This window comes from Podarcis raffonei, chromosome 13 (genome assembly GCF_027172205.1).
Source record: "Podarcis raffonei isolate rPodRaf1 chromosome 13, rPodRaf1.pri, whole genome shotgun sequence".
Taxonomy (NCBI): Eukaryota; Metazoa; Chordata; class Lepidosauria; order Squamata; family Lacertidae; genus Podarcis; species Podarcis raffonei.
In genome coordinates this window covers 42,416,455-42,556,382 of record NC_070614.1, presented here as the reverse complement: position 1 = coordinate 42,556,382, position 139,928 = coordinate 42,416,455, and the positions used below count along the sequence as shown (strand labels likewise).

The 139,928-nt window shown below is 43.6% G+C and overlaps 14 protein-coding genes and 3 non-coding genes across 22 annotated transcripts; 9 read left to right on the top strand and 8 right to left on the bottom strand.

The window, feature by feature from the left end:
* The first annotated feature begins 3,879 nt into the window (after positions 1-3,879).
* On the top strand, positions 3,880-10,594 carry LOC128398927 (vomeronasal type-2 receptor 26-like). The gene is made up of 6 exons (XM_053360193.1): positions 3,880-3,890; positions 4,002-4,293; positions 4,584-5,444; positions 6,782-7,009; positions 8,680-8,806; positions 9,681-10,594. Exons 1-6 carry the CDS (start codon positions 3,880-3,882, stop codon positions 10,592-10,594), a joined length of 2,433 nt encoding a protein of 810 aa, XP_053216168.1.
* An 11,472-nt stretch (positions 10,595-22,066) lies between these two features.
* On the top strand, positions 22,067-29,309 carry LOC128398926 (vomeronasal type-2 receptor 26-like). The gene is made up of 5 exons (XM_053360192.1): positions 22,067-22,393; positions 22,690-23,550; positions 25,616-25,843; positions 27,831-27,957; positions 28,396-29,309. Exons 1-5 carry the CDS (start codon positions 22,067-22,069, stop codon positions 29,307-29,309), a joined length of 2,457 nt encoding a protein of 818 aa, XP_053216167.1.
* A 1,650-nt stretch (positions 29,310-30,959) lies between these two features.
* On the bottom strand, positions 30,960-31,910 carry LOC128398925 (olfactory receptor 11G2-like). Its single transcript, XM_053360190.1, has one exon. It carries the CDS (start codon positions 31,908-31,910, stop codon positions 30,960-30,962), a length of 951 nt encoding a protein of 316 aa, XP_053216165.1.
* Positions 31,911-37,232: 5,322 nt separating this feature from the next.
* On the bottom strand, positions 37,233-38,195 carry LOC128398924 (olfactory receptor 11H6-like). Its single transcript, XM_053360189.1, has one exon. The coding sequence runs from the start codon at positions 38,193-38,195 to the stop codon at positions 37,233-37,235; it is 963 nt and encodes a 320-aa protein (XP_053216164.1).
* A 4,494-nt stretch (positions 38,196-42,689) lies between these two features.
* Positions 42,690-43,652, bottom strand: LOC128398923 (olfactory receptor 11H6-like). The gene has a single exon (XM_053360188.1). It carries the CDS (start codon positions 43,650-43,652, stop codon positions 42,690-42,692), a length of 963 nt encoding a protein of 320 aa, XP_053216163.1.
* Positions 43,653-49,374: 5,722 nt separating this feature from the next.
* LOC128398922 (olfactory receptor 11G2-like) lies at positions 49,375-50,337 on the top strand. Its single transcript, XM_053360187.1, has one exon. It carries the CDS (start codon positions 49,375-49,377, stop codon positions 50,335-50,337), a length of 963 nt encoding a protein of 320 aa, XP_053216162.1.
* Positions 50,338-55,370: 5,033 nt separating this feature from the next.
* On the top strand, positions 55,371-56,333 carry LOC128398921 (olfactory receptor 11G2-like). Its single transcript, XM_053360186.1, has one exon. The coding sequence runs from the start codon at positions 55,371-55,373 to the stop codon at positions 56,331-56,333; it is 963 nt and encodes a 320-aa protein (XP_053216161.1).
* A 10,004-nt stretch (positions 56,334-66,337) lies between these two features.
* On the top strand, positions 66,338-68,380 carry LOC128398920 (olfactory receptor 11H12-like). The gene is made up of 2 exons (XM_053360185.1): positions 66,338-67,249; positions 68,225-68,380. Exons 1-2 carry the CDS (start codon positions 66,338-66,340, stop codon positions 68,378-68,380), a joined length of 1,068 nt encoding a protein of 355 aa, XP_053216160.1.
* A 1,899-nt stretch (positions 68,381-70,279) lies between these two features.
* LOC128398919 (olfactory receptor 11G2-like) lies at positions 70,280-75,087 on the top strand. Its single transcript, XM_053360183.1, has 2 exons — positions 70,280-70,306; positions 74,140-75,087. Exons 1-2 carry the CDS (start codon positions 70,280-70,282, stop codon positions 75,085-75,087), a joined length of 975 nt encoding a protein of 324 aa, XP_053216158.1.
* Positions 75,088-82,102: 7,015 nt separating this feature from the next.
* On the bottom strand, positions 82,103-89,827 carry TTC5 (tetratricopeptide repeat domain 5). The gene is made up of 10 exons (XM_053361417.1): positions 89,656-89,827; positions 88,688-88,820; positions 88,092-88,303; positions 87,732-87,882; positions 87,532-87,623; positions 85,513-85,569; positions 85,088-85,234; positions 84,762-84,976; positions 83,510-83,657; positions 82,103-82,756 (listed from the first exon to the last, which is right to left on the bottom strand). The coding sequence occupies exons 1-10, from the start codon at positions 89,773-89,775 to the stop codon at positions 82,637-82,639; spliced, it is 1,395 nt and encodes a 464-aa protein (XP_053217392.1). The 5' UTR covers positions 89,776-89,827; the 3' UTR covers positions 82,103-82,636.
* A 1,193-nt stretch (positions 89,828-91,020) lies between these two features.
* On the bottom strand, positions 91,021-96,424 carry CCNB1IP1 (cyclin B1 interacting protein 1). Of its 6 annotated transcripts, none has more exons than XM_053361423.1 (4): positions 96,148-96,424; positions 93,628-93,998; positions 92,557-92,887; positions 91,021-91,909 (listed from the first exon to the last, which is right to left on the bottom strand). In XM_053361423.1, exons 2-4 carry the CDS (start codon positions 93,922-93,924, stop codon positions 91,716-91,718), a joined length of 822 nt encoding a protein of 273 aa, XP_053217398.1. In that variant the 5' UTR covers positions 93,925-93,998; positions 96,148-96,424; the 3' UTR covers positions 91,021-91,715. The 6 variants fall into 6 exon arrangements, with proteins under 6 accessions (XP_053217398.1, XP_053217394.1, XP_053217393.1 ...); XM_053361419.1 differs by lacking the exon at positions 96,148-96,424 and adding an exon at positions 95,936-96,058; XM_053361418.1 differs by lacking the exon at positions 96,148-96,424 and adding an exon at positions 95,262-95,929.
* A 1,992-nt stretch (positions 96,425-98,416) lies between these two features.
* LOC128401090 (small nucleolar RNA SNORA79) lies at positions 98,417-98,562 on the bottom strand. Its single transcript, XR_008327437.1, has one exon. It is a non-coding gene; the product is annotated as a small nucleolar RNA SNORA79 (small nucleolar RNA).
* Positions 98,563-99,840: 1,278 nt separating this feature from the next.
* Positions 99,841-99,918, bottom strand: LOC128401095 (small nucleolar RNA SNORD126). Its single transcript, XR_008327442.1, has one exon. It is a non-coding gene; the product is annotated as a small nucleolar RNA SNORD126 (small nucleolar RNA).
* A 333-nt stretch (positions 99,919-100,251) lies between these two features.
* Positions 100,252-100,329, bottom strand: LOC128401096 (small nucleolar RNA SNORD126). Its single transcript, XR_008327443.1, has one exon. It is a non-coding gene; the product is annotated as a small nucleolar RNA SNORD126 (small nucleolar RNA).
* Positions 100,330-106,630: 6,301 nt separating this feature from the next.
* Positions 106,631-125,286, top strand: LOC128399883 (uncharacterized). The gene is made up of 3 exons (XM_053361716.1): positions 106,631-106,752; positions 109,700-110,895; positions 125,025-125,286. The coding sequence occupies exon 2, from the start codon at positions 109,711-109,713 to the stop codon at positions 110,740-110,742; it is 1,032 nt and encodes a 343-aa protein (XP_053217691.1). The 5' UTR covers positions 106,631-106,752; positions 109,700-109,710; the 3' UTR covers positions 110,743-110,895; positions 125,025-125,286.
* Positions 121,829-125,005, top strand: LOC128399884 (uncharacterized). The gene is made up of 2 exons (XM_053361718.1): positions 121,829-122,034; positions 123,842-125,005. The coding sequence occupies exon 2, from the start codon at positions 123,853-123,855 to the stop codon at positions 124,882-124,884; it is 1,032 nt and encodes a 343-aa protein (XP_053217693.1). The 5' UTR covers positions 121,829-122,034; positions 123,842-123,852; the 3' UTR covers positions 124,885-125,005.
* Positions 125,287-129,194: 3,908 nt separating the features above from the next.
* LOC128400072 (uncharacterized) lies at positions 129,195-133,491 on the top strand. The gene is made up of 2 exons (XM_053362051.1): positions 129,195-129,321; positions 132,328-133,491. Exon 2 carries the CDS (start codon positions 132,339-132,341, stop codon positions 133,368-133,370), a length of 1,032 nt encoding a protein of 343 aa, XP_053218026.1. The 5' UTR covers positions 129,195-129,321; positions 132,328-132,338; the 3' UTR covers positions 133,371-133,491.
* The last annotated feature ends 6,437 nt before the right edge of the window (positions 133,492-139,928 follow it).

Here is a 139,928-nt window from a genome sequence, read left to right as displayed (position 1 = left end):
ACAGCACTTTAGCATTTTATACAATTCCGTTTAGTTTGGGTGCCATTCAGTACTACCCAATAATCAACTTAAAATGTTTAATGTAAGTTTAGGAACATTTATCCAAGGTGAAATAAAAAAAAATAGTATTCCAGTATAATCTCTCTCCGAGACCAGGGAGAAGAGTCGGTGGAAGAAGACTGGAAAAAATTTAAAGACTATCTACAGAAATATTGTAAAATTAATGAATGTTAGAATGATGTTGGATTGAAATTAAGTGGTTACCAGCTGTAATGCTTTAAGAGAATATGAAAAAAAAGGATTATAAATAGGTAATAATATAATGGTAAGGATTTGCTGAATCAACAATTTGTGGTGGAATACAAAAAAGGGAGGTATGAGGAGGTCTGGGAAACAAGTTAAAGGAAAATAAGCAACTGAAAAGTTATGTGTTTTTAATTTTCTTTATTCTGTATTTTTGTTATTTATCTGTTTTTTCTTCTTTTTCACTTTATTGTAATACTTTAAAAAATCTTAATAAATATCCTATTAAAAAAATAATCTCTCTCAGTAACTTCCCCACCTTCATATGAGATTGATGTATTTTTATGTCCAGGTTTTATGCAAATGAGCTAAGATTCCTTTTCACTGTTCAGCAAATGATTTCTAATTCTCTGCATCCTCTCATTGGCCCGCCTGAAGCATTGTCATGCCTCCTTCGACAAACTGCTTTTGGCATGATCTTCTCTGTGGCAGTTTCTTGCATATTGACCAAAATCACCATTGTGGTTCTGGCTTTCATGGCCACCAAACCAGGCTCCAAGATGACGAGATGGGTGGGGAAACCATTGTCCAACTCCATTGTTCTTTCCTACTTTCTTATTCAAGCAACCATTTGTACTGTGTGGCTGGCAACCCCTCCCCCATTCCCTGATTTAGATATGCATGCATGCAATGAACAAAGAAATTGTTCTGCTCTGAATCAATATATGAAATGACAAAGGTTTTCAGATATTTTGTGTAAAAAGCTAGTCAAAAAAACAACCTTTGATCCAAAAGCTTCAACAACACTTTCCCCATGTTGATAAACAATAAATCCTTCAACTGTATTCACACATGAGTGTACTTAATGTGGTCATATCTTAAAACAGCAATCCATATTTATTTAATTGTTGTATATTCATTAATTCATTAATCCACACCCATTTCTGTATATTCTGATCCCATTTCCTGTCTGCCATGATTTTTCATCCTAATTTAGAAAAAAAAGAAGTTCCTTCCATTTCTTCTTCTTCCATTCTTTCTCCAGGGAAATTGCCAGAAGCTTAATAGCTTTTGCATCTAATTTCACTCCAAATTTCACTCCAAATCCTTTCTCTCTCAGCTCTAGAATGCTTTTTAATCTCTCCGTCCATAGTTTCATTCCACTTCTCCAACATCATGACTACACCACTTGCCTGTTTCACTCCTCCAGTCACCTGTGTGAAGATTCTCTCCATTTCATTGTTTACTGCCTCCAGCTTTACCATTCCACTCTGCTGTTCTGGCAGTGCTTTATCAATTCTCCAAATGTTCTGTGTCTTCTTTAACCTCATCATTCTCTGGTCCATTTTCATTCACCGTCTTATCCATCTCAGCTCTGATCTCTTTTAGTTGCTGATCCAGTAATTGATGCAAGATGCCAACAGTCAATGGGGTGTCCAACAGTGTTTTTACAATACTGACTGTTCTTGGTCTTACTAACAGCTCACTCTCCACCTTAAGATCTTACAATCTCTACCTTAAGCTTGATTCTCCAATCTCCCGTCACCATGTCAGACTTCATTCCTCGCCCCCCCCCCACCCGTGCCATAGAATAAAACATAGCTTCACTTTGCAGTCAGCACTTGCTTCAAAAGGACAGCAAGTTAAAAATAAAATGAAAATTTCTAACTGTCCCATCACCCCTTACATGTTTTGAATCTTTCTCAGTTGCAATAAAAACATATTTATTTATTTATTGCTTTCAGCCTTTTAATATTGCAGACAGCTCACATTCCAGATTTGAATTTCAACCAGCAAATAAATCACTTCATTTGTAATCTATAACAGTCTCAAAAGTATTTAAAGAAAGGGAGGTTTTACCTATGGCTGACCCCCAGTACTATTATGTACTGTTTGGGCGTGATGAAGGTTCCTCTGCTCCGGGTCACCCACCCTTATCTGGTTCCCCAATACACCTTGTTCTACCTTCATGGAAAGCTGCTTTCTGAGGGAATCAAAGGTGAATCCTTGTTCTCTCTTTTTTTCCCAAACAGAATGTGATAACCAAGTTGGCCTGGCTATCATTTTTCACCACATTATTATGTCTGTTGAAAGACTGTTGACAGTAGATGTTTAGTCCACCCTCTTCTTCCCAGTATAACTTTTCCTCCCTACAAAGTAAGACCAGCTGAGACTTTGGCTATGATAAGGAAAACATGATTTTCTTTTGAAATCTGATAGAAAACCTACAATTCAGAACTGATCATTATCTCCCATCCCATCTGATTATCAAATTAATCATAATCACTGCTGCTCCTTCTCCTCATCCCAGGGGTTTTCAGAAGGCACATAAACACGATAAACTAAAAGTGGATGACACAATGAACAGCCCCTGTGCCCTTCAGAGCGCATGCTAGATCCAAGGCTCTCTCAGACTGGTCACTGATTTCTTTACACAGAGCAGATCCATTTTTTGTGTGTGCATTCCAGTGAGACTTTCTGAAGCAAGAACATTTGAATGATAATGTGCAGGGTTCCTATTGCTCTATGTTCTATTAGAGATCCACTTCCAATTCTTCACCAATACTATCAATCTGGGGACTTCATCATTGGTGGCATTATGTCTCAAATCTATATAGCTTCAAGTATATTAACCTTCCACAAACCTCCCTCTCCTGAATTATTTGATGACATATTGTAAGGAATTGTGGATTTTTAAAATTTTATATATACATAGATATTTTAAATGTTTTTTAAATCCTTCATGAGTATATGTCTGCATTTGATATGTGGTAATTTAAGAAGATGGTGATGATTCCGACTTCTCCTTCTCTGTACTTCAGATGTTTATGATGGGCTGGGGAAGTTCTCAAAATGCTTTGTGCAAGATCTGCCAACCTTAGGTTCATAATTTCAATATATAAGGCAGGTCTAAAACTAGCATTTATCCATTATAAGATTACAAGAGAGTATAAACAGGATTGTTCACTTTCATTGCATTTAGGTTTTCAGGCTATTTCCCATGGAATACTTTGGATATAGAAAATCCATATTTGGCTTTTCTCAAACCTGCCACAAATGGTTAATCACTCATATTTGAAAGTGATCTTATACGTTTTGGACAGTACTTGTATGACTGGGTGATCAGGCACTGTCAACTCATTTAAGCATACTACTACTATCACCATCATTATCATCAGTTGCAGTATGGTTATAGCTGCTTCCTCTCTGCAAACAAAAAGTACATTCCTACATGAGATATGGCTCTAGGTCATATTCTGTTGTGGTATATCCACTAAGGGTCCACAGACCAATATGACATTGTACTGATAGATTTGTTTTCTCATTTCCAAACGATTAGAGTATAATAGTCATAATAGAGTCATAAAACAGTAACAAAAAACCTTCGGTGTTTGAGATTTCTCTCATGCATGCTACATATTTCAATGGATTAAATCCATATTCATTCAATGGAGTTTGACTCCTCATTCATTCATTCATTCATTCAAGTTTTGTGTGAATGTTGACATGTACATAATATAAACCCTTTTACTTTCTGAGATTTTCAGAAAACAATAGCAAGGGGAAAGGTTAGTGTTTTGCAAGCCTCTGCTCATAAAGGTTGTAATTTGACAGCATTCAAAGCCATGCCAAGAGATGACTCTACAGTGAGTCACATCCCTACCTACCTGCCTACCTATCTGAAAAAACTTCCTTGGACTGTGGGCATATAATCTATTTCTCTAATTATGTTATACAATATGTTCCTCTCCTTACAGGCCAATGACACAACTCTACCAGCATATTCTGGCCTTGGCATTTGCTGTGAGGGAGATCAATGAAAACCCACATATCCTTCCCAATATCACACTGGGGTTCCACATCTATAATAGCCATTTCATTGCCAGATGGATCTATCAAGCCTCACTAGCAGTTCTCTCCAGGAAAGGAAGATTCATCCCTAATTACAAGTGTGATGTTGAGGACACTCCCATAGCTGTCATTGGGGGGTCAAACTCAGATTCATGTCTCCAGATGGCCACCATCCTTTGTATGTACAAGATGCCCCAGGTAAGATGTGTTCATGGAGAATGGGCAGAGATGAGAATGTGTACACTCGTCTTTGATGACATCCTTTCAGCTTGAATGTTGGTACTTAAACAGTTGTGTACTTAAAAATTGGAGGTGTGCCATAGACCTCAAGGAAAAAACAATTGTGGCCTCAAGAAAATGGAGATTTTTGATATTGCCTGGAGCAGTTTTTGATACTGTCTGAAGTGGTGATAGGTCATAGCACAATTTGTTAGCACTTTTTTTTTTTTTTTGCATTTTATCTCACCATTTGCTGCCCTTACTTTTAGCTCATCTACGGCTCTTCTCCCATGATGGAAAACAATGTACAAACTCTTTTCTCCCACTGGATGTTCCCAGATGGGACTCATCAGTACAATGGGATACTCCAACTTCTCCTGCATTTCAGCTGGTTGTGGATTGGGGTGGTTTCTCAGAATGATGATGCTGGAGAGCGATTTGTACAAAATGTCCTTCCCCTGTATGCCCAGAGGGGTATCTGCTTTGATTTTATAGGAAGATTTCCTAAACTGAAGTTTTCTGGAGAGCTCAGTGAAATGGTGGCTGATGGTTCTGAAACAATACGTGTTGTTATGGGAAGCACTGCCAATGTTGTGGTTGTTCATGGTGAGATTCATACCATTTTGATAATGAGAACGATGCCAAAGGTTGCAGAAACGGATGATATACCAATGCATGCCACATCAAAAGTCTGGATAATGACTGCCCAGATGGAATTCACCTCATTCCCCATTCAGAGGGGCTGGGAAATTGATCTCCTCCATGGTGCTCTCTCCTTGGCAGTTTCCTCAAAGGAACTTGCAGGATTCCAGAAATTTGTTCAGATGAGAAACCCTGCCTCAGAAAGAGATGACAGCTTTCTCCAGCTTTTTTGGGAACAAGCATTCATCTGTTCTTTCTCCAATGCTTCTTTAGATAAGGAACATGAGGAATCATGCACTGGGGAGGAGAAGGTTGACAGCCTCCCTGGTTCTGTTTTTGAAATGAGCATGACTGCCCAAAGCTACAGTGTCTACAATGCTCTATATACTGTGGCACATGCTTTGCATGCCATGCAATGCTCCACGTTCAAAATTAGAGCAATGGCAAATGGAATGAAATTGGACTGTCTGAAGCAACAAATATGGCCGGTAAAATTCTGATCCTATTAATGCAAATGTCATATTCTAACACTCTGCTAAAAGTGGCCCCTAGTTTTGCAGTTCTTTTGTTGCTGAGAAAGTTTAATTGCATCCAACTTAATGGATGGAATATTGTATTTATTCTGAAGTGCGATTCCTATTCTCATTGCCACTTTGTCTGATTAGGTTGTTATGAATTCAGCAGGTAATTTTTCACATGCAACCCTTACACCCCTTTTTTGGAAGTTTTGCTACTGACCCTAGTTGATTTCAGAATTTGAACCCCCAATATTAAAATTGACAAAGTTTTGCATACCCTAGATTGTATCCTCTGAGGCTGAGCACATTTATTACTACGGAGGGCAGTCATCATATATGCTAGGAACTAAAGGTTTGTCTCACCGTGAATGCCCCAGAATGACTCCTTTAATTTTTGTACATTCCAGTTTGTCCAAATCTACTTAAACGGTTTTCTAGTTCCTCCTGTATGTGTCACTTCTTCCTTCATTTCTCTCCACTGCCTTTCTCAGTGTCCCACAACAGGAAGGACACCAGACTACTGCCTTTCCCCTTTTGCTCTTCTGTTGCCTTCTGATTTTATCCAAACACCTGGATCAAGGCCTGAGAGGTTGACCTCCCTCCTCCTCCTCACTCTCACTGAACCCAGACTCAGACCACTGCTTATCTGCTGATTGCCTAGCAACGCTTTGGCTGCCTTCCAATTCTTCCTCTCCTTGATAGCTAATAGAGTCTTCTCTAAAAAGGGGGGTCAAACTGCCCTTTTTTGATTCTGACAGTCAGTTCTCATCTGCAGAGTTGGTCCCTAGGTCAATCTTTGAGTCTAACTCATCCCCGACACTCTGGGGGGCCACGTTCCTAACACCCCTTCACTGAGCTGAAACACTATCCAACATCACAAACCAGCAGATAAATCAAAAGACACATCAGTACCTGCCCCACAGTGCACATCACATTGGAAATTAGTTTTGGGCCCATAGGTATGCTTTAGGAGAAGTAGCCTAGGGTAAAGTGGCCTGGAGAGAACATATGTTAACAAACACCTCTGTATTTGATGATGGCAGTGGATTCGAAGCGAGTTGGCAGACTGAAACTTAATTGGGACAAGACCAATGCAAGACATGAAACTATTATCTTCTTTTATTTATGTACAGATGCCATCTCATTGTGTGTTTAATGAGAATTGCCATTTAGGTTAGCCCAATTGGTCAGTTGATATAGTTTAAATAAATTATAAACCAAAGGTCTCAGAGGTCAACTGTAATCTCAATTATCTAATAAGGAATCCTTTTGTAGATCTTCATTATGGTTCCCCACCCGCAATTTAGCTCCAACACTTTCTGAGAAGTGTCTCCTTCAACAATAGTGCCGGAGAAGAGATTTCCTTTGACCAAAAGGGAGCATTAGTAGCTGGCTTTGATATTATCAACTGGGTCACATTCCCAAATGAGTCCTTTCTTAGAGTCAAAGTTGGAAAAATGGACCCACAGGTTCCTCAAGAAAAGGGGCTCAGAATTCATAATGAGGCCATCGTATGGCCCAGCAACTTCAACCAGGTAAATTCCATTTTATAGTATCTTCCGTCCTTTGCTCAGTGTTAAATCTGATGTCTCCTCAGGTCTTGGCTAGACATGGTTAGAAGATCCATTGCCATTGCACTTACCTGGAGCCATTTCACCAACCAAAATAACTCTCCAAAGCGGTTATTGCAAACATGGCAGGGAACATTGGGAGATGAACACACAGCTGAAAACCTCTGGGAACATGAACTTATGCACTGAAATGCATATTGAATCAGAATAATTAAGTCAAATAATGATGGAATCACTACTATGTTTGTAATATCCTTCAAAGAGTAATCCTTAAAAATTAGCAGACACAGAGCATGCCTATAATTGGAGGACCGCCAGTGTTCTGGAAAAAGTTCAAGAAATATTACTTGAAGACAATGCTATTACATAAGACAATGCTCACAGGAACGCAACATGCAAACTAATATGTTTAGAACCTGACCAAGCAAAGGTCACCATTAAAAACAAATATTAATGCAATATACAAAATAAAAATAAATTGAAATCACAGAAAGTCATTGGGCGACCTGGCAGCGACAGCTCCAGCCCCCAGGGATCTCCAGGAAGGAATAAAGACTCTGTTAACCTGTTATGGAATTAAAATTTGGCCACAACTTTATTAAACTCTCAAATGTAGGAAGACCTTGGCTTAAGTATTGTGCGTGTATCCCAGCCCCACAGCTGGGGGAACTGGGGCTCGTTAGGGTAAATGGGATATGGGGGTGCACTGCGAGACATATGTGCACGCAGGCAGCCCACGCCATATCCAGACACGCAGGGTAGTTCATTGACAACCTTTCAGTGTATGGCCTGTGGCACCCTTTATATAACCCCTTTAAAGAGGGGACTCTGGAATTGTCGCCACAGGGGAGTGAGTCACCACTTCACGCCCCTATTATAGGGAAGAAAAGACTAAAGGATTCCACCCAAGGCCTTAAACTGCCAAATTGTGACAAATTGCTATGGGGAAGAAAAAAACCTGTCAATACAGGAAAATTTCTTCCCAGTTCGTCAACAGCAACCAGTCAATAGACTGTAGCAGTGCCCGCTAAACAGGATGAAAAAAGGTTAACCTGCAAACAACCTGCAAACAAGAAACATTAAACAAAGGGAGGGTAGGGAAGGTAAATCTCTTGAGCCAACTGCCTGGCTGCTGCTGGCTCCACCCCCTATTTATAAAACTGGCCCCACCTCCCAGCAGGCTTGGCATGAACCTCCAAAGAATAACACTGAGAGGCAGGCCAGTCCCTAGTTGCCAGTAAGTTCCCTGGTAACAGAAGCACCGTGTGTGATCTCGCAAAGGGCACCCACAATGTAAAGTGTGAGTGCTCAGTCTCTCATTTCAACTCCCCTCTCCCTGTCTTAGAAAACTTCCTGCCCAGACTCTATTTTGATTGACCAGTTCAGTTTGATTTGCAGATCCTCTGGGCTGTTATATTTGATATGACCTTCCTCTCAAAATATGGTGTTCTGTGTCTTCTTTGAGCTGTATTGGTAAAGGCAGTGTTCCCATTGATAATTAATTCTGACATGCAGCTACATAAAATGAATTTTCAAATATTATTGTCCTATTTCTAAACTGTGTATTTCACCACCTTTGCTGTGCCAGGAAGATGCACTCCCTGAAACTATTATCTTCTTTTATTTATGTACAGACACCACCTCCTTCTGTGTGCAATGAGAATTGTCATTTAGGTTACAGAAGGACCAAGAAGGAAGGGAAGCCTTCTTGCTGCTACGATTGTCTTCCATGTCCAGAAGGGAAGATCTCAAACCAGAAAGGTAGGAGTTAAACTGTAAAGGTAGGAGTTAAACTGTTCAAAAGCTATATCAGGATCTTGTTTGATATCACCACTGAGATTTGTATTTGGTATACAAATCTGAATAGCATGGGAGGGATATATACAATGACTCAATCCTCCAACCTTTTAGTTAACAGCCATATGCATTAACCCATTGCGCCAGAGGAGGGTTTTTTAAATAAAGCCAATTTCCAGATAATTCCTACACAATATATTTTTCTTAATTGTCTCCATAAGCTTGGCAGGAAAAAAGAGTTTTCTGATGTCTAAAGTTTACTATAGAAGATACCTTCTGGTTCACTATTGAAAAAAATATTCCAAAGGAGTGGGTCCATTAACAATAAAGACTTGGTCCCAATACCTCAAGAAAAGCAAACCACCTATAGATTACCTCAAACATCAAGCTAGAAAAGAAGGGTTAGGGCTGTTCCTTTAATAACCTTGACCTCAGTTGAGGGCTCTGCAAATTAGTACAGGGACCTTGAATCTGGCTTGCTAATAGAGGACTAGCCAGTGTTGGCATGCTAACAGAGGTCTCATGTGTTGTCAGCTATGTACCACCATTAACAGAGGTCAGGCTATCACACTCCCTCGGAATGGAAATAGCTGGCAGACCAGCTAGCCAGATAGTGGATGTTCGGAATAAAACCTCATACCAGTAGACTGCTACCCACTTGACATAGGCCCAGGATGTGGACTGCTTGGCAATCAAAGCTGAATATGACCTCTAAATATGAGGATTTCTCTTTTGCAACTGTTCTCGGCATCATAATTCAAGGCTCTACAGTACATAAATTCTGCCAAGCATCACAAAATGGATTTCCACATATTTAATTCTGTCTTGTCTTTTTCAGACGTGGATGTTTGCTTTGAATGTCCTGGGGACCAGTATCCAAACCATTTCCAGGATGGATGCCTTCCAAAACAAATAACTTTCTTGTCTTATGGAGAACCTTTGGGCATAATTTTGTCCTCTTTGGCTCTCTCCTTTTCTCTCCTCACTGCTTTGGTTCTTGGAATATTCCTGAAGCACATGGATACTCCCATAGTCAAGGCCAACAACCGGAACCTCACCTACACTCTCCTCATCTCCCTCTTGCTTTCCTTCCTTTGTGTTTTGCTATTCATTGGCCAGCCTGGAGCACTGACATGCCTCCTTCGACAAAGTGCTTTTGGTATGATCTTCTCTGTGGCAGTTTCTTGCATATTGGCCAAAACCATCATTGTGGTTCTGGCTTTCATGGCCACCAAACCAGGCTCTAAGTTGAGGAGATGGGTAGGGAAACCATTGTCCAACTCCATTGTCCTTTCCTGCTTTCTTATTCAAGCCACCATTTGTACTGTGTGGCTGGCAACTTCTCCCCCGTTCCCTGATTTAGACATGCATACAATGATAAAAGAAATGGTTCTGCTCTGTAATGAGGGGTCAGTCCTTATGTTTTACTTTGTGCTGGGCTACATGGGCTTCCTGGCTTCTGTCAGCTTTATTGTGGCCTTTCTTGCTCGGAGGTTGCCTGACAGCTTTAATGAAGCCAAGTTCATTACCTTCAGCATGCTGGTCTTTTGCAGTGTTTGGCTGTCCTTTGTCCCAACATACCTGAGCACAAAAGGAAAATACATGGTGGCTGTGGAGATCTTCTCCATCTTGGCCTCCAGTTTGGGGTTACTGGGGTGCATCTTTTTTCCCAAATGCTATATTATTTTACTGAGGCCTGAACTGAATACCAAGGGACAGTTAATTAGAACAACAAAGAATCAGCCCAGCTGACAGAAAAATACAAAATGAGAACACAAAGATCACCCCTTACATATTTTTAATCTTTATCAGTTGCAATATAATAAAGCATGTGTAATGGTTCTAGGGGTTGCTCGTGCGTAAATCGACGCCACACCTGGCTAGGTTACCTGGGTGAACCTTTTCTGTCCAGACAGCCACTCACCCGTGGCTGTCTCAATCGCTGGCAGAATCCGTCAGTGGGCGTTTCTTGAACTTCTTCCAGCAAAGAAGCTCTTTGACGCCTAGTCTCCTCCTACTCTCCCTGCGCGGAAGCATTCTGCGCAGGGAGGGTGTGGGCAGTGGAGGACCCATGCTCTCCCCGCTGGTCTCCGGCGAGGAGTCATGGAGCCACCTCGCTGATTCCCCCATCTGCCCCCCTTCTCCACTGGTGCTACGCTGAATTCCTTCCCCAGAAGATGGGCTGCTTCTCTCCCTCCCGGGACGCTCTCCGGAACCCCTCTGGAGCCCTCCCTCTCCCTCGGGCTCCGATGGCAGTTCCCTGACATCCACCTCCCCCCCAGGACCCCCTCCACCCCGGCGCGATTTTCCGATTCAACCGCGCCTCTTTCCTCGCCCGACGATGCGGGGAATCCCCTGAAGGAGCTGTCACCATCCTCTGAGGATTCAAAACCAGCTTCCCACCCGCTCTGATCTCTTCCCGCGGGGTGGACCTCCCAGTCTGATTCTTCTCCCTCTGACACCTCCACTCCCTCCTCTTCGGAGGCAGGAAAACCCACAAAGTCCCCTTCGTCATCTGTGGTTCCAAATTCTTCCTCCCAGAACCTTGCTAGTGGTTTTGGTTTATCCGGGAACAAACGGTGGAATTCTCCCACCAGATAGCCGTCATTGATTGATTCGGCAGGGACCCACGTGTTTTCTGACCTGGGTTCTCCCTCCCAAGCTACCAAGTACTCCACCTGGCAGCCTCGCCACCTTGAATCGAGTATTTCCATGGCTTGGTTGCGGTGTTCCCTCTCCTCTACCAGCAGGTGGGTGGCGACTTCTCCCTCCCGCCCCGGAAATTCCCGCCCCTCCCTGTATGGTGAAAGTAGGGACCTATGGAACACCGGATGTATCTTCATGCTGTCAGGCAACTTGAGCTTGAATGCCACGGGGTTCACCTGCTGTGTTACCTCAAAAGGCCCCAGCCGCCTCGGCTGCAACTTCTTGCACCCTCCCTTTAGGGGTAACCCTTGGGTTGATAACCACACCCGGTCTCCCACCCGTATGGCCTCCCCCTCCCGACGGTGCTTGTCCGCCTGCCTCTTGTAAACTTTCTTGCCCTGCTCCAAGTTCATCTTGAGTTGCTGGTGCAAGGCCTCCATTTCTTCTACAAACTGATCTGCTGCGGGTACACTCCATCCTTCCTCCCCCCTCCCCAGGAAGGCCCTGGGGTGACACCCATAATTGGCCATGAACGGGCTCATTCCCGTGGACACATGTTCAGCGTTATTGTACGCAAATTCAGCCAACGCTAGTTTCTCTACCCAATCGTTCTGTCTCTCGCTGACGTAGCAGCGTAGGTATTGCTGGAGTATACTGTTCACTCTTTCTGTTTGTCCATTGGTTTCCGGGTGCCTCGCCGTCGAGAAGCCCACCTCGACCTGTAGCAAGCTCATGAACTTCCCCCAGAACCTGGAAGTAAATTGTTTCCCACGATCCAAGATGACCCTCGAGGGATCCCCATGCAGCCTGAAAATGTGATCCACAAACAACTTGGCTGTCTCCTCTGCCGTCACCGCGTGTGAGCAAGCTATGAAATGGCACATTTTTGTCAGTAGATCGACTACTACCATGACTGCTGTCTTCCCCCTTGACTTGGGCAAATCTGTCATAAAATCAATGGACACCACCTCCCAGGGCCTTCCCAGTGTAGGTAAGGGTTCCAGTAACCCTGCGGGGGCAGCTCTCTCCCCCTTTGCCTTCTGGCATCGGTCACACCCCCGTACATATTCCTGTACGTCTTCCCTCACCTTTGGCCACCAGAACTGCCTGGTAACGAGCAGCATGGTCTTGTGCTGTCCAAAGTGCCCAGCTGTTGGGTTGTCGTGGAGTTGTTGGAGTACCTTCCCCCTCAAGGTCTCCCCCGGTACATACAGTGCCCCCTTATAGTACAGTAGCCCTTCTTTTTCCTCAAACCCTCCATGGCTTTCCCTTCCGTCCCAGAGTTCCCTGATTTTCGCTTGAGCGAACGCGGCGTCTCTAGTAAGCCCAGCCAGTTCTCGTTTCCCAACCAAGGCTCCCCCACACACCCATGGATCCTCGGGAAACACATGTCGGATCTCCGGCGGTCCCTCTCCTTCCATGTACTCCGGTTTCCGGGAGAGAGCATCTGCTCTTACGTTTTCCTCTCCCGGGACGTATCGGATCTCGAAGGAAAACTTGGAGAACTCCTGAGCCCATTGAATTTGTCTCTGGTTGAGCACTCGCGCGGTCCGGCAGTATTCCAAGTTCTTGTGGTCAGTACAAACCTGGATCTTGTGCCGCGCCCCTATCAACAGATGTCTCCATTGCCGAAAAGCCGCATAGATCGCAAGCAGTTCGCGGTCATACACTGTATAGTTTTGCTCTGACTTGCTCAGCTTCCTTGAGAAAAAGGCACACGGCCTCCAGCCCTGCTTGGCCCCTGGTTGCAAAAGGACCGCTCCAACGGCTCTGTCGGACGCGTCCGTCTCCAGTCTCATGGGCTTCTCCAGATCAACATGCTGGAGCTGCTCTTCCAAAGCAAACGCCTTCTTCAGTCTTTCAAAGGATTGCTGGGCACTTTCTGTCCACGCAAACTTCTTTTTGCTACTGAGACAATCTGTGATGGGTGCTGTCAAGTGAGCAAAGTTCTTTATGAACTTTGGAGGTCAATGACGTCCGGGGGTCCGGCACACTTCCTGCGCGGCTCTGGTCTTCCCCCCTGGGACCTTTGACTCAGCAGAGCGTAAACACAGCGGAACAGAAGCAGGAAACGTTCTTCGTGTGAAGGCAATAATTCAGGCTGAAACGCAGCAGTCTCCTTATCTCTAAAGTCTTTATTCCTTAGCAAAACACAACAGCAATAAATCTCCTGCCAGGCGACAGAGCACACATCTTGCTCCTTTCTCCACGGAGCTAACACGCACACTGAAAGAACACAGAGAAACCACTCCCTTCAGTGTTCTAAACCCGCCCTCAGAATGTGAGGCGTCATCACTCAGAACTCTTAACCCTGTAAGTTCTGAGCCTCTCCTAACACCCCCTCTCGAATCACGTTCTGAGAGGACCTCTGAGTGTTCAACACTTTCCCCATTGCTTTCCGCCCCTTCCTGGCATCGTTATTAGGCACCTGTTGAACCTCACAAACCTCAGGTTCGCACTGTGCGAAACCAACCCACGCATTAGTGACCTGAAACCTCTCAGGTGGAATTCCCTTTGTAACCCGCGATGACCGCCTGGGCACAAACTGGGGTGCTCCTTTTGACCCACTGGGGCCCGCGTGTGCGTCTTCCTCATCAGACGACTCCCCCTCTGACTTGACACGTCTGTGAGCTTTCTCCATTATGCGCACAGGAGATGAGGGCTCACTCTTGGACACTCCCTTAACAACCTGTGGAGACGCCCTACTCTGTTCAGGGACCTGGTCTCCACCAGCAGGTTCAGGCTCTGGCTCTCCTTCCTCCTCAAAGTCAGACAGACAATCTGAGTGAACGTCAGAGCGCGCTTTGCGCCTTGCCCAACCATCCTGCTCAAAGAACTCAGCCTGTTTACTGACCAGAAGCTTGGTCTGATCACCTTCTGGGTATGCGAATCTCCACCCTTTTGTCGCAGGCTCATATCCACAGAAGATCATTTCCTGGTACCTTGGACCACCCTCCTGCTGCAGAAACTTTGGTACAGGCACCATGGCTCTGCTACCAAAAGTGCGAAAGAAATGCACAAGCGGCTTCTGCCGATGAAGCAGGAAATACGGGGTGTCACCTACCACTGCATTGTAGCACCTGTTCATCGTGAAATTAGCTGTCTTTACCGCCTCCCCCCAAAAACTTTGAGGCAAACCAGAGTCATCCAGTAGAATCTCTGATGCTCGAACCAGAGCTTTACTCCTAAGCTCTGCCACGCCACTGTCCTGAGGAGAAGTCACCTTGTGACGTATCCCCCTCTGGCGAAAGAAACCCTTTAGCGCAGACCCAGTGACCTCTGAACCTCGGTCACATTTGAACCCCTGCACCTTGGTGGAGAACCTTAGTTCCACCTCTGCAACCCAATCTTTGATCAGTTGTGTTGTCTCCTCCTTAGTTTTCAGCGTGAAAGCCCATGCGTTCTGCGTATAATCATCTGTCAGCACCGCCAGCCACTTGGCCTTGCCCAGACTTGGCTGTGGCATATCAGAAAGGTCTGCATGCACAAGCTCAAAAGGCTTTGTGGTTACTCTCTCCACCCTGGGATGGCTAAATCCCTTGTTTCTGGCTTTCCTGCAAGCTTTGCAATTCAAAGGTTGACCACATTCTTTTACCTTGCAACCTTTGGTGCACTCTGATAACATCTGAACGTCCTCACAGGACCCATGTGACATTCTCTTGTGCCACACGCAAGCACACGACACATGAGTGTGATCAGTGGCTTTCCCAGTATTCCCCTCACCCTCCAGAGGTGTTTCCAGAACAAAGAGGTTGTTCTGATCCTTTTCAACACTTATGAGCTTCTTCCCATCTCTGGAAATTGTGCAAACATTTTTTTCAAAACTCACTGAATATCCCTCCTGTAAAAGGCACGGTACAGACAACAGGCAATGTTTTATCTCAGGGAGAACATAGACCTTCAGTTCAGCCTGTAAAAAAGAGACAAACATGTTAACAACATGGGTTATACGTCCCTGTGAACCTGTAGCAAATTTAACTGTTTTCTCAGTTGAAACAGCCTTGCAGTTCCACATTTGTCCATCAGGTGGCGCTGTGACCAGATGGCCATTCGCAGCCGAGTCAACAACCCAACGTAGGACCCTCCCCCCTCCGGAGTTGTCCTTCTTTGTTGCCTTAGCAACTGACTTCCTGCTGCCCCCGACCTTGGGGCTCTCGCTGCAGGTGTTCTCCAAAACAGCCATCGACGCAGTCAGCTGATAAGCGTTCCCACGCCTGCCCACTCTGCAGGCCCAGTTGCCATGGAAACCCGGCTGGTTCCCATGGGAAGCGACCTTGGAAACATCCTGCCCTGGCTCCCTTGCTCTCTGTGGGCAGTTGCGACGCAGATGGTCAGCCGAAGCACAAACAAAACATCGCCGTGTAGAAAACTTTGCAAACTTGCCTTTGGTCTTCTCTGCCCCCCCAACCTTTCCAGCAGCACTGCTGTTGGGGAAATGGCTTTTGGCTTCTGCTGTGGTTTCTCTGCAAACCCCCTCCAGCTCCTGCCAAACAGCCTGGGCACTCTCAAGACCCTTGGAATGGCTTGCACCCCCATTCTCTGGTGCAAAGCTCTTCTCTTCTCCCAGCTGCTCTCTAGCATGTAGCTCATATGTAGGGGCATTCCGGCAGCCCTCCAACACAGTCCCAGCCCCCTCTGGGCCTTCTGGGCGTCCCTCAGCCCCTCTTGGACTTCCAGCCCCCTCTGGGCTTCTTGGGCGTCCCTCAGCCTCTCCTGGGCTTGGTGCTTCCTCAGAGCAATTCTCAGCCCCCTCTGGCCTGGCTCCCACTGCTTTCTTCAGTGCCTGCCTTCTCCTGGCCCAGGGCTTGCTCCCGTCCACCTTATCAAAAGGGATTGACGACTTCTGGCTGTCTGCCATCTCTGCCTCGGGGCCCGGCCTACTTACGGTACCTCCCGGTCCGGCAGATCTCAGCTCCTCCCGGCTGGCTCCAGCTACTCCTTAGCTGGCCTTTGGCTGCTCCTCAGCCTCTTTGCCTGCAGTCTCCCTTCCCAGCGTCTCATCAGCTGGCCTTTGGCTGCAGTCTCTCACACACGAACGTTTCTTATCTTTATTGCTGATCTCCCATAACCTTTGGGGGTCAATGACGTCCGGGGGTCCGGCACACTTCCTGCGCGGCTCTGGTCTTCCCCCCTGGGACCTTTGACTCAGCAGAGCGTAAACACAGCGGAACAGAAGCAGGAAACGTTCTTCGTGTGAAGGCAATAATTCAGGCTGAAACGCAGCAGTCTCCTTATCTCTAAAGTCTTTATTCCTTAGCAAAACACAACAGCAATAAATCTCCTGCCAGGCGACAGAGCACACATCTTGCTCCTTTCTCCACGGAGCTAACACGCACACTGAAAGAACACAGAGAAACCACTCCCTTCAGTGTTCTAAACCCGCCCTCAGAATGTGAGGCGTCATCACTCAGAACTCTTAACCCTGTAAGTTCTGAGCCTCTCCTGTAGAAGTTGCTGAACCCTAAGAACCTCTGCACATCCTTCCGGGTTTTGGGGGCTTTCCATTCCAGCACTGCCTTCACCTTGCTTGGGTCCATAGCTAGGCCCTTGTCTGACAACTTGTACCCCAGAAACTCGACCTCTCTGGCGTGAAATTGGCATTTTTCCAGCTTGACCCACAACTGGTGCTTCTGCAGTCTCTGTAGCACTTCCCTGACGTCTCTGACGTGTTGCTTCTCATTGTCTGAATAGATTAAGACGTCATCCAAAAAGGCTACGCAATTCTTGTACAGCAGGGGCCCCAACACGTGGTGCATGAATGCTTGAAAGCATGCGGAGCCCGATTGTAATCCAATGGCATGACTAAGTACTCAAAAGCCCCCAGGGGGGTGAACATGGTAGTTTTCCATTCGTCCCCCTCCCTTATCCTAATCAAATTGTATGCTCCCCTGAGGTCCAGCTTGGTAAAAAATTTCCCCTGCCTCATCCGTGTTAAAATGTCGTCAATCCTGGGCATTGGGAAGGTCATGGGTTCTGACACCAGGTTTAAGGCCCTGTAATCCACGACTAATCTGGGCTGATTAGTCTCTTTTTTGTCCACAAAGAACACCGGACTGCCCCCCCACCGCCTTTGATTCCCTTATGAACCCCCTCTTCAGGTTCTTGTCAATAAATTGCCGCAACTCCTGCATCTCCCGGTCGGACATGGCATACAGCTTACCCACCGGCAACTGAGCCCCTGGGAGTAAGTTGATTTGGCAGTCAAAGGGCCTGTGGGGGGTAGTCTATCTGCCTCCTTCTCGCTGAAGACTTCCTTCAGCTCAGCATATTGTGGTGGCACCTCCCCTTTTTGTTCCACTGCCAGCCCAGCCACCCTGGCCACCGTCATTCTTGGGTTCTCCCCTCCCAGACAGTGTCCTAAGTAGTAAGCTGACCCAAAGGTGACTGACCACTGATGCCATGACACTACTGGATCATGCAGTGCCAGCCAGCTCATCCCCAGTATTATTGGGGGTCCTGTCAGTGTGGCCACGTGAAAGGCAATGGTCTCCGTGTGCCTAGAAACCCTCATTCGCATTGGCGGGGTCTGGTGTGTCACTCCCCCCCCCCCCCCAGAAGTTCCCTGCCATTGATGGTGGTCACTTGCAAGGGAAAATCTAGAGGCAGCAGGTGGAGTTGGTGCTCCAGAGCGAAGTCTCTGCTGAAGAAATTACACAAGCTGCCCAAATCCAGCAGTCCCTTAACTTTGACGGGGTGCCCATTCGGGAGTTCTAGCACCACTTCTATGGCTACAGCTGCCTTGGGAGGGTCAGGCTGGGGCACTTCTATTGGTTGCTGGCCTGGCTGCTGCCCCTGCTGGTTGGCAGCCAGGCGTTGTTGTTTCCCTGCGCCTGCCCTTCCTCCCCCTTCTCCTCACAGCCAGCAGCCCCCAACATCCCTTGCCAGGCTTTTCTTTGAGGGCAGACCTTAGCAAAATGTCCTGGTCGTTGACAGAGGAAACACTTCTTTGTAGTTTTCCACTCCTTTCCCTCCTTTTTACGACCTTCACTGGAGTTTGAAACCTCTCTCTCGCGCGCGCCATCAATTTCCATTGGCTCAGCTGCCTGGGAAGGCGGTCTCAGTATCTCAGGAATGCGGTAGTCATGGAAACGTTCCGCTCTCATTTCGCGCTTCTCCTGAGCCCGCGCTTCCTGGCGTACGCCAATAGCAAGCACAGCCTTGGTGAGCTCATCCAGCGACCGTGGTCGGGGCGCGTGGGACAACTCGTCTTTCACTGCGGGGGACAGACCCTCCTCAAACAACATTTGTATCGGTTCAGAGTCCAGATCCCACTCGAGCCGGTGGACTAACATCGCAAAACACGACCAGTAGTCTCTGACGGACTGGCTCCCCTGCTTGCACCCCATCAGTTCCCGCCGAGTCACACTTTGCTCCACTTCGCTGGAGAACATCGCATCCATCGCCTGGAAGAATTTCTTAAGGTCCTTCAAGGCATCATTTTGCGTCGCCATTAGGGGCCTGATCCATTCACGCGCCCCATCCTGCAGATGCCCCACAATGTAAGCCACCCTCTCCCCGTCATCAGCAAAGTCATCTTTCTGCAGTTCCAAAGTGTACTGTACTTCCGTTCGGAAAGCACTGTAATCTTGGGGCTTTCCACCAAACTTGTGTACCAGCCCCGGTACCTTCCTTGTGATGGGGGTGAGTCTGACGTGTGCATCCTGAGTCCGTCTTTTGTCCAGCCGCGCCGTCAGGATAGCTACATGCTGCTCCAAGTCTCGGTTCCTCTCTACCAGACTTCGCACTTCAGCTGGTTGCTCCGTCTCTCCGGCTGTCCTGGTTTGGCTCATCGTGCTGCCTCTCTGGGGCTGCGCACAAGCAACGTCGGTGACTGACGGATTGCTGTAATGGTTCTAGGGGTTGCTCGTGCATAAATCGATGCCACACCTGGCTAGGTTACCTGGGTGAACCCTTTCTGTCCGGACAGCCACTCACCCGTGGCTGTCTCAATCGCTGGCAGAATCCGTCAGTGGGCGTTTCTTCAACTTCTTCCAGCAAAGAAGCTCTTTGACGTCTAGTCGCCACCTACTCTCCCTGCGCGGAAGCCTTCTGCGCAGGGAAGGTGTGGGCAGCAGAGGACCCGTGCTCTCCCCGCTGGTCTCCGGCGAGGAGTCATGGAGCCACCTCGCCGATTACCCCATCTGCCCCCCTTCTCCACTGGTGCTACGCTGAATTCCTTCCCCAGAAGATGGGCTGCTTCTCTCCCTCCCGGGACGCTCTCCGGAACCCCTCTGGAGCCCTCCCTCTCCCTCGGGCTCCGATGGCAGTTCCCTGACAGCATGTTTTTATTTCTTTGCTTTCAGCCTTTTAATTTTGCACACAGCTCACATTCCAGATTTAAATTTCCACCAGCAAATAAATCACTTCAGTTGTAATCTATAACAGTCTCAAATGTAATTAATGAAAGGGAGGTTTTACCTATGGCTGACCCCCAGTACTTTTATGTACTGTTTGGGCGTGATGGAGGTTCCTCTGCTGTGGGTCACTCACCCCCATCTGGTTCCCCAATACAGCTTTCCCAGGGAATCAAAGGTGCATCCCTGTTCTCTCTGTTTTCCCAGACAGAATGTGATAACCAAGATGGCCTGGCTATCATTTTTCACCACATTATTATCTCTGTTGAAAGACTGTTGACAGGAGATGTTTCGTCCACCCTCTTCTTCCTTGGAAATCCTGCTAAGACCCAGTATAACTTTTCCTCCCTACTAAGTAAGACCAGCTGAGACTTTGGCTATGATAAGGAAAACATGATTTTCTTTTGAAATCTGATAGAAAACCTACAATTCAGAACTGATCATTATCTCCCATCCCATCTGATTATCAAATTAATCATAATCACTGCTGCTGCTTCTCCTCATCCCAGGGGTGTTTCAGAAGCCACATAAACACGATAAACTAAAAGTGGATGACACAATGAACAGCCCCTGTGCCCTTCAGAGCGCATGCTAGATCCAAGGCTCTCTCAGACTGGTCACTGATTTCTTTACACAGAGCAGATCCATTTTTGTGTGCGCATTCCAGTGAGACTTTCTGAAGCAAGAACATTTGAATGATAATGTGCAGGGTTCCTATTGCTCTATGTTCTATTAGGGATCCACTTCCAATTCTTCACCAATACTATCAATCTGGGGACTTCATCATTGGTGGCATTATGTCTCAAATCTATATAGCTTCAAGTATATTAAACTTCCGCAAACTTCCCTCTCCTGAACTATTTGATGACATATTGTAAGGAATTGTGGATTTTTAAAAATTTATATATACATAGATATTTTAAATGTTTTTTAAATCCTTCATGAGTATATCTCTGCATTTGATATGTGGTGATTTAAGAAGATGGTGATGATTCCAACTTCTCCTTCTCTGTACTTCAGATGTTTATGATGGGCTGGGGAAGTTCCCAAAATGCTTTGTGCAAGATCTGCCAACCAATAAACAGGATTATTCACTTTCACTTCACTTAGGTTTTCAGGCTATTTCCCATGGAATACTTTGGATATTGAAAATCCATTTTTGGCTTTTCTCAAACCTGCCACAAATGGTTAATCACTCATATTCGGAAGTGATCTTCTTATACGTTTTGGAGAGTACTTGTATGATTGGGTGATCAGGCACTGTCAACTCATTTAAGCAGACTATTATTATCACCACCACCATCATCAGTTGCAGTATGGTTGCCAGGAATAGCTGCTTACTTTCTGCAAACAACAAGTACATTCCTACTTGAAATATGACCCTAAATCACATTCTGTTGTGGTATATCCACAGAAGGTCCACATACCAATATGACACTGCATTGGTAGATTTGTTTTCTCATTACCAAATAATTACAGTATCAGAGTCATAACAGAGTCATAAAATAGTAACAAAAAACTTAGGTGTTTGAGATTTCTCTCATGCATGCTACATATTTCAATGGATTAAATCCTTATTCATTCAATGGAGTTTGAATCCACATTCATTCATTCATGTAAGTTTTGTGTGATTTTTTTGAAATGCACATAATATAAACACTTTTCCCTTTCTGAGTTTTTCAGAAAGCAATAGTAAGGGGAAAGATGAGTGTTTTGCAAGCATCTGTACAAAGAGATGTTACTGAAGCTCATTCAAAGCCCTATCCACATGCCAACCTATCTGGACAAATTTCACTGGTAGATTTGTTTTCTCATTTCCAAACTATCTGGGTATTAGAGTCATGTTTGACCAACAAAATAGTAAAAAAAACTAACCCTTCGGTGTTTGAGATTTCTCTCATGCATGCTACATATTTCAATGGATTAAATCCATATTCATTCAATGGAGTTTGACTCCTCATTCATTCATTCATTCATTCATGCAAATTTTGTATGAATGTTGACATGTACATAATATAAACCCTTTTACTTTCTGAGATTTTCAGAAAACAATAGCAAGGGGAAAGGTGAGTGTTTTGCAAGCATATGTACAAAGAGATGCTACTTAACAGCATTCAAAGCCATGCCAAGAGATGACTCTACAGGGAGTCACATCCCTACCTACATGCCAACCTATCTGGACAAATTTCCTTGGTCTATGGATATGCAATTGATTTCTCTAAACATGCACTGTGATACAATATCTTACTCTCCTTACAGGCCAATGACACAACTCTACCAGCATATCCTGGCCTTGGCATTTGCTGTGAGGGAGATCAATGAAAACCCACATCTCCTTCCCAATATCACACTGGGCTTCCACATCTATAATAGCCATTTCATTGCCAGATGGACCTATCAAGCCTCACTAGCAGTTCTCTCCAGGAAAAGCAGATTTGTTCCTAATTACAATTATGAAGATGAGAACATTCCCATAGCTGTCATTGGGGGATCAAACTCAGATTTACGTCTCCAGATGGCCACCATCCTTCATATGTACAAGATGCCCCAGGTAATAACAAATTTGCATTGAGCATGGGCAAAGGTGAAAATGTGTACACTTGTCTTTGATGATATCTTTCAGCTTGAATGTTGATATGTGAACTGTTGTGTACTTCAACAACTTTAAAAATTGGAGGCGCATCATAGACCTCAAGGACAAAACAATTGTGGCCTCAAGAAAATGGAGATTTTTTATATTGCCTGGAACAGTTTTTGATACTGCCTGAAGTGGTGATAGGTCATAGCACAATTCGCTACCACTTTTCTTTTCCATTTTATCTCACCATTTGCTGTCCTTACTTTTAGCTCATCTATGGCTCTTCTCCCATGATTGGAAACAATGTACAAACTCTTTTCTCCCACTGGATGTTCCCAGATGGGACTCATCAGTACAGTGGGATACTCCAGCTTTTGCTGCATTTCAGTTGGATGTGGATTGGGGTACTTTCTAAGAATGATGATACTGGAGAGCAATTTGTACAAAATATACTTCCCATGTTTGCCCAGAGGGGTATCTGCTTTGATTTTATAGGAAGATTCCCTAAACTGAAGTTTTCTGGAGAGCTCAGTGAAATGGTGGCTGATGGTTCTGAAACAATCCGTGTTATTATGGGAAGCACTGCCAATGTTGTGGTTGTTAATGGTGAAATTGATACCATTATGGTATTGAGAATGATGCCAAAGGTTGCAGAAATACATGATATACCAATGCATGCCACATCAAAAGTCTGGATAATGACTGCCCAGATGGAATTCACCTCATTCCCCTTTCAGAGGGGCTGGGAAATTGATTTCCTCCATGGTGCTCTCTCCTTGGCAGTTTCCTCAAAGGAACCTGCACGATTCCAGAAATTTGTTCAAATGAGAAACCCTGCCTCCGAAAGAGAAGACAGCTTTCTCCGGGTTTTTTGGGAACAGGCATTCATCTGTTCTTTCTCCAATGCTTCATTAAATAAGGAACATGAGGAATCATGCACTGGGGAGGAGAAGGTTGACAGCCTCCCTGGTTCTGTTTTTGAAATGAGCATGACTGCCCAAAGCTACAGTGTCTACAATGCTCTATATACTTTGGCACATGCTTTGCATACCATGCAATGCTCCAGGTTCAAAATTGGAGCAATGGCAAATGGAGTGACATTGGACTATCTGAACCAAGAAACATGGCAGGTACAATTCTGATCCCATTAATGAAAAAGTTTTACCTATTTTTTCCTTGTATAAAACGCCCCCATGTATAAGACTACCCTTATTTTAGTGAACCCCAAATTTAAAAAACAGAAACCCTAAAATAGAAGTGAAAATCTGGGTGATCTGCCGTGGCAAGTTTGTCTTTTGGGGGGCTATCGCCTTCAAAGTTTCCAGCATGAGGTGCATGCAGCGCACCGTGGTGCAGAAGCAACGTGCAGCAGCTGGGGCACCGCATGTTCCCCCTCAGTGGCAGCTGCTCCTGCGGGGAAGCAAGGAGAAGGAGGTTCCCAAGTAGGATACTGAGGAAGAGCTGGTGGAAGGCAGCGCCCCCTATGCGCCAGGCCATGCCATTAAGCAAACTGAGCTGAGCAAGGTGTTCAGCGGACTGGGGGCAGGGTGGGGGTTTGAGAGAGGAAGGGGGGGAGAAAAAGGGTAAGGTTTGGTAGCTGAGGCAGCTCTCAGCAGCAACGCTGGCAGCTGCTCTTGCTCTGGTGGTCGAGCCAGTTGCCAGCATGCAACCCGGAGGGGGAAGAGAAAGTGGGGACGGCAGCAGGAGGGACTGCCTCAGCCCACCCAAGCCAAAATCCAGGACATATGCCTAAATTTTTTTTTTTAATCCCCCGGATTCCCATGTTCCATGTACAAGACGACCCCCAATTTTTAAACTTTTTTTTTTAATGAAAAGACCTCGTCTTATACAGGGAAAAATATGGAATATTGTTTTCTTGCACTCAGCTAAAGGTGGCCTCTAGTTTAGCAGGTCTTTTGTTGCTGAGAAAATATAATTCCATCCAACTTAATGGATGGAATATTGTTTTTATTCTACAGTGCCATTCCTATCCTTGGTGCCACTATGTCTGATTAGGTTGTTATGAATTCTGCAAGTTATTGTTCTCATGCTACACTTACACCCCTTCTAGGAAGTTTTGCTACTGACCCTAGCTGATTCCAGAATTTGGTGCCCCAATATTAAAACTGGCCATTCCCTAAATTGTATTCTCAGAGACTGAGCACATTTATTACTAGTGAGGTCAGTCGTCATATATGCAGGGAACTAAAGGTTTCTCTCTCTATGAGTGTTCCAGAACGACTCTCATAATTTTTGTACATTCCGTTTTGACACTGGGGGTCATGTCCAATTCACCTGAAAGGGGTTTCTACTGGTTGTCTCCAGTTCCTACTATATGTGTCACTGGTTCCTTCATTTCTCCCCACTCTTTCCTCTGTCTCCTTCTTCAAGCAAAATTCTCAGATTTTGCTTTTCCCAAACAATCCTGAAATAGCTATTTGTGGGCCCCTAACTTCTAAGCCCGTGCTTAGGATTCCTAGCTGATCTCATCCCTACTGAGCAACACAAACTCTTCATGTGAGTTCTGTGCATCTAAAAATGCCTTCCAGACCCCAACCATGTTTCCCCTTCTCAGCTTACCCGAGACACTTTCCTTAAAGAAGAGATTAAGGTATCCCACATCGCAAACCAGCAGTGCACATCACATTGGACATCAGTTTTGGGCACATAGGTATGGTTTAGGAGAAGCAGCCTAGGGCAGAGAGGCCTGGAAAGAACATATGTTCACAGACATCTATGTGTTTGATGTTGACAATGGTGTGGAAGTGAGTTGGCAGACTGAACTTAATTGGGACAAGACCAATGCAAAGCCCGAAATTATTATTTTCTTGTATTTACGTTCAGACACCTTTGTGTGTTTAATGAGCACTTACTGTTCCCAATCCTAAACCTGCGGGAAGCCATCTAATTAGACTTTAATTTGATTCTGACCTGGTTTTAGGAGGTAATTTAATTATTGTTTGATTTTTTACCAATGTTATTTATTTGCTGTTAGCCACCCTGAGCCCGACTTTGGCCAGGGAGGGCAGGTTATAAATTAAAGTTTTTTATTATTATTTTGGATAGCCCTATTGGTCAGTTGATAAAGTTTATATAAATTATAAACCAAAGGTCTCAGAAGAGAACTGTGATCTCAATTATCTAATAATGAATCCTTTTATAGATCTTCACTATAGTTCCCTACCCCAAATTTAGCTCCAACACTTTCTGAGAAGTGTCTCCTTCAACAATAGTGCTGGAGAAGAAATTTCCTTTGACCAAAAGGGAGCATTAGTAGCTGGCTTTGATATTATCAACTGGGTCACATTCCCAAATGAGTCCTTTCTTAGAATCAAAGTTGGAAAAATGGACCCACAGATTCCTCAAGAAAAGGGGCTCAGAATTCATGATGCTGCCATCGTATGGCCCAACAACTTCAACCAGGTAAATTCCATTTTATAGTATCTTCCGTCCTTTGCTCAATGTTAAATCTGATGTCTCCTCGGGTCTTGTCTAGATTTGGTAGAACATTCATGTAGACTTGCTTAAAAGATCCATTGCCATTACACGTAATTGGAGCCATTTCACCAACCTAAATAACCCTCCAAAGCAGTTATTGCAAATGTGGCAGGAAACACTGGGAGATGAACACACAGCTGAAAACCTCTGGGAACATTAATTTATGCACTGAAATGCATACTTGAATCAAAATAATTAAGCCAAATACTGACTGAATCATTACTATATTAGTAATATAATTTTAAAAAGTAATCTTTAAAAAAAGCAGGCATGTAGCATGTCTATAACTGGAGGACCTCCAGTGTTCTGGAAAAAGTTCAAGAAATATTGCTTCATGATTCTGGTCTCTAAGGTAGTGATATTGTAAGATAATGCTCACAGGAACCTAGCATGTAAACTAATAGGTTTTGAACCTGACCAAACAAATGTCACCATAGAAAACAAATATTAAAGCTGAAACATATGGGTGGGGGGAGTTAACACTGGAAGCAAGAAATATTGAAATATTGTATGAATCACAGAGAATTAGGACAATCAACCCCTGACAGTGTTTTAAACAGACAGGCCATTGAAGCAAGGGACTAAGGTTATGTTTCTCTCTCTCTCTTTCTCTTTCTCTCTCTCTATATATATATAATTTTATTTCTAAATTTTTACAATATACAAAATAAAAATAAAAATAAACCAGTCACTCTCTTATTTCAACTCTCCTTCCCTTTTTCTGTGGTACCTTGTTTATATTTTAGTTTACTGCATATCCAAATTATACCAATCTGTTATTTATCCACTATGTTTTCGTCTTCTTCTTCTTCTTCTTCTTCTTCTTCATGTTTTTACTGCACGTTGTTTACATTAACCCTGCTACTGTCTTAATTTGTTTACAATAACTTTGTAAATATACTATGAATGAATTCCATTCTGTCTTAAAAACTTGATCTTCTTGATTTCTTATTCTTCCTGTAAGTTTTGCCATTTCTGCATAGTCCATTAGTTTCTGTAACCCTTCTTCTTTTGTTGGGACATTTTATTCTTCCCATCTTTGGGCATATAACATTCTGGCAGCAGTGGTCACATACATAAATATATTAAGTAACTCTAATCCCATTACAGTGGTACCTCGGTTTACGAACAGTCCTGTTAACGAACTATTCAGTTTACGAACTCTGCAAACCAGGAAGTAGTGTTCCGGTTTGTCAACTTTGCCTCGGCCGAACAGTGGAAGGGCACCAGTGGCGGGAGGCCTGATTAGAGAAAGCGTGCCTCGGTTTAAGAATGGTTTCGGTTTAAGAACGGATTTCCAAAATGGATTAAGTTTGCAAACTGAGGTACCACTGTATTCCCAAAAGAAAAGTCTCTGGTTGTTTAATAAAGGTTAACTTAAACATTTTTTTTCAACTCATTATATATCATTTCCCTGTAGGCTTTTGCCTTATTACAAATTCACCACATACGGAAAAAGGTATTTTCTTTTTCTTTACATTTCCAACTGTTACTAGATTCAGATTTGTACATTTTTGCAAACCTATTGGGTGTTAAGTACCATCTATACATCATTTTAATATAATCTTCCCTCACATTATAAAGAGCTGTAACTTTATATCATTATTCACAATCACTCCCATGCCTCTATCTCAATATTATGACCAAAATCCATTGCCCAGTGTATCAGTGAAGATTTCACTTGTTCATCTTTTGCTTCCTATTCTAATAGCAACTTATACATTTTTGACAACACATTAACATTACATTCTAGGAGGTTTCATTCTAATTCTCGATACATAAAAGGTGCTCTCTGGAAAAAAATGCATTTTCCTATATTATTGCCGTATTTCTAAACTGTGTATTTCACCACCTTTGCTGTGTCAGGGAGATGCACTCCCTGAAACTATTATCTTCCTTTATTTATGTACAGACACCACCTCCTTCTGTGTGCAATGAGAATTGTCATTTAGGTTACAGTCGGACCAAGAAGGAAGGGAAGCCTTCTTGCTGCTATGATTGTCTTCCATGTCCAGAAGGGAAGATCACAAACCAGAAGGGTAGGAGATAAACTGAACTCTTCAAAAGCTATATCAGGATCTTGCTTGATCTCACCACTGAGATTTGTATTTGGTGTACATATGTGAATAGCAGGGGAGGGGTAGGAAATTTATCTGAACCAGGCATTTTATTTATGTATTTATTCATAAAAACCACTTGCATAGCGCAAATTCATTAAAAATATCAAATTAGTTACAACAACATTGCTGAGAGGCAGATGTTAGGAATAAAACTTCAAACCTCTAGACTGCTACCTTCTTGACATTGACCCAGGTGTAGATTGCTTGGTAATCCAAGCTGAGTGTTACTTCTAAATATGAGGATATCTCTTTTACAACTGTTCTAGGCATCATAATTAAAGGCTCTACAGTACATAATTTCTGCCAATCATGGCAAAGCAGATTTCCATGTATATAACTCTGTCTTTTCTTTTTCAGACATGGATGATTGTTTTGAATGCCCTGGGAATCAATATCCCAACCATTTCCAAAATGGATGCCTTCCAAAACAAATAACTTTCTTGTCTTATGGAGAACCTTTGGGCATAGTTTTGTCCTCTTTGGCTCTCTCCTTTTCTCTCCTCACTGCTTTGGTTCTTGGAATATTCCTGAAGCACATGGATACTCCCATAGTCAAGGCCAACAACCGGAACCTCACCTACACTCTCCTCATCTCCCTCTTGCTTTCCTTCCTTTGTGTTTTGCTATTCATTGGCCAGCCTGGAGCACTGACATGCCTCCTTCGACAAAGTGCTTTTGGCATGATCTTTTCTGTGGCAGTTTCTTGCATATTGGCCAAAACCATCATTGTGGTTCTGGCTTTCATGGCCACCAAGCCGGGATCCAAGATGAGGAGATGGGTGGGACAACCGTTGTCCAACTCCATTGTTCTTTCATGCTCTCTTTTTCAAGCCACCATTTGTACTGTGTGGCTGGCAACCTCTCCCCCATTCCCTGATTTAGACATGCATACAATGATCAAAGAAATGGTTCTGCTCTGTAATGAGGGGTCAGTCCTTATGTTTTACTTTGTGTTGGGCTACATGGGCTTCTTGGCTTCTGTCAGCTTTATTGTGGCTTTTCTTGCTCGGAGGTTGCCTGACAGCTTTAATGAAGCCAAGTTCATTACATTCAGCATGCTGATCTTCTGCAGTGTTTGGCTGTCCTTTGTCCCAACCTACCTGAGCACAAAAGGAAAATACATGGTGGCTGTGGAGATCTTCTCCATCTTGGCCTCCAGTTTGGGCTTACTGGGGTGCATCTTTTTTCCCAAATGCTATATCATTTTACTGAGGCCTGAACTGAATACCAAGGGACAGTTAATTAGAACAACAAAGAATCAGCCTAGCTGACCTAACTGAAGCCCATTACATTCAAATATCTTTTATTAGTAATGAGTGACATACCCTCCAAGATCACAGAAAGCTTCTGTTAGAGAATGGGCCTTGATTTCCATGTACTCACTTAGGATGATCCCATTAAAATATTTCATTTTATTATTACAGCTCTTTATTTAATTTTTATTCCACCCTTCAGCCAAAGATTATAGAAAAATGCACAACAGAAAAATGCAAAATGAGAACACAAAGTATATAATAAACATCAGTCAATAACCTGGTTATAGAGAAACATCTTTTTCTTGTGCGTAAAGATATGTAACGAAGTTGCCAGGCAGGCTTCCCTGGGGAGAGCATTTCACAAAAGGAGAGTCATTGCAGTCTTGCGCTGTCACTTTCTCAAGGGAAAAGCCTCAGATGATGATAGCAGGGTCCAGATTGGTTCATATGGAGAGATGCGATCCTTGAGGTATTGCTATCCTGAGTCATTTAAGGCTTTATAGGTCAAACGGCACTTTTCCCCAAAGTATCTTAATTGAAAGTTTTCAACATAAAATACAATAAAAACCAATCTAATCTAAAAAAGAAAGAAAGAAGAGTAAAAATAGAGAATAAAAAGCAAGAAATAAAAAGTTGTCAAGAGTTATAGGTCATTTTTTAATCTAAGTAATCAATCACTCGTGCTTCCTGAGAAGAATTCCAACCTGTAAGATTAATCTGCTTTACAACCATCAAAAAATAAATTATCACCTTTGTGGTGTTTAATTGCCAGATAATTTGTCCAATTAACATTTATTTCCCTATTTCTATAATAATTAAAAGACTGAGGGTGCAGACCTGAAGCTTTTTAATTAAAAAGTGGTTTATGCAGTGTCAAGCTGATGAAACAATCCTTGTTCTGGGTTCCTTCACGTCCCTCAGAAATATTCTCTTTTCCCCAGGACAAATGACAGGTGCCTCTTCAGAACATCTGAGGGCATGCTAATTCTGAGGGGGTGGGGATTAGATAGTCAGACTGACAATCTCTTATCACTCTTCACTAGCAGGGAACTAGTGGGGGAGCACCTCTGTCAGACATTCCTCAAACCAGAATCCCCTGACCTCTTTTGGAGGGAGAGTTTCTCCTCTACCCGCCACCCCCAATGAATTTTACTTACGGTACTTCTACATGTCCCAAATATGCAGATTCCTCTCTTTTGTTTGTTGAGGTGTGTGTGATTTGCATACAAAATAATTAGAATGGCCCATCCCAAGTTCAGCATTAGAGGGAAAGATGCATAATACATTCTCTCAGAGTTTCTGCCTAGTTAACATTTGTGTCTGAAATTCAGATGCTGACAGCAGATGTCCTTGTAGTTCCACTCAGCTACCAGGTAAACATCAGACTCTGCTCTACCTCTGTCCCCACTTTGAGTCCTGGTCTCTTCCTGCAGGAAAATGAGGTGATAAAATTTCAGGTGGCAGGATGGATTATGCCACTTCAGAATGAAGGTAGGGTATACCATTTATGAATGCTCCCTAATGTAAAACAAACAAAGCAATGCAAGTGATAAACCTCCCAATGCATCGTGGTTCTAGGCTTGCCCTCTCTCTGATATGCAGGTTTTGCACCAGTAAGACTCATTTCTGTTTTTGCTTTGCAACATTTTCATGCTATCCGTGTTTTCAAATACACCTCCATTTCTCCAATCTCTTCAACAACCTCCCCGCAGTCTCTTTCATCTGATCATTCCTCAGAGAATAGATCAGAGGATTGAGGAAAGGTGTGATAGCAGTGTAGAAGAGTGTTGCTGCCTTTGTCACATCTGAGTGGCTTTCTCCACCTGGAGCAGCTAAGTATACTCCTGCCACAGAACCATAGAAAATACTCACCACTACTAGATGGAACGATACGGTGGAGAAAGCCTTCCTACGACTGCCTTGGTTAGAGGTTTTCATCAGTGTGAAAACCACAGTGCCATAGGACAACAGAATGCAAAATAAGTTGCCTAAAACCATAACATTCACAAAAACCTGGTGGATGAGAGGACCATTTCCAAGTGGGGGGCGGGCAAGAGACAGGAGTGGCCCAGGATCACACAACAAATGGTTGATGATGTTGGATCCACAGAAGGACATCCTGGAGATCACAGTTACTGGGACAATGTTCCACAGGAAGCCAAGGATCCAGCAAGCAGCCATCAGAGCACAGCAGGCATCCTGGGACATAATTTGTGGGTAGCGCAGTGGGTGGCATATGGCCAAGTACCTGTCCAATGCCATGGCTGAGAGGAATAAACATTCTGTTGCACCAAGAGAGAAAAAGATGTAGAACTGGAAGAAGCAAGCCTGGAAAGAGATCGTCCCATGAGGGGACACCAGATCAAAGAGCATGCGAGGTACAGTGGCACTCATGTAGCACATCTCCAGCCAGGAGAAGGTGCTTAGAAGGAGATACATGGGAAGTCGTGACAAGTGTGAGTCTAGAACCACCAGTGTGATAATGGTCAGATTCTCAGCCAAAGTGAGCACATAAAGAACAGTCAAAAAAAGGAGCAGCAGCAAACGCTTCACCTGTCCACCTCCAAATCCCAGCAAAATGAATTCTGTTACTTCAGTTTCATTGGCCAGTTCCATCTTCAATTGAATAATCTGGCTGGGTTTCCCCAGCCACTCTAGGCAGCTCCCAAAAGAATATTAAAAACACAATGAAACATCAAACATTCAAAGCTTCCCTAAACAGGGCTGCCTTCAGACGTCTTCTAAAAGTTGCATAGTTCTTTATCTCCTTAACATCTGGTGGGAGAACATTCCACAGGGAGGGCACCACTGCTGAGAAGGCATTCTGCCTGGTTCCCTGTAACCTCACTTCTTGCAGTGAGGGAACCGCCAGAAGGCCCTTGGAGCTGGGCCTCAGTGTCCGGGCTAAATGATGGGGGTGGAGATGCTCCTTCAAGTATACTGGGCCGATGCCGGTGAGGGCTTTAAAGTTCAGCACCAACACTTTGAATTGTGCTCGGAAACATACTGGGAGTCAATGAAGGTCTTTCAGGACCAGCGTTATATGGTCTCAGCGGCCACTCCAGGTCACCAGTCTAGCTGCCGCATTCTGGATTAGTTGTAGTTTCCAGGTCACCTTCAAAGATAGCCCCACGTAGAGCGCATTGCAGTAGTCCAAGCAGGAGATAACCAGAGTAAGCACCACTCTGGAAAGACAGTCTCACCCTAACAGAAAGATTTACATAACATGACAGAGAGATTTACATATACCAAAAGGAAGTAACATCTGCCTTCCTGCCTATCACAGCTGTGAGTCTTTGCCTGTTTAAGAGTCATTCTTAACAAAGTACGACACTGCTGCCTGGTGTGCAATGTAAAACTATGCATGCTTTTGCAAAACTAAGTCCTGCTGTATTGATTTGTGTCACTTCCAAGTAACAACTGATCCACACCCTACATAAAACATAATTAAACTGTGGAACTCACTCCCATAGCTGTCAACTTTTCCCTTTTCTTGCGAGGAATCCTATTTGGAATAAGGGAATTTCCCTTTTAAAAAGGGAAACGTTGACAGCTATGGTCACTCCTACAGAAGGCAATGGTGGCCACCAAACTATACCCCTTTAAAAGAAAATTAGACCAATTAGTGGAGGACAAGGCTATCAACAAGGCTATCCATTCTTAAGGAAATCAGCCCTGAGTGCTCAGTGGAAGGACAGATCCTGAAGCTGAGGCTCCAATACTTTGGCCACCTCATGAGAAGAGAAGACTCCCTGGAAAAGACCCTGATGTTGGGAAAGATGGAGGGCACAAGGAGAAGGGGACGACAGAGGACGAGATGGTTGGACAGTGTTCTCGAAGCTACCAGCATGAGTTTGACCAAACTGTGGGAGGCAGTGGAAGACAGGAATGCCTGGTGTGCTCTGGTCCATGGGGTCATGAAGAGTTGGACACGACTAAACGACTAAACAACAACAACAACAAGGCTATCAACAGCTACCAGCCACAATAGCTGCATTCTACTTCCATTGTCAAAGGCATTATGACTGTGAATGCCGGTTTCTGGCAACTGCAGGTGGGCAGAGTGCTGCTGCACTCATGTCCAGCTTACAGGCTTCCCACAGGAGTCTTCTCAGCCACTGTGGGAAAATGGTGCTGCACCAGAGAGGCCATGGCCTTATCCAGCAGGCTTGTCTTGTGTTCTTATCCTTTTATGCTTGATAATAACATGTTCCCCTTGTACCCTGCACTCTTCTAAGCATCTTGGACAAACAGTTTCAAAAATACACAGGTATGGAACAGCCTTTGCTTGGAAGCAAGCACAGATTATTACAGTAGGACTTATTTTGTTGCTCCACAACACAATACAGAAACAGCTACCAAGTTTCCCATACTGGAACAAACTCATGAAAAACAAACAGTTGCAAAATAAGATCGGAGGAAGATCAAAGGAACAGTGAGTGAAGAGGTTTGCTATGCTGAATCAAATCCTTACTGGCCCAATCTGGCCAATGGCTGCATCTATTCAGATCCATCCTTCTAATATTCTTACCTCTTCCCCCATTTGACTTATTTGGCACCTCAGTAGCATTCCATGTGAAGATCCACCACCCTGAAGGCATCTCATATATGCTGTGTCACAAACCAAGAGGAGTATGTTGTTCGACGTGTTTTACAGTGGGACTTGGCAAGAAGAATGAATGGGCCTGTGCACAGAACAAAGGTTGAATGCATCTGATATATATATATATGGTGGCTCATAGAAATGAGTCCTTCAAGAACAATGTCATTAGTATCCACCAAAACAACAGCTCTTTGGAGACTGATTGCCTCCCTCTGAAGCACTAGAGAGCCTCCTCGGGTAATTGGTGTTTTCCTGGGTTCTGCAAAGGGATTTATTAGAACAACCAAATGGATATAGTGTGTTATGGAGTCTCAAGCTGATAGAGGCACTTGATTGACTTTCTATTACAGTGGTACCTCAGGTTAAAGATGCTTCACGTTACAGACGCTTCAGGTTACAGATTCCGCTAACCCAGAAATAGTACCTCGAGTTAAGAACTTTGCTTCAGGTTGAGAACAGAAATCGCACAACGGTGGCACGGCAGCAGCGGGAGGCCCCAGTAACTAAAGTGGTGCTTCAGGTTAAGAACAGTTTCAGGTTAAGAACGGACCTCCAGAACAAATTAAGTTCTTAACCCAAGGTACCACTGTATTTCCTTCTCTTACTGCAAGGTTGGCTAAACTGTGGGCCTCCAGCTGTTCCTGGACTCCCAACATCCCTGGACTTTGGCCATGCTGGTTGGGGTTGATGGGAGCTGGAGGCTAGCAGCATCAGGAATATGGCAGTCCTGCTATCCCCATCCAACTGCATCAGGAATCTTCTGTTGTATGTATGTATGTATGTATGTATGTATGTATGTATTTATTTATTTTAAAGCATGGTCATCACCCATCTAATGTGTGTTTGGGAAAACACTTTGTGCTTTAGTGTGGATATTGAGGAGAAGTGAACTTTACACAGAACCAGCAAATAAGAAGAGATGGTCTATTACTGATGTGAGCCAGAATTTTTGGGGAGGGAGGTGGGGTTGAGATAAATAAGGCAATGGTTTTAAAAAGGAAGGGCAATTTGATGGAGGGAGAGCTAATATTCTTCTACTCTTCCCTCCTCCCTTTGGAAAGGACTACATGTAAGGATGGACAAATTTGTCATGTTTGGTTTGTCATTTTTCCAATCTTAAATTCAGTTAACATTTCCAAAGCTTTGTGTGGTTTTCCTTTTTAAAGAAAAAGGGAAACAAAGAAATCCTGTTAAAAGTAATCATCAGTATTTTGGGAGTATTTCTCCTTATACACCCTAATTAGGGAGGGGGTACCCCAAAATAGCCACATGATTCCTGAACATGCCCAGTGCCCACAGGATGTTGTGAGGAAAGAAAAAGGAAAAAAGAAAAGTGTTACGGTAACTGGGAGAGGGAGAAATGGAGAGCTGGATATGGAAGAAGTGAGTGTGAAGGGCTTTATATCCAATGCTATTCCTAGTCAGGGAAAATGCATTGAAATTGATGAACATGATGGTGGACTCACCAATACTCAGGTCCATGAGGTTTTCTGCTGGTCCTCTGCTTTCTAGGTCTGGATCCGAGCATTTTCCCACTTGTCTCACTGCTTACCACAGGGAATCCAGCTCCTCCCCACTGAATCAGAGTGTACGTCAATCTGCGGGAAACCTGACTGACGTTTTCTCTGATTCAGTGGAAAAAAGCAGGTTTTCCCAAGGGAAAGAAGTGGGACAACCGCTCACCCACTCACTGTTATCAGCTGGCACTGACCCCTTGATTTGCACCCTGCCAAGCCAACCCCCCTTCACTCACTCTGGGATACTTGCTAACTGATAAGGGAGAGCTTTGAAGGCTTCCACCATCATCTACATGTCACATTTTTGTGACCGCCCCCCACATTACTTCCAGTCATGGCTGCTTCTGCTGCTTATACAACCAACATGGAATGGATCATGCAGAGGAGGGACACAGGTGGCGCTGTGGTCTAAACCACTGAGCCTCTCTTGGGCTTGTGATCAGAAGGTCGGCAGTTCGAATCCATGTGATGGAGTGTGCTCCTGTTGCTTTGTCCCAGCTTCTGCCAACCTAGCTGTTTGAAAGCACTCCAGTTCAAGTAGATAAAAAGGTACCACTGTGGCATTTGCGTGTGTTCTGGCTTCCATCATGGTGTTCCATTGCACCAGAAGTGGTTTAGTCATGCTGGTCCCATGACCCAGAAAGCTGTGTGTAGACAAACGTCACCTCCCTCAGCCTGAAAAGCAAGATGAGTACCGTATCCCATAGTCGCCTTTGACTGGACTTAAATGTATAGGGGCTCATGCATAACAGAGGGTATTGGTAGGCCTGAGGAAGTATAAAACCTTTAGAAAACAAACAAAATGTTAAGGCACCCTCTGTAGGGTTTTGGTGGTTATGTATATGTATATGTAGCAATATTAGAGTAATCAAGGTAAAGTATAATATGTGAATTAAAGTATGTGTCAGGTTGGGAGGTGGTGAACATGTGCTTGGAATAGTGAAAGTGATAGGATAGGAGAAGAGTTTAGAGTTTGGCAGTGGAGAGAAGTGAAAGAATGTGGTCAATAGGCATGAAATGTTGACCAGTTATTGCAGTGGAATAGAGATAGGGAATGGAATAGACCATTCTAGTCCAAACTGTAAACATCTGATCATTATCTCTCTCATTGCAGGGCTGGATATCTTGGTTTGTTGTTTGTTTTCAATATTCCTTCTTTCCTTTTTCTTGCAAAAAGTCAATGTGTCTGTCAGGATGCTGTCAGTGGCTCCCAGCTGCTTGCCCAAGAAAGTATAAAGACAAGGAAAAGTTTCTTACCGTCCTTTTTTATTTAAATATTACAGAGAGAGGCTACATAACCCAGCCACTTGGACAATGGCATTGTCCACCCCCACCCCACCCCCGTCTCTCCCACTTCCTCATTTGTCACTTCTACTGGTGCTGCTAGGTGCCCTCTGTCTTTGAGCTCTTTGGTCTCCTACTTTTAAGGCTCGCCAGGTTATGGGAGATGAGGGGTCTAGAATGGTTTCTAAATACACCATGTCAGCCAGCTGCCATTCCAGTCCTGTCTCCTCCTCTTCCATTATTTCCCAACTTTCCCCCTAATCTGCCTCTGGCGGGGTCAGGATAGGGAGGCAGTCTCCACCATTCCTCCTCTACCCAGTCCCAGACATTATCCATGCTCACCCACAAAAAAAAACCCAAGTTCACATTAAATCCATACCTTTTGTTAAGCTTCACGTTGATCTCACAAAACAGCATGCAAGCTTTTGAGAGACAGAAGAGCAGTAGGATGGGGTGGGTAGAGTGAAAGGTTGGCTGACGTTGGAGCCATAGAGTCTTCCCTTAATCATACTCCTAAAACGGCTAAGGATGCTTTTACACAATCAGCTTTCTCTTCACCAGTCCTATCTTCCTCCTCTGCAACCTGCCCACTGCCTCCTTCACCTGATTATTCCTCAAACAATAGATCAAAGGATTCAGAAATGGTGTAATTGCAGTAAAGAACAGTGTTACTACTTTAGTAACATGTGATTGACTTTCTCCACTTGGAACTACATACATCCCAGCCACCGTGCCATAGAAAAGGGTGACCACCACTAGGTGGAAGGATATGGTGGAGAAGGCTTTCATCCGACTGCCTCGTCTAGAAGACTTCATCAGTGTGAGAATCACAGCACCATAGGATAGCACAACAAAGAACAGGTTGCCTAGAACAATGAGACCATCCACAGAAAACTGGCAGATAATGGGAATATTTCCGACAGGAGGGCAAGCCAGTGAGAGAATTGGCCCCGGATCACACACAAAGTGGTCAATGATGTTAGGGCCACAGAAGGACAACTTGGATATCAAAATAACTGGACCAATGTGCCATAGAAAGCCAGAACCCCAACAAGTGGCCACCAGGACATAGCAGGACTTGTGGGACATCATTTGTGGGTAACGCAGTGGGTGGCAGATAGCCAAGTACCGATCCAAAGCCATGGCTGACAGGAAGAAGCACTCTGTGTGCCCAAGAGAGAAGAAGATGTAGAACTGAAGGAAGCACTCATGGAAGGAGATGACACCACATGGGAATGCCAGGTCAAAGAGCATACGGGGCACAGTGGTGGAGACATAGCATATCTCTAGCCAGGAGAAATTGCTCAACAGGATGTACATGGGTAGCCGGGCCAATTGGACATCTGCATGGACCAGCGTGATTATGGTGATGTTCTCAGCCAAAGTGAGGATGTAGAGCACAGCAAAAATGGCAAGGAGCAAGTGCCGCTTCTGCTGCCCAATTTGAAAGCCCAGCAAAATGAATTCCTCAACTGTGCTGCCATTGGCCAACTCCATCTTAAATGAGAGAAGTGCTATCACAAACACTCAATAAGTGGTGTACATATTACACAAGGATAAAAATCAGTGAAACTTAAAAACAAATGTTGGTAGCCAAGATATAGGTACACAGCATATTCTAGGCTGGGACCAAAATAGTGTTATTATGTAATCTTAAGGATTTGATTAATGGCACTGATATTGAATTATTAGGAATAAAATCATATGAGGAGATGCCTTCTACCAAGACAGACCACTGGTTCATCTTTCTCAGTATTGTCCACACTGTTTTGAAGCAGCTCTTGAGTTTTTCAGTCAGGGGTCTCTCTCTCCAAGTCCTAACTGAAGATTATATGGCTTGAACCTGAGTCCCGCTGCATGTCAAACAGCTGCTCTGTCATTGAGCCAAGGCAGTTACCACATATTCTAAACTCACCTATGTCTGCTAAAACATGTATAGGTGAAAACTAGAAGAAAAGTTACTCCACTGTTATCAGAATGATATGTCAGATTATGGAATAACTGAATACTTGTTACTTCCGCTCTGGCAGATCCTCTCTTGTGGTGGTGGTGTTGATCTGTAAGCTTCTCTGGGACCCTCTGGGGTAGAAATGGTACAAATAGAAAGCTAAGTAAATAATAGTAATTATTTCTTCCTTCTCTCACACATGGGATAATTTATAATGGTGTATCAACATTCCCTCCCCATAATCTTCTCTCTCGTGAAGAGATGCATCCCACTGTTTCTTACTCCAATCTACTTTGCCTTAGTAAAGGTTTCCATTTCTTCACCTGAACAGCATGCAAGGGGTCGATCCATCCAGCAGAAGGCTCACCACAATGGTGTGTTTGCAGTGTGTGTTGTGTGTGAAAGAAGTACCTAGTTGCTTCTGGTATGTCTCAGCTGTGACACTGTGTGTGTTGGGTGGAAAGATATGGTTGTTCTGCCTGTGGGCCAAAGCTTGGATGCTGATGTTATATATTCAACAGCCCTTGGGGATGTGCGTCTCAGGAATAGTACCATTATCTACCAAAACAGGCTGTCTTTGAGGACACGCCATCTTAATTTGCTGTGGTGAAACACAGGAAATTTCCACAGGTAGTTAATTGTCTGTTGTTTTGAGCTGAAGATGCCAAATAGTTCAGGGTGGTAGACACAGGATTGTGAGGAGTTCCCAAGGGGTCTCATAAAAACAAAGGAAAGTGTATTAAGAGAGAAAAGGTAAATAAGAGTAAAGTGAGGCATAACTTCACATACACACTAATTAGGTCTGGATTGGCAGGAACTGACCAGGAAAGAGATTTTGGTCTTGTAACAGGCAGATTCATGAAACTGCAGTATGTGGCAGTTGTGAAAAGGGAATTTCATGTTAGGGGTCATTAGGAAAGGGATTGAAAGTAAATCTGTCCAAATCATGGCCATATTATTAGCATACAGTTTTGAGTTTTCTGAAAGAAAATAACATCCCAATTGATACAAATGTAAAGATAAGATGATACTGCCATTCCAGGCAATCAAAAGCTTTATTAATGTCCAAAGAGAGTAAGGTGAAATGACGGTGATGTAAAGATAACATCAAGCAATCTTTGAATCGGGTTGAAAATATGTCTGCAGGGGATAAACCCCGTTTGGTCAGAATGGATGAGTCTCTAACAACCAAATTTTGCTGCAATGCCAGAAAAGATGAAAACGTTTTTTGATCTTGATTCAATAATGTAATAGGACAGAGGTTTTCAATGTTTCTGAGTCCACAGCTCCCTTGACCAACAGCATTCTTTCTGTGGCATCCCTGTGGGCCTCAGGAGCCCAGTTATGACACCCCTTGCCTGCAGAACTGGCAGCTTCTCACCCTTTTTAAACACCCTTCCTTGTGAAGTGTTCCCTCAGCCTCCTCTCCCCTCTCCTTGGGAGTCCTCCGGGCAGCCGCAGGTCTCTGGGCTGCCCCCTTCCCCAAAGAGAGGTGCTTCCTCACACTGACCCAAAAATTGGAGGGGTGGGGAAAGTGGCAGAAAATGTTTTCCCCCATTTCCCCCCAGGCCTTCACATCTGATTTTCAAAGGCATTCTGCTGCCAGCAGTGGAGGTGTCCCAGAGACCTCATGGCTAGTAACCATAGGTAGCCTTATCCTCCATTAATACTTCTAACCCTCTTTTAAAGACTTCCATGTTGGCAACTATCAATGTAGTGGATGCAAACTTTAAAGATTAACTAGATGCCATGTGAATCTTCCTACATTCAGCTTCTTTGGATGGCCACAAATATTATGAAAAGGGGAGAAAACCTTCACAGCAACTACCTTCACAGCAACTACTTTCTCTGCACCTTGCATAATCTTATAATACTTTATCATGTCCCACCATACCACTTTTTCCAAACTCAAAATCCCTAAATTTTGTAACCCTTCCTCATAGGGGTCTCTCCAGTTCCTTCCATCATTTCAGTTGCCCTTTTCTAAAGCTTTCCTAACTCTACAATATTCTCTTTCTGTGTGGTGGCTCTACACACTATCTAAATGTGATCCAGGCATAAATTAGAATAATGGCACTATGATATTAGGCACTTAAAAACACCTCTGGTGCATCTGGCACCACCAACCTGGTATCCCAGTGGCCAGCCAAGATGCTTATAGGAAGCTCACAAGCAAAACCTGAAACAGCAGTCTTCCCATTCCCTAGCACCTGATATTCAAAGGCATACCACCTCTGACAGGGGAGAAAGAGCATAGCCATTGTGGCTAGCAGCCATTAATAGACCTAGCCTCAATTAATGTGTCTAATCCTGTTTCAAAGGTGCCCAAGTTGAGTGGGATAAATCCAGCCTCGTATAACCAATATGCTTAACTCTAATTAATGCAGGATGCCGGTGGCACTGTGGTCTAAACCACAGAGCCTAGGGCTTGCTGATCAGAAGGTTGGCAGTTCAAAACCCTGTGACGGGGTGAGCTCCCGTTGCTCAGTCCCTGCTCCTGCCAACCTAGCAGTTCAAAAGCACGTCAAAGTGCAAGTAGATAAATAGGTACCGCTCCGACAGGAAGGTAAACGGCATTTCCGTGCGCTGCTCTGGTTCGTCAGAAGTGGTTGAGTCATGCTGGTCACATGACCCAGAAAGCTGTCTGTGGACAAACGCCGCCTCCCTCAGCCTGAAAAGCAAGATGAGTACCGTATCCCATAGTCGCCTTTGACTGGACTTAACCGTATAGGGGCTCATGCATAACAGGGGGTATTGGTAGGCCTGAGGAAGTATAAAACCTTTAGAAAACGAACAAAATGTTAAAGCACCCTCTGTAGTGTTTTTGTGGTTGTCTATATGATATTGTATGTATATGTAGCAATATTAGAGTAATCAAGGTAAAGTTTAATATGTGGATTAAAGTATGTATCAGGTTGGGAGGGGGAGAAAATGTGCTTGGAATAGTGAAAGTGATAGGATAGGAGAAGAGTTTAGGTTTGGGCAGTGGAGAGAAGTGAAAGAATGTGGTCAATAGGCATGAAATGTTGACCAATTGTTGCAGTGGAATAGTGACAGGGAATGGAATAGAATGGAGTATCCTGGAAAGGGAACTGTATGGCTGCATGGCATCCTGAAGAGGTAACCTTTTGTGTCAAGATAACATTTGTGCGTTGTGCTACTGTTCTTAACTGAAGGAGGAAGCTGCCTTGATTTGGTCTCCCCTCTGACCTTTTTCGCCTGGTTAGTTCATTTTGCACATCCTGACAGAGCAAAACATTTTTTTTACGAAGAAGCACCATTCTTGTCCAAATGATAAACATCTTATCATTATCGCTCTCATTGCAGGGCTGGATATCTTGGTTTGTTGCTTGTTTTCAATATTCCTTCTCTCCTTTCTCTTGCATAAAGTCAATGTATCTGTCAGGATGCTGTCAGAGGTTCCCAGCTGGTTGCCCAAGAAAGTATAAAGACAAGGAAAAGTTTCTTACTGTCCTTTTTTATTTAAATATTACAGAGAGAGGCTACATAACCCAGCCTCTTGGATAATGGCATTGTCCCGAGTGAATCTCCACCCCCACCCCTCCCCCGTCTCTCCCACTTCCTCATTCGTCACTTCTACTGGTGCTGCTAGGTGCCCTCTGTCTTTGAGCTCTTTGCTCTCCTACTTTTAAGGCTCGCCAGGTTATGGGAGATGAGGGGTCTGGAATAGTTTCTAAATACACCATGTCAGCCAGCTGCCGTTCCAGTCCTGTCTCCTCCCCTTCCATTATTTCCTAACTTTCCCCCTAATCTGCCTCTAGAGGGGTCGGGATAGGGAGGCAGTCTCCACTATTGCTCCTCTACCCAGTCCCTGACAGTATCCATGCTGACCTATAAAAAAATCCCAAGTTCACATTAAATCCATACCTTTTGTTAAGCTTCACATTGATCTCACAAAACAGCATGCAAGCTTTTGAGAGAGAGAAGAGTTGTAGGTTGGGGTGGGCAGAGTGAAAGGTTGGCTGATGTTGGAGCCATGGAGTCTTTCCTTAATCTTAGTCCTAAAACGGCTAAAGATGCTTTTACACAATCAGCTTTCTCTTCACCAGTCCCATCTTCCTCCTCTGCAACCTGCCCACTGCCTCCTTCACCTGATCATTCCTCAGACAATAGATCAAAGGATTCAGAAATGGTGTAATTGCAGTAAAGAACAGTGTTACTACTTTAGTAACATGTGTTTGACTTTCTCCACTTGGAACTACATACATCCCGGCCACTGTGCCATAGAAAAGGGTGACCACCACTAGGTGGAAGGATATGGTGGAGAAGGCTTTCATCCGACTGCCTCGTCTAGAAGACTTTGTCAGTGTGAGAATCACAGCACCATAGGATAGCACAACAAAGAACAGGTTGCCTAGAACAATGAGACCATCCACAGAAAACTGGCAGATAATGGGAATATTTCCGACAGGAGGGCAAGCCAGTGAGAGAATTGGCCCCGGATCACACACGAAGTGGTCAATGATGTTAGGGCCACAGAAGGACAACTTGGAGATCAAAATAACTGGACCAATGTGCCATAGAAAGCCCAAAACCCAACAAGTGGCCACCAGGACATAGCAGGACTTGTGGGACATCATTTGTGGGTAACGCAGTGGGTGGCAGATAGCCAAGTACCGATCCAAAGCCATGGCTGACAGGAAGAAGCACTCTGTGTAGCCAAGAGAGAAGAAGATGTAGAACTGAAGGAAGCACTCATGGAAGGAGATGACGCCACGTGGGAATGCCAGGTCAAAGAGCATACGGGGCACAGTGGTGGAGACGTAGCATATCTCTAGCCAGGAGAAATTGCTCAACAGGATGTACATAGGTAGCCGGGCCAATTGGACATCTGCATGGACCAGCGTGATTATGGTGATGTTCTCAGCCAAAGTGAGGATGTAGAGCACAGCAAAAATGGCAAGCAGCAAGTGCCGCTTCTGCTGCCCAATTTGAAAGCCCAGCAAAATGAATTCCTCAACTGTGCTGCCATTGGCCAACTCCATCTTGAATGAGAGAAGTGCTATCACAAACACTCACTAAGTGGTGTACATAATACCGTTGTCAATAACACAAGGATAAACACAGTGAAACTTAAAAACAAATGTTGGTAGCCAAGATATAGGTACGCAGCATATTCTAGGCTGGGACCAAAATAGTGTTGTTATGTAATCTTAAGGATTTGATTAATGGCACTGGTCTTGAATTATTAGGAATAAAATCATATGGAGAGATGCCTTCTACCAAGACAGACCACTGGTTCATCTTCCTCAGTATTGTCCACACTGTTTTGAAGCAGCTCTTGAGTTTTTCAGTCAGGGGTCTCTCTTTCCAAGTCCTAACTGAAGATTATATGGCTTGAACCTGAGTCCCTCTGCATGTCAAACAGCTTCTCTGTCATTGAGCCAAAGCACTTGCCAAGTATTCTAAACTCACCTAAGTCTGCTGAAACGTGTATAGGTGGGAACTGGAAGAAAAGTTACTCCACTGTTGTCAGAATGGTATGTCAGATTATGGAATAATTGAATACTTGTTACTTCTGTTCTGGCAGATCCTCTCTTGTGCTGGTGGTGTTGATCTGTAAACTTCTCTGGGACCCTCTGTGGTAGAAATGGTACAAACAGAAAAATAAGTAAATAATAGTAATTATTTCTTCCTTCTCTCACACCTGGGATAATTTATAATGGTGTATCAACATTCCCTTCCCAATATCTTATCTCTTGTGAAGAGATGCATCCCTCTGTTTCTTACTCCAATCTACTTTGCCTTAGTAAAGGTTTCCATTTCTTCACCTGAACAGCATGCAAGGGGTCAATACATCCAGCAGAAGGCTCACCACAATGGTGAGTTTGCAGTGTGTGTTGTGTGTACCTAGTTGCTTCTGGCGTCTTTCAGCTGTGACACTGTGTGGGTTGGGTAGAAAGATATGGTTGTTCTGCCCGTGGACCAAAGCTTGGATGCTGATGTTATTTATTCAACAGCCCTTGGGGACGTGCGTCTCAGGAATATTACCATTGTCTACCAAAACAGACTGTCTTTGAGGACACGCCATCTGGTGAAACACAGGAAATTTCCACAGGTAGTTAATTGTCTGTTGTTTTGAGCTGAAGATGCCAAATTGTTCAGGGTGGTAGACAGAGGATTGTGAGGAGTTCCCAAGGGGTCTCATAAAAACAAAGGAAAGTGTATTAAGAGAGAAAAGGTAAATAAGAGTAAAGTGAGGCATAACTTCACATACACACTAATTAGGTCTGGACTGGCAGGAACTGACCAGGAAAGAGGTTTTGGTCTTGTAATAGGCAGATTCATGAAACTGCAGTATGTGGCAGTTGTGAAAAGGGAATTTCTTGTTAGGGGTCATTAGGAAAGGGATTGAAAGTAAAACTGTCCAAATCGTGGCCATATTATTAGCATACAGTTTTGAGTTTTCTGAAATAAAATAACATCCCAATTGATACAAATGTAAAGATAAGATGATACTGCCATTCCAGGCAATCAAAAGCTTTATTAATGTCCAAAGAAAGTAACGAGAAATGACAGTGATGTAAAGATAACATCAAGCAATCTTTGAATCGGGTCGAAAATACGTCTGCAGGGGATAAACCCCATTTGGTCAGAATAGATGAGTCTCTAACAACCAAATTTTGCTGCAATGCCAGAAAAGAAGAAAACATTTTTTGATCTTGATTCAATAATGTAATAGGACAGAGGTTTTCAATGTTTCTGAGTCCACAGCTCCCTTGACCAACAACATTCTTCCTGTGGCATCCCTGTGGGCTTCAGGAGCCCAGTTATGACACCCCTTGCCTGCAGAACTGGCAGCTTCTCACCCTTTTTAAACACCCTCCCTTGTGAAGTGTTTCCTCAGCCTCCTCTCCCCTCTCCTTGGGAGTCCTCCGGGCAGCCGCAGGTCTCTGGGCTGCCCCCTTCCCCAAAGAGAGGTGCTTCTGCACACTGACCCAAAAATTGGAAGGTGTGGGAAGAGGCAGAAAGTGTTTCCCCCCATTTCCCCCTGGGCCTTCACATCTGATATTCAAAGGTATTCTGCTGCCAGCAGTGGAGGTGTCCCAGAGACCTCATGGCTAGTAACCATAGGTAGCCTTATCCTCCATTAATACTTCTAACCCTCTTTTAAAGACTTTCATGTTAGCAACCATCAATGTGGTGGCTGCAAACGTTATAGATTAACTAGATGCCATGTGAATCTTCCTACATTCAGCTTCTTTGGTTATGAAAATGGGAGAAAACCTTCACAGCAACTACTTTCTCTGCACCATACATAATCTTATGCAACTTTATTGTGTCCCACCATACCACTTTTTCGAGACTCAAAATCCCTAAATTTTGTAACCCTTCCTCATAGGGGTCTCTCTCCAGTTCCTTCCATCATTTCAGTTGCCCTTTTCTAAAGCTTTCCTAACTCTACAATATTCTCTTTCTGTGTGGTGGCTCTACACACTATCTAAATGTGGTCCAGCCATAAATTGGAATAACGGCACTACGATATTAGACACTTAAAGAGACCTCTGATGCATCTGGCACTACCAACCTGGTCTCACAGTGGCCAACCAAGATGCTTATAGGAAACTCACAAGCAAGACCTGAAACAGCACTCTTCCCATTTCCTAGCACCTGATATTCAAAGGCATACCACCTCTGACAGGGGAGAAAGAGCATAGCCATTGTGGCTAGCAGCCATTAACAGACCTATCCTCAATTAATGTGTCTAACCTTGTTTTAAAGGTGCCCAAGTTAAGTGGGATAAATCCAGCCTCGTATAACCAATATGCTTAACTCTAATTAATGCAGGACACAGGTGGAGCTGTGGTCTAAACCACAGAGCCTAGGGCTTCCTGATCAAAAGTTCGGCGGTTTGAATCCCCATGATGGGGTGAGCTCCCATTGCTTGGTCCCAGCTCCTGCCAACCTAGCAGTTCGAAAGCATGCCAAAAAGTGCAAGTAGATAAATAGGTACCGCTCCTGCGGGAAGGTAAATGGCGTTTCCGTGTGCTGCTCTGATTCACCAGAAGCGGCTTAGTCCTGCTGGCCACATGACCCGGAAGCTCTCTGCGGACAAACGCAGGCTCCCTTGGCCAGTAAAGCGAGATGAGCACCACCACCCCAGAGTTGTCCGCGACTGGACCTAACTGTCAGGGGTCCCTTTACCTAATTAATGCAGGAAAGGCTTAATACCTTAGAGTAAGCCGTCCTGCCAGGCCTAGCTAGGTGACACACCCTCACCTTAAGAGGAAGGTTTACCAAACTCTTTCTTCTCCCATCTTTCCATCATGTAACCAACCATAAGGATATCTGGACTGGCTGCTCCAAGCCCAGACCACATGCTTTAGCATGCAATCTTTGTGTTTCTATACAAATCATTTAGAAACTTTTACCCCTTTTTGTGACCTAAGTCAAACTGCTTGTCTTTTCTTGCTGCTGTATGGAAAAGCACATGAATCTGACCTTTGAAGAGCTTGTAAGGAAATCATTTTTAACTTACCAAATGTGTGTTCTTTTTCTATGCTAAGGGAAGTGGGAAACTTTGGAAGAAAATTGGAAGGGGGCTGTTTTAAAGGTCTAGCAGCCTCTTTGCTACATGTTTTGTAATTTTAAATCTCTGCTGGGTCTCTCTCTCACCAAAGGGTTCTTGCCCCAAATCTGGATCCTAGGCCCTGGACAATTTAGTGCTTTCAGCTCAAAATAATGGACAATTACCTGTGGAAATTTCAATGTGTTTCACCACAGCAAATGAAAATGGCCTGTCCCCAAAGAGCATTTGTTTTGGTGAATAATGAGAACGTTCCTTAGAGACACATCTCCAAGGGCTCTTGAAAATATAACATTAGCATTCAAGCATTAGTCCACAGACAGGCCAACCATCTCTTTCCACAGAGTACACCCAGTTCACAGCTGAAAGACACAGGAAACAACCATATATTTCTTTCACACGCAACACCCTCTCCAAACTCGGACACAGCCATTGTGGTGAGCCTTCTGCTGGATGGATGGATCAACCCAACCCAACATGCTGAGATACAGAAACTGAAACCTTTACCAAGGCAAAGGAGACTGGGGTGAGAGACACAGAGGAATTAATTTGAATGGGCTCCCTTCTCCAGAAATAAGATTATGGGCAAATAAATGTTGATTCGCCATTATAAAGCATCACCTGAGAGGATCATCACATACTTACTTATCTATTTGTAGCTTTTCTACCCAATTTGTAATCCCAGAAAAGCTTACAGACTAATAACAACAACAATAGAAGGAGCACCTGCCTTAGGGAGAGAAACAAGGTGGCTCTGTGGTCTAAATGACTAAGCCACTTGGGCTTGGCGATTGGAAGGTCAGCGGTTCAAATCCTCACAATGGGGTGATCTCCCGTTGCTCTGTCCCAGCTCTTGCCAACCTAGCAGTTCAAAAGAATGCCAGTGCAAGCAGATAAATAGGTACCGTTGTGGCGGGAAGGTAAACGGCGTTTCCGTGTGATCTGGCTTCTGTCAGTGTTCTGTTGTGCCAAAAGCGGTTTAGTCATGCTGGCCACATGACCTGGAAAGCTGCCTGTAGACAAACGTTGACTCCCTCGGCCTGAAATGAGCATCGCAACCCCTTTGACTGGACTTAACCATCCAGGGGTCCTTTACCTTTACCTTTACAGAGCTGTCCTAAGAATTACTCAGAGATGGTGTCCAACAAAATTTGGAGGTCTAAAATGTATCTACCCCACATTTAGAAAGACCTGCAGTATTCCGTATTCTCAAATATTACTCACATAACAATGAGGATAGGGGAACTTTTCTTCCAGTTTCCTGTGACATATATTTTAGCAGTCTTAGATAGCTTCAGAATACTTGGGAAAGGCCATGGCTCAATTCTAGAGCAGCTGCTTTGAATAAAGAAGGTCACAAGTTCAATCTCCAGGTAGCTCTGGGAGAGAGAGACCCCTCTCTGAAGGCCTTGAGAGTCTCTGCCAATAAGTGTGGACAATACTGAGGAAGATGAACCAATGTTCTGACTTGTTGTAAGGCAGCTTCCTATATTCCTAATCCTTCAAGACCAGCATAATTAATCAAATCCTGATGATTGCGTAATAGCATATTTTGGACATAAGCAGTATAATCTGGCTGCAATTTATTTGTTTTTCAGTTTTCTCTCTATGCAATTATGTACACAAAGGGTCTTCTGAGCAAGCAGTCTATCAGTTTTTTTCAATAAGTAAATGAATACATAAATCAATAAAGGTAAAATGCATGGAACCTAATCACTAGTTATATGTCATACAGTGATACCTCGGGTTAAGAACTTAATTCGTTCCGAAGGTCTGTTCTTAACCTGAAACTGTTCTTAACCTGAAGCACCACTTTAGCTAATGGGGCCTCCCGCTGCCACTGCACCTCTGGAGCATAATTTCTGTTCTCATCATGAAGCAAAGTTCTTAACCCGAGGTACTATTTCTGGGTTAGCGAAGTCTGTAACCTGAAGCGTATGTAACCTGAAGTGTATGTAACCAGAGGTACCACTGTATCTGATACCTAATTAGAACAAATAGGTACTTCTCGATAATAATCATATGTAAGTTAAGATGAAGATGGAAGGAGGTTGGCTGTACTTCTGCCCTCCCTAAAGACCATGACTACTCATCATTTGCTTTCGATGGAGACAGAGAGAGAGACAGGCAGGCAATATTTCTTAATGGTTTGCAACAGTGTTTCTCTTCTCTCGTTCAAGATGGAGTTGGCCAATGGGAGCACAGTTGAGGAATTCATTTTGCTGGGCTTTCAAATTGGGCAGCAGAAGCGGCACTTGCTCCTTGCCATTTTTGCTGTGCTCTACATCCTCACTTTGGCTGAGAACATCACCATAATCACGCTGGTCCATGCAGATGTCCAATTGGCCCGGCTACCTATGTACATCCTGTTGAGCAATTTCTCCTGGCTAGAGATATGCTACGTCTCCACCACTGTGCCCCGTATGCTCTTTGACCTGGCATTCCCATGTGGCGTCATCTCCTTCCACGAGTGCTTCCTCCAATACTACATCTTCTTCTCTCTTGGCCAGACAGAGTGCTTCTTCCTGTCAGCCATGGCTTTGGATCGGTACATGGCCATCTGCCACCCACTGCGTTACCCACAAATGATGTCCCGAGACTCCTGCTATGCCTTGGTGGCCACTTGTTGGGTTTTGGGCTTTCTGTGGCACATTGTTCCTGTTACTTTGATCTCCAGGTTGTCCTTCTGTGGCCCCAACATCATAGACCACTTTATGTGTGATGCTGGGACAATTCTCCTACTTGCTTGCCCCCCAATCAGAAACATTCCCATCATCTACCAGTTTTCCATGGATGCTGTGGGTATTTTAGGCAACCTGTTCTTTGTTGTGCTATCCTATGGTGCTGTGATTCTCACCCTGATGAAATCTTCTAGACGAGGCAGTCGGATGAAAGCCTTCTCCACCATATCCTTCCACCTAGTGGTGGTCACCCTTTTCTATGGCACAGTGGCCGGGATGTATGTAGCTCCAAGTGGAGAAAGCCAATCACAGGCCACCAAAGTAGTAACGCTCTTCTATACAACAATCACACCATTTCTGAATCCTTTGATCTATTGTCTGAGGAATGATCAGGTGAAGGAGGCAGTGGGCAGGTTGCAGAGGAGGAAGATGGGACTGGTGAAGAGAAAGTTGACTTGGTAAAAAAACAAAAAAACACAATGTTAGCCGTTTTAAGACCTTGACCCACTGCTCTTCATTGATTTTACTGATGCACCTGTATCATGATTTTCCTGTGACATTTTATAAGATTATGAATTTCTGTACATGAGATTTACTGTAGCAGACCTTAGATAAATATTTTTATATATAAATAAAAGAATACCAAAATGTGTTTACTAAGTGAAATACTCCCTAAAATGCTGGTGAATATTAAACAGGATTTAGATATAGATAGATGATAGTTAGATAGAGATAGATAGATAGATAGATGATAGATAGATGATAGATTAGATGATAGATAGATAGATAGATAGATAGATAGATAGATAGATAGATGATAGATAGATAGATGATAGATAGATAGATAGATAGATAGATAGATAGATGATAGATAGATAGGTATAGATAGATAGATGATAGATGATAGATGATAGATGATGATGATAGATATAGATAGATAGATGATAGATGATAGATAGATAGATAGATAAATGATAAATAGATAGATAGATGATAGATAGATGATAGATAGATAGATAGATGATAGATGATAGATGATAGATGATAGATGATAGATGATAGATGATAGATGATAGATGATAGATGATAGATAGATAGATAGATAGATAGATGATGATTGATAGATAGATGATAGATAGATAGATAGATAGATAGATAGATAGATGATGATAGATAGATAGATAGATGATAGATAGATGATTGATAGATAGATAGATAGATAGATAGATAGATAGATGGATGGATAGATAGATAGATAGATAGATAGATGATAGATAGATAGATGATAGATAGATAGATAGATAGATAGATAGATAGATAGATAGATGATATAGATAGATAGATAGATGATAGATAGATAGATAGATGATAGATAGATAGATAGATAGATAGATAGATAGATAGATGATAGATGATAGATAGATAGATAGATGATAGATAGATGATAGATAGATAGATAGATAGATAGATGATAGATAGATAGATGATAGATAGATAGATAGATGATATAGATAGATAGATAGATGATAGATAGATAGATAGATAGATAGATGATAGATAGATAGATGATAGATAGATAGATAGATAGATAGATAGATAGATGATAGATAAATAGATAGATAGATAGATGATAGATAGATGATGATAGATAGATAGATAGATGATAGATAGATAGATAGATAGATGATAGATAGATAGATAGATAGATAGATAGATAGATAGATAGATGATAGATAGATGATAGATGATAGATGATACATAGATGATAGAAAATCGCAAAATCCTATGGAAATGTGGAAAACTGAATTTAAGGCTGGAGCGATGAGAAGCCAAACTGGCATCCTTACAAGATTAAAAAGGTGAGAGGAAATAGAGGAAGATGAGATTCCATGCCATTGTGTTATCCCTTTTCAAAACCATTGTCTCATTTATCTTCCCCAACCACATCCTATGATTTGCATGTTGTGTAAAAAGTTCACTTTCCCCCCAGTTGCCACACTAAAGAACAAAGCTTTTTCCCATCTAGAAGACTACACACATTGCATGGGTGTTCATGCTGGCTTTTCATACTGGAAGCTAGCAGCAGAGTACAAATTAGGGGCCAATGGCTTCCATTGGGAGGGGGAGAAAGCAGTGCTGAAAATGGCGGAGCTCTTTGTACGCATTGACACTGTTGCTTCCACTGGGACTAATTCTTCATTGTTAGCTTCTTTTGTAAAGTCCCCTGCACAACGATGGCACATAACCAAATAAAACAATATGGTTGTTTTCTGTGTGGTTATACTATAGACAAGAGCCTTGTCTATAATTAATCATAATCATAATATTTGAACCCTGCCCATCTGACTGGGTTGCCCCGGCCACTCTGGGCAGCTTGCAATATATATAAAAACATAATATAACATTACACATTGAAAAGCGTTCCATCAATTTAATTGCTCAAAGGTGTTTAGCAAAACAGAATCCAGGTAAACAAGAAATACCTGTAGGAATTTCCTGTGTTTCACCGTGGCAGAGGCAGACCGCAAACCCCTAAAGAGATGGTGTTTCGGTGGATAATGACAATGTTCTTAAGGGGCATATTCTCCAGGGCCACCAAATACTTATCAGAGACATTCTAGCTTTTATCTGTACTTTCTTACCACTCAAACAATCCCATGGCCTGTTATTGCAGAAGGACAAGGCATGTGATGTCCCACAGCTGGCTAGATCAAGAGTTTGAAAGCTTCTGAGGTACTGAAATGGGACTGCTACCAAGCCAAAGGAAGATGGGTTGGAAGAAGGAGAACATCGAGGGATGGGTTTGAATGGGTGACACTTGCAATGCTCAGATTTTGGTTTTTCAAGAAAATGTAAACAGGCTATTATAAAGTTCTACACAGGGAGGGAGAGAGAAATAAGAGTAAGGGGAATTATTATTATTATTATTATTATTATTATTATTATTATTATTATTACCCTACCCATCTGGCTGGGTTTCCCCAGCCACTCAGGGCGGCTTACAGCACATAAAAAATTGTAAAACATTAGACATTAAAAATTTCCCGATGCAAGGTTGCCTTCAGATGTCTTCTAAAAGTCAGATACTTCTATATTTCCTTGATATCTGATGGGAGAGTGTTCCACAGGGCGGGCGCTACTACCAAGAAGGCCCTCAGAGCATAGAATCAAGATTTCCCAGCTGCGCTCCTGATACTAATTCAAACCTGTTTTCCTCAACTCAGACCCTGAGAAAATTTTTCGGAAAATGCTCAGCAGCAAAGGTGGTTTTAGGATAGCGTGACTGCTGGGAAATCGCCCTGGGTGCCACACTGCAGGGGTGCCAAAACAATGTTGTAGAATGGAGCACGAGAGGCAGGGGGCACCAAATTTTAGTGGCGCACAGGCACTGCTGAAATTTGAGAGCCCAAAGTCCACCACTGGCAGCAGCCACCTTGGCAATTAAATGGTATATTAATTTTTTATTAAGCAGCAGTAGCAGCACCTTAAAAGGTAAAGGTAAAGGTACCCCTGCCCGTACAGGCCAGTCTTGACAGACTCTAGGGTTGTGCGCTCATCTCACTCTAGAGGCTGGGAGCCAGCGCTGTCCGCAGACACTTCCGGGTCACGTGGCCAGCGTGACGAAGCTGCTCCGGCAAACCGGCACCAGAGCAGCACATGGAAACGCCGTTTACCTTCCCGCTAGTAAGCGGTCCCTATTTATCTACTTGCACTTAAGGGTGCTTTCGAACTGCTAGGTGGGCAGGAGCTGGGACCGAATGACGGGAGCTCACCCCACCGCGGGGATTCGAACCGCCAACCATGCGATCGGCAAGTCCTAGGCGCTGAGGTTTTACCCACAGCGCCACCCGCGTCCCTGCAGCAGCACCTTAGTCTTGCATAAAGCTGCAATTTATTGTTTAGTTTCCTTATGAACAACAGTTGGAAAGACCCTCATTTCAAGGAAGTCATTTAGTGGTCCTGCTTAACCCTCATCTCAAGAGAAAGCAGAGTAGACGATCACTATGGGTAAGGCATTTTCATATCCTGATCACCCATTTTCCTGCACAAAATCTAAATTTAATGGATATTGTTAGCATGTAGAATCATAGAATCATGACAGATGGCCATCCAACCTTTGCTTAAAAACCTCCAAGGAAGGAGAGTCCACCATCTCCCGAGGGAGACCATTCCAACCATTCCACTGTCAAGCAGAAACTTTTTCCTGATTTTTAATTGGAATCTCCTTTCTTGTAACTTGAGTCCTACCCTCCAGAGCAGGAGGAAAAAAGCTTGCTCCATCTTCCATGTGACAGCCCTTGAGATATTTGAAGATGGCTATTACCTCTCCTCTATTCCAGGTTAAACATACTCAGTTCCTTCAACCATTCCTCATAAGGCTTGGTTTCCAGACCCTTGGTTATCTTGGTTGTCCTCCTCTGCACACCTTCCAGCTTCTCAACATCCTATGTAAACAGGACATGTAAATATTTCATTTTCTCGCTACCTTTTCCAGAATATTTTGTCCTGCTCCTGTTTGCCCCACTCCAAGCTGATCTTCTCCTAGTTGATTTTGCCATGCAAAGCCTCCTAGTTGACTCAGCCATTTGAAAAACATAGGAAACTGCCATATACTGAGTCAGACCATCCATCTAACTCAGCATTGTCCACACTGACCGGCAACTGCTCTCCAGGGTTTCAAACAAGGGTCTCTCCAGACCTACTTGAAGAAGCTGGGGATTGAACCTGAGACCTTCTGCATGCAAAGGAGATGCTCTACTATTCAGCTCCAAATATCTGAAGGGCTATCAGATCAAAGAAGAAGCAGACTTGTTTCCTGTTGATCCAAAGAGCAGAGCTAAAATCAGTGAGTGAAAATCACAGGGAAGCAGAACAATAGTAGAGGCTGGCCCATTCTTATTATATGAGTCTGCCGAGAGAAAGTTGCAGGCGACTTTTGACATCTTAATCTTCATATTTTGTCTTCTTCTCTTCTTCTTTTGGACAAAGCCAGAGAGATCATGCTGGTAGGACTTTGCAAAGTAAATATTCTTCAGAAAGCATTTCAGACGTGTTTTTGCTTATCAAAACGACCTCTATTGTTCTATGCTCTCTTACCATATCTGGTTATTATGCAAATATATATTTTGAGAGCTTGAAGGAAACTAAGTTTTTATAAAGTCTTCTCTCTCAAGCAGTTTTATTCACATTTAATGGCTATACAATACCCCACACACATGCACAAAAACAGGTTATGTTCCCTATGGATAATCTCACATATTATGGTAAACACAACTAACTCGGTGTTTGCTTAGCTACCAGGGTTTAAAAACATATCTGTAAGATGCATATGGTGACAAAATGTGATCTGAAATATATGGGAAGGGGGTTACAACAGTCCCTTCTCTCACTCCACCTAATAGGCATTTCTGCATAGCTTTTGTCCTCCAGACAATGAGACAGGCAGCTGATACTTGCTTATGGCATGGGCTGATGGTTCTATTATCCACTTGCAGATGGAGATGGCCAATGGGACCACCATCCAGGAATTCATTTTGGTGGGCTTTGGAGATGGGCAACAGAAACGTTTCCTGCTTCTCGTCTTTTTCACCACCCTCTACATTCTCACTTTGGCCGAGAACCTCATGATTATCACACTGGTGGTCCTGGACACCCATTTATCCCGGCTTCCCATGTATGTCCTGCTGAGCAACTTCTCCTGGCTGGAAGTGTGTTATGTGAGTGTAACTGTGCCCCGGATGCTCTTTGACCTGGCGTCCCCTCAGGGAGGAATCATCCCCTTTCACGACTGTTTGGCTCAGTTCTACCTCTTCTTTTCTCTTGGAAGCACCGAATGCTTCTTCCTCTCAGTCATGGCCTTGGACCGCTACTTGGCCATCTGCCACCCACTGCGCTACCCACAAATCATGTCCCTGGATTCCTGCTATGCCCTGGTGGCTACTTGCTGGGTCCTTGGCTTCCTGTGGAATGTTGTCCCAGTGACCTTGATCTCCAAATTGTCCTTCTGTGGGCCAAACATCATTGATAATCTGCTTTGCGATCCTGGGCTGATTATGTCCCTGGCCTGCCCCCCACTAGGAAATGTTCCTTTCATCTGTCAGCTTTCTATGACTTCTGGGGTTTTAGTCAATATCTTATTTGTTGTGCTCTCCTATGGTGTTGTGATTCTTACTCTGGTGAAAGCCTCTAGCCGGGGAAATCGTAGGAAGGCTTTCTCCACAATATCATTCCATCTAATTGTGGTGACACTTTTTTACGGGTCAGTAGCAGCCGTCAATTTAATTCCACGTGGAGAAAGCCAGTCAGATCTCAATGCGGCCGTGACGTTGTTCTACACTGCTGTTACCCCCTTTCTCAACCCGCTGATCTACTGCCTGAGGAATGATCAAGTGAAAGAGGCACTGGGACGGTTGTTGAGGAACACAGAGAAATGGAGGAGCAGAATTGTGACAGAGTGAAAAAGTGGGAAGAAGGAAAAGAAAGAGAGCACAATACCCAATCAGTCTGTTGAAGAAATCATGGGTGTGTTTAGTTTTGACCAGAAGAATGAACATCCCTCCTCAACCACATTGTAATGTTCAGTTAAGATTCCTCAAAAATTGACCAGCCCTAACATTGGGCAAAGTGAGATCGCTGCTTCAGGCAATGGATGCTGGATGTCAGGGAGTGTTGGTGAGATGTTGGAGCCCAGGGCTGTGTCACCCCCTACATGATTCCACTGTCACTGGGACAACTGGAAGATGCTGTCCTGTCGCCAGTAATTTTAAAAAGATCATATTGACAGTCAGGTTTGCGAGACGGGGGGTGTGTCATCCTGTCAGCAGGCAGCAAAATGTCTTGGATCAGCTCTATTCCAAAAACTAAGCTGAGGAGAAGGTCAGGGATGGGAGTATTCATTGCCTGTCAACCACAAGACACTATAAGAATGTTTACTTCTTCCTTTGAGAACTAGAATGCAAGGGTCAAACATTATCGGCTCAGAATTATTTGGTGTATCTATTATGTAATAAAATTAAACTGATTAACAGTTCCTTTCTATAACAACATGACTTGGGGGGTTTTGTGTGTGTGTTATGCTTAGGAATGGAGCAGAAAAATTATTTTTGTTGTATTTTTAATGAGAAATTACCTAATTTCACTTTTTAAAATTAAATTTAGTTACATTTTGAAATAAGTAACATGGCAAACTAAACACACATACCCTTTTTACTCAACCTGAAGGCATTGTTCAGATCTAGATGATGATGATATAAAGTTCATATAAACACTGAATTGGAGAGAGTAAAAATTGCTGACTTCCGGGGGCGGCGCGAACGGTAATGGCGGTCCCCTTTCACTTGTGAGGGGGAAGCTCCGCAGAAACGGGTCGTCCGCTACGGCAAAGCGGAGACCCCCGTCAGAAACCCACAGGTGGGGATAGCCTGTGGTCGTGGGACTCGGCGGGCGCCTGTAGCGCTCCTCCGTTACGTGAAGGGACCCCGTAAGGAGCTCCGGATCGTGTCGGGGGTGGCGCGGCGCTGTGAGTCGATCGCTCTTTTTGCGGAGTGAAGCCGCTAAGCTGCTGCCGGTGAGCGCTGACCCTTTTCCTGGGAACTATTTGGCTACAAACTTCAACCCGTAAGTAGGGGACTTTATTTGGTTCACGAAGATAAATTTAAGAATTTGGCATACAAGCGGGAGACGCAACCAGGAAGTCCGTCTCCCGGGTTTTGTTTCAAGAACAAAGCAAAGACTTTCAAAAACCCAAGCCCCAGACTTTGGGATAAATAAGTTGCAAACTCTCACATCAAGCTTAAAGACCCCCTCTCAATTTTATTGAGGGGAGGAGGGGTGAAAAATCAGCTTTTTCCTGCCAATTCTTTGAACTTTGGGACTGGAAAATATTGAATCCCTGGTTACTGAGCTGCCAGGGTTTGGAATTTGAAGGCTACTTTGGAACTGTTACTTAATATCTCGCACTTTGCTGGGACAATTCATCTTTGTTAAAGAGTAACTCTGTGGAAATTTAAGGGATTTAAGAGGAGTCTGAAGGTCTTTTACAAATTGGACACTGTTTAACGCCTAGAGGGAACTTTTTAACTTTTTAACTTTTATGAACTGCGACATTTCTGAACTTTCCTGATTACAGTATCCCTCTAGTGGAACAACTTAGTTTGGCAACCTACTGGGGGAATTTTCCATCTGTTGATTTGGGGATTTCCATGAGAAAGACAGACTGTGAGACTGACCTTGACGCATAGATAAGAAGGGGTATGAGCGGAAGGACAAGATCAGCTAAAGCAAAAACATTGCAAACTACTTTAACTTCTCAGCTGCGCAGATCATCTGTCCCCACAATCCCTGTGGCACGAGTGGAAGAAATAGAACAACCTAGGCCGGAAGGAATGGCCTCAGGAGGGGACTTTATTTCAGTGCTAAATAAAATTTTGGAAAAATTGGAAGGTTTAAGCAAACAAGTCACTGACCAGTCAGCTAAGATATACCAAAATACTGCAAGCATTAACAACCTGACCCAACAAGTAAATTTAAATGCACAAACTATTGGAAAGCTTGTGGAAGACACTACTGCAAATCGTAAAATTGCTGAGGAGGCAAAGCAGAAAGTTGAAGAAGTTCAGGGAGAAATTAAACCTATGCGCAAACAGATAGGGGAACACCAGGCACTGCTGTCTATGATCGAACTGAAAAATAAGGAAAATAACTTAAGAATCAGATCTGTACCGGAAATTGATAATGAAAATCTAATCGAGTACCTTACGAAAGAATTTACACAATTTTGGCCCTTGGAAGAAGAAAAGGATTTTAAAATTGTAAGTGCATTCAGACTGGGAAAGGGAGGGAGGAAGATTAAGTCGAGAGACTGTCTGATCTCCCTCAGAACGAGGGAAGAAAGAGATAAAATTCTGAGTGCGCACTTCAAGACGCCTTTAGAGATCCAAGAATCAAGGCTGGAAATTTATAAGGACATTCCTAAGCATTTGTTGGAGCTCAGAGTGAATTACGGTGATCTGGTGCAACTTCTGAGGAGCAACAGGATTATCTTCAGATGGGAATTCCCCCAGGGGATTTCCTTTACTTTCAGAGGGAAAAAAGTCAAAATTAAATCGGTGGAAGACAAAGATAAATTTTTGAACGACTACGGAGAAGACCTTCAGAAAGGGATTGAAGAGCCAAGCGATCCAGGACCTGGATCATCAAGCCTAACACCTGCACCTGGGGAATCGAAAGATCCTGAGAAAGACACGCCACTTTTGGGAGCAACAGGAGGAAAATAACATCATCTCAATATGTCTCTGCAACTACTAAGCTGGAATATTCATGGTTTAAATTCCCCGGAAAAGAGGAGGAAAGTTTTTCATTTATTAAAAAAGGAACAATTGGACATAATTTGTTTGCAGGAAACACATGTGATTAGGCTGCATAGAAAAGTGTTAATTAATAAAAAACTAGGCCAAGAATTTATCTCATCAGACAAGGTCAAAAAGAGAGGTGTGGCAATTTATGCAAAAGAAAGCCTATCACCAAAGTTCCTTTTTAAAGATGAACAAGGAAGAATATTGGCAATTGAAATCCAAACACAAGGAGAGAAATTTTTGATTTTAGGAATTTATGCACCAAATGAGGGGAAATCAGAGTTTTACAAGAAACTGCATGAGACATTGATGGACTTTATGGATTATAACAATATCATTATGATGGGAGACATGAATGGAGTGGTGTCTACGAATATGGACAAAGCACAAAGACAGACCATAACGAAAGAGGGCAGACTACCAAAAACTTTCTTTGAACTGACTGACAACATGGATTTGATTGATATTTGGAGGACTAAAAACCCCCTAGGTAGAGAGGGAACATTCTTTTCTGAAGCCAAAATGACATGGACAAGGATCGACCAAATTTGGACAACTAGAGGCCTGGCACCTAAGATAAAAAAGGTGGAAATCTGCCCAAAAACCTGCTCCGACCATAACGCGGTAAAGATGGAAATGAAACTAACACCCATCGGTTCCTTCAGATGGAGGATGAATGACACCTTACTAAGAAACCAGGATATTGTAAGGAAGGCCCAAAAGACTCTGAAAGACTACTTTGAAATAAATATGAGAACTACAGTTGAAAAAAGAACAGTTTGGGACGCAAGCAAAGCGGTCATGAGAGGGTTCTTGATTCAACAGAATGCAATAAAAAAGAGATCTCAAAATGAGAAGAAAGGGAAAATTTTGGAAAAAATAAAACAAGAGGAGAAGAAGTTAAGAGCTAAACCAAACTCAAAAGAGATTTTAAGAGAAATTAAGTTATATCAGGTGCAATATATGAAATTGATTAATGAAGAAGTAGAGTGGAAAATTAAACAAATGAGACAAAAGACTTTTGAGTCAGCTAATAAATGTGGGAAACTATTGGCGTGGCAATTGAAAAAAAGACAGAAGTTAAATACGATTACAAACCTTGAGATCGATGGAAAAAACATACAGAACCCGGAGGAGATCAGAAGGTGCTTTCAGAGATACTTCAAACAACTTTATATGCAAGGGCCGCAGAAAGAAACTGAGATAGACCAATTTTTAAGAACCAATGGATTACAAAAAATATCTCCAGAAAACAAATTAGTATTGAATCAGCAAATTACAGAACAAGAAATTGAAGGTGCCATTCAGAATATGCAACTGGGCAAATCTCCAGGACCGGATGGATTAACCTCCAAATATTATAGAACTTTGAAAGACTTTTTAATTCAACCATTAAAGGAGGTGTGCAATGAGATTTTGGAAGGGAAAAGGGCGCCTGAATCGTGGAAAGAAGCATACATCACATTGATACCCAAGACAGAAGCTGAAAAGACACAACTAAAGAACTACCGTCCCATCTCCCTTTTGAATGTGGATTATAAAATTTTCGCGGACATTCTAGCCAGCAGACTTAAAAAAGTATTAGTGGAAGTAATACATAAGGACCAGGCAGGCTTTCTCCCAGGTAGACATTTATCTGATAATACAAGGAATATAATTGACATTTTGGAGTTGTTGCAAAGGAATATTAATACGAAAGCTGTTTTAGTTTTTATTGATGCGGAGAAAGCCTTTGATAACATTTCCTGGAGTTTTATGAAGAAAAATCTGAAAGGGATGGGAGTGGGACAGGGGTTCGAAAATGGTATAGGAGCAATATATTCAGAACAAAAAGCAAAATTGATTGTAAACAGTGTGGTGACTGAAGATTTTATGATAGAAAAAGGAACACGTCAGGGTTGCCCTATCTCTCCATTATTATTTATCTCGGTCCTGGAGGTGCTGCTGAACATGATTAGAGGGGACCGGTCTATTAAAGGAATACAGGTCGGAGCCAAACAATATAAATTGAAAGCTTTTGCAGATGATCTGGTTCTAACTTTACAGGAGCCGGAATCTAGTATGAAAAGAGCTTTGGAATTGATTAAAGAATTTGGTCATGTGGCTGGATTTAGATTAAATAAGGTAAAAACTAAAGTACTAGAGAAGAATTTAACTCCAATGGAAAAGGATAGGTTTCAGAATGAAACAGGTTTAACTGTGGTTAAGAAAGTGAAATACCTAGGGATTAATATGACTGCGAAAAATTTGAATTTATTTAAAGAGAACTATGAGAAATGTTGGTCAGAAGTTAAAAAAGACTTAGAAATTTGGTCTAATTTGAAGCTTTCCTTGTTGGGTCGAATTGCAGCTATAAAAATGAATGTATTGCCAAAAATGTTATTTTTGTTTCAATCTTTGCAAATTCTGGACAAGATGGACTGTTTCAAGAAGTGGCAGAGAGATATTTCTAGATTTGTCTGGCAGGGCAAGAAACCTAGAATAAAGTTTAAAATTTTAACTGATGTAAAAGAAAGAGGTGGATTTGCCCTGCCAGACCTCAAATTGTATTATGAATCAGCAGCATTCTGCTGGTTAAAAGACTGGCTGCTTCTTGAGAACACAGACATTTTGGATTTAGAAGGTTTCAACAATGTTTTTGGGTGGCATGCATATCTGTGGTACGACAAGGTTAAAGCTCATAAGGCATTTAAAAACCATATTGTCAGGAAATCTTTGTTTAATGTCTGGATAAGATATAAAGATTTGCTGGAAAGCAAAACCCCAAGGTGGTTGTCACCTATGGAAGCTAAGGCTCAGAAAAAGCTCAATATGCAGGCCAAATGGCCAAAATATTGGGAAATTTTGGAACAAGAAGGTGACAGATTGAAACTGCAGAGTTTTGAAAAATTAAAAGATAAAGTGCGAGATTGGCTTCACTATTATCAAATAAGAGAGGCCTATAATTTGGACAGAAAAATTGGCTTCCAGGTGGAGAAATCAAAATTGGAAACAGAACTGTTAGAATCAAAAACCAAGATTTTGTCAAAGATGTATAACTTGCTGTTGAAATGGAACACGCAGGACGAAACGGTTAAATCAGCAATGATTAAATGGGCGCAGGATCTAGGTCATAACATTATGTTTGCTGACTGGGAGCAGTTGTGGACCACCGGTATGAAGTTTACGGCATGCATTGCCTTAAAGGAGAATATTATGAAAATGATTTACAGGTGGTACATGACCCCAGTCAAGCTTGCAAAAATTTATCATCTGCCTGACAACAAGTGTTGGAAATGTAAAGAAGCTGAGGGAACATTCTTTCACCTTTGGTGGACGTGCCCAAAGGTTAAGGCTTACTGGGAAACAATATATAATGAACTGAAGAAGGTATTTAAATTTACCTTTCCTAAGAAACCAGAGGCCTTCCTTTTGGGCATAGTTGGCCAATGGGTGCCAAAGAAAGATAGAACATTTTTTATGTATGCAACAACAGCAGCAAGAATACTCCTTGCCAAGTATTGGAAGACACAAGATCTACCCACCGTGGAGGAATGGCAGACGCAAGTGATTGATTACATGGAGATGGCTGAAATGACTGGCAGAATCCGTGACCAGGGAGAAGAATTGATTGAACAGGACTGGAAAAAGTTTAAGGACTATTTACAAAAACACTGCAAAATGTTTGAGTGTTAATATGATGTGGGAAGGGAAGGTAACAGGGTTTGTGGGATCTGGTTAAATGCGAATGAAAAGAAGAATGTTAAAAAGGAGAAGGGGTTATGAACAGAATAATATTATGTCATAGTATATAAGATGAGGAATTGGGTTAAAACAATGGAAAATTGGGACATAATAATTAGAAGAATATAAATTTAAGCATGGTTTAAACAAGGGTTTGAATTTGCTGAAATTGATTGGAATAAAGAGGAACACAAAAAAGGGGGATGTGAGGAGGTCAAGACAGAGGGGTATGGAATTTTGTAAATGTAAGAAAGTGGATATTTCTTTTTTCTTTTTTTCTGTTTTTCTATTTTTGGTTATATATCTTTGTTTTTCTGTTTATCATGTGAGCCTCATTTATGGTAATGCTATATCTGAAATGATGAATTTTTTGATTTGTAAAACTTTAATAAACATTTTTTTAAAAAAAAGAGAGAGTAAAAATTGCTAATGCCAATATAAAAAAAACATAGAAAAATAAAAAAAATTGTCCAGTAGCACCTTGGAGACCAACTAAGTTTGTTCTTGTTATAAGCTTTTGTGTGCATGCACACTTCTTCAGCTACAGTACACTTCTTCAGATACACTTCACATACAGTGTATCTGATGAAGGGTACATGCACATGAAAGCTTATACCAAGAACAAACTTAGTTGGTCTCCAAGGTGCTACTGGTGAATTTTTTTATTTTTATATATATATTGACTGCGTCAGACCAACAGAATAAAATACCTACCAGAATAAAATAATATGTTAACACAATGAGACATGGTAGATATGGTTTGTCCTGCAGAATCTTTGTTCATGTGCTAGATAAATGGATATCAGCTCAGAACGAATCTACACACACTAATAGTGGCTCTCCAGGATTTTAGACATGTGACATTCTAAGCCCTGCCTACAGATGCAGGGATCAGGGGTGCCTGTTCCTGGGGCCCAAGCCCTTTTGCCCCCCCCCCATATTTTGAAGGTCACCAGTGACCAAAAATCACAGAGGCAAAATAGAAAAACTAAATCACACATGGAGTCCATGTCTGGAGGAACATAATAAACAGATGCATCTGAAAATATCATAGATATTTCCAAATGAAATCATATTTGTTCAGAACTAAAGGTCCTCCACATGGCTGCAAAGTCCTCTGGCTCAGCCTTCTGCCTGAAAACCTTTAAACAGGTGCGTTTTTCAGACACAGCAAGGTATCACTTCTGTTGTTGGCCTCTATCTGTCTCAAGACAATGGAGTGTGCCTTCGGGGGGGGGAGTCAAACTGCTGTGCTGGCAGCACCCAAGTGATGTCCCTGGGGCACATGCCTAGAAGGTGTGTATTGAGGTCCTGGGCTGCCAAAACAAGACCCCACTCTCAGCCTCACTGATGTGGTCCAAAGGAAAGCAGAGCAATACATTTGGCACCAGCTGGGCTGCAGAAGTTTCCAGAAGGAGGTGTACAAGGTGCCATCCAACAGTCTTAGGGACTCCAGAATTGTGTTGGGTTTGCTCCTTAGCCTTTTCTTCTGCTGAGGATGTCCTGCAAGGCAACAGAGCTTTAGTATCAGAATTTTCCTTCTCCTAGATGGGCTCCCTTCCCAGGTTGATGAGCCTCACCTGCCCCTCATTTCCCTCTATAGCACATGCAGAAACCACCTTCTTGACTGCTGGGCCCACTATTGATCTTGTCTGCTCAATTTGCCAGAGGCTGTCATCATATGCACTCCTCCAAACAGCAAATCTACTGTCTCGTATAAGAATATTTGTAGTAGCACCCTAAAGGATGCCGTTCGCATTCCAGAGTTCAAAGCAAGGGGGGTCAGACTGGAGAACCCTTAGGGACCGTTCGGACTCTACCATTCTATTCTTCTGGGAAAGCTCACTCTCTGCCTCTTTCTCAGTGTGTCTCGAAACTGAAGCTTCTCTTTTCTTCCTTCTCTCTCTCTCTTGTTTACATTCACCCTAGGGATAGGGGGGAAATTACTCGGATTGCCATTTGGTAACATTCCCTGAACTAGGGGCCCAGGGAGCAGTGGCATAGCATGGGGGCAGGGGGGTCATGGCCCCAGATGCACAATTCTGGCAGGCAGGGGCCAGCTTCTGTGAGAATCCCCATCTTGCCCTGGCAAAGGCAGCAGAGCAACCCAGGCCCACAGTGAGCGGGCATGGATGGAGGAAGGCGGGCAAGGGGCAACCCCAGCATGGCCCGGTCCAGCTCTCCTCTGCATGGGCATTGGGGGGATTCACCTGCCATGGGTTGCTGTGGCCTGCTGGGCTCCCTCTAGCATGGGTAGGCTCGCTACTCAGCATGCCCCCACGTGGCTCCAGTGGGGAGCGGCTTGCCCAACCCGGGCACCAGCAACCCACAGTATGCTGCTGCCAGGGAGACCCTATTTTCATAACTCTCCTCTGTATCACTTGATAAATATGTTCGCGTAAACATGGCAATTAAAAAATACAGGTCTGTTTTTGTGCTGCACTCTGGAGATAACGTTCCACTGTGGCTTCATCCTATGATTTCAAGACATCAGCCTTCTTCTCAAGATGACATCTCCAGAACTCGATGGCATCTGGAACTGGGAGGCAGTAGCTGTGGACCAGGTGAGCCTTTAATTTCACATTGGTTTTTCTTTCAAATAGCTCCCTTTCCAAGTTGCTGTGCAGCTCCACAGCATTTTCTTCAAGGAACAACAAATGGTTTGGAAGACATGGGTGCCTAGGCATGCTTGAAGTGGTGGGTCTGAAAGGAGGAGCTTTCTCAGCATTGTAACTTGATATTAATAAAATTATACTAAGGGTTGTTGTGCATAGATTTTTAAAATGAACATGTTCCCACTTGCAGATGGACCATCTGAATAAAAATTTCAGCACAAAAGTGAAGGGATTATATGGCATTTGTGGTTGAGTGCTGGACTGGTGTGTCTTGGCTCAATAACGGACTGGGTGAGAGCCAACAAACTGCAACTCAGATAAGAGTGAGGCAGTGTTAGCAGGTGGTTCCCTAGACCAGGTGGATGAGAGACTATTGTTCTTGCAGTATTTTATCAGTGCACAGATACATGTGTTGGGGACACCACCACCTAGAGGGAAACTGCTCCCTCAGTCCCCCTTTTAAAAAATTAGATATTTGTGGCTCTTTTCCTCAATGTGACCCTTTCCTGCTGCCACCCATTCTCTACAATGCTTTTTAAGCTTCCTTGTAGCTTGGTGTAATATGCTTAGACATGAGATGGACACAAACACTGGAGACGGGATGAACTAGGTTTGTTGAAACACGGGGAAAGAGGAGAGACATATGAACCGAAGAAGGAAAGGCCCATAAGAATAGACTCCAAATCTACAGATTTGTTTATTTACCTACTTACTTAATACAATTTATAACCTGTTCTTCACAATGATGTTGTGCATCTACAGGAGCGGCAAATGGATCTGTCCAACGCCACCGGCCGGAAAGTGACTGAATTTGTTCTCCTGGGCTTCCCCTCCCTCTCGCCCACATTCCGCTTGCTCCTGTGCTCCTTCCTTTCCACCAGCTACGCTTTCACCCTACTGGGGAACCTCAGCATACTGTGGACTGTGCTCAGGGACACCCGTTTGTCCCGCATGCCCATGTACATCCTGCTGGGCAACTTCTCCGGACTGGAAATGTGCTACGTCACCTCCACGGTACCTCGGATGCTCATCGACATGGCCTCTCCTCCAGGGATCATCTCCTTCCATGACTGCTTCTTGCAGTTCTATTTCTTCTTCTCCATGGGGGCAACGGAGTGTTTATGCCTCTCCAGCATGGCCTTAGACCGGTACCTGGCCATCTGCCACCCACTGCGCTACCCAATGCTCATGTCTCCCCAGTTTTGCAGCACCTTATCAGCTTGCTGCTGGATCTCTGGTTTCCTATGGTTTCTCGTGCCCATCATCCTCATTTCCCAGCTCCCCTTTTGTGGCCCCAACATCCTGGATCATTTTGTCTGCGACCCAGGCCCACTTCTAGCTGCCTCCTGCAGCCCGGCACCCCTCACGCAGATGTCCTGCTATGTCCTCAGCTCCCTCATCATCTTCGCAACCTTCCTCTTCATTGTAGCCTCCTATGGCACTGTTCTGCAGAAGGTGCTGAAGCTCCCTTCCGCTGCAGGCCGATCCAAAGCGTTTTCCACCTGCACCTCCCACCTGGCGGTGGTCAGCTTGTTCTACGGCTCCGTCATGGTCACCTATGTCAACCCAGAATCTTCAGGAGGGAGCAATAAGGCGGTGACTCTCTTCTACTCTGTGGTAACCCCTCTGCTCAACCCTCTCATCTACAGCTTGCGGAACAAGGAGATGATAGCGGCACTGAAGAGGACATTGCTTCAGGGATGCTGAAGGCCTCAAGTGCAGTTCTCAGGGAGCAAGTGATTCTCCTTCTGCGTACCCTACTGCACAACGGTTGTTGTAAGGGTAAAATGCTGTTTCTAAGCCTCCTGGAAATTGGGCTACAAATGCAACACCAAATAAACCAAGTGAATCAGAGATTCTGAGGAGGAAAGAAAGTTACAGCTATGGTTAGCATCCAAGCCAATGGTTGGAATATAATGGACATACCCTATATCCTGTTCATTATTTTTATTTTCTCATACAACAACCCCAACCCTCCCCAGGAGATGAGATTACAGATAGCCATGCGGCCAGTACACCCTAAAATAATGTGTTTCTGGCCACTTATCCAAGTGAATAAACAAATTATGGTTTAAAATTATGCTAGCCAGTAAATTTTGTAGTATGAGGGAGGTTCTGCCCTGTCCTCTTTGCCTAATAAAAGTATGCCAGTCTGTTGTTTAATTTGCTAGTCATTTTTCTATCAAAGCTAACTGCCATACTTTCTTATACCATGTGGCAATTAATATTCCTCCCCCCCACCCCAAATCCATTAGCTTGCTATTACTAACCTCATTGCCAACAGTAACTAACCAAAGGGATGCTTGAATATCTGTTTTAAACATTTGATTCATTTTATCACTGCTTTTTAAGGCAATGATGTTTTTTATGTACATTTGTTTTTATCTCGACTGTGGACTTGGGTCATGTTTTAGCTCCAATTTCATGTGTACACCACTTGGTACCCATTTTATAAATCTGCTAAAAAAAATCAGCTTTCTGCATTGGTTTTTAGTATTCCCCTTTTAGCTGCAGTTTCTTACTGGTGTTTCTGCTTCTCATTGAAAAGGAATGTCAGTGTAGATTATAAATTGTTGCTTTTCTATGTTCTATGGCCCTTTATATGTTCTACCCAACCCACTTCACCCCAGTTCTCCATTGTAACCTTGGCCGTTCTTTGAGATACTGAAGAGGGCATTTAAGTGGCCAGCTAAGGCCACTGTTTTACAAATAAATTTGTCCAACCGGTTCAGCAACCTCTTCTACTGGAGTCTAACCCTCACTGGATACAGGATCACAGGCCTGGAAAAGATTCAAGGGTATCATCCAGACTGACCCTCCCAAACTCCTAACAATACAGAAAATAGGCTGTGGTGATGGGAACTGTTTAATGATTTCTAGGAATTGTTCAGATAAATGTGTGTGTTTCTGACAGCTGCTTCATGCTGCAGTGGCACAAGGGAAAGAATGACCGAGGTCTTTGGATAATGCTGCTCTGGCTTGTATTCTGGCTTAGACATGTTGAAACTTATCTTTGGGGGATGCCAAATGTGGGAGACTGGGTAATCTGCTTTGGGGTGCAGAACTGTGAACAGGAGTGTGCACAAGGAGAAGGAGGGAGGCTGGAAGAGATCCTGGTGGACTGGAAACTTACCTGAAAGGAATAATACGGTGTTAAAAGTGTAATTGTGTTTTATTATTGGTTTTTGATTATGTGTGTTCTAATTGCCTTTGCCAATTCGTTATTTTTCTATAGGGAAGTTGTATTTTGCTGCTTGTTTGTACATCTGGGGACAGATGCCTTGTTCTTGGGAATGGGTAGTGTTATGAGTTTGGGAGGGGCGATAAACTGTATGCCTAGAGACTTCTAACCCCTGGATCCAGCAAATGTTAAAATATAAGCCAGGCTAGCTTCTTGGTCAGACGATCGCCTGGGTGATGGGCTATTAAGAAGAACATTAATGGTGATGGGCCATTAAGGGGCCATTAAGGACTCTGTGTGAGGTGGCAAATGGCTGGGGCCCCTCCCTCAACTTGCGGATAGTTAGAAGAATAAAGTCAGAGCTGGAAGTTGAGACTTGCAGTGATGTGAGCTAGATGAAAAGCAGCAAGCTGGAAAGACAGTCTGATTTCTGCTGGAATCCAAAGCTGTGGCTCTGGAAGAAGTAAGGCCTTCTTGGGCTGTTAATACTGTGAACCTCTCCACTGTAGAATCAGGTGGTCTATATGTGTAAATAAACCATATATCATAAAGACACCACAGTCTCTGCTGTGCCTCATTTCCAAAGGGAAACACAAACCCTGGGTAAGCGCCTGGAATCCTTGGAATCTCTCACCGCTCAGAGAATGGGGTAGTGCACAACAATATTTACTCTAAGAAATTGGCCTCCCCTGCCTTATTGTGTGAAATGTTTGTGCTGCAATTGTTTTTAGGATGCCAGCAAAAGGCAGACTTATTTCTGTCTTCCATCAGCTGATGGCAGAGGGAGAAAGAAACCTGGCTTTGGTAGGCATTGGCTGTGTGAGGGAGAACTCTTTTGCACAGCAGATGTCTAGAACCAGGTGATGGGCAGGAGAAAGAAGCATTTTCCCAGGCCTAGGCTTGATGTTTCCCAAAATACCACACACATCACTGGTAATACCCTTTGTACTTTGGTTCCCAAGTGCCCAACAACCAGTGCAAAGAAATTTGACAGGTGGGCAGAACAGCCCACATATCAATCTTGTGCTATCATGATGGTGCCATGTGATTGATGGGTGAGTTGTCCCACCCACCTGTCATTGGGTGGCCAATATAAATACTGCTGATAAGAAAAACCACTGTAAGTCCCTCAATAAAAGACACGGGAACATAGCACACTCCACAACCACCTTTGATGGGGAAAATAATAATATCCCATTGTTTGGCTTTTATTTTTACATTTTTAAACAGTCAAAAAGAAGCCATGCCTACTGCAAAAAAGCCATTATAGCAGCAACTCCAAATGTCAATTGGTAAATGCTCCAAATCTGGAGAAATACTCCCTGGTTTCTCTCCAGCAAGCATATAATATTCTTTCTTCCTCAGCTCACCTGCGGAATATTAGCACAGTTCTGCTAAAGTGACTGTCACTATTCAGATCTTTGCTTCCCCATCACCCTCTGGAGATAAGGGTCCCCTGAGGCTCTGGCCTGAGGAGCTTGACATAACAGCCTCCTTTCACCGGCCAGTTCTTTGGAACTAAAGACGGGGTCATGCTAGCAGAGAAGTATTCGGGAAAGGTAAGGTATGTTTGCTTGTTTGCACTCTCCCTCTGTCCAAAGCCCTCAGCCTAAGTAGGCAGCTATTCTGCAGAACGAGGTGGAGGGGGTCTTCCCTATTTTAACCACTGTACCCTACTGTCCTTCATCGAAGCAACATAAAATAATGGACTCTGGAGGAATTCCACTTCTCTGACCTAGAAGATCTTTCACTTTTCGTCTGCCAGAACTGTAAACAGAATTATTAGTTGTGCCTGCATCTGAGCATTGCTTGAAATTCTGAAGACAGGGGAGAGGGATAGAAAGCTCCAGTGATGCATATCTAAAGCCTGTTTATTTCCATGCCCTATTTTTCATCCACGTAGCCATAGAATTGTAGAGCTGGAAGGGACCCAAAGGGTCATCTAGTCCAACCCTCTGCTATGCAGGAATTACTTCTAATGGAGGAATCACAGCTTGGGTTCCATCATTTTTAGTGGTAGTAGTAGTAGTAGTAGTATTTCATTTTTTGCATTTATTTGTCACCTTTGCTCCAAGGAGCTCACATGATTCTCCCTCTCTTCATGTTCTCCTCACAACAACCCTGTGAGGTATCTTAGGCTGAGAGCTGGTGACCGACCGAAGGTCACCCAAGGAGCTTAATGGCCAAATAGGGATCTGAACCCTGGTTTCTCAGATCCCATCCAGGCACACACCCAACTGAAACTTGCTTAGCTTTGCTGGCGTGCTCTGGTCCATGGGGTCACGAAGAGTCGGACACGACTAAACGACTAAACAACAACAACAAAATCTACAGACCACTGGTCCTTATAAGCCTAGTCTTTACTGAAGTTGTAAACTTGAGAAGGTTTGCCTAGATCCAAACAAAGCTCAGTGCATGTTTGCCAACAGTAAAATACAAATTAATGCATTGTGCTTTTCTTGCTATAATCATATGCAAATGTGTATGTGTGTAATTCAATTGATTGCTACTTTCCCCCTTCCGCTTCCAGTTTTCCCATGCACTAGATCTGAATTTAACAAATTAACATGACAGATGTCGTCCTTGAATCTGCCCAAACATGCGGTAAGGAATTTTGTTAAATATTTCTTCCTTGTCCTCAGCTGAGTATTGCTTTTCAGTCTTATTTGTAAATATAAAGTAGTCTGGCAGTAGCAGTCAAACCGGATACTGCAATAAGATAAGATGACAAGATAAATCTTCATTATACATGAAATAGCCTTTTTGTGTCCTCTGTGTACAAAGGCATAGGGATCTGATTTAATCCAGATTAGACTATATTGCCCATTTAGCGAAGTATTGCTTATTCTGATTGGCAGCAGTTCTGCAGGGTCCGGTCAGAGATCCTTCCTAGCACCTGCACCAGATCATTTTAACTAGAGATATCAGGAAGGGAAGCTGGTTCTTTCTGCAAATGAACCATGTTCTCTGTCAGTCAGCTATGGTTCCTCCCTGAAGATTCTGATCGAGGGAGGAAACGTGTTTGGGGTTGTCTTTGACAGAATGGCCCCAAAATCTTATCCCAAAAGATATGATTGCATATCATGGCTTGGGAAGTGGGATGTGGAGCCAGGGAGTAGCTTGGATGTCAGACTGTTGTAGTTAGACTGGGGCCACATCTATGCCATACATTTAAAGTACTTCTACCGCTTTAACACTCATTACTTCCCCCAAAATAATCCTGGGACCTGTAGTTTGCTGAGGGTGCTGGGAAATGTAGTTCTGTGACAGCTCTTAGCAGCTTTGGGGACGTTTAATGAACTATGAGGGTGGCTCTGTGGTCTAAACCACTGAGCCTTGGGCTTGCCGATCAGAAGGTCGGCGGTTCGAATCCCCACAACGGAGTGAGCTCCTGCCGACCTAGCAGTTCGAAAACACGCCAAAAGTTCAAGTAGATTAATAGGTACCACTCCGGCAGGAAGGTAAGCAGCATTTCCGTGCACTGCTCTGGTGTCAGTGTTCCATTGAGCAGAAGCGGCTTAGTCATGCTGAGCACATGACCCGGAAAAACTGTCTGCGGAGTGGACAAACGCTGTCTCCCTTGGCCTGTAAAGCGAGATGAGCACCGCAACCCCAGAGTTGTTCACAACTGGACTTTACTGTCAGGGATCCCTTTACCTTTACCTTTAATGAACTACAGTTCCCAGGATTCTTTGGGGGAAGCCATGATTCTCAAAGTGGCATAAGAGTGCTTGAAATGTATGGACCCCAGCTTCAAATCTCTGCTTAGTCACAAACCCTGCTAAGTGACTCTGGGCCAGTCACTGCCTCAAACTCCCTCACAGGGTTGTTCTGAGAATAAACAGAATGGGGGCCAAATAATAATAATAATAATAATAATAATAATAATAATAATAATATCTTATTAACTAAATAGTATGTTCTCAAAGAAAGAAGTAAAATTTCTGGAAACATTGAAAATGCTCTGTGTGTATGTGTGTGAGTGTTTGTGAGAGAAAAACACAGACAAACATAAATTCAATTCATAATAATAATAATAATAATAATACGGACAAATAGAGAATTCTGTTTTCTTGAAAATTAGGTATTTTTTTAAAAATCAGCATTCACCTGACATCTAATGCCAGCATTGCCTATGTTTCTTTTGCCTCAGATTTCATAAGTAATTTTTTTAAAATTCTGATTATCCTTTTAATATGTTTATGTAGTTCTTTACTATATTGCTGTAATTTATTGTTGCAATCTATTCTGGAAAATCACTTTGGGACATTCTGTTGTAGGAAGTGATTCAGTAAACTAATTAAACAAACTGACCTGTCCGAATATCACCATGCAAGTTTAAAACCGCAACAGAAGCAATCTCAGATTTGTGTAATAGCAACTGAAACTTTAATTCTTCTCAGAATTAGTTCATTTTCAGTCACTTTCAGGACCCCTTTTAGAGCTAAAATGTGGCAAGAAAATGTTGTTATGAATGAAAATTTTAAAAAGAATATTTAAGGCAGTTCCCACCATCCATACAAGTTCAAACATTTTCTGCTTTTTACTATTATTTAGTTTAACGTACGGATGCATTTGAAATATTTATTTTTTGTATTATATGCTATATCATTTTTTAAAATCAAAGCACTTTACTATAATGTCTATATATAATTAGCACATATAAAATGTTAAAATCAGAGGCAATCAACTAACTATAATGGTAAGATGGTGATGAAGATGATAATAATTGGGGGGAGGGGAGCAGGAACTCAAGAGAACTGAGTTCCCTTACCTTTTTAAAATTAAATATATTTTTTTTGTCTGGGGGCACTGGAACAGATATACACTCAATGCCTGAGCCAAAAATCCACCTATATCTGTAATCAATAAAGTTGTGGCCATTTCTAATCCAGATCATTGACGGCTTGAGTTTATTAATCACATCTTACATTTAGCCACTGCAATAAACAAACAAACTTTGTGATGAGTTCCCCTACCTTTTTCCAGAAAAAAACACAGATAATAATAATATTAATAATATCATTGCTACAAATATATAATAGACAATGTACAATATTAGAGAGAAAAGAAGTGAACAATAAGAAAATGAATATATATAATGCATATTCTCCACCTCTTTCTTCCCCCTGCCCCTCAAATTGCTAATCCCGCCAATTCTCAGTCCTATCCTCACAACGTCTAGACAAATCCTGTTTCGCTTTTGTTCTCTTTGAACAGTTGCCAGCTTTTTTTTTCAGCCTAACCATATAATCTTGCCTGCACACATCCAGAAATTGGCAGGAAGGGGGGAAGCAGAAGAGGACTGTGAGGTCAGTGTGTGTAGCATTTGGCCAGGCTAAAAACCTCCCCTAGCAAAAGTTAACCATTTCCCCCCGCTTTGTGCCAACAGGGGCAGCACCCTTTGGACCAAGCCAACAACACGAGCTTGACGGCAGGGTTTATCCTCCTGGGCTTCCCATCCCTCTCGCCTGCCTCCCGCCTGCTGCTTTGCTCTTTGCTGTCCATTTGCTATGCCTTCACCTTGGTGGGGAACCTGTGCATCGTGTGGGCCGTCCTCCGGGACTCTCGCCTCACCCGCTTGCCCATGTACATCCTCCTGGGGAACTTCTCCACCTTGGAGATGTGCTACGTAACCACCACGGCGCCTCGGATGCTGTGGGATCTGTCCTCCCCGCTGCCAGGCATCATCTCCTTCAACGGATGCTTCCTCCAGTTCTACTTTTTCTTCTCTATGGGAACCACCGAGAGCTTCCTCCTTGCAGCCATGGCCCTGGATCGCTACCTGGCCATCTGCCACCCGCTGCGTTACCCGATGCTCATGTCCCCCCGGTTTTGCTGCTCCCTATCAGCTTTCTGCTGGGCATCTGGTTTCCTGTGGTTCCTGGTGCCCATCGTGCTGATTTCCAAGCTCCATTTCTGTGGCCCAAACACCCTCGATCATTTCATCTGCGACCCAGGCCCACTGCTGGCTTCCTCCTGCATGCCAGCCCCCACCACAGAGATGGCTTTCTACAGCCTCAGCTCGATTGCCATCTTTGGACCCTTCCTCTTCATCGTGTGCTCCTACGCGGCGGTCCTCAAGGCAGTCATGCGGCTGCCTTCAGCCGCCTCGAGGCAGAAGGCCTTCTCTACTTGCACCTCCCACTTGGCGGTGGTGGGCCTTTTCTACGGCTCCATCATGGTCACCTACGTGGCTCCCGAAGCTTCAGGGGGCAGCAACAAGGTGGTGACCCTCTTCTATTCTGTGCTGACCCCTTTGCTCAACCCAGTTATCTACAGCCTGAGGAACAAGGAGATGAAAGACGCCTTAAGGAGAACACTGTTCCAGGGAAATTAGGGGCTTTGATTCGCGGGTGGTTGGTTTGGACCTTGACCAAGAGATCGGGGCCTTTCCCTCTGTAGGAGCTACCATGGCTGGCTGGCTGGCTGGCTGGCAACAGGAGAGAGGGGCGAAATCCAGTTCAGTCAGCATTTAAAGGCAAACTTACCTCATTCCTGTTCCCCGAAATAACATCATGTGAAACCAAACACAACTAGCTTTTGAAATCCACATGAATTTTGCAGTTCAGCTGTCCATCCAGAAACATGTCCATAAATGTGCATATATTAGGGGAAAGCGTTGATGAAATGCATATGCTAAGTAAAAATAACTAACAAAATGTTATTATAAAATATTTAAAATGGGAAATAGATGGCCAAAGGTGTACATTACTAGCAATGCACACTAAAATGCTAATGATTTTTCATGATGACATTTTTTCTTAAAAAATAGAATAAAATTGCAAACTGACAAAGAAACATGACAATCAGAACCTAATATTGGATAAATGAGATGCTCAAGAAACCATCCATCCCTAGCTGCAGGTGATGAATTTGAGATACTGGCTACATACAAACACCTTTGAAGCACATTGCTTCCCCCAACTGTAGTTCACTCCTCAAAGAACTACAGTTGCCAGCACCCTTAACAGCTCCCAGTTCCCAAACAAGTTTCTTTGCTGGAACTCCCATGTGTCAATTGCGATTTAAATGTGTGGTGTGTACTCAACTGCTATATATTGTGCTGTACAGTGCCGTATCCTATACATAATAATGTTCAGTACTGTATTATTATTTATCATTTCATCATAAGCTGATTCATGATTTGCTTGCAATATAGGGGTGAGAGAGGCTTCCAACAATATGTAATATATAAACATATGTCAAGGTGGCATATATAAACATATATAAACATATGTCAAGGTGGGAGTTGGCGAGCAGGTCAGCAATAACTCACAACGTGTCTGTGAAGCTAACTCTTCCTTCAAAGAAACAAAAACAGTGAGCACAGCAGCTCTTCCCAGTAGGTCTTGCCCAAATGAGGCAGTTGTGAGGACTGAAGGTCCCCGCCTTCCCACACTCTCTAAGTCTCCACCTTCTCTGGTTCCTTCCTGTGGGATGTAATCCATTGGAGCAGTCAAATGCAACATTCCTTATTTTCCTAGAGTAGGCACAGACAGGGGAACAACCTGTTCCACTGATTTAGAGCATCCTCCCCCCTGCATGTGACCTGGGAGATGGGCATGGCTCTGGCTGACTCCATAAAAGAACCAAGTCATGCAGCCATTTTCTCAGTCGCAGTCTAGTTTTTGTCTTTCTTTTGTCTTGCTGTTCTTTTGCTGCCATGCTGCTCTCCTGCAGCCATTTTGTTGTCTTAATGTAATTTTGCTGCCTGCTGGCTCTCAGCCAGCAGCACATGAGTTCAGTCTCCCTATGAGATGAACTTACCGTTTATTATGTAACCGCTAAGCAAAGCCTGCCTTTCAGGGATCATATCGTGAACTGAAATGTGAGTAAACTTTTTGTTACTTTACACAGAAACACTCTTGTGTCTTTGTTCTTTTGTTTTTTGTTTAGTCGTGTCTGACTCTTCGTGACCCCATGGACCAGGGCATGCAAGGCCCTCCTGTCTTCCACTGCCTCGCACAGTTTGGTCAAACTCATGCTGGTAGCTTTGAGAAAACTGTCCAGCCATCTCGTCCTCTGTCGTCCCCTTCTCCTTGTGGCCTCCATCTTTCCCAACATCAGGGTCTTTTCCAGGGAGTCTTCTCTTCTCATGAGGTGGCCAAAGTATTGGAGCCTCAGCTTCAGGATCTGCCCTTCCAGTGAGCACTCAGGGCTGATTTCCTTCAGAATGGATAGGTTTGATCTTCTTGCAGTCCATGGGACTCTCAAGAGTTCTTTTAAGAGGGATTAAAGGGGACACCAGGAAATAAACTTAACTAAGAGATTCAAATGAATCTGCAAACTAGCTTCCAGCTATATTGAGGGGAATCTGCTCCGCTACATCATTTACTAGAGTGAGTGAAGGAAGGATAACACTTATTCAATATATCCTTTCCTACTATTCTTAACATTCCCACATTTCCCAGACAACCTGAGACTTCTTCACATTGTCTGCCTCTGCTCCGCCCTCTTCATGCCTCTTCAGGTTCTGTGATACCAGAGGAGAGGGGAGCTTGTCCTATACACAGAACCTAGGAGATGCTTTCTAAATTGCATTTGTTCAAGAAAGCGGTCTCTCCTCAGCAGAGAGGGTCCTATAGCTGCTGAGCAACTAATGTCTCTGTGACTCATAATGTGGCCCTCTTTATGCTGGTGGCAAGAAAAATCAGGAAGAATGAATTGGATAAAATTTCAGTAAATTGTAAGGTAGATTAGGAGGTCTAAATAGAATTGTATGGCATGTAATCATGGAGGCACCCCATTTGCAGTCTCACTTGCAAAATACCGTTCTGATGGCTTATGCAGAGGCTTTGTTTACATACGCATTCTTTTTTAAATTGTATTTCTGATTTTCAGTTTTACACATTTCAAGAATTTTACAATTGTTTTAACATTTCAAAACTTGACTTCCTTCCCCTTCTTTCTGTGGTTCCTTATATTTATTTTTAATATTTTCTGCATATCCAAAATTGCTCATTTATTCATCTACCTTAAATATATACTCTTTAAAAACTGCAGGTTATTACAGCAATCCCGCCAATGTTCTTATCTGTTTTTAATTTGTTTGTAAATATTCCATAAACAATTTCCATTCTTTTATTAAAAAGTTTGTTATTTTGATTTCTTATTTTTCTGGTAAATTTTGCCATTTCTGTGTATTCCATTCTTCTTTTGTTGGGACTTCTTTCCTTTTTGGGGCAAATAACATTCCTGCCGCTGTAGTCACATACAAAAATAATTTCTATACAGTTTGGGTAGTTTACACATGCATTCCTTTGTTAAGTGTTTGTACAGTTTTGTTATGGCCTTTGGTTAGTACAATAAAAGCTTATTTTCTTTACATTAAACTCATTCAGAGGTTTGAGCAGGTCCATATCTCCTGGCCTAATGTACGTAAAGAGATGAGTTGTAGAGCACTTTGTCCTAAAGAAAACAAAAAAAGACCACAAAAATTGCCAGCAATAATTCACTATCTGTCCCAAGCACTTATTTCAGGTTCACTGCAGTGCTGAGGTATCTTTTCCCTCAGGCCATCACACTCTACTCATCCCAGAAGTAACAAGGATAAGGACCAAACGTATTGGCTTGAATCTACCCTTTTCCTCACATTCTTCTAAGCAGCAACTGCACACATCACTCCAATTCCCAGTTTAGACAGCCATTTCCTCAGGAGGATTGAGCTCCAGAAGCTTCCGTCAGAGTTAGATCAGAAGGAAGGAAAACCATTTTGGCCTAATTAACTGGTGCCTGGATATGAACTTTTCTGGCAAGATTTGTTGGGCTACCCTGCGGGAGCCAATTTAAAAGATGATCTGTAACTGCAACATTTCCTTCTAGCGGTGCCAAAGTAGAGTGAATTTAATGGAGGAGTCAAGATGCAGTTCACCCACTCAAGAGGTCACAGAAAAGTCACCTTGCTCTGTTGTCAGTTGAAGAGAGGGGATTGGTGGGGTGAGTTCTGCTCAAAGGAACTCTTTGAAATTGAGGAAAAATTCAGTCACTTTTCCCAGCAGAGTACAGGTGATAGAAGAAGCTAAGCTTATTCTCTATGCACCAGTTTTGTTCTGCATGGGGAGGCAAGCTAGTATTTAGAGGGATGATTTTCACTAGTGAAATGGCACGGGGGGAGGGGAAGGAGAGTTAAACCTCTCCTCCACCAGCCATCATATGCCCAATTCAAATTTTCTCCCTTCCCCAGCTGTTTTTAAAGGCTTTAAAAAGTGTAGTTTGGACCTTGGTGTCATGGGTTAAAAATACTCTCCCTATATAAGGGACCCCTGACCATTAGGTCCAGTTGTGGCCAACTCTGGGGTTGCGGCACTCATCTCGCTTTCCTGGCTGAGGGAGCCGGTGTACAGTTTCCAGGTCATGTGACCAGCATGACTAAGCCGCTTCTGGCGAACCAGAGCAGTGCACGGAAACGTCCTTTACCTCCCTACCAGAGTGGTACCTATTTATTTACTTGCACTTTGACATGCTTTTGAACTGCTAGGTTGGCAGGAGCTGTTGCTCTCCCTATATAATTTCTGTTAAATTGAGGCACATTTTTAAAATAAAACTTTGTGCAGACACTAGGGGGCGTTACAACATAAAGGATGGGGGATACGGGAGAAAACCTGAGCATTAGTAACATGCAAAATATCTGCAGGTATTTTTTAAGTCTCATAGACGTACTCTGTTTTGCAAGCCACATCCAATCATGTAAGCCTGTAGTGAAACTCAGAAGTCTACATGCTGGACTGTGGTAATTATGGGATTAGTGTTCCTTCAGCAATGCTCTCCAACCCGTTTGTTTTTTATAACAAGGAAGGTCAACATCTGTACTCTAGGACCACTCAATTCTCCACACAGCTGTTCAAGGGCTGAAGTGTATTTTACCTCCAATGAGATCACCCACCACAATAAAGCTGTCACCATGTGAGGGCTTCCTAAATGAGGAGCCCATCGTAACACAGGGCACATGTTAACACTACTTGATTTTGTATGTTACATGAGTCAAAGAGAAAGATGTTAACATTTCATCATCATCATCTTTTATTTGTATCCTGCCCTCCCCAGCCAAAACCAGGCTCAGGGCAGCTAACATCAAATATGTAACATTGGTATAAAATCAAACATTACCTCCTAAAAACAAGGCAGGATCAAATTAAAATCTAATTTAGATGGCTTTCCGCAGGATTTGGGTTGGGAACAGTAAATGCTCACCAGGCCCAACCGTTTACGCTGTTCTTATATGAGCCTGTGATAATGCTGGGAGGCCTCTTTCATACTAGTTCTTATACAAAAAGAGGGGAGTCAGGCTGAGCCCTGACCAAAGGCCTGGTGGAACAACTCCCTCTTGCAGGCCCTGCAGGAGGACGTCAAATCCCAAGGGCCCTGATCTCGTGGCAATCTCCCTAATTCTTGAAATCCTTTCTTTCCCTTCAGAATGGACATGTGGGCAAACCTTTGAACCATTCCTCAATCAAAATTTGGTAGGTCCATCAGGGACTAAATGGCACTGCTTCCAGGAAGGGTGGATCAGCAAGGCAACTTTTACCTGGGAGTCATTTTGGACTCACAGCCTGGGAGTCATTTTGGACTCACAGCTGTCCATGGAGGCGCAGGTTAACTCTGTGTCCAGGGCAGCTGTCTACCAACTCCACCTGGTACGCAGGCTAAGACCCTACCTGCCCGCGAACTGTCTCGCCAGAGTGGTGCATGCTCTAGTTATCTCATGCTTGGACTACTGCAACGCGCTCTACGTGGGGCTACCTTTGAAGGTGACCCGGAAACTGCAATTAATCCAGAATGCGGCAGCTAGACTGGTGACTGGGAGTGGCCGCCGGGACCACATAACACCGGTTCTGAGAGATCTGCATTGGCTCCCAGTACGTTTCCGAGCACGATTCAAAGTGTTGGTGCTGACCTTTAAAGCCCTAAACGGCCTCGGTCCTGTATACCTGAAGGAGCGTCTCCACCCCCATCGTTCAGCCCGGACACTGAGATCCAGCGCCGAGGGCCTTCTGGCGGTTCCCTCATTGCGAGAAGTGAGGCTACAGGGAACCAGACAGAGGGCCTTCTCGGTAGTGGCGCCCGCCCTGTGGAACGCCCTCCCATCAGATGTCAAAGAGATAAATAATTACCTGACATTCAGAAGACATCTTAAGGCAGCCCTGTTCAGGGAAGTTTTTAATATGTAACGCTGTACTGTTTTTAACACTGATTGGGAGCCGCCCAGAGTGGCTGGGGAAACTCAGCCAGATGGGCGGGGTATAAATAATAAATTATTATTATTATATTATTATTACCCACCCTTCTTCTATAGCAAGGAAAGCTGGCCATACTCCCATGAGGCAGGTCGCCACTGCTCAGCCGTGGTCTCTTTCAGTGTACCCTAGACTGTGAACCTGAAGAAACTTCTCCACCCCCATCATCCAGCCCAGAGACTGAGGTCTAGCTCTGGGGTCCTTCTTGCAGTTCTCTCATTGTGAGAAGTGAAGCTACATGGAAACAGGCAGAGGGCCTTCTTGGTAGTGGTGCCCACCCTGTGGAATGCCCTCCCAGCAGATGTCAAGAAGATAAACAAGTATACAACCTTCTGTTAAATTACCGTATTTTTCGCTCTATAAGACGCACCAGACCACAAGACGCACCTAGTTTTTGGAGGAGGAAAACAAAAAAATATATATTCTGAATCTCAGAAGCCCGAACAGCAAGAGGGATCGCTGCGCAGTGAAAGCAGCAATCCCTCTTGCTGTTCTGGCTTCTGGGATAGCTGCGCAGCCTGCATTCGCTCCATAAGATGCACACACATTTCCCCTTACTTTTTAGGAGGGAAAAAGTGAGTCTTACAGAGCAAAAAATACAGTAAATCTGAAGGCAGTCCTATACTGAAACACTTTTAATGTGTGATGTTCTGTTGTTTTTGTATATTCTGTTGGAAGCCACCCAGAATGGCTGGGTCAACCTAGTCAGGTGGGTGGAATTCAAAAAAGAAATTAACAACCACCATGCAGGGCTGCTATGAGGATAAAACTGGATTATGTGCTTTACCCTGCTTTCAGCCTTGCTATCGAAATCTTCTTTTTTATCTTTCTTATAGGAACCAAACACAAGGCATTGCCCAAAGAAGCAAAGAATGCAGGTTTTTATTGGTTAAAGTAGGGAACAGAGAGAGCAGAATATGTATAAAAATTACAAAGTTGAACTCAAAATGTTGCCAAATAAATACGGATGTTATTATCTCCTGTATATATATATATACACACACAATAAAAGACAATGGGGGCTAGTGCTCAGCCAACTGGGATCTACAAAAGACAGAAGAGCCAAACGAGCTCAAATGCCCAAACTCAAGAGAAATGGAAGTTAAGGTGAGAAACAGTAGAGATGGGGCAGGCCTGCTGTTGGAAAAGTGGGAGGAGCCTAGGGAAAGACATGGGAGTGAGTTGAGCAGCCCCACTGATTTTTCAGACTGACTCATGAAGGCTAACTCTTATTACTGCAGAGGATCGAGGCTAGGCTGATGCATAGGGAAGTAGAACTGAGAGGGAGCAAAACTAGGGCTTAACCCTGGAGTCCTGCAGTTCCCTCTCTTGTCTCTCACTCCTTCAATCTAGTGTCTTTGAATGTATGATAAAAACAAGTCCAACCTTGCTGGGCCCTAGATAGCCAAGGTAGTGTCCTCCAGATGTTGTTGGACAACAACTCCCATCAGCCCCGGCTATCATAGCCAAGGGGGAGAAATGCTGGGAGCTGTCGTTCAGCAACAGCTGGATGGCACCGCCTTGGCTAACCCTGCCCCAGGCCTTTGATTTTCTAGATCCTCTGAGAGGTAGCAGGTTCTGCCTGAAGGCCAAGCACCACCAGGCAGGAGAGCAGTCCCCCCACTTGCCGTCACCTCCTCCTGCCCCCTCACTTCATTCACTTTGTGCCTGATATGCAATGGTGGCTGCAGCCTGGCTCTGGGATCCTTGCACTTTGCCGTTCACCACTAGCAGGAGAGGCGTCTCCACCCGGATGCTAGAAAAAGTAAAACTCTGAAAGAGAGGAATGGAGAAAAGGTTAGGGTGCGGAGGAAGGATTCAATCTAAGTAAGGCCTCCCTCCCTCCAAACCTTGCTGACTGTAACAGGGACTACAGGGACTATTTTCAGGCAAGATTTGCTTACATATTGGCAAATTCAGGCAGCGTAATCACAGCTGATGGAGAGAACCTTGCACAACAAAACCAATGTCTCCAAAAGACCTGACATTTTGCAATAAGGAAAGTGACAGGAAAATGCACTGGGACAGTGTTAACACTTGCTTAGGTGTAATGTCTAGCTTTCCTGCAAACAAATCAAAATGAACTACGCATTAAATAGCTGGCACTGTCTAATCTCCTCTACAGGAAAATCAGGACAAATGCTCAAATAAGCAGGTTATCTGAAAACACACCCACACCCAGATTTACATAACTTCCAACTGAAACGAAGTTTTAAAAGTGCCATTTTAAAAAAGACATAGAGGCTTCCTCTCCACTTGGAATCTTTCTCCCAGAACGACTGATCTGGGAATGGGTGGGGGAAAATACATAAGAACAAGGGGGTGCCGAGACAGACAAGATGACGCCAGTAAGCCTTGAATTGTTGCCTCTGCTTTCAACTGTTTCCATCACTTGTGCATTCAAGTAATTCTGTGCTGTCTCTTCCAACTACCTCTTTGGAGGCTCTGGTTGCATCACGAGCAACATGGAAACAGGTATGTAATAGAATTTGAAAGGGCCAAAGAAAGAGCACAGACGGAACTCACCTTGCCTTGGTGCTGGATGTGATGATGCCGAAGGTGAGGCTCAGGGATGGCCACCGAGTCCCCAATCAAAACCCCCCAGCTTTGCGCCATGTTGTACACAGTGACAGCAAAACAGGGGCCCTCAGTGGAGTCAGTCAGGCCAAAAGTGCTGTTTGAGTAAAGAGAGGAAAGAACAAAATATGTTTAAAAAGAAGCATTAGTCAGGTTGCTGGATGGGTAGACAGGCAAGTAGAAAGATCAAGAGATGAGCAAGATGGATATCTGCCCACACAGCAGAGCCCAAGGAGCTGGTCATGGTTGATAAAGCTCAAGGACAGACTAAGCATCTTGTAGGAATCATAGTCCCTAAGTTCAACAGAGAGTTCCCTGTTATCCCAATCAAAGGTAGTTTTTCCTTATTAGAACTGCCTTCCTCTACAGCAAGGATGGACAACCTCCAGCCAGTGGGCCAATCTCAGCTTGTGTAGTCGTTTTCCCCAAAACATGGCTACCGCTCATAAGCCAACATCAGTTGTGATGTCAGCTGATGGGCGAGAGGTCAGGGTTAAATCCTGTGTTGACTGGGCATCATTGTGATGTCAGCTGATTTGGCAGGTGGTGAGTCAATTTGGCCAGCAAGGCCAATCCTGATAAGGATCTGGTTCATAGAGCCAAAAGGTTTTCGACCCCTGCTCTAGAGAACCACCAACACATCAAGCTGAACACATTTCAGAATCAAGATTAAGGTATTTACAGTGGTACCTTGGGTTAAGAACTTAATTCGTTCCAGAGGTCCGTTCTTAACCTGAAACCGTTCTTACTTAACCTGAGGTACTTTAGCTAATGTGGCCTCCCGCTGCCGCCGTGCGATTTCTGTTCTCATCCTGAAGCAAAGTTTTTAACCAGAGGTACTATTTCTGGGTTAGTGGAGTCTGTAACCTGAAGCATCTGTAACCCGAGGTTCCACTGTACTTCTGTTTAAGCAAGTGCCTGGTGGCCTCCATATGGATTAATGATGTGCGTTTGTGGGATAAGTTTCTACAGCTTTTTGCTACTTTTTAATAATTATTGAAACCTATCCCAAGCCTTCATCCTAGGGAAGAATATAAGCCCTAACAAACTATGAAGAGAGTGGGATAAAGCTAAGCAGGAAGGAAAAGTGGATATAGTCCGGGGCGGGGGGGAATCCCATTTTTTCTGGGATTTCACATCTCTAGGTAGACATGATGAGACATATGAAAAGATTCCAAGGCAGGATGTGGCAGAAACTCACAAGGGCACTTTTTCCTCTGTGGTCAGACTGAACAGCACCTTCCCCAGCACCACAACACCAGAGTTAACGCCAGGCCTCAAGGTGCCCAGGGGGCGCTGTTCCAGTTGCACCTTCTGACCCGAGGGCCCTTGGTAGCGCCCATCCCCACACGGGCCCAGCTGGGAGGTACGCAGGCTTCCCAGCATGCTCTGCAGCTTCTTGCCTTTCACTTTTCCCTGCAAGGGAGAAAAGCAGCACGGTGAGTCACCTTTGCATGGTTGGACGATGCTACATTTGCATGGGTCGGGCAGTGAGAGGACACCAAGTCTTGTTGCCGTTAATAATACCTTGTTTTCAAGGAGGCTGGTTAGCCGCTCCAGGAAATCTACGAGTTGCTGCTCCCGTTGGCGTGGTTCAGGACAAGCTGGATCAAGGGCTGCTGCCTGTGCAAAGCCCTCCAGAGCTTCCATGTAGTTTTCTTCATACTTATATAGCTGCCCCCAAAAACAACAGAGTAGAAGGTGATAAGCTAGGGTCACGTGGAACTTACACTACTATAGAAATAGGAAACTGCAGGCACAGGTCAACTAAGTCAGAACAAGGGCAGAGATTGAAAATCGGCCCCTTGATGACTGCTTAGATGGTTGCCTTAAGATGTATTTCACTTGGAATTGCCAGCCACCCACCCTCTAACCCGTCCCACACTTTTCAGAGTTCTCCGCGATAGGTCAAGCACAAGCCAGCCAAACCTATCTTGCCCCATGACCCTCACCGTGGCTCGATTAAGATGTAGATCTGGATTACAAGATGCTGTGGGGTCCACCTTCTCCTACAGAAAGAAGACCAAGAGAAAGGCATGAGCATCCACCATCACTTTTTCCTCTGTGAGGACACACTCCTCCTGCTCCCCAAGCACTTTCCACCACAGTCATTTTGCTTTTACCAGCTGCAGCCCAAAATCCCCATCCACCCACCATCTAAAGCACACCTTTAGCTACCTCATTTTCTTTCCCCTTCATCGGTCCAGCTCACAAAATCCACAGAACAGTTACATAAGTAACCAATCCCATTATGTGTTGTTCCAGGCATTTATATGCTCACAGGATCACTCTGGAAAGTTATTGCATGGGTACCAAACATTTTTTCTAGGCTGCCTCTAACTATCCCTATTGGGCAACTTTAGCCTTCATTTTGATCTCTTGTACTTTTCCACTATATTGGTGGGTCCAGCTGGGGACAGCAGCTGAGCTGAGCAAGAACCACTGTACAGATATGCCACAAAGTCACGATTTAGAAAACCAGGCATACTTCTACACCAACTACTGTCTGCCTCTATTCTATTCAAAGCAGAGGAGCACAAAATTATGCACCGTGATCTGAATGTAGATAGAGGTTTCTCTCTCACACATACACAGTACTAGAACCCAGGGTCACCCAGTGGTGAGGAATATTGTCAGATTCAGTACAGACAAAAGAACTTCTTCACAGACTGCATAGTTAAACTTTGATACTCACTATTATAATATGGAGTGGTGGGCACCAATTTAGCTTTAAAACAGGATTAGAAGAATTCACGGAGAATACAGATCTCAGGGGGTACTAGTCATGATGGTTACATATTAAGATTCAGATGCTGATGTCAGAATATCAGCTGCTAGGGATCACGAGCACAATTGCACTCATGCCCTGCTTGTGAGCTTTCCATGGGCATAACTGGCCACAATGAGAACAAAATGCTGAACTCAATAGGCCTTTGGTATGACCCAGCCTTTGGGCTCTTATCTCCAAACAACCTCTTTTGTCAGATGCTAAAAAATAACAGGAGGTGAATATCCTCATCAGCCTGGGTATGAGAACTTCCCAGGAGCATGGCAAACGTATGCTAGTGAAGACTGCAACATCTCTATTTTATTTTGCAAAATGCATTAATTGTTTTACATTAGAAATATCAAAGCAATTTCTGAAACAGAAGGGACCTTTAAAAACAACATGTGTATCTCATTTTTGCCTTACAGCAAGTTGGTTTGGTAGACTAGATTGAGGTTAGGCGTGTATATGCAGCAAAAGGAAGTGGCAGAATCCCGAAATGCCACCTCAACCTGCAGACAGGAGGTGCCCTTTCAGTATCCTTGCCTGTGTAGACAGACAGTATGCTGTAGTGGTTAGATTGTTGCACTAGGACGGAGGAGACCAAGGTTCATATCCCCACTCAGCCATTAAGTTCTCTGGGTGACTTTGGACCAGAAACTATCTAACCTACTTCGCGTGACTGTTGTGAGGATAAAATGGGAAGTTGGGTGGGGGTGGGAAAGAGAACCGTGCATACTGCCTTGAGCTTCTGGGAAGAAAAGTGGGTATCAATCTAATAAATAAAATAAAACAGTTACATAACTAGCATTCCAAGAAAGGATTACAGCCAAGATTATAGCTCCAGCTGTGCAAGTTTCTCACTTGGAGAGAGAGTTTGCTATTTATTTTATTTGTGTGGTTTTACTTAGAAGAACATTAGAAAATGTGATCTCCCTGCATGCAGTCAGAAGTGACTTAACCTGTTCCACCCCTTTAGAATGCAACTTGCTCAGGTAACCCAGTAAGCTTTGCAGGCAAGAAAGGATTTGAAACTGGGTCTCCCTGCATCCATTACTAGCCCTCTAATCTGCCACCTAGAACTAGCCATTTCCACCTCAGCTCCTGGCAATGTAGAATCTTCAGAAGAGGCTTAGCCTGGGCCCCCAGCCCCCTCCTCCCCACCATACCACAGGCTTCCTCTAGAGTCCCCTCCAGCACCTACTGCTTGGGCATAGGCACTCAGCGCCTGCTGGGAGATCTTGGGGTTCTGCCCTGAATTGAAGAACAAGGAGAGGTAGGCATTGCCCAGAACATCTGTGGAATACAGAGAGCATAATTAGCAAGTTGCACAGCCGGTTCTCTTCCTTGCTCTATCCCATCCCACCTCAGGACCACCTGAAAAGGGGCGCATGACAGACTCACACCAGGAGCGGCCATCGCGCACATCCATCTGCACCGCCAGCTTGGCCTGCCGCACGCTGTCCATCACGTTGTGTGCATGCTCATCAGCGGAGTTCGTGCGCAGCTGCCTCAGCACCATAGAGAGATTCTGCAGGGAGGCCTTGTTCTTGCACTGAAGATAAAAAGGGCAGGAGAAAGACAAGGCTTCTGCAATTAGCAAGAATTCAAATCCTACCTAGTGAAATGCAAACTATGACTCTCACTTCCCCAAAATATTCCTTGAGGTATGTCCTTTGGCTGAATAGTCCTGGCTTGAAGTGCCAAGGAGTTCTCCAAACTAGAATCACCGCCTGCCCAAGGGAGGACTGAGGGGGGACTTACATGGCTAAGCGCTCCAGAGAAGCAGGTGTGGGCAGCAGAGACATCACCCTTTTTCCAGTAAACTTCCCCTAACTGATTCCAGGCTTCTACCAGTTCTGGGTCCAGCTTGACAGCTTTGGAGAGCAGCTCTTCAGCCTGGGCATTATAATCTGGGGACACATTCAAGGCTTTCCCCTTCAGCATCAGTGTGTGAGCTCGACCCTTAGACAGGCCTAGCAGAGGATGGGAGAAAGAGAGATGCCGTAAGTGAACTGCAAGTCCATGAAATCCACACTGTGCTAGAAATTCAGTCACCGAGGTCATCCAAAAGAAATAATAATAATAATTTTATTATTTGTACCCCGCCCATCTGGCTGGGTTTCCCCAGCCATTCTGGACGGCTCACAGTAGAATATTAAAAACACGGTAAGACATCAAACATTAAAAGCTTCCCTAAACAGGATCATACATAACCACTCTAATATCACCAGGAGCACAAATAATCAGGAATGCACAATAAAAATGACACCTGCAGAGCCTCACAGCATATGAGGAAGGAGGAGGAGGAATGGTATACAAGTTGGAGAAAGGAGAATGCTGGTTCTGTTGAGATTTACCTTCTAATGCTTCCATTTTCTGAAGAGTCTTCTCCATTTCTTCCTGTACATCCTGCTGCTTTTTCCCAGCATCTTCCACCTTGTGGCTCTCAAAATAATGGTCACGGAAATGATATAGCTGGTCAACCAGTTCCTATCAGGAAATCGCCAAACAAGGAACATTACCATCAAACCAGAGCAACAACGTCTTGCCAATATACAGCATGCACTGAAAACAGAAGCTAAACACACACTTGTCTATCACTACCTTGACATTTGATGGTGGTTAACGGATGCCAAAGGAAGCATGTATGGGAAATTTGTGCAAACTGAGGTGTCTTTAGTTTTCCATTCAATATCGTTCGTTTCCAGGTTCCAGCAGTCTAGAGTTGCTCAGGCACGAGCCAAAAAAACCCCCCAACTTTTAAAGACATGGCTGAGCACTCCACACCCTTGATTTCAATAACTAAGCTCTGAAAGTGATAAGAAAGGGGGTTGAAATAAATGACCCTCAGGGAACTGGACTAGATGCCCCCCCCCCCGCCAACGTGCTACGAGTCCTGGTCCTCAGTGGCTTGAGGGGCGAGCAAAACCGAAGTACAAAGAAGAACGGGCAGAATCCTATGCAGTCAAAAGAAGGGGCAGGTTGCACCCCCTTCTCTGCACGGTTTCCACATCCACATTCCTCCACTCCCCCTCTAGCTACATCTCCTCCCTCATCGCTTGAAGTATTGTAATGGGGGGGGGGTCCTGCTGGAGAAGCATATTCGGCAGCATATTCCCAGTAAAATGAGATCCGGGTGGATCCTGACACAGTTAAAACACCTGCACGGAGCAGGATGGAACTCCTGGCTGCTGCTTCCATGTTTTGCCAACTCGGGTGGGGGGGCGAGGAAACTGTTCGGATAATATATTGACTTTAGCAGAGGTCAGAGGAAGAAGGAAAAACGGTAGGCTTATGACACGGCGAGATGTTTTGCTCGCCCTACCTGCAAACCTTGCCGAGCTTGGGGGTTTTCTTCTTCTTCCTCAGCCATGATCGCTCGAGACTCTCCTCCGTTTCCTGTTATTCTCTTTGCTTGCAACCACGGAGGCTCCTGCAGAGACATCTAAAGGACTGGAGGCCAAACTGCAAGCCACAAAGAGAGGAATCGACCATTCTTCCTGGAAGCAGTAGAATCATCCTGGCCGTGTTTAAATAAATGTTTTGCATTACACTTGCGTGACAGAGATGTATGTACCTTCTTTTCTTATGCTGTTTCATAGCGATGGTGTTTTGAAAGATAACAGCCGTTCCTTATATTCGTTAAAATAAAATAAAAACAGCTTGTTCCCTGCCCAATGGAAAATATTCTGTACGTGCTCTGAGACACTGTTTCTGAAAGACGAAGCTGCAGCTATTCAAAAGGAAGCTTGTCATATTTTTCCTTGTGTATTTTCAGCTGTATCTTATGTGAATTGCTTACAGGTTTCTGCGATACAAATGCCATGAAATTACATACTGTATTTACATTTCATATTAAAATGTTTTCACTAGCAAGACAGAATCCAATCCTTTGCATAGGTAAGCATGCTTAAACCCATTAACTTCAATGGTTTTGTGCAAAAATCATGAAACAGGTTGTGTCTGGGTGCTCAGTGAAATTTTATTTTTATTTTGTATTCCTCCTCTGCTTTCTTTCCCAAGAAATGGATGTTTGTAATTATGGTAATACAGACTAGTTACCCATTATGCATCTTAATCACTCCATTCTATATATGGTGAGGGTGACATCAGAAGTGTGAATACAAAATCAAATGGTGATTAATGCAGGCAAAATGCATAGAATCAAAGGGGCTGGAAGGATCCAATTATCTGATTTGCAGAGCAATACAAACTCAACTGAAGTCTAGTAAATGCCTAAAATTTTAAAACAGGCTTCCTTAACCTCGGCCCTCCAGATGTTTTTGACCTACAACTCCCTTGATCCCTAGCTAGGCAGGACCAGTAGTCAGGGATGATGGAAATTGTAGTTTCAAAACATCTGGAGGGCCGAGGTTGAGGAAGCATGTTTTAAAATGACTAACTTTAAAAAGCTATTAGAACTTAGGTTGTAGCCAATGCTAGTCCTACTCAGAGTACATCCATTTGAATTAATGAACCTGTTAGTCATGTCTATTCTACTCTAAGTAGGACTAGCATTGGCTACAACCCTAAGTTCTAACAGCAAAAACTGCTCATAGTGGTGTGTACCAACAAAAAGTGTGTGCACACTAATCAGAGGCAAACACAACAGGCATATTAGATTTTTCCTCCCCACCCCACAAAAAACCTCAACCCCACCTGTTTCAATAAGCAGTGAACAAATTAAACACAGGCTTGCAAACATGTTTATGCACGTAATTGGAGAAAAAAGTACCATTACATTACAACACAAATGTGGCAGTTCAAAGCAATAATCGGGAGGAAAGATCACATAACACATTAGTTGCAACAATATAGTAATTAAACAATTAGGCTGTAATCCTGTACATCTGTACCCAGACACCACAGAGTTCAATAGACCTTATTACCAGGTAAGTATATGTAAGATTGCAGCCTTGGTGCCAGAAAAAAATGACATGGTGAAGCAAGCTTTCACATTTCACTTTAAGGAATCATAATTTGTGTGAGAGCCGGAGTCATAATCGTATGTTGCAGGGCAGGAATTAATCTTGCTGAGTAATGGAACAATGACAGCATATATGCAACAATATCTAGAGGTGCGGGTGGCTATAGTAACCATTAGCAACAACTGGAACACTCTGCTGAGAGAAAGAAAGAAGCTTAGAAAGGAATTGGTTTTAACTGGAGCATTTACTCCTTTAGTCCTCACTGCAGGCTCTCTTCCTTTAAAATTTGCTACTTCTGAGATTTCAGGAAATTTAACGCACATTAGACTTCACTGAGATCTGGCCTGTGGGTTCTTTTAAAAGCCTCAAGTCTTCAACGAGCATTTCAGTCCAACAAGCATTTCATGCTTAACCTGGATATTCAAAAAGGCCTAAACTTGTCAACATAAGTTACAATTTATATTCTCTTAATTTTATATGCCTTGTTGCCTCCTGCTTGCTGTTCCAAACCATTGCCAGGAGAGGTAAAGAAGCTGTTGCCAGACTGGCCCAGTGGTGGAGAGGCAGCAAAGAAGGGTTTGAAATGGAAGTCCCCATCACCACGCCAGCCCTGGATAGGTGTTGCATTCTCAGAGAACCTGGCAGCATTACCTAGAACATGTGAACAAGAGATATTGTATTAGGGGGATTTAATCTATAAGTAAGCCAATATTAGCCACAGTAGTATGTTAACACAGAGAATACTCAATATATGCCTACAGTTTTACTAGAGTAGAGTAGAGTAGACTGATGGATTGTTTGTTAAGCCTCTCTGGGAATTGTAGCTCTGTGAGGGAAATTTAGGAATCTCCTTTTGACTCCTTACAAACTACCATTCCCAGAAATTGAGGCAGGAGGCTATGGCAGTTTAAAGTGGCAAGATCCTGCTTTAAATGTATAGTGTAGATAAGGAAATGATTAGGGCATATTCAGTGAGGTGTGGCACTCAAGAGAATTAACCACAAAAATTGGGCAAAGTTCCATTTGCTTTGCTAGGAGAGACAGAAGAAATGAGTTGGTAACATCATCACCATTGTCATCATAATTTATTATTTATATGCTGCCCATCTGACTGGGTTGCCCCAGCCACTCTAAGCGGCTCCATGTGTCTGGGGGCAAAACTATACTTTTCTAATATACATAGGATTTCCCCATCATGCCTATGTTTCTCTCATATTGCTCTTTGTGGAAAAAAAGGTAATTGCACTGAGTATGCTAGTACAAGTTTAACTACCCAACTGAAAGGCCCCTGTCCTTACCCAAAGAGAAACCAAATACAGGCTGGGGCACCATAGGAGGCTCTTGGCCTGCCTCCTGGTTGGCCACAGCAATGTTGCGCAAGCGTAGGCTGTCATAGAGGCCCTGCAGTTTCTGGTACTGCCGATTGCGCTCCATGAGTTTCTCTGAGAGCTCAGTGAATTTCTTTTTGTATTCTTCCAGTACTTTCTTTAGGGAGGAGACCTCACTCTTCATGGAAGTCAGCTCCACATCTTTGCTCTGGAGTTGCTGGGTGTAGACTTTCTCCATCTGCTTCAGGTGGCCCTCTGCCTTGCTGTAGGTATATTCTTGGTATAAGCGCTCCTGATGAACCTGCAAGGATAGAAGATAGAGTAAGCAGGAGCATAAGAGCCACTGTGATGTCAGGGCTGAGCAATATGTGCTCGATGTATTCCCCCCTCCCTTGATTCTTTTATTCTTCCTCATTATTTTTCTTCCTTTCTCTTTCAGCTGAAATCTCTAGCAGAAGTTGAGCAGATTGGAGGCTGGAGTAGTAGTACAGTCAAATCTCAGTTGTCAAACGTAATCCATTTTGGAAGACAGTTCAACTTCTGAAATGTTAGACAACTGAAAACTGAAGCGGAAGCCTCAATAAAATAAGAAAACTCAAAATGGAAGTCACGTAACACGTTCGGCTTCCAAAAACCGGAGCAGTTACTTCTGAGTTTTAGGCGTTCGGGAGCCAAAACATTCCAAAACGGAAGCGTTCGGGGACCTAGGTTTGACTGTAGCAGTAGTAAATTTAATGTCTACACCTCCCTTCATCTAATGATCACAGGGTGGTTTACACAACACAAACATGCATAACATAGTAATAAAACAAAGCAAAACAACAAAAGAAAAGAAAAGAAATAACCCCCAACACACAGAGTTTAAAAGGCCATAAATTGTTTAATTAGCCAAAGGTAGTTTCTTAACTATTTTATGTCTGGTTTTTCTGTTACAAATCCACCCCAATCTGCATCTCCTCTTGATAGTGAAAAGATAGAGTACAGCTAAATTTTCAAAACCTTAAAATTCCATTGGTGGAAACCTGTTCAAGGAGTGTTTACCTGGTATGTCCAGAAAGCCAGAGCCCTGGAACTGATGTCCAGAATAATCTCTGGTCGCAGTCCAGATAGGACCATGGCTTTGTATTCCTCAGAAGGACTGAGTTCTGTTCGAACAATATCCAGTTTACCAGAAAGAGCACTGGTGCAAGCAGGGCAGACTGCAGGCGAGCGGCTAAATTCCCCACTGCCATGTTGGTCACAGAAAATATGTGAGCAGGCTGTGACCCATGCGTAGCCTGAAAGTTTGACTCGGCATTTGCGGTAATTGCAAAGAAGCATATCCTCACAGACTGACATGTTTGATGGAGCCAGTGCAGAAGTTTTACAAGTACTTTTTATGCGATGGAAAGGTAGCGCTCACCATACCACACCTATAAAATGAAATAAGTATTAATGCTAGGATTTTCAAATTGCTTATAGGCTATGGCTGCCTGGCGGAGAACTGGACTTAAGATCATTATATGTTCATTTAGCAGATCTGCAATTCAGATTACCTAAAAGATTGCCTCCTCCTATTACAATATATGTCTACCTGAACCTTAAGGTAGTCTTCTCAGGCCCTGCTCCTGGATCCCCTAATTGAAGTGAGTTGGATGGATTCCAAGGACAGGATCTATTCAGTGGTGACACCTCAGCTACAGAATAGCCTCCTCAAAAGATGTCTGGTGCCTTTTTCAGCACCACATTAAGACATTTTTTATTGACTCAGGCTTTACTATTGCATTTTGAATCCATGCAGTAGCTCACCCCCAGCTACCTGAATTCAGTGGCATATTGCCCACAGCTATCATGGCCTTTGACAGTCAATAAATTTGTCCAATCTCTAAGCTCATCTAAACAAGTGACCATTGCCACATCTAAATCAATAAATAAAAATCATGTGATAGCAAATTCCATAAATTATGTGCTGGGTACTGAAGCATGTCTTCCAGACTTGGTTGTAGAAGATCATTTTTATAGTACTAGTTCTGTCATGGACTTTAGGGAGGATGCTAGGCAAGTCATTTTCTCTGCCTCAGTAAGATCCCCATCTGTAACATGACATTTATTTTGTCCTGTTTCACAGGATTGCTACAACAATGAAAGCAGTAAGACTGTAAAGTATGTTGCAACTTTGACATACTGTACGAAAAAACAATCCGTAGTACTTTCTTTACTGTCAGTGAGTTCTAAAAGGGGAATATATTGTCAATTTTGGGGGGGGGGGGGTGGAATCACAAAAGGAGTTGTATCTGTTATTCAGACTTGGAATAACCTCAGTGAAACTAATGGATCAAGGGTTGTATCTGTCGAGTTCCACTCATGCAATAGGACTTCCCCTTCCTCTCATGCACCCCCAAAATCTCCAGAGATCCTCCGAAACGGGCTTTAAGGGTGCACAGGGGGCTGCTGAGGAGATGGAAGTTTTGTTGCACAAGTAGAACAACAATGTTGAATACAACCAGTGCCTTCTTTTCATTGGGTTACTCAAAGGTACGCAGTAACAACTTCATGGTGAGTACAGGCACCAATTTTCTAGGGGGGAAAGCACTGGATACAACCCATACTAAGTTCCATTAATTTCAGTGGGCCTACTCTGAGTAGATACAGCCCAAGGAGTGCAAAACAGCCAAGAGACCAATCATCCAGTTCACCTTTTAAAGCATATTTGAAACACACTGTCCCTTCCAATTCTGCAATTCTATTGTTCTTCTCCTTGAAAAATTCTAGGCACTGGGCTTTTCCCTACAGTTGCACTTTCCAACAAATAACAGTGCCCAGAATTCTTTGAAGGAAAGGATGCTCTTCACCCTCCACACCCCATGCCCATCCACAGAGGATTTTTTAATAATATTTATATACTTTAAAAACACACACACATTAAGCCCACTTTTTATTCGCAACACATCAGTTCAATACTAAAACACTACCCATTGTTCTTTTTTCTTATAGTGGGAGGCAAGTCCCAGAAATTTAACAGACTTTAAATTTCCCTTCAAGGAGCATAAAATCCTGCTGGATCAGACCAAGCAGCCCCGTCTAGTCCAGCATCCTTTTTCTCACAGCAGCCGACCAGAAAATGCCTTTGGGAAGCCCATCGACTAGATAAGATTAACCAGATGTACTTCAGCCTCCCACACAGCTATCACGGTGTGAACAAAAAGTGGCACTCTTGAGTAAACAATAAAAGTTCAGCGAGTAGCTATTTTTGGCGGGGGGGGCGGGGTGCAAAAACAAACAAAACCCTGTTGTTTTAAAAGAAAGCCAGGAAGTTGATGCTTTTGTGACGTAATATATTGAACTCTTTCGAACGAGGTATTTTACTGACATGAGTGCGCAGGCTTGTCAGGCAGTTATTTACAAATGGGAGTTAGAAAGATGGGCGATGGGGGAGGGGGAATAGGCAGCGAAGATAAGGCGGGAAAATATGTAGAACGCCGAGGTTGGAAAAGAAGAAAGATGCTCACGCGCCGCCTCTTGATTGGTCCCCCACCCCCCGCGTCTCCAACGGCCGGAGCTCGCGCTGCTCTTCAAACCTACTTTTAATTCCAGCTCTTTTTGCCAACGCTTCCCCTGAGGCGCTAAAGAAGGCGAAGGGCGGGAGAGGGGGGGGGAAAGTGGATAGGAATGCGAATCGCCAGGGGCATATCGCTGGCGGAAAGAAAAGCGAGTTAAGCTGTCGTGTTTGTGTTTTTAAGCTGGACTTCTCCACGTCCCCGTCACAAAAATTAAAATGCCCCTCACGTGCCAGTCAGTGAATTATAAAAGTTGCAAGCCGGAGTTCTGCAAACAACCAAAAAATGGTTGGATTGCGCGCGCGCACACACACACAGCCCTCACGCAAAGCTCCCCACGTCTATGAATCCCAGCTTAGTGTGGTTGCTCCATTTCTGCTTTTATACAGTACTAATAACTAGGCAGTGAAGAGTGTTTTAAGTCATTGCCTCTCTCGCACCCATGCAGTTCTTAATCCACTTAAGGCAACTTCAAGTGCAAAAACCATTGTCTGGAATGGACAGTAAAATAACTTTATTAGTCAGACAAAAACGAATCACCAGTGCAAGTTTTCAAAGTCCATCAGAATTGTTCCCGAGCCTAGTATGTATTTTTATGTAACACAACAGAAGCTACATCCAACAAATAAGTTTGAAGTTTCCTGTCCCCACATCAGCCCTTTTCAAAGTGAACTCTGTATTCACAACATCTCTTTGCACCTCCCAGTTCTAGTACTGTACTGAAAATCACCATTTGCAAGTCACAAAAAAAGTGTTATGGGCTGTAAAGGTATTGTGTATATACACAGCCTAATTTTGATGCTTTTATTCAAGGCAAAGCTATGTACCCTTTTGCTATAGCTTTAGCCCAAGGCTGGTAATATTCAGAAGACTGGATTCTTGTGTCTGTTTCAGTATGCGTGAAGCCTCCTAATTGCAGTACCAAATGGCTGAAAACTTATAAAAATTGACAACTCTTCACGGTGGAATATTTGTGGTTTGGACTTTTAACAAATCATGGACCCTTTCAGTTTTTAAAAGGCTTATTTTAGATATGCAGGTGACATTGCTCCCATCCAAATAAAACTGAAAAGTTACACTGCATTTCAGCTCACCAAGCACAAGCCATGTTCGTATTTTCACCAACCCAATAACACTAGGTAAATACGCTGTGTGCTGCAATTCCAACTTGTTTCCTTGGTTCTCTCAGGAACATTATTCCAGCAGCACACTTAAAATTTAACCTGACTCCATTTAGACGAATCCTATCCTATCCTGCTACAAACCTGTATAGCCGTCCTCTCCCCTCTCATGGCTTTTAAGGTTTGTGTCTCAACTAAAGGGTAGACTATTTTAACTAGCCACTTGATATGTTGTATCTCTAATACTTTATTAATTTGAATATTGAAAAGATGTCACAACTATAAAAGATGTCATATGCTTTGACAAGGCTCTAAAATTAAAGTGTCAACTTAGATGAAAACTTTGTCATTGGCTACACTAAGTTATATTCAAGAGAAAACCCACTGAGATTAAGGAACGTAACTGATTAAGGTCTAATAATTTCAATGGATCTGGTTGAGTACAACTAACACTGGAACAGTCCTTTTGTTTTCAAAGTTGCAATGACTTGTGAATTTGTAAAAAAGAAAGCACCCTGTTCACAACTATGTATTTTGGGTGAGGGTGTACAAAGCAGGTTTATGGCATCAAGATGGCGTTTTTATCTCCAAATGTTGGTTTTGGAAAACAGCTTTTTCTCAGAGTAAGATACAACATGTGCTAGAGGGAGCTATTTTCCATGTACACTTGTTCACCCATCTTTAGATATGTGGCACTGTTTTCCATAACCATATTGATGTAATTATACTCTAGCAAAGAATTTGTAAAAATCTGAAACTCGACCATTTCTTAATTATGAATTGTACACAATTTCAAAAGCTGTTCAACATATACTCCACTTAGTAAATGTGGACGATAATGAGCTACAACTTAATTATTAGGACAATTTTTTTATTGTTGGTGGTCACACATATAACACTCAAGAGAGTAAGGAGCCACTATCTTGTTTTCACATGTTACAGCAAATTCATCCATCTTCTGTACCACTTTTTTCCATGGTGAAACAGAGAAATACTATTCTCACTTTCATGCCTGTGTCCAACAAACCTGTAGAAAATGATTTAAACATTTAGAAATGTAAATTCAACCTTCCTGTTAAAAAGCTAGGCAATCACAGTTCAGTTATTCCATTAAAAAAACACTCCTTTTGGCTTGCTGGCTCATGATTTAAAGCTTCACGTTTGCATTTTTCCGAATGTCTGGCCCCGCAAAATTCAATAGTGCCAACAGACAGCCAACCCATCCAAAGGCACATTGAGTGAAGAAAGGCCAGCTTTAATATTTGATGACACAAAATCTCACCGTCTACGGCTTGCGACAGCAAGAGGAACAGTCATCATGCATTTACATTTTGAGCACACTTACCAACCCCTGCTCCACCCACCCCTATTTATACTTCAAATTTCCACTATTATTTTGATGATCCACTCCTTTTAAAGAATCTGTTGCCCTCCTGAGGATGTTGGACTGTAACTCCCATAGTCCCTAGCAGCTGGTCATGCAGGCTGGAGTCTGAAAACATCTGGAGGGCCAAAGGTGCTTTAGAGGCACTGACACTGTATAGTTTGTTTGGATCCTGCCCATTAGATTTCATACTATGAAAGATAAATTCTACTATATAAACAGCAACTTCTTACAAGACAGTAATCAGTGGTATGGATGCAAATGTCTTCTGCTAAGTGGCGAGAGAAAAAGCTTCAGTCCTTACATTTTGTAGAGGCTCAGGATGGGGAATGTGCACCGTTGCTGTTTCATCTCTTTAGAATCATTTGCCCTATAAAAGAAAAGAGTGGCAGCTATTTATTAGCAAGCATCCTTCTTTAGATCTGACTGGTTCTTGCTCCCCTCTCTACTGAATGGGTCATGTCTCCATACAAAGCAATTTAAATTTTATTCCACTGTCTAATTTCTATTGACTGGATGTCGTGTGTCCCCCCAGTCTATAGCAGTGCAAAATCAAGCAAACCCCCCAACCTCTCTTCATAAGAGGGTGAGAGAAGACCACTGTCACCTGACCTACACAGGAAACTGGAGGGTTCGCCCTCCCATCACAAGATAGGAAGAACTCAGTTTTGCACATTCCTGTCTGGTGGAGTGGGAGGGACAACCCATATGAGGATCCCCTCCTCCCTGCAGGAAAATAAGTCACTACGAACCAAACACCAGCCAAAACGTAAATGCTTTTTTCCTTACATCCCTTGGTCTTCTTGCTTCTGCTCAGCAGAAATTTAGGAAGTTTTGGGGAAGTGAGAAGAGCTAAGGGCCATGACCTGGTACAACTTCCAGTTTGAGGAAGAAATCAGCAACTAAAAGCTTGCTATCAGATTTAATCTAATTGGTCCAAATAAATGACCATCTTAACCATTTTTAGAGAAGTATGCCTAACACTTTGGGGGAAGTAACTCTTGAGTTCATCACATATATGCATAGATAAATACATTTAATTGACCCTATAAAAACAAGAATGGCATATATTTTATAAGATAAACAAGTCATTCAGGTATTGTTGCAATAGGTTACTATACTGTTTCTGTTATCTAAACAACATCAAGCCTTAACAAAAAGAAAACATACACTCATCAGCATTTTTATGGAAATATCGCTTGTGCCAAGGAGAGATCTGCTCAGAGCATGTGCATAATCAGGGTTAATCAGGTGAAACACGGACAGAACATGCAGTTCATCATAACAGGCTCCCCAAGTCTCTTGCCATCTCCTACTTAGCAACCAAGATACCTCAATTTCTTACTTCAAGAGAAACCAAGGTCATACCTTTTTCCTCAGTATCAATTCCGACTTCCATAAATCCTAGTATTTTCAGTGTTTGTTCAGTCCATTTTGTATTACAGCTGTTCACTCTATGCAACTCTTCAGGAGACGTATTTGGTGTTCATTTTCCTCCAAACACATGCTCTCTGAAATACAACCACTAGTTTTTATTACTGTTTGCATGTGTCTGGCAACAATATCCTTAAGCAGACATACACTCATCAGCATTTTAATAGAAATATCACTTGTGCCAAGGAGAGATCCGCTCAGAGCATGTGCATAATCAGGGTTAATCAGGTGAAACACGGACAGAACATGCAGTTCATCATAACAGCCTCCCCAAGTCTCTTGCCATTTCCTACTTAGCAGCCAAGATACTTCAAATTCTTACTTCAAGAGAAACCAAGATCATACCTTTTTCTCATTATCACCAAATGGACCAAACTCCATGACTTCCAGAAATCCTAGGAATTTCCTGAATTTGTTCAGCCCATCTCTGACTGCAACGGTTCCCTTCAAAGAACTCTTCTGAAGAAATATTTGCTGCTTCTCAAAACCCATGCTCTATGAAAGAAAACAATTATGAACTGAACATAACTTTTGTCAGCCTAAAAGTTGCAGATATGGGCAATGTATCATCATATTGTCCTCTTCTTAGCAATATGTGCACACAATTCAATGACTATACTGAGAAGCAGAAAAATGGAAGCTGTTAGGCAGAGCATGGGCAAATTAATAACTACCCTTCTCCAGCAGAAACATGTGCTATTAACAATCAGGCCAAGTCTAATGAGGCTAGAGGTTTTTAGCATCATAACTAATGGGTTTATTCCTTTTTTTCCCCTTTTAGGTATGAGACTAACACATTCAATTTTTTCATCATAGAACTTCTATTCAAAATACAAAAAAAAACACCCTTGAACCAACCTCTCCATTTTACCATTCTGTACTTTTAAATGAAAGTAATCCACATCATCTTTATGTGCCTCTCAGCCTTTCACCACATTGTTATTATATGCGCAGGCATTTGTACACAGCAAATGCTGGAAACAAATGTGTACTACAAGCAAGTTCAATTTGCCATTCTTATTTATATGCAGGGCTGCCTCTGAAGATAGTTGCTGATTTTTCTTTGTCCTTATTATGTATGCATTTTGTGTTTTTAGCTTGTATTTTTATGTTGCGAACCACCCTGAGATCTACAAATGAAGGGTGATATGCAAATTTAGTAAGTAATATTTACAGAATACACTTGCATAAAAGATCCCTAGGACTGCATACGTCCTACCAAACCATGGAGTTGCAAGGGTTCAAATCTCCACTCTGCCATGAAGGTTACTCTCTCTCAGCCTAACCTCATAGGGTTGCTGCGAGGATAAAGTGGGGCAGGGAGAACAGCATATAAGCTCCTTGGAAAATGCAGTGATATATAAATGCATTAAACACATACTTTCACAGTGCAAAACCAGAGGCACAAGAACTCCCCTTCACAAAAGGCTTACCCAAATGCACGGACAAGTGAGTGCATTCCAGAAGCACTGCTTTGATGATCCATTTCTCCGCAGGCTGTAGAAAGCAAGAGAGACGGTGAGAGCATTAAGGGAGCACACAAGCAAGCCTCAACTCTCATTTCGAGAGGGTTGGCTCCAATTAAGTCATTAATGTAAAGTGGAGGAAGAACACAAGACTACAAAAAGGCTTAAGAAATACTGCCTTCTAAGGCCAGAGATTTAACTGCCTTTTCTCCTACCAGGCCTTAAGAACCTTTGACTTCTTTTTGCTATTTCTGGGGAATTGTTTATAATGCAGCATCTTCACAACAGGCCTAAGCAAACCCACACTTATTTTTATTCTATTTTTGTACTAAAACCATTTTCACACCACCCATCAATAGGACCCAAACATGGCATTAAGCTTCCTAGTGTAGTAAACTTTGCTAGATATCTTGCCCCCCTGAAAAGACCCACCGTGAAGTTTTCCCCCCTCCTCATTACCAACTCAATGGGCCAGAAGAAAACTACTTCGGAGCGAGCGTGCCCAGTTTCCACCCCCGGACCAAACCTTAAAAGCTTCGTCTTCAACACGTAGCCCGCATTTCATTTCGTATCACACCGATGCAATTAAAAAAACGAACACGTGCTCTCTCCGGAAGGGAACAGAAGAGCAAGCCTTGATTTCTACTAGGTTCTTTTTCACGGGGAAATACTCGGCACCGAAAGCGCTTTCAATGGCGCAGTAATCGGACAGTAGCATGCTGCTTTGGAAGCAAGCCCCACTGAAATCAGTGAAGAGCATACGCACGAGCACTAATGCTAGAGTGGGGTGCAAACGATCTGAAAACAAAAATCTAGCAGCCCAACCCCCACCCGCACCGTGACTCTTTCCAAAGGCATTACAAGAACGGATGGCAAGAACTAACCTGCGATTAAGAATGGATTCGATAGCACAAACGACAAATGCTTAACCCAGCGCCAAAGAACCGCAAGGCAGAGGAAGAAGGTAGGCGGGCCAGGAAATACTGGCAGACCGCCTTGGCATTGGCTGAGAAGGCAAGCCAATCATCTCTCGAGAGACTAGGCGCTTTTGTGACACTGAAAGACTGTGAACGAGTCGTGATCTTACTGTTGCAAGTAGGTGGCGCTAATAAGGCCTTTCCTTGGCTTCGCTGCATCATTCAACCCAAGAAGGATACAGATTGTAAAGAATGATTACTTTCCATCAGCACTCTAAGGGTTAACCGTTAACCTAGTAGCTGGAATCTGCTTTTTTTTGTACACAGCTGCAATCATAGCTATGTGGGTGCCTGCGGTAGTTTCCCAGAAAGACAAAAAAAAATCTTAACACCACTTTTCATGCTATTCTTAGATTAATAGAAATCATTTTTATTTGTATTTACTGTTAAATTTCCACACTGCCTTTATTCTAAACAGCTTAGCACAGCATAGATCATAATATAAGAGCCTGTTAGATAGTATTTGAAATTAATTTATTCAGAGTTTCAGTCTGGGTTGGGGTGGTTTTTTTAGGACAAGGAAAGAAGGGGCAGAGATCTAAGACAAAATGTTGTTCTAGTTCTGGTGTTTGTGTACATTTCAAAATATAGCATCCTGATGCAGTCAAGGACTGGTTGCCACATCTAGAAACTTTTCAAACCACACAATTCAATAATGTCTCAAGATTAGTTTAGATAAGTCATGTTCTCAAATATCTAAATATTAATACCCCAAATGTTTGTATTGTTCTTACAGCAACTCCATACTGTTCTGGAAAACTGACTTACTTACAAATGTTGTTTCAAATGAATTCATTTAATTATTGTTTTCTTATGAAGTAAGGGCCTAGGCATGGACTAACGCAAACTATGAGTTCTATGTGTCAGTCTTATATGTGGTGTTGCTTCATTGCTTCTTTTTAGTGTCTAAGACAAAAATGTTGTTCCAGTTCTAGTGTTTGTGCACATTTCAAAATAAAGCATTCTGATGCATTCAAGGACTAGTTACCACATGTAGAAGCTTTTCAGACCACACAATTCAACAATCTCTTGAGATTAGATTAGATAAGTCATGATGGTCAATAAATAGCAATACTAAATAGCAATACTTTTGCAAACCCCAAATGTTTGTATTGTTCCTACAGCAACTCCTTAATGATTTTATGACAAACCAACTTTAAGCAAGCATTTTCGAATTTGACCTTCTGGGTGTTGACATAAAAAGAGCCCTGCTGGATCCAGACAGACAAAGGCCAATTTATAGTTGTGTCCACAATGGTCAGCTAGATGCTGCCTGGAAGCCCCCAAAACAACGTAGTGGCAATAACTGAAATGATAAGGCTACAAGGTTAACTGGATGACCAATTTAAGCCAGGGTCAAGCAACAGAAGATGTGAAATACATAATCATTATCACAGTTCTATATCTGCAGGTGAGGCAATGGATGTGCTGAGCCTTGTCTTTCCTAACTAATGAACTAAATGAGAGCCAACAAATTGAAGCTCAACAATTCGTTCCATCTCTTAAAAAAAAAAAGGCTCAACATGTCCACAAATGCTCTGGAGGGTGGCAGATGGGAATGGGCCTTTTCTGTAGTGGCTCCCCATTTGTGGAATGCTCTCCCCAGGGGTGTTCAGCTGGTGCCTTCATTATACAGCCTTAGGAGTCAGGCAATAGTGTTCCTCTTAAATCAGGCCTTTGGCTGGTTGACATCCGATACCCTTTTAAAGGTGGTGTGGGAGGGGAGGTTATTGGTTAAATATAAAGCATATTTTGGGGGCCCTTGGGGTCCCCCACACCTTGAAGCCCTTCTCTGTGCGCCCCCTCCAAAGGAGGTGCCGAGAGTGGCAACAAGAGAAGAGCCCTTTCAAGTAGTAGCCCCTGGTTGTGTCATGCTCTTCCTCATTAGCCTTGCCCGCCACTGATGTTATTAGCTTTTGAATGCCAGGCACATACATTTTTCTCCTGGCTTCTGATTCTTTGAATCGGTGCAATTTCTATCTATTGCTTTTATTTTTTTATATTAAAAAATTATATCCCACTTTCCACATCATAGGTCTCAAGTGGCCTGTAACAATTAAGTGTACAATATACACAACTTAAAACATCGCTTAAACTTCCAAAATTTAAAGTCTAAAGAATTTAAAATCTCTCTCTCTCTGAAAAGAATAACTACCACTGGCATTGACCATTTTAACCGTCTGAGATGCATTCAGGATCCAAAGGCCAGAGAATGAGAGAGAGAAAGAGAGATCCACTTCTTCAGTGCCATTCATAATCTTGTAAATGTCCATTTTTTAATTACTGAATTCAAAAGTCACAAACATGTTACACTTTTGTTACAAAATTATCAAATAACTGTGTCTTTCAGTGGCAGATCAGCCCACCATTCATCATTTGTGAGAAGGGATTGTGGAGAGAGAGAGACAGAGAGACCCAAGGATCTATGCCTTAGTCTAAGGTTTTTATTTCAACAATAACAATACAAGATAAATAAAGTTCCAACTCTCCGATTCTATGATTCTATGGTTCTTTTTAATAAGTTTGAATTTTAAAATTACATTCTTAATTAGTCATGCACACTCAAGCACACTCACTGGTCTGGCCATGGAAATCCCTCTCAAGATTAGATTAGGTAAGTCATGTTGGTCAATATCTAAAAAGCAATACTTTCACAAACCCCAAATGTTTGTATTGTTCTTACAGCAACTCCTTACTGATTTTATGACAAACCAACTTTAAGCAAGCATTTTCTAATTTGACCTTCTGGGTGTTGACATAAAAAGAGCCTTGCTGGATCCAGACCGCAGGTCAATTTATAGTTGTGTCCACAATGGTCAGCTAGATGCTGCCTGGAAGCCCCCAAACAATAAGGTGGCAATATAAGGCTATGAGGTTTACATGATGACCACCGTAAAACAATTAAATTGTTCATCCAGTAAATCTCTCAGGGACGAGCAACAGAAGATGCAAAATAAGTCAATTTGTTAGTTGCTTTATCTTGCCCAGGGCAACACTCACAGCAGTTTATCCATACCCGTATTAGATTATTTCATATCCATTTCTCCATGGCCTCCTAGGTCTCTTCCAAATCATCAGATTCAAATAGCATTTCAGTTGTCCCTTGCAAAAAGTCCTCCTTTTTGTTCAACATCAGTTTGAACCTAATAAAATTCGCTGAAAGTTCTACAGCACTGGTACATGCATCCATTCAAACTTAATACAATTAATGGCAAGATTACTTCATTATGTCCCCCAATATCCTCTATGTGAGATGAGGGGTTGAGAACTAAGTACAGTGGTACTTCGGGTTAAGAACTTAATTTGTTCTGTAGGTCTGTTCTTAACCTGAAACTGTTCTTAACCTGAAGCACCACTTCCCGCTAATGGGGTGCCCACTGCCGCTGTGCCACTACTGCGCAATTTCTGTTCTCATCCTGAAGCAAAGTTCTTAACCCGAGGTACTATTTCTGGGTTAGTGGAGTCTGTAACCTGAAGCGTCTGTATCCCAAGGTACCACTGTATTCCAAATATGGCAACAGCATACATGTGTAAAAATGCATTCAGGTATTATTATTATTTATTAAAACTCTGTATCACCCTTCATCCTAAGATCACAGGACAGTTCACTTTATAAAAAACAAAAAACAAACATGACATACCAACAAACAAAAGAAATACCCACCCCATTTTAAAAGGCTACAGATTGTTTAATTAGCCAAAGGTTTGGGAGCAGAGCACTTAATTCAGATCTCTTTTATGCATGGATTTTACAGACCTGGGATTAAACCCTTATGGAAACACTAACTGCAGTACAACAAGAATATCGTACCGAGGGGGGAAGAATCTTCTTTTCTTACGAAATGGTTTGATTTTATTGAATATGCACAATCCACTGAACATGCTTTCTGTCCACCAGCATCACATGGAATATCATGGAACGATTCATTTGTTTGACCACAACACTAGAAAATGGTATATATTCTAAGTTCCGCTAATGCTATATTTTTGTTCCTGGAAGACTCTGCACTCTGAGAAGGGGAGTGGGAGGGTTTTCTTGTGACTGTTATCTTCGTTTATCATCTGAAAAGAATCAATAAATGTGTCTTTTAGTTCCAATGTAGGTGGAGCGGTGTGTAGTTTCTCATTAACCCATAGCCTCTTCCATCCTATATAAACAGCAACTGTTCATACATGTCCCTCATTCTCCACCAAGAGAAGCAGCTGCCACCTACTACAAAACTTTCTGTGTGAATACCACGAATACCGGTAAGTCTTGGAGGGATACTGGGCAGGAGGGGAGAGAAACTACTTTAGAATTTGGGGCATAAGGGAGAGAGCACTTTTTTGTGGACCTGCACTCTAACTACCTCTTTTTATAAAGGATATTGTAAGAGCCGCCCGAGGTCCCAGCTCACCAAGGACCAACACTGCTTCGTTGTTTAGTATAAAAGTCTTTATTGAAGTTCAGTTTCACTTCCACAGCCGCAGCGTGCAGCACTACGTCTCAAACCCTAGACCGCCGAAGCTCCATCTGAATCTCCTCCCCCCTGACACCAGTTTAAGATTCTAGCCTTGCTCCACCTCCTCCTTTGTTCTTTCCTCCTCTGGGTCCGCCTGCCCTTCGGGGTCTCTCCCTTCCTAGACTCCTCTGACGCTGAGTCCCCTGACTCTTCCCCCTCCCTCCGTCGGGCTTTAGGACCTGGCTCCCAATCCGGGTTTCCTGCTGTCCCGCGCGCCTGTACATTTGAACTTGGCACGCGCGCCCAGCCTCCCACCTTCCTTCTGACCGTTACACTGCTGTCACTACTCCCTCCTTTGGGGAGGCTAGCTGGAACTGACCTCCCCTCCGTTTCCCCACTTTCCGATGGGGGCGTGGTCAGCCCTGACTCATCTTCTCTCCCTGCTGGAGGAGAGGCTGGCCCTGACACATGTGACTCTTCCCCCCCACTGCGCTCTGGTGGGGGTGCTGGTCCTGATCCCCCGCTGCTGCCTTGGGAGTCCCCGCTGGCCCCCTGCTTCTGGTGCGTCCCCCCTGGGACCCCCCTTGCCCTCACCATCGGCGCCCCCTTCTGGGAATCTTCTGATTCGCTGGAGAAGCTCATGGAATCTCTCGGGTCACTGTCATACTCCCCTACGCTCCCCTCGGATTCCTCCCCTTCGCTCTCCATTTCCTCTCTCCCCTGTGCTTCTGCTCCTGAGCCCCTGACAGATATAATCATAAACTCTAAGGTTTTTATTTCAGCAATAACAGTACAAGTTAAATGAAGTTCCTTTTAATAATCCAACAACCAGTCTACTAAAACAGACCATGTATTCTAGCAAAAAACCTTGAATCTAAAAATGACATTAATGCATATTCAAGCAGAATCTCTGCACAACTGAAGCAAAATCCCAGGGTGTTCCAGGTGGTGCTTCTTTGTGGACCTGTAGTCTAACTACTTCTTTATAATTATTGAGTGCCAATGATATTCCCTATGTGATATTGAAGTGACATGGAGCCTTCCCCAGTGGCGGAGGAAGGGGGGGCGGCCCCCCAGGTGTCATCTCTGAGGAGGTGTGACAAGAACGCACACCTCAGGGGGCTCGCCCTGCCACCCCCAGGCATGCACCGCCATCGTGCTGCCGCAGACGCATGTGGAGGATGCGTCTAGAGTTATGGCACCAGAAGAAGGAGAGAGGAATAGCCACTTCTTTAGTGTCATGCATAATCTTATAAAATTCTGTTATGCCCCTGTTTTTATATTCCTGAATCAAAAACACCCAAATGGTGGAGTTTAGTGGCTGATCAGACTACCAGCCCTTCTTGTGCAGAGTGAGGAAGAGACCCAAGAACACAGGATCTATACCTCACTCTAAGGTTCTTATTTAAGCAATAACAGTACAAGTTAAATGAAGTTCCTTTTAATAATACAACAACCATTCTACTAAAACAAACCACGTATTCCAGCAGCTGAGTTTGAATTTAAAAATGACATTCATGCATATTCATTTCCTCTGCCAAGCTGTAGCAAGATCCCAAGGTGTTCCAGGGACTCACCCAGTGCTCCTTTGGAAAATTGAAGACATGGTAGAGATTGTCGTAGCTTTAAGAAATATGATTTATACACATACTTAAACCTTCAGTCTGCATGGAGGAGGTGCAGATCTTACAGCATGGCAATCCCAAGCAGGGATGCTCATCTAGTCTTAACAATCTGCACCTCCTGGACACGTTGGTGTTAGAAGGAACAAATCAGACGCCACCAGAAAATACGAGGGGGGAAAAATTGGGAAATCTCTTCTCTTCCCCCACAGACCCCATAGATGTGTACTTCCATCCTCTCTTAGCTCTGAACCTCATCAGTCTGGCACTATAGTACTATTGCTGTAGTTGCTGTACTGAGGTTGAGGGTATGCAAGTAAGTTTCTCTGCCCCTTCCAGTGCGGTGTGGGTGAAAGGATGGTGTCAGTTTATTCACACAGTGAGATTTTGCTCCTCTTTCCAAGATATTCTGAGCTGTTAGGCAGTCTCTTCCCATCAAACTGAGATAGGAAATTTAATTCGAACAGCAGTTACCAGCATGGCACTCATGAGTGCCTGGGTGCCCTCGTATGGTGCTCACAAAAGGTCTCGGTAAATATCCCCTCAAAATCAACTGGCTCAGCCTCTCCATTTAATGGGGCTTCAGTATTGAAGGCCCACTCTTTAATATGTTCTGAACAAGGGAGAGGTGCAAAGAGCTTCTCTTTGTGAACAAGCACAGCAGTGATGGATGTCGGTGTTTTAGCCACACTGAGCCTTCAAACAAGTATTGATTTTCTGCAAAATCTGGATCTTTCATTTCCCAAACAGCCATTCCCTAAAATCACAAGGCAAACTGCTTTTAAAAGTGATCAGCCTGTTAAACACAATTTATATTCCTTGGAAGGGGTGGGTTGGTCTCCTATCAAATGGAGAGAGAAATAGATAGAGAAATATGTCTTGACAAGCAGAAGATGTTTGGTTTGTCTTTCAAAGCACCTCACAATTAATTAGTAATCATTTACCTTTGGCATCATATTTGGCACTGGCAGGTATAACAGTATCATAAGCAATGAGACTGTTTCCCAAGAGGTCTGCAAATTCTGTTAATTCTTTCATTATCAAAAATAATATAATAATAAAGTAATTACAAAGAGTAAATGAATGATCAATTTGTGAAATCTTACTGAATACATTGCTTTCTTTTCCTAGAATCAAGCACCATGCCAGAGATAGTCCCTAAGAACAAAGCCCCAGGGGTTGATTTCTGTGGGGTAGATAAATATTACTACATTGTCCGCTCAGACCTGGGCTGCTACATGAGATCCACCAATTTCCATGAGGGCAAAGACCTTGAAGTGTTTAGCCTGCACAGTTCCTGCACAGGAGGAGAACACTACTTAGCCCATGAGGATGACCTATTCTACATCATCAAAGGAGACAACTATCGCCGTGTCAGCAACATGAATAAAGACTTAGGTTCTGTAGTATACAGCCTCCATCCCAACTGCCGTGGAGGGGACCATTACCTCTCAGCCTTTGGATACTTCTATATCATTTTCCAGAAAAGAGGTGTTTACCGTCGGGTCAGTAATATGCATGAAGATACAGATGCAGTTGAATACACACTTCACCCAGCTTGCAAGGATGGTCTCTATTACTGGGGCATCAAGGATTACTATTACTTTGTAAAACCCCATGATGAATGGGGGGTCCAGTACTATAGATGCACCAACTTCAATGGAAATTTGGATGCTGTTACATACTCCTTCCATAGTGATGTTGTGAACATGCTCCCTGGAGGAATGGCTGTTAGCCGAGGCCCAGCTTATGGTAAGTGGGAAGCTATCAAGACCATCTCCAATGACTCCAACACTCCCATTGTATGGAATAAGAAGATCACCAAGAAAGTGGGATACACCAAGCAGAAGATGAGCAGTGTGGAGCACAACTGGAAGGTTTCCATGACTGCATCATATGAGTCAGGTGCACTCACTGAGGCCATTGCCAAGTACCAGTTCTCTCTCACTGCTGAGTATGGTGGAAAGAGTGTCAACACAGAGCAGGAAGACTGGAATGAAGCCACTGAGATCGAAGAAGCTATTAATTTGACCCTGCAGCCCAATGAGAAGATGTACATATGGCAATACCAGCTGGGTTTGGGCAAGGAAGCGGTCTTGTTCTGCCGTGATATGAAATTTACGAGTGATTCTACTCCACCTACAGATATTCCTTTGCCACCTTCCAATAAGTGAAAAGAAAAGTGTTAGGCCAAAAGGCACCTTCAAAGGCTTCCTCTCTATTATAACATTTAATTGATTACTATGGGCTAATATTTAGACAATCTAGAGCTCTCATAAGGGGGCGTTAGCTGAGTAGCATATAAACATGCATAAGCTAAACACGAAGTGAGGTTAATGATTACTAGACATATTATATACTTTCATATGGACATACATATCCTGCTAGGCTGCTGTTAGAAAAGCATATCCAATATGTGCATGATGCAGGTGACCCAAGCTGAATGCCTTTTAGATAAGCTACTATTTCCCTGGTGCCTATGAATCCCTTTGCCAAATTTGTGCCTTCATCTTAATTTGTACCTGCTGAACTCTGGAATCTGTCCCAGTGTTATACAAATAAAATAAAATGAATAATCAATGGTTTAAAAATGTGTTCTGTGGCGCTTTTCACACTTGTGTACAAAATGATTTTCAACATATATTTTCCAGAAGACACAAATACCTTCTTCCTTTTCCAGAAGCTTTTTCCAGAGGGTATTGAGGCAGTGGGGAGCTCTGTTTACAATTTCATGCTGGTGTGCCGTCAGAAACCCTCACTTTTTTACATCATAGTTTTTAGCTGGCACCAATTTTGAGGGTTGGCTTCGTTCAGAGATGGGTCCAGGGGCCTGATCCAGCACCACAAGCACATTTTTATGTCCCCTTCCCAACCAAACCCAGAATCCCCCTAATTCGGCAGCAGCAAAACCAATCTAAAGATCAGACACAGTGTTCAGGTGGTCAGAGAGATTTATGCATGTGTCCTGTGTTCACAGGCATGAGAGTGTGAGTTGACCACAGCCACTTTGGGTCACTCACCAATGACATACTGGTCCTGGGAGGCTGCCTAAGGTGAATGTGCCCTTATAGCTAAAAGCAATAGCTCTTTTAGCCCTATCCCCTCCCTGTCCTAGAGGAACAAGAAGGAACATTTCTCTTTACCATTTGCCATTTGATTACTAGCCCTAATTCAAATGCTGGTTTTGACTCATGTGGTTCAGAATCTCAGTACCTCAAGGACCTCTTATATCAACCTACCTGAGCTCTGCAGTGATCACTTGAAGCCCTTGTCTGTGTGCCCCCTCCAGCAGAGGTGCCGAGGGGGGCAGCAAGAGAGGAGGCCTTGCCAGTGGTAGCCCCTGGTTGTGTAGTGCTCTCCCTCGTCAGGCTTGCCCACCGCTGATGTTCTTAGCTTTTGAATGACAGGCAAATACATTTTTCTCCAGGCTTCTGATTCTTTGAATGGATGCAATCTTTATGCATTCCTTTTATTTATTTATTTATTTATTTTAAGAAATAATATCCCACTTTCCACATCACAGGTCTCAGGTTGTCTTTAACAATAAAATGTACCATGTACACAATTTAGAACATTACTTTAACTTCCAAAATTTAAAACCTCAAGAATTAAACATATCTCTCTCAGTAAAGAAAAACAACCACCAGCAGTGAGCGACAGCGCAACAGCACTTTCTCAACCTCACGTTGGGCCAGCCCTCAATTAAATATAGTGTGACCACCTCAAGGTACACCAGTTACACGAATTTCTACAATTTACCTCAGATTATCTAGTGGGGGACATGTATGAGGTAAAAATGATTTAGAGTCTCAGGCAGGAGTTGCTCAAACAAACAAGAAAAGTTTTATTAAACAAAGGAAGTTTATGACACAAAGTGGGTCGGGAAACAAGTTCTTTCAGGTAGAATTTAACTTATTTACTTTAACTATAAGATGTCTCAGGTTTAAACATAACACTTTAGGCATAACTCTTCTTAAACTTCAGTTACTAAACATCAGTTGGTTCACTTCAGGTAGATAAATATTCAGGTTTCCAGAAGAGATGGCAAAATGTTCAAATCAGTTTCGGTCACTTAGATAATACAGGCTGGATACCTGGAGGTCTCCGCCTACGTCAGCCAATCGCCCAATCTCATCTGGGGAGGCGTTGCCAGAGGATCGGCCAGGTACGGGGAGGGACCGCCCTGCCCACAGAACAGAAGGTGAATCTTACCTGCAAAGCAGTGTCAGTTGGCTCCAGAACTTCTGCCCTCCCTCAGTTAAGCCTCCTTTTGCAGGTTAACCTTTAACAGGTACGTGGGTGCTGCTATGTCATGGTCACTGTTGAAGGGCTGGAAAGGAACTTTCCTGCATTGGCGGCTTTCGCCTTTCCTTTAGTAAAACATCACAACTTTGGCAGTTTCAGGCCTTGGGCGGAATCCTTTAGTCTATCTTCGTAAATGGGAGGCGAGTGCGTGAAGCGGTGACCCACGCCCCCCTTGCGGTGGTGTTCCCGGGGTTCCCCGTTAAATGGGTCTTGAGGGGAGGCAGTGGTCATACGCAGAGAGGTTGTCATTGCTCTCCCCTGCAATGGCGGCAAAACGAGGGGCAGGCTCTCTGCTTGAACATATGTTCTCCAGAGCCAGCCCAATCCCCACACATTCTGGATAACCCAGATGTCTCTCAGATCCCCGGCTGGGGACTGGGAAGGATAAACGCCCAATGCCTGAGCCAAGGTCTCCCTACATCTGAAACGTAATAAAGATGTGGTCAATTTTATTCTCATAGCACATTGTCTTGAGTCAATATTCCACTGAGGGGTCACCTGGGGTTGGGGGGACTTCCGCCTGTCCACACAATGCTTTCAACTCTATACCACTTCCTTCACAGCTTAATACTTTGGCCAAACTGACACCCAGGTAGCCTGAATTCCCACAGGATCTGCCTCTCCTGGCTCAGACTTAGCCCTCCCAGGACACTCCTGTCTGGATATCTTCCCCAGACCCTCAGCCTGGTCTCCCTATCCAAGCTGTGAGGCTCTGTCCTCTCGCTATGGATGGTCTCCTCAGTGTATGTATGTTTAACGTCACTCAGAACCAGAATTCTCTATCTCCAACCTGAAACCTGTCTCTCCTCCCAAAACAAAATCCTCTCCTTTTCAACTGCCTCCCCTGGAACCCCGGCCAATCAGAAGCTGTTCTTCGTTAACTATTTGCTGGCAGGAAAAAGAAAATACTTGGTGACCCAACGTGCCCAGCAAACAAACTTTTCCATCACACAGTGACTATTTTAACCTTCTGACAAGCATTCAGGATGCAAAGGCCTCCTGAATTAAAACAGTTTTGACCAGACCTCTTGAACTCAGTAGGGAGAGTGTCTGCCTAACTTCTTGTGGCAGGAAGTTCCATAGATTTGAGTCCACAACACTGAAGGCACAACTCTTTGTTGACACGAGACACGCTTGTGGTCCATAGAGAAGCATTAACCATGCTTCCCCCAGTGACCTCAGGGATACCTCAGGCTATCTCTGAGGTATCCTGGATGTAAAGTATTCAAGGACACGAGTACAAGAACCTTGAGTACAACTCTGAACCAAGCTCGTGGCTGAGGCAAAGTCAGTGGAGGTCTTTTAACAGTGATACCATGTGTTCATGGTGTTTGCGGTGGTCATCATGTTTCATGGCCTGAGACATTTTGGCATCTGAGGTGTGCCTCAGAATAGCCTCCCTCCCCCCATTTCCACCAGGGAAGAACGGGTGAAGGAAGATCAGGGACAAGGGAGGAAGAAATATTGACCCCTGCTGCCTCAGAACATCCTGCCGGCTGAGGATTTCCTTATTGCATTGTTGGTAGATGAACACTTTTAATTTTTCCATATTTTTAAATTGCATTTGATTGATATTTATGGTGTTTTCTTTTTTTTTTTAAATAAATGTTTATTAGGGTTTTACAAAACATAGAAATTGTAGAATCACATGAATCAAAACATCACATATAACAAAACAGAAAACAGAAAACAAAAAAAATACACACTTAACAAAGAGAAGAAAAAGGAAAAAAGAAAAATCCACTTTTAAATTTCAAGATTCCATATCCCTCTTTCCTGACCTCCTCACATCTCCCTTTTTTGTGTTCCTCTTTATTCCGTCAAATTCAGCAAATTCTAGCCCTCTTTCAAACCTCGTTTATAATTATATGTTTCCACTTATTATGTCTCTAATTTCCCTTATCTTGGTCCTTTACTCCACCTTGTATACTTTGACATAATATTATTCTAGTCATACCCCCCTTCTCCTTGATATTTATGGTGTTTTCAACTATTATCTTCCGGGGCCAAAAAACATGTGATGCAAAATAGAAAGCACATCAGGATTTGTACTTATTTATATAATAATGAAGTTAATGGAAATCAACATACGTACATGGCCCCTGATTAACCTTAGGAAAAAAATTTTCCTTTGTGCCTCAGACAAACTGAAACTTACAGAGTGTATTTTTGCTTACAAATCCTATCTTAAGGGTGTATTTGTGTAGGAATAGGGTGAGCCTGTGTCCTGGATTCAGGAATTAAAGTATTAACCACAACAAAACAATGGCCAGACTGCCCAGGTAATGCAACCAATGACCATTATCAGGTCTCCTCTGCTGTAGACCGCCTCCTTCTGTGATGTATGTATGTTTTAGAGGGGTGGTCTTGGGCTACAGGGTGTGCAGTTTTTAAAGTTTCTTTAAAGACTGCTCCATTGTTCAGGGTTCTCCTCCCTCCTGTGTGTGGTGAGTGGGGACCCTGTTGCAACAGTTTAATAAAGATCAGGCTTACTAGCTGCTTTGCTTCTCAGTATACTCTGGTTGGCCTCTGTTATTTTCTCCCACCAATGGGGAACCCACTTCAGGACTCTTGGATACCCCATAAGGGAAAAGGAGCTGTTTTTTCTTATTACATTGGACTGAGGTGTACTGAACACTGTGGTGTACTGTATATACAACCTTAGCATAGGATGGGGGAACTCAAAACATCAACATTCCAAGAGATCTTGCTCCCCCATTAAGTTTTCAGAGAATCCCCGAACTCAGCTTTTTGTTTTTAATTATATTTTTAATTACTCATGCACCCTTAAGCACACAAAATGGGCTAGCCATGGACCCACCCCCTAAACTCTAGAAATTAATAAATGGTAGGATTTTGACTTATTGGGATAGGACAGAATAAATAGGAGGAATTAGCCCATGCAAAACGACCTGGCAGCTGTGACAGAGACAGGGGATTTGGAAGGTTGTGAGGGTCACTGGGTGTGATGCCACAGGAAGAGGGGGGCGGCTTTGGCATAAGGCCTAGAATAGAAGGGGTGGGGGGGAGGCAGAAAGATCTGTGCTGGCTGGCTGAAATATTTTTGTGAGAGATTCCTTGGATTCCAGTGCTGAACTGCTCTTGGGGTTTATTAGGGGCTTGTTATATGGACTCCCTCCAACTAAATTCCTGTGTAAATATGTGAATAAATCATGTTTTTTAAAGTTTTGGCAGCATCCGTCATGTCTTCAGTTCTTAAAAGGAGGTTGCGGGCCAAGCAGATCCCAGCAGCCAAGGTCTTGCCTTTGTTTAGCTGATGGGTAGGCAAACTAAGGCCTGGGGGCTGTATCCGGCCCAATCGCCTTCTCAATCCAGCCCGCGGATGGTCCGGGAATCAGCCCATTTTTACAGTAGTAGAAGGTGTCCTTTTATTTAAAATGCATCTCTGGGTTATTTGAAGGGCATAGGACTTCGTTCACCCCCCCCCCAATATAGTCCTGCCCACCACATGGTCTGAGGGACGGTGGACTGGCCCACGGCTGAAAAAGGTTTGCTGACCCCTGGTTAGCTCCATCAGCAGGCAAAGGAGGGAGGGTTCTGGCCACCAAGGTAGGGATGGTCAAGGAATTTTTCATAAAGTGCCCGCAGGTAAAGTCTGGTGGCAAGATTTGGATTTGGAATATGCGGCAAGAGATGGGGTAGACTGGACCACAGAGAGAAAGCAACAGAAACTCTTTTGGGACTGGGAGTATGAGTTTGGAGGTCCTGACCCAAACCCTAGGAGAGTTCTAGGAAGACTGAATGTGTGAATTAAGCAGAATAGACTGGGAACTGTGGGCGGGACTGTTGGATTTACTTAAGAGGAAGAATTCTATGGAAACTCCAGGCAACCTACTGCAGCAAAGGGAGTTGTTTCTGGCTCTTGGGACTGTGGACTGATTCACAAAGAGGCTCTTCCTGCAAGATCAACAAGTATTTTGCAATGTTGCGAAGCAATTTTTGTGTTTCCTTTTCTTGCATGCTGGTTTAAGGATTTCTTAAGAATTGCTCATATAATATTTGTGTGTGCCTGAAAGTTGTTTTGAAATGCAGAACTGACTGGAGCATGCACCAGAGAGAAGAGCTGGCGATGGTATATTGGTGGACTGGAAGAAGTGGTTACTGGTTAGTGATGATTTTCATAAGTTTAGATTTTTAAATTACATTCTTAATTACTCATGCACACTGAAACAAACACACTGGTCTGGCCATGGAACCCCCTCTTGAGATTAGATTAGGTAAGTCATGTTGGTCAACATCTAAATAGGAATACTTTTGCAAACCCCAAATGTTTATATTGTTCTTACAGAAACTTCATACGGATTTTATGACAAACCAACTTTAAGCAAGCATTTTCAAAAGCCTGTTCTAATTTGACCTTGTGGGTGTTAACATAAAGTGAGCTCTGCTGGATCCAGACCAAAGGTCAGTTTATAGTTGTGTCTACAATGGTCAGCTAGATGCTGCCTGGAAGCTCCAAAACAACACAGTGGCAATAACTGATATGGTAAGGCTACAAGGTTAACTGGATGACCAATTTAAGCCAGGGTCAAGCAACAGAAGATGCAAAAGACATCATCATTATCACAGTTCTGTATCTGCAGGTGAGGCAATGGATGTGCTGATGAACTAACTAACTAATGAGGCAATGGATGTGCTGATGAACTAGCTAACTAATGAACTAAATGAGAGCCAACAAATTGAAGCTCAACAATTCATTCCATCTCTTTAAAAAAAAGGCTCAACATGTCCACGAATGGTCTGGAGGGTGGCAGATGGGAATGGGCCTTCTCTGTAGTGGCTCCCCATTTGTGGAATGCTCTCCCCAGGGGTGTTCAGCTGGTGCCTTCATTATACAGCCTTAGGAGTCAGGCAATAGTGTTCCTCTTAAATCAGGCCTTTGGCTGGTTGACATCCGATACCCTTTTAAAGGTGGTGCGGGAGGGGAGGTTATTGGTTAAATATAAAGCATATTTTGGGGGCCCTTGGGGTCCCCCACACCTTGAAGCCCTTCTCTGTGCGCCCCCTCCAAAGGAGGTGCCGAGAGTGGCAACAAGAGAAGAGCCCTTTCTAGTAGTAGCCCCTGGTTGTGTCATGCTCTTCCTCATTAGGCTTGCCTGCCACTGATGTTATTAGCTTTTGAATGCCAGACACATACATTTTTCTCCTGGCTTCTGATTCTTTGAATCGGTGCAATTTCTATCTATTGCTTTTATTTTTTTATATTAAAAAATTATATCCCACTTTCCACATCATAGGTCTCAAGTGGCCTGTAACAATTAAGTGTACAATATGCACAACTTAAAACATCACTTAAACTTCCAAAATTTAAAGTCTAAAGAATTTAAAATCTCTCTCTCTCTGAAAAGAATAACTACCACTGGCATTGACCATTTTAACCGTCTGAGATGCATTCAGGATCCAAAAGCCTCCTGAAAAAGAACAGTTTTGAACAGACCTCTGAAACTCAGTAGAGAGAGTGTCTGCCTAGCTTCTTGTGGCAGAAAGTTCCACTGAAGGCACATCTCCTTGTTGACACAAGACATGCTTGTGGTCCATAGAGAAGCACTAATCATGCTCCCCCAGTGATCTCAGGGATACCTCAGGCTATCTCTGAGGTATCCTGGACGTAAAGTATTCAGGGATTTGCACACAAGTACCAGAACTTTGAACCAAGCCCGTAGCTGATGCAAGGTCAGTGGAGATCTTTTAACAGTGGTGCCATGTGTTTGTGATGTTTGTGGTGGTCATCATGTTTCAGGGCCTGTTCAGGTTTTCCTTTGCACCTCAGAGAAACCTGCCGTATTTTTCGCTCTATAAGACGCACCAGACCACAAGGCGCACCTAGTTTTTGGAGGAGGAAAACAAGAAAAAAAATATTCTGAATCTCAGAAGCCAGAACAGCAAGAGGGATCGCTGTGCAGTGAAAGCAGCAATCCCTCTTGCTGTTCTGGCTTCTGGGATAGCTGTGCAGCCTGCATTCGCTCCATAAGACGCACACACATTTCCCCTTACTTTTTAGGAGGGAAAAAGTGAGTCTTATAGAGCAAAAAATACGGTAACTTACAGAGGTGTTGTGGGGAGAAAACAGAGTTGGGGATCTTCCTGGACAATGGAAGCTTAGATCAAAACTATGTTCTGCACATCCCAATCCCAAAGTGGGGAGAGACTCCTGTGATTCCTGTGCTTACCCAGGATTCAGTTTCCTTGGACTGAGGGGTACTGAACACTGTGCTGTACTGTATATACAACCTTAGCATAGGATGGGGGAACACAAAACATTAACACTCGAAGAGATCTTGCTCCCCCATTGAGTTTACTGGGAAGCCCCCAACTCAGCTTTATGTCCTGCACAGAGCAAGACAGAGAATGGGAGAGAGACAGAGAGATCCACTTCTTCAGTGCCATTCATAATCTTGTAAACTTCCAAAATGTCCATGTTTTTATTACTGAATTCAAAAGTCACAAATATGTTAGACCTTTGTTACAAAATTATCAAATAACTGTGTCTTTCAGTGGCAGATCAGCCCACCATTCATCATTTGTGAGAAGGGATTGTGGAGAGAGAGAGACAGAGAGACCCAATGATCTATGCCTTAGTCTAAGGTTTTTATTTCAACAATAACAATACAAGATAAATAAAGTTCCAACTCTACAATTCTATGATTCTATGGTTCTTTTTAATAAGTTTGAATTTTAAAATTACATTCTTAATTACTCATGCACACTGAAGCAAACACACTGGTCTGGCCATGGAAATCCCTCTCAAGATTAGATTAGGTAAGTCATGTTGGTCAATATCTAAATAGCAATACTTTCGCAAACCCCAAATGTTTGTATTGTTCTTACAGCAACTCCTTACTGATTTTATGACAAACCAACTTTAAGCAAGCATTTTCTAATTTGACCTTCTGGGTGTTGACATAAAAAGAGCCTTGCTGGATCCAGACCAAAGGTCAATTTATAGTTGTGTCCACAATGGTCAGCTAGATGCTGCCTGGAAGCCCCCAAACAATAAGGTGGCAATATAAGGCTATGAGGTTTACATGATGACCGCCGTAAAACAATTAAATTGTTCATCCAGTAAATCTCTCAGGGACAAGCAACAGAAGATGCAAAATACCGTATTTTTCGCTGTATAGGACGCACTTTTCCCCTCCAAAAATGAAGGGAAAATGTGTGTGCGTCCTATGGAGCAAATGCAGGCTCCTTGGCTTCGCAGCGACGCGCCTGTCCTGGAAGCCGGAGGAAGAACAGAAGGGTCTCCTTCTGTTCCTTCTCCAGCTTCGCTGAAGGGCGCTGCACCTTCTCCCTCTCTGCGCAGCGCCTCTCCTGTGAAGGAGAGGCACTGCGCAGAGAGAGAGAGAAGGCGCAGCGCCCCTTGAGCAATGCGCCTATCCAGCGAAGCCGGAGGAGGAACAGAAGGGTCTCCTGTTCCTCCTCCCGCTTCGCAGCGACGCGCCTGTCCAGCGAAGCCCGAGGAGGAACAGAAGGGTCTTCTTCTGTTCCTTCTCCAGCTTCGCTGAAGGGCGCTGCCCCTTCTCCCTCTCTGCGCAGCACCTCTCCTGTGAAGGAGGGGCGTTGCACAGAGAGAGAGATGGCGCAGTACCCCTTCAGCGACGCGTCTGTCCTGGCTTCTGCTTTAGCCCTGTGCAGCCTCTTTGGGCAGGGGGAGCCTTCATCCAGCTGCCCTGAAGAGCCTTGGCGCGGTTACCCCAGAAGCCAGAACAGCCACACGGTATCCCAGAAGCCAGATCCCTCTTGCTGTTCTGGCTTTTGGGGTTCAGAATAATTTTTTCTTGTTTTCCGCCTCCCAAAACTAGGCGCGCCCTATGGTCCGGTGCGTCCTATGGTGCGAAAAATACGGTAAGTCAATTTGTTAGTTGCTTTATCTTGCCCAGGGCAACACTCACAGTAGTTTATCCATACCCGTATTAGATTATTTCATATCCATTTCTCCATGGCCTCCTAGGTCTCTTCCAAATCATCAGATTCAAATAGCTTTTCAGTTGTCCCTTGCAAAAAGTCCTCCTTTTTGTTCAACATCAGTTTGAACCTAATAAAATTCGCTGAAAGTTCTACAGCACTGGTACATGCATCCATTCAAACTTAATACAATTAATGGCAAGATTACTTCATTATGTCCCCCAATATCCTCTATGTGAGATGAGGGGTTGAGAACTAAGTACAGTGGTACTTCGGGTTAAGAACTTAATTTGTTCTGTAGGTCTGTTCTTAACCTGAAACTGTTCTTAACCTGAAGCACCACTTCCCGCTAATGGGGTGCCCGCTGCCGCTGCGCCACTACTGCGCAATTTCTGTTCTCATCCTGAAGCAAAGTTCTTAACCCGAGGTACTATTTCTGGGTTAGCGGAGTCTGTAACCTGAAGCGTCTGTAACCCGAGGTACCACTGTATTCCAAATATGGCAACAGCATACATGTGTAAAAATGCATTCAGGTATTATTATTATTTATTAAAACTCTGTATCACCCTTCATCCTAAGATCACAGGACAGTTCACTTTATAAAAAACAAAAAACAAACATGACATACCAACAAACAAAAGAAATACCCACCCCATTTTAAAAGGCTACAGATTGTTTAATTAGCCAAAGCTTTGGGAGGAGAGCACTTAATTCAGATCTCTTTTATGCATGGATTTTACAGACCTGGGATTCAACCCTTATGGAAAAACTAACTGTAGTACAACAAGAATATCGTACCGAGGGGGGAAGAATCTTCTTTTCTTACGAAATGGTTTGATTTTATTGAATATGCACAATCCACTGAACATGCTTTCTGTCCACCAGCATCACATGGAATATCATGGAACGATTCATTTGTTTGACCACAACACTAGAAAATGGTATATATTCTAAGTTCCGCTAATGCTATATTTTTGTTCCTGGGAGACTCTGCACTCTGAGAAGGGGAGTGGGAGGGTTTTCTTGTGACTGTTATCTTCGTTTATCATCTGAAAAGAATCAATAAATGTGTCTTTTAGTTCCAATGTAGGTGGAGCGGTGTGTAGTTTCTCATTAACCCATAGCCTCTTCCATCCTATATAAACAGCAACTGTTCATACATGTCCCTCATTCTCCACCAAGAGAAGCAGTTGCCACCTACTACAAAACTTTCTGTGTGAATACCACGAATACCGGTAAGTCTTGGAGGGATACTGGGCAGGAGCGGAGAGAAACTACTTTAGAATTTGGGGCATAAGGGAGAGAGTACTTTTTTGTGGACCTGCACTCTAACTACCTCTTTATAATTATAAAGGATATAATCATAAACTCTAAGGTTTTTATTTCAGCAATAACAGTACAAGTTAAATGAAGTTCCTTTTAATAATCCAACAACCAGTCTACTAAAACAGACCATGTATTCTAGCAAAAAACCTTGAATCTAAAAATGACATTAATGCATATTCAAGCAGAATCTCTCTCAGCACAACTGAAGCAAAATCCCAGGGTGTTCCAAGTGGTGCTTCTTTGTGGACCTGTAGTTTAACTACTTTTTTATAATTATTGAGTGCCAATGATATTCCCTGTGTGATATTGAAGTGACATGGAGCCTTCCCCAGTGGCGGAGGAAGGGGGGCGGCCCCTCCCGGGTGCCATCTCTGAGGAAGTGTGACAAGAGTGTTCGCCACTGAGTGTTTCTGAATAGCAATGAGTAGGGCTTCATGAGTCACCAGGAGACAATGGCTATCTCAATGCTTTGTGAAAATTTATTTCATAAGGGAGTTTTGCATTGTGTGGAAATGTATGTTCTTTTGCCTATCACTGACTCTGCTGTCAGGCTATTTTAATAGGACCTCTTGAGCTCTAGAGTTATGGCAGCAGAAGAGGGAGAGAGGAATAGCCACTTCTTTAGTGTCACGCATAATCTTATAAACTTCTGTTATGCCCCTATTTTTATATTCCTGAATCAAAAACACCCAAATGGTGGGGTTTAGTGGCTGATCAGACTACCAACCCTTCTTGTGTAGGGTGAGGAAGAGATTCCTGAATCAATAAAGAATTGGGAAATCTCTTCTCTTTCCCCACAGCCCCCATAGATGTGTACTTCCATCCTCTCCTAGCTCTGAACCTCAACAGTCTGGTACTATAATACTATGGCTGCAGTTCCTGTACTGAGGTTGAGGGTAGGCAAGTAAGTTTATCTGCCCCTTCCAGTGCTGTATGGGTGAAAGGATGGTGTCAGTTTATTCACACAATGAGATTTTGCTCCTCTTTCCAAGATATTCTGAGCTGTTAGGCAGTCTCTTCCCAGCACAGCTGAGATAGGAATTAATTAAAACAGCAGTTACCAGCATGGCACTCATGAGTGCCTGGGTGCCCTCGTATGGTGCCCACAAAAGGTCTCGGTAAATATCCCCTCAAAATCCACTGGCTCAGCCTCTCCATTTAATGGGGCTTCAGTATTGAAGGCCCCCTCTTTAATATGTTCTGAACAAGGAAGAGGTGCAAAGAGCTTCTCTTTGTGAGCAAGCACAGCAGTGATGGATATAGGTGTTTTAGCCACACTGAGCCTTCAAACAAGCATCGATTTTCTGCAAAATCTGGATCTTTCGTTTCCCAAACAGCCATTCCCTAAAATCACAAGGCAAACTGCTTTTAATAGTGATCAGCCTGTTAAACGCAATTTATATTCCTTGGAAGGGGTGGGTTGGTCTCCTATCAAATGGAGAGAGAAATAGATAGAGAAATATGTCTTGACAAGCAGAAGATGTTTGGTTCGTCTTTCAAAGCACATCACAATTAATTAGTAATCATTTACCTTTGGCATTATATTTGGCACTGGCAGGTATATTGTGTTAAAGCAATGAGACTGTTTTCCAAGAGGTCAGCAAATTCTGTTAAATCTTTCATTATTAAAAATAATATAATAATAAAGTAATTACAAAGAGTAAATGAATGATCAATTTGTGAAACCTTACTGAATACATTGCTTTCTTTTCCTAGAATCAAGCACCATGCCAGAGATAGTCCCTAAGAACAAAGCCACAGGGGTTGATTTCTGTGGGGTAGATGAATATTACTACATTGTCCGCTCAGACCTGGGCTGCTACATGAGGTCCACCAATTTCAATGAGGGCAAAGACCTAGTAGTGTTTAGCCTGCACAGTTCCTGCATGGGAGGAGATCATTACTTAGCCCATGAGGATGACCTATTCTACATCATCAAAGGAGACAACTATCGCCGTGTCAGCAACATGAATACAGACTCGGATGCTATAGTATACAGCCTCCATCCCAACTGCCGTGGAGGGGACCATTACCTCTCAGCCTTTGGATACTTCTATATCATTTTCCAGAAAAGAGGTGTTTACCGTCGGGTCAGTAATATGCATGAAGATACAGATGCAGTTGAATACACACTTCACCCAACTTGCAAGGATGGTCTCTATTACTGGGGCATCAAGGATTACTATTACTTTGTAAAACCCCATGATGAATGGGGGGTCCAGTACTATAGATGCACCGACTTCCATGAAAATGTGGATGCTGTTACATACTCCTTCCATAGTGATGTTGTGAACATGCTCCCTGGAGGAATGGCTATTACCCAAGGCCCATCTTATGGTAAGTGGGAAGCTATCAAGACCATCTTCAATGACTCCAACACTCCCATTGTATGGAATAAGAAGATCACTAAGAAAGTGGGATACACCAAGCAGAAGATGAGCAGTGTGGAGCACAACTGGAAGATTTCCATGACTTCCTCATATCAGGCAGGCGCACTCACTGAGGCCATTGCCAAGTACCAGTTCTCTCTCACTGCTGAGTATGGTGGGAACAGTGTCAACACAGAGCAGGAAGACTGGAATGAAGCCACTGAGATCGAAGAAGCTATTAATTTGACCCTGCAGCCCAATCAGAAGATGTACATATGGCAATACCAGCTGGGTTTGGGCAAGGAAGCGGTCTTGTTCTGCCGTGATATGAAATTTACGAATGATTCTACTCCACCTACAGATATTCCTTTGCCACCTTCCAATAAGTGAAAAGAAAAGTGTTAGGCCAAAAGGCATCTTCAAAGCTTCCTTTCTTTTATAACATTTAATTGATTACTATGGGCTAATATTTAGACAATCTAGAGCTCTTGTAATGGGGAGTTAGCTGCATGCATAAGCTAAACACAAAGTGAGATTAATGATTACTATTATATACTCTCATATGGACATACACATCCTGCTAGGCTAGTTAGAAAAGCATATCCTAGTTTGTGCATGATGCAGGTGATCCAAGCTTAATGCCTTTTAGATAAGCCTATCTAAATAGGCTGGTGCCTATGAATCACTTTGTCAAATTTGTGCCTTCATCTTAATTTGTACCTGCTGCACTCTGGAATCTGTCCCACTGTTCTACAAATTAAATAAAATGAATAATCAGTGGTTTAAAAATGTGTTCTGTATGCTTTTCACACTTGTGTACAAAATGATTTTCAACATATATTTCCCAGAAGACACAAATACCTTCTTCCTTTTTCCAGAGTGTATTGAGGAAGTGGGGAGCTCTGTGTACAATTTCATGCTGGTGTGCCGTCAGAGACCCTCACTTTTTTTCATCATAGTTGTTAGCTGGCTCCAATTTGGGGGGTTGGCTTCGTTCAGAGATGGGTCCAGGGGCCTGATCCAGCACCACAAGCACATTTTTATGTCGCCTTCCCAACCAAATAAAAAATCCCCCGAATTCGGCAGCAGCAAAACCAGTCTAAAGATCAGACACAGTGTTCAGGTGGTCAGAGAGATTTATGCATGTGTCCTGTGTTCACAGGCATGAGAGTGTGAGGTGACCACAGCCACTTTGGGTCACTCACCAATGACATACTGGTCCTGGGAGGCTGCCTAAGGGTGAATGTGCCCTTATAGCTAAAAAGCAATAGCCCTTTTAGCCCCGCCCCCTCCCTGTCCTAGAGTTTCTAGAAAGGAAATGTTTTCTTTTCTCTGGCTGCCGACTGATTACTAGCCCCAATTCAAATGCTGGTTTTGACTTACGTGGTTCAGAATCTCAGTACCTCAAGGACCTCCCCTTCCCATATGAACCTACCTGAGCTCTGCAATGATCACTTGAAGCCCTTCTCTTTGCACCCCCTCCAACAGAGGTGACAAGGGGAGCAGCAAGAGAAGAGGCCTTGCTAGTGGTAGCCCCTGGTTGTGTAGAGTTCTCCCTCATTAGGCTTGACCACCACGGATGTTATTAACTTTCGAATGCCAGGCACATACATTTTTCTCTTGGCTTCTGATTCTTTGAATCGATGCAATTTTTATCTATTCCTTTTATTTTATTTATTTTAAGAAATTATATCCTACTTTCCACATCATAGGTCTCAGCTTGTCCTTAACAATAAAATGTGCCATATACACAATTTAAAACATCACTTAAACTTCCAAAATTTAAAACCTCAAGAATTTAAAATCTCTCTCTCAGAAAAGGAAAAACAATCGCCAGCTGTGACCATTTTAACCTTCTGAGAAGCATTCAGCAAGCAATGACTCTCTGAAATAAAACAGCTTTGACCACACCTCTGAAAGTCAGTAGGGTGAGGGTCTGCCTAACATCTTGTGGGAGAAGGTTCCACCAGTCATCATTTGTGAGAGGGGATTGTGGAGAGAGAGAGAGGAAAAGAGACCCAAGAACACAGGAACTATTCCTCACTCTAAGGTTTTTATTTCAACAATAACAATACAAGATAAATGAAGTTCCAACTCTACAATTCGAGGATTCTGTGGTTCCTATTATTAATCCAACAACGTGCCTACTAAAACAGACCGTGTATTTCAGCAATTGAGTTTGAATTATATAATTACATTCTGAATTACTCATGCACACTTAAGCACACACACTGGGCTGGCCATGGACCCCTTAAGCTCTAGATATTAAAAATGGTAGGATTTTGACTTATTGGGATAGGACAGGATAAATACAAGCAGCAGAGGAATTAGCCTATGGAAAATGACCTGGCCAAGCTTGAACCATTAAGAAACAATACAGGGCTAGTAAGGGTTCTTGGGAAGGCAAGAGAACTCTACTTCGGCCGCTGCCCTGAGCTGTGACAGAGGCAGGGGATTTGGAAGGTTGCTGGGGTCACTAGGTGTGATGCTGCAGGAAGAGTTGGGGGGGGGGCTTTGGCACAAGACCTTGAGTAGCAGCAGGGGAGGAGGCACCACAATTTGTGCTGGCTGGCTGAAGTTATTTTGTGAGAGTTGCCTTGGATTCCACTGCTAAACTAATGTAGAAAACAAGCCCCTATTGGAGCTTGTTAGGGGCTTGTTAGATGGATTCCCTCCAACTAAATTCCTCTGTAAATATGTGAATAAATCATGTTTCGTAAAGCTTTGGCAGCATCCGCCCTGTCTTCAAATCTTAAAATGAGGTTGAGGGCCAAGCAGATCCCATCAGCCAAGGTCACCCAGAGTCCATGGGTTTAGGCGATAGGGAAGTTGCTTGCCCCTATTTAGCCCCATCAGAAGGCAAAGGGGGGAGGGTTCTGGCCACCAAGGTGGGGTGGGGGTGGGTCAAGGAATTGTTCATAAAGTGCCCCCAGCTAAAGCCCGGTGGCAAGATTTGGATTTGGAATACGCGGCAAGAGATGGAGTAGGCTAGACCACCAAGAGGAAGCAGCAGGAATTCTGAACTTCTGTTTTGAAGTGGCCACAGAAACTCTTTTGGGACTTAGGGGTATGAGTTTGGAGACTGTGACTGTTATGTACTGAAGTTCTCACCCTGGGCCAGCAGGGGGATACTGTAGATAGTTATGCAAATGAAGGATCAAAAGTGACGTTCAGTGATTGGATAGTTTTTATGCAAATGAAAGATCGAAAGTGACGTTCAGTGATTGGATAGTTTTAGAAAGTTGCTACAGTAACGTTGTACTGGAGCTCGATATAAGCAAGTTGACTGAGCCCTTCAGTTCAGTTCTGTTCTGGCCTCTGAATAAAGAAGAGCTGTTTGAAGAATCGCTGTGTCGTCTGATATGTTCACCCACAACTTAACAGTGACCATAATCCTACGAGAGCCCTAGGAAGACTGAATGTGTGAATTAACCAGAGTGGACTGAGAACTGTGGAAGGGATGTTTGATTTACTTAAGGGGAAGATTTCTGTGGAAACTCCAGGCAAACTACTGCAGCAAAGGGAATCTTTGTAGGCCCAGGCAAAGAGCTCCTCCCCTCTTGGTGACAAAACGAGACCAAGGACTCACACATCACGACGTCTACTGGGATTTAAAATGGCCACAACTTTTATTATCAATTTCAGATGTAGGAAACCTTGGCTTAGGCATTGGGCATCTATCCCTCTCAGCCCTGCAGCCGGGGGAACTGAGGCACAGCGGGGTTCATCAGATCAGAGGGGGCACTGCAAAATGCATGTTTACACAGCAAGCCCCCCCCCCGCGCGCACCTTTGGGGCGTTCACTGTGCCAGTCACTCCCTTCACAAACCTCCTTTAATGGGGAACCCTGAAAACGCTGTTGCAAGGGGGGAAGAGTCACCATTTCGTGCTCCCCTATAAGAAAGATAGACTAAAGGATTCTGCCTAAGGTCTAAAACCACTCAAGTTGTGACAATTGCTATGGGGAAGATGAAACTTGCCATGCGGGGGGAATTCCTTCCCGGTCCTTTAACAGCAACCATCATAGGACCGTAGCAACATCTGCGAACCTGAAAAGGTTAACCTTTAATAAAGCTGGTGATCAAAGAGAGGGTCAGGTGGGTGGAGCTCCAGAGCCAACTGCGCACTCAGAGCAGGCTCCGCCCCATATTCCAACCCCTGGAGTGGAGCAGAGTGAAGCCTGCTCACCTGCGGTCTGCTCACCTGGCCCCGCCCCCAACAGCGCTGCAGATAGGTGTGTTTGATCAGGGGGGTTGGTGGAACCCCCAACGCTCCACGGCACTGGGAAGGTGGGCCACATCCTGCAAATCTCAGTGAGGATCGGGGTTTGCTGCACGCCAGGGGCCTCAAATAGCACCCAGCGAGCGCTTATTCGGACTCTAGGGACTGTGGAGTGATTTACATAGAGGCTTATACAATCTTTCTGTGTGTCCTAAAGTTGTTTGAGATACATAACAGTCTGGCGCATCTACCAGAGATGACAGCTGGAGAAGGGGGAATATTATGGAATGATTCATTTTCAACAACACTAGAAAATTGTATATATTCCAAGTTCTGCTGATGCAATATTTTTGTTCCTGGCAAACTCTGCACTCAGGGGAGTGGGAGGGTTTTTTTGTGGTTGTTATTTCCATACATTGTCTGAAAAAAATCAATAAATCGTGTATTTGGTTCCAATGTAGGTGGAGCAATGTGTCGTTTCTCCTTAATCCATAGCCTCTTCTATCCTATTTAAACAGCAAGTGTTCACACATTTCCTTCATTCTCCACCAAGAAAAGCAGCTGCCACCTACTACAAAACTTTCTGTGTGAATACCACGAATACCGGTAAGTCTTGGAGGGTTACTGGGAAGGAGAGGAGAGAAACTACTTTAGAATTTGGGGCATAAGGGAGAGAGTACTTTTTTGTGGACCTGTAATCTAACTACCTCTTTATAATTATAAAGGATATAATCATAAACTCTAAGGTGTTTATTTCAGCAATAACAGTACAAGTTAAATGAAGTTTCTTTTAATAATCCAACAATCAGACTACTAAAACAGACCATGTATTCCAGCAACAGACCTTGAATCTAAAAATGACATTAATGCATATTCAAACAGAATCTCTCTCTGCACAACTGAGGCAAAATCCCAGGGGGTTCCAGGAGGTGCTTCTTTGTGGACCTGTAGTCTAACTACTTCTTTATAATTATTGAGAGCCAATGATATTCCCTGTGTGATATTGAAGTGACATGGGGCCTTCCCCAGTGGCGGAGGAAGGGGGTGGGCCCCCCGGGTGATCTCTCTGAGGAGGTGTGACAAGAAGGCACACCTCAGGGGGCTCGCCCTGCCACCCCCAGGCACACACTGCCATCGTGCTGCCGCAGACACGTGCGGAGGATCCTCTGCTCGCGGCTGCACTCTCCTCTGCCATCCGTACAGCACTCGAGAGGTGCCATCAGCAAACCGGCCAGTGGCGCATGCGCAGCACCGCTCAAGCGCCATACAGTGCACCCTAACCCTTCACCACCGCTGCAGCCGCAAGCGAAGGTTCCCTCTGATGACTCTGCAGCTGCGAGCAGAGGATCCCACCGCCATACATACGATGAGCACGCATGCATGATATGTAGCAGTGCACACATGGTACGTTGTGGCACACGCGCATGCCCCAGTAGGCTGCTTGCCCCGCCCCCAGCCCTGGGTGCCTGTTCTCCTTCCTTCACCACTGGCTTCCCAAAGGCTTTAGGGATTGGTATCTCTGGTCCCTCCAGCAACCAGAACTCCCTTCATTTACTCAGTCTCCTCTAAATGTCATGAAACACCTTGCAGGATGAGATCATGATGTGATCCAGAGGCAGAATCCCCATTCCTACCAGATTCTGAACTCATATGCAACATCTTGGGTTTGGAAGGGGCCCATGGGTATCTTTGAGAACGCAGATGGGACTGGAAGGGACCTCTAGGTAGGGGAAGGATTCAGCAGCAGAGAAGCTAGAGCTCCCTGGAACATTTCTTTTGTAAATAGCTTATCAAGTTTATCTTACATTAGGAACATCCATCCCGACCTCCAGATCTCTTTCAGAATATGATCCTATACAAACTGAGTGTTTCTGAGTAGCAATGAGTAGGGCTGCATATAGTCACCGGGAGACAATGGCTATCTGAATGCTTTGTGATAATTTATTTCATAAGGGAGTTTTTCATTGTGTGGAAATGTATCTTCTTTTGCCTATCACTGACTCTGCTGTCAGGCTATTTTAATAGGACCTCTTGAGCTCTAGAGTTATGGCACCAGAAGAGGGAGAGAGGAATAGCCACTTCTTTAGTGTCACGCATAATCTTATAAACTTCTGTTATGCCCTTATTTTTATATTCCTGAATCAAAAACTCCCAAATGGTGGAGTTTAGTGGCTGATCAGACTACCAGTCCTTCTTGTGCAGAGTGAGGAAGAGACCCAAGAACACAGGATCTATACCTCACTCTAAGGTTCTTATTTAAGCAATAACAGTACAAGTTAAATGAAGTTCCTTTTAATAATACAACAACCATTCTACTAAAACAAACCACGTATTCCAGCAGCTGAGTTTGAATTTAAAAATGACATTCATGCATATTCAAGAACACTTCCCTCTGCTGAGCTGTAGCAAGATCCCAAGGTGTTCCAGGGACTCACCCAGTGCTCCTTTGGAAAATTGAAGACATGGTAGAGACTGTCGTACCTTTAAAAAATATGATTTATACACATATTTAAACCTTCAGTCTGCATGGAGGGGGTGCAGATCTTACAGCATGGCAATCCCAGGCAGGGAGGCTCATCTAGTCTTAACAATCTGCACCTCCTGGACACGTTGGTGTTAGAAGGAACAAATCAGACGCCACCAGAAAATACGAGGGGGAATAAAGAATTGGGAAATCTCTTCTTTTCCCCCACAGCCCCCATAGATGTGTCCTTCCATCCTCTCCTAGCTCTGAACCTCAACAGTCTGGTACTATAATACTATGGCTGCAGTTCCTGTACTGAGGTTGAGGGTAGGCAAGTAAGTTTATCTGCCCCTTCCAGTGCTGTATGGGTGAAAGGATGGTGTCAGTTTATTCACACAGTGAGATTTTGCTCCTCTTTCCAAGATATTCTGAGCTGTTAGGCAGTCTCTTCCCATCAAACTGAGATAGGAAATTTAATTCGAACAGCAGTTACCAGCATGGCACTCATGAGTGCCTGGGTGCCCTCGTATGGTGCTCACAAAAGGTCTCGGTAAATATCCCCTCAAAATCAACTGGCTCAGCCTCTCCATTTAATGGGGCTTCAGTATTGAAGGCCCACTCTTTAATATGTTCTGAACAAGGAAGAGGTGCAAAGAGCTTCTCTTTGTGAGCAAGCACAGCAGTGATGGATATAGGTGTTTTAGCCACACTGAGCCTTCAAACAAGCATCGATTTTCTGCAAAATCTGGATCTTTCGTTTCCCAAACAGCCATTCCCTAAAATCACAAGGCAAACTGCTTTTAAAAGTGATCAGCCTGTTAAACGCAATTTATATTCCTTGGAAGGGGTGGGTTGGTCTCCTATCAAATGGAGAGAGAAATAGATAGAGAAATATGTCTTGACAAGCAGAAGATGTTTGGTTCGTCTTTCAAAGCACATCACAATTAATTAGTAATCATTTACCTTTGGCATTATATTTGGCACTGGCAGGTATATTGTGTTAAAGCAATGAGACTGTTTTCCAAGAGGTCAGCAAATTCTGTTAAATCTTTCATTATTAAAAATAATATAATAATAAAGTAATTACAAAGAGTAAATGAATGATCAATTTGTGAAATCTTACTGAATACATTGCTTTCTTTTCCTAGAATCAAGCACCATGCCAGAGATAGTCCCTAAGAACAAAGCCCCAGGGGTTGATTTCTGTGGGGTAGATGAATATTACTATATTGTCCGCTCAGACCTGGGCTGCTACATGAGGTCCACCAATTTCAATGAGGGCAAAGACCTAGTAGTGTTTAGCCTGCACAGTTCCTGCATGGGAGGAGATCACTACTTAGCCCATGAGGATGACCTATTCTACATCATCAAAGGAGACAACTATCGCCGTGTCAGCAACATGAATACAGACTCGGATGCTATAGTATGCAGCCTCCATCCCAACTGCCGTGGAGGAGACCATTACCTCTCAGCCTTTGGATACTTCTATATCATTTTCCAGAAAAGAGGTGTTTACCGTCGGATCACTAATATGCATGAAGATACAGATGCAGTTGAATACACACTTCACCCAACTTGCAAGGATGGTCTCTATTACTGGGGCATCAAGGATTACTATTACTTTGTAAAACCCCATGATGAATGGGGGGTCCAGTACTATAGATGCACCGACTTCCATGAAAATGTGGATGCTGTTACATACTCCTTCCATAGTGATGTTGTGAACATGCTCCCTGGAGGAATGGCTGTTAGCCGAGGCCCAGCTTATGGTAAGTGGGAAGCTATCAAGACCATCTCCAATGACTCCAACACTCCCATTGTATGGAATAAGAAGATCACTAAGAAAGTGGGATACACCAAGCAGAAGATGAGCAGTGTGGAGCACAACTGGAAGGTTTCCATGACTGCATCATATGAGTCAGGTGCACTCACTGAGGCCATTGCCAAGTACCAGTTCTCTCTCACTGCTGAGTATGGTGGGAACAGTGTCAACACAGAGCAGGAAGACTGGAATGAAGCCACTGAGATCGAAGAAGCTATTAATTTGACCCTGCAGCCCAATCAGAAGATGTACATATGGCAATACCAGCTGGGTTTGGGCAAGGAAACGGTCTTGTTCTGCCGTGATATGAAATTTACGAATGATTCTACTCCACCTACAGGTATTCCTTTGCCACCTTCCAATAAGTGAAAAGAAAAGTGTTAGGCCAAAAGGCATCTTCAAAGCTTCCTTTCTTTTATAACATTTAATTGATTACTATGGGCTAATATTTAGACAATCTAGAGCTCTTGTAATGGGGAGTTAGCTGCATGCATAAGCTAAACACAAAGTGAGATTAATGATTACTATTATATACTCTCATATGGACATACACATCCTGCTAGGCTAGTTAGAAAAGCATATCCTAGTTTGTGCATGATGCAGGTGATCCAAGCGTAATGCCTTTCAGATAAGCTACTATTTCCCTGGTGCCTATGAATCACTTTGTCAAATTTGTGCCTTCATCTTAATTTGTACCTGCTGCACTCTGGAATCTGTCCCACTGTTCTACAAATTAAATAAAATGAATAATCAGTGGTTTAAAAATGTGTTCTGTATGCTTTTCACACTTGTGTACAAAATGATTTTCAACATATATTTCCCAGAAGACACAAATACCTTCTTCCTTTTTCCAGAGTGTATTGAGGAAGTGGGGAGCTCTGTGTACAATTTCATGCTGGTGTGCCGTCAGAGACCCTCGCTTTTTTTCATCATAGTTGTTAGCTGGCTCCAATTTTGAGGGTTGGCTTCGTTCAGAGATGGGTCCAGGGGCCTGATCCAGCACCACAAGTACATTTTTATGTCACCTTCCCAACCAATCCCAGAATCCCCCTAATTCGGCAGCAGCAAAACCAATCTAAAGATCAGACACAGTGTTCAGGTGGTCAGAGAGATTTATGCATGTGTCCTGTGTTCACAGGCATGAGAGTGTGAGGTAACCACAGCCACTTTGGGTCACTCACCAATGACATGCTGGTCCTGGGAGGCTGCCTAAGGTGAATGTGCCCATATAGCTAAAAAGCAATAGCCCTTTTAGCCCCGCCCCCTCCCTGTCCTAGAGTTTCTAGAAAGGAAATGTTTTCTTTTCTCTGGCTGCCGATTGATTACTAGCCCCAATTCAAATGCTGGTTTTGACTTACGTGGTTCAGAATCTCAGTACCTCAAGGACCTCCCCTTCCCATATCAACCTACCTGAGCTCTGCAATGATCACTGGATGCCCTTCTCTGTGCCCCCCCTCCAACAGAGGTGCCAAGGGGAGCAGCAAGAGAAGAGGCCTTGCTAGTGGTAGCCCCTGGTTGTGTAGAGTTCTCCCTCATTAGGCTTGACCACCACGGATGTTATTAACTTTTGAATGCCAGGCAAATACATTTTTCTCTTGGCTTCTGATTCTTTGAATCGATGCAATTTTTATCTATTCCTTTTATTTTATTTATTTTAAGAAATAAAAAGGGGAGAAGGTTCCACCAGTCATCATTTGTGAGAGGGGATTGTGGAGAGAGAGAGAGAGGAAAAGAGACCCAAGAACACAGGAACTATTCCTCACTCTAAGGTTTTTATTTCAACAATAACAATACTCTTTTTTTTAATAAATATTTATTGGAATTTTCAAAAAATAAAGAAAAAACAAAAAAAACACTTAAAAACACATAAAATTTACATTTCTTACTGTCAATGACCAATTTCCTTGACTTCCCCACACCTCCCCTTCTTGTATTCCAGTTCCAATTTTTAGCTCAGCAAGTTCTTGTCCCCAAACTTTACCTTATTTTCTCTAATTCATTTTAGTTAACCAATTTTAACTTATAAACCTCAATCTTTATACATCAATACTTATTCTTAAAAATCTTTTTCTAAGGTCGGCCCCAATTCCCTTCCCCGAATTCCCCATTTTTATGTTATTGGCAAAACAAAATTAAATGAAACAGAATATAATTGTACACCCTTTGGATTCCCAAAGCCCCACCACCCCCTTTCCCGGTTTCGAACCCCAACAAAAGTCCATCAGTCCATCTGCAATCAGCCTGGCGACCTCACGTCCGAGGCTCTTAATTCTCTCTCAATTCCTCTCTGCCGGTTTTTTTGATAGTCCTTTATATTGAACTCCAAATCTCGAAGAAGCTCTGTCCCAGTAAGGTCCATGTTTCTTCCAGCCAGGCCTCCATATTTAAAAATAATAATAATAATAATAATAATAATAATAATAATAATAATAATAAATTTTATTTATATCCCGCCCTCCCCAGCCGAAGCTGGGCTCAGGGCGGCTAACAACAATAAAACAATACAAAAGTACAACACAAACAACACTCTAAAATCATTCATTATAAAATTAATTAAATTCAAGCCACTGGCCACCATTGGGCCAGAGCTCCGCGAAGATTGCCGAGGGAGGGAGTCAGGCTGTGCCCTGGCCAAAGGCCTGGCGGAACAGCTCTGTCTTGCAGGCCCTGCGGAAAGATGTCAAGTCCCGCAGGGCCCTAGTCTCTTGTGACAGAGTGTTCCACCAGGTCGGAGCCACAGCCGAAAAAGCCCTGGCTCTAGTTGAGGCCAGCCTAACTTCTCTGTGGCCTGGGACCTTCAAGATATTTTTATTTGAAGACCGTAAGTTTCTCTGTGGGGCATACCAGGAGAGGCGGTCCCGTAGGTACGAGGGTCCTAGGCCGTATAGGGCTTTAAAGGTTAAAACCAGCACCTTAAACCTGATCCTGTACTCCACCGGGAGCCAGTGCAGTTGATATAGCACCGGATGAATGTGATCTCGCAGCGAAGACCCCGTAAGGAGTCTCGCTGCAGCATTCTGCACCCGCTGGAGTTTCTGGGTCAGTCTTAAGGGCAGCCCCCCGTAGAGCGAGTTACAATAATCCAGTCTGGAGGTGACCGTCGCGTGGATCACAGTGGCTAGGTCAGGGCGAGAGAGGTAAGGAGCCAACTGCTTAGCTTGGCGGAGATGGAAAAATGCCGCCTTTGTTATAGCTGCAATCTGCGCCTCCATGGAAAGGGAGGTGTCGAAGATTACACCCAAACTCTTAACGGACGGTGCTGGCACTAACTGCGCCCCCGCAAGAGATGGGAGTTGCCCCCGCAATCCCATATTGTCCCGTCCCAGCCACAGGACCTCTGTCTTCAAAGGATTTAGCTTCAACCGGCTCCCACGTAACCATCCAGCCACAGCTTCCAGACATCTGGTCAGTGTGTCTGGGGCCGAGTCAGGATGGCCATCCATCAACAGATAGAGTTGGGTGTCATCGGCATACTGGTGGCAACCCAGCCCAAAACTCCGGACAAGCTGGGCGAGGGGGCGCATAAAGATGTTGAAAAGCATTGGGGAGAGTATCGCACCCTGAGGTACTCCACACACCAAGGAGTGGCGCGATGACAATTCCCCCCCAAGCGCAAAAATCTTGTTTCTTACTTCTCTTAAGTCCAAATGTCCCAAAAGCTCCAGTTTCCACTTTAGCCAGGTTTGTATTCCATAGATCTTCAGATCTCCACATAGGGAGATCTCTCCATTCTCCATTCTTCAATTCAAACCAGATTTTCATCATCCTGATCTTATTTTCCTTTATATCCATCTTAACCGGCCTCTGGCTCTCCTCAATCATCTGTGGCATTATAGCTCCTCCTTCTTTTTCCTTCAAATCATCATGTTCCTCTTTCATCACATTCTCAGATATCTCAAATTTCTTTTCTTGTTCAGCTGCAAAAATTTTTAATTCAACTGCAAAACTTTCCTGTTCAGCTGCAAAGACTTGAGTCAAGTCCCTCCCAGGCTCAGTAACTTTATTTACTGTTCCATTCAGTATTGTAACATTTGTAGCCAAAACATCACTCTGTTCCTGCAACTTTCCCAAGAGAAAAAAAGTTGTCTCCAGTTCAGCCAGTGTTTTTCCACTTACAGCCATTTTTGTAATGTCCTGAACCCCCTCTAGAGGGATTCTGGTTTCTTAGTATCTTCCAGTTCCAACCCAAAAGTCAAGTTAGCCTTTTCTTCTTTATTTTTAACAATTTGTTACCAAATTGTAACGAATATAACCAGCAAAGACAACAGAAACAAAGTTCTCCTTTTTTCCCAACTTTGACAGCTAGTTTGACAGCTGTCAAAGTCTTCTATATCTCTTCCGCAGGCTCTCTCACCGATCGCTCCCGGGTCTTGGGGGAGGGGTGAATTCCGCTCTCAATATTAGCTCTTATCCTCCAGCACAATCACTTATATTGCCAAAACGTGGAGTTAATGGCTTTTATCCACAAAAAAGAAAGGTATTCTCTCAACCTTAGTTGTAAAATCCTTGCTTTAAGATGTTTACAAGGCGGGTAGGCAGACTTCCTCTTTACACCTTACCCGGTCGTGCCTAATTCCCAAAAAAATTTCCTTTTTAAGTCCAACTCACGGGTTGTTACTTTTAGTCCAAATGTTCAGAGAAAGAAGTCAGCGCTCTCCGTCCATGGCATGCGGCTTCACTCAGTAGGGGAAGCAGTCGACTCTCAGCACCGCACCGCTCTCCGTCCCCCGTTCCGGAGCCTTTAAAAAGGCTCCCTCGCGGGTCGGGGGGGGCGCAAATGGTGCCCGCCGAGTCACCAGGTCCACAGGCTTCAGCGCCTGTGGTTTCTGAGGGTCCCCGCGTCGCCGCCGCGGCAGGACCCGACCCCTACTAAGCTCCGGACCCCTTCCCGGAGCTCGGAGGGAATCCGCCATTAGGCGATGGCGCTAACCCGGAAGTCTCAACAATAACAATACAAGATAAATGAAGTTCCAACTCTACAGTTCTAGGATTCTGTGGTTCCTATTATTAATCCAACAACGTGCCTACTAAAACAGACCATGTATTTCAGCAATTGAGTTTGAATTATATAATTACATTCTTAATTAATTACTCATGCACACAAGCACACACACTGGGCTGGCCATGGACTAGATATTAAAAATGGTAGGATTTTGACTTATTGGGTTAGGACAGGATAAATACAATCAGCAGAGGAATTAGCCTATGGAAAATGACCTGGCCAAGCTTGAACCATTAAGAAACAATACAGGGCTAGTAAGGGTTCTTGGGAAGGCAAGAGAACTCTACTTCGCCCGCTACCCTGAGCTGTGACAGAGACAGGGGATTTGGAAGGTTGCTGGGGTCACTAGGTGTGATGCTGCAGGAAGAGTTGGGGGGGGGGGCTTTGGCACAAGACCTTGAGTAGCAGCAGGGGAGGAGGCACCACAATTTGTGCTGGCTGGCTGAAGTTATTTTGTGAGAGTTGCCTTGGATTCCAGTGCTGAACTAATGTAGAAAACAAGCCCCTATTGGAGCTTGTTAGGGGCTTGTTGAGGACGAGATGGTTGGATAGTGTTCTCGAAGCTACAAACATGAGTCTGACCAAACTGCAGGAGGCAGTGGAAGACAGGAGTACCTGGCGTGCTCTGGTCCATGGGGTCACGAAGAGTCGGACACGACTAAACGACTAAACAACAACAGGGGCTTGTTAGATGGACTCCCTCCAACTAAATTCCTATGTGAATATGTGAATAAATCATGTTTCATAAAGCTGTGGCAGCATGTGCCGTGTCTTCAATTCTTAAAAGGAGGTTTTGAAGTAGCCACAGAAACACTTTAGGGACTGGGGGTATGAGCAGAGCGGTAGCCAGGTGATATTGCACCCCTGGCAGAACCATACAGATTGTGCCCCTTAGCCGCGGGCAAATTAACTCTTCTTTCCGCCTCTCCTCCAACCCCTGCCCCTCCACCCATTCAATTCACCCTTTATTTAAAACCATTTCTTATGAGGCAATAATTGATATTTATGGACATATTTTTAGTCGATTTCGCGCCCCCTGTCACCTGTGCCCCTGGCGGGGCCCACCTCACCACCCCCTAGCTACGGCCCTGGGTATGAGTTTGCAGGCCTTCCCTAACCCCAGGAGAGCCCTAAGAAAACCAAACTTGTGAATTAAGCAGAGTGGCCTGGGAACTGTTCTTCAATGGGACTGTTTGATTTATGTAAGACGAAGAATTCTGTGGAAATCCAGGCAAACTACTGCAGCAAAGGGAGTGTTTTCGGCTCTCGGGTCTGTGGCCTGATTCACAAAGAGGCTCTTCCTGCAAGATCAACAAGGATTTTGGAGTGCTGTGAAACCATTTTTGTCTTTCCCTTTCTTGCATGCTGGTTTAAGGATTCCTTAAGAATTGCCAGTGCTTTTTTTCTACCAAAAAAAAAATGTTTAGGGGTACTCTCATTTTCCTCCTCATATTGAAATACAGCTCCTCAATGAGGACAACCTTAGATTCACAAAATGTTTAGGGGTATGTGTACCCCTGCGTATCCCCGGGGGGAAAGCACTGAGAATTGCTCATATAATCTTTCTGTGTGTCCAAAAGTTGTTTTGAAATGCAGAACTGTCTGAAGTATGTGCCAGAGGTCCCAAGCAACTTTTTATGCTCTACCTCAAAATGGCTCCCCTCTTCCATCCCCTATTATTTATTTATATAATAATAGAAGTAAATGAAAATCAACAGACACAAACCAGTTCCCTTTATTAGCCAGAGGAAGCAAGCTTTCCTTAGCACCTCAGCCTTACCTAACTTCCAGAGTGGCTATGGGTGGGAAATGGGGTTGTGGATCTTCCTCGATATTGAAAGCTTGGATCCAAATCCTGTGGCACACACCCCAATCTGTAAGCAGTGAGAGGCCTCAGCAGTTGCTGCACTTACTCAGGGTTACTC

Coding starts and splice junctions, on each gene's coding strand:
- LOC128398923 (XM_053360188.1), bottom strand. CDS start 43,652: ATGGAGTTGGCCAATGGCAGCACAGTTGAGGAATTCATTTTGCTGGGC.
- LOC128399884 (XM_053361718.1), top strand. CDS start 123,853: ATGCCAGAGATAGTCCCTAAGAACAAAGCCACAGGGGTTGATTTCTGT.
- LOC128398925 (XM_053360190.1), bottom strand. CDS start 31,910: ATGGAACTGGCCAATGAAACTGAAGTAACAGAATTCATTTTGCTGGGA.
- LOC128398927 (XM_053360193.1), top strand. Junction 4,294..4,583: donor GTATGTACAAGATGCCCCAG/GTAAGATGTGTT, acceptor CCTTACTTTTAG/CTCATCTACGGCTCTTCTCC. Junction 5,445..6,781: donor TGAAGCAACAAATATGGCCG/GTAAAATTCTGA, acceptor CCCGCAATTTAG/CTCCAACACTTTCTGAGAAG.
- LOC128399883 (XM_053361716.1), top strand. CDS start 109,711: ATGCCAGAGATAGTCCCTAAGAACAAAGCCCCAGGGGTTGATTTCTGT.
- LOC128398920 (XM_053360185.1), top strand. CDS start 66,338: ATGGATCTGTCCAACGCCACCGGCCGGAAAGTGACTGAATTTGTTCTC. Junction 67,250..68,224: donor AGATGATAGCGGCACTGAAG/AGGACATTGCTT, acceptor TGGCCGTTCTTT/GAGATACTGAAGAGGGCATT.
- CCNB1IP1 (XM_053361423.1), bottom strand. CDS start 93,924: ATGTCAGTCTGTGAGGATATGCTTCTTTGCAATTACCGCAAATGCCGA. Junction 92,888..93,627: donor TGGCTTTCTGGACATACCAG/GTAAACACTCCT, acceptor CTATCCTTGCAG/GTTCATCAGGAGCGCTTATA. Junction 91,910..92,556: donor TGTATTTGGTTTCTCTTTGG/GTAAGGACAGGG, acceptor CACATGTTCTAG/GTAATGCTGCCAGGTTCTCT.
- TTC5 (XM_053361417.1), bottom strand. CDS start 89,775: ATGTCTCTGCAGGAGCCTCCGTGGTTGCAAGCAAAGAGAATAACAGGA. Junction 88,304..88,687: donor GAAAATGGAAGCATTAGAAG/GTAAATCTCAAC, acceptor ATCCTCTGCTAG/GCCTGTCTAAGGGTCGAGCT. Junction 84,977..85,087: donor CCAGCCTCCTTGAAAACAAG/GTATTATTAACG, acceptor TCTCCCTTGCAG/GGAAAAGTGAAAGGCAAGAA.
- LOC128398922 (XM_053360187.1), top strand. CDS start 49,375: ATGGAGTTGGCCAATGGGAGCACAGTTGAGGAATTCATTTTGCTGGGC.
- LOC128398924 (XM_053360189.1), bottom strand. CDS start 38,195: ATGGAGTTGGCCAATGGCAGCACAGTTGAGGAATTCATTTTGCTGGGC.
- LOC128398921 (XM_053360186.1), top strand. CDS start 55,371: ATGGAGATGGCCAATGGGACCACCATCCAGGAATTCATTTTGGTGGGC.
- LOC128398919 (XM_053360183.1), top strand. CDS start 70,280: ATGCTAGCAGAGAAGTATTCGGGAAAG. Junction 70,307..74,139: donor CAGAGAAGTATTCGGGAAAG/GTAAGGTATGTT, acceptor TTGTGCCAACAG/GGGCAGCACCCTTTGGACCA.
- LOC128398926 (XM_053360192.1), top strand. CDS start 22,067: ATGCACTGTGATACAATATCTTACTCTCCTTACAGGCCAATGACACAA. Junction 25,844..27,830: donor GGCCCAACAACTTCAACCAG/GTAAATTCCATT, acceptor ATTTATGTACAG/ACACCACCTCCTTCTGTGTG. Junction 27,958..28,395: donor GAAGATCACAAACCAGAAGG/GTAGGAGATAAA, acceptor TTTCTTTTTCAG/ACATGGATGATTGTTTTGAA.
- LOC128400072 (XM_053362051.1), top strand. CDS start 132,339: ATGCCAGAGATAGTCCCTAAGAACAAAGCCCCAGGGGTTGATTTCTGT.